The sequence below is a fragment of the Rhopalosiphum maidis genome, chromosome 3, assembly GCF_003676215.2.
Source record: "Rhopalosiphum maidis isolate BTI-1 chromosome 3, ASM367621v3, whole genome shotgun sequence".
Classification (NCBI taxonomy): domain Eukaryota; kingdom Metazoa; phylum Arthropoda; class Insecta; order Hemiptera; family Aphididae; genus Rhopalosiphum; species Rhopalosiphum maidis.
The window spans coordinates 74,078,687-74,188,527 of record NC_040879.1 but is presented as its reverse complement, the minus strand read 5'-3'; the positions used below and the strand labels follow the sequence as shown (position 1 = coordinate 74,188,527).

Below are 109,841 nucleotides of genomic sequence, written 5' to 3'. Positions count from 1 at the left end.
AGATTTTCAGAACTTTATCTTTTATGGTTAATTCACTACAGAGCTTCAAAAAAAAAAAATTAAAAAAAACATTTATTGGGCATTTTTATGTTTTTCAGATTTATAGCTTTGTAGTGAGTTAATGATTGAAGATAAAGTTCTGAAAATCTTCACAGCACTTCTCCTATAATAGCTAATGTGACTAACAAGACCCAAAATAACAAAATCCGTTCTGCAGTTTCGGTAATCTACCACGCTAAATAACGCTAAATAAAAATCTAACAAAAAATAAATATTTTTTTTAACTGAAAAATTAAATATTTTTTTTTGAAAACTTTGAATCATACATTTTGTATCTACTTTATAATCTTTTTAATGAGCTATCAACCAACTTTTTAGCTATTATAGTTTTGGAGAAAAGTTAAAAAATAGAAATTTTGCAACTGTTCACGCCGGCGTGTTTGTGGATTCAAATCGTTATACCGCTTGGGTGTGATATCGAATCTCTCACTTTAATATTTTATGTTAAAGCTAGCTTAATTATCTACCTACCCATTACAATTGAGTTACATTTTTATCATTTTCCTATTCAATAAAAATTCTTGAAGTTTTAAAAATTCAGACTTTTTTCATTTCAATTACCATACTTACTTGATTAAAAATCAAGAAAGTAATATGTATTTATGACGAAATATGTAGAAACATGTAAAATAAAATATATTTTATTTTATTGCAAATTACGTGAAATTAATTTATCATTTCCAATACTTAATTTATCATGTTTTAGTAAAAATATGTATTTGCATACAAATCCCAGCCCTAATGATGTACTTTTTTGTACAATTTTATATCGATTCTGCCGGCTACTATTTATCCCTCCCTAGTAAATTGTAAATGTATTTTAAAAAATACAGTCCTATACATGATATACTATATAATATATACCTATATTAATAAAATATATAAAATGATAATAATTGTATAATAATTCAAAACTAAAATGTGTAGTCTAATTAATACGTGTATGTTACCCATGTTTTAAATACAAAAATACAAACTGACACTTACATACATATAAATGGAATAAATTGTATTAATATTTAGTAAAAGTAGTGCTTTTAACAACAAAAAAAAACAAAATATTAATAATGTATCAAATGATTTGAATGATAATACAATTTCTAGGATCACTTATTTAAAAAATGTGTCTAAATATTACCAAAAGTAGTTACTTTTATATTATATTTATATTAATAATTAAATTTTAGATTTTAATTTTGTATTATACATTTATACAATTTAGATTATATACATTTTAAAATTGTATTATATATTCACATATACGTATTAATTAGAATACACATTTTAATTTTGAATTATACAATTATTATTATCATTTTATACAATTTAGACTATACATTTTAATATTTTATAATATATTCACATTACATGTATTAATTAGAATATACATTTTAATTTTGAATTATACGATTATTATTATTTTATTCTTATTAGTTATTATATATACTATATATTTTAAAAATACATATGCAAGGGAGAAAGGATAAACAGTAGCCAGCGGAATCGATACAAACCTTTTTCATAAACGGTAATCAGTCAAAAAGTCCGGATTCAGTTTTTAATGTTTTTATAGTCGGAAAAAAGTCCGAGCACATTTTTAGTGGCGGACAAAGAGTCCAAAAATACAAAATATTGTATATAATTAATAATTATTTTAAAAACTTAAAAATTTAAAAATGTCTATATATAGTCATTATATATTATACACATTATATTATTATATTATTTCTATTTTCTTATTTTCATTTATAATTATATAATTTATTACAACATATTAGAACAACAATATCAAAATTTATTTGTAACTAAATACATTTTAACAAACGATGAATTTTATTTTATTTATAAACACGTCAATCTAAACAAAATAAAGTGGGCAAGTGGGTATCGTTTTGTTGTATAGTAGAGATGGAGAGTAGGTCACTGGTCATTATAATGGATGTGTTAAATTTAAATGCAATGAGGGGTATCATTGTATACGAAAAACGATTCTGAACGGAGATTATTTGTCAGTCAATGATAATTAGTAGGATTATATTATTACCTATATTTAAATTGTAATATATCATTATTTTACATGATTTCGAAAAAAATTTTCATTTCATACGCTCATAACATTTTTTCTATATTGACGCTAGAATTTTTTTTTACAGTTACTTGAAGGAAAATTTATGGATAACCTTGTATTTGGTATTTTAACCTTAGGTATAAATCACAACAATTTTATGAATTTTCAACTTTAAAATTCCTTACAAATTTTCGCGATTTTGATATATTTCTTAAATTTTTGAACTTTAAATGCTTATAAACAAAAATTGTAACTAACGATTTTTGATTTTTTTTTACTACGATAAGTACAACTTATAATAAACCTTGTATTCAATTTTAAAGATTTATTGGATACCCAAATTTTTTTTATCGGCATTTTAAGAAAAAAAAACTTATTAAGTCGAAAATTTCAATTGTGTATAAGTAACTTAAAAAAGGTTAAAATATAATCGTAAATAGATAACCATAATATAAATATTTGGTGAAAATTTCAAGTATTTACAATGATTCGTTTTTGAGTTACAGCAAAATCAAAACATCGATTTTGTCAAAAAGTGGTTATGCGTAAAAATTCCCGTTTTTTCGTTATTTTTTCAGGGTTTTTCACGACGCTTTTGAAAACTACTGGACATTTTTTTACTTTAGACTTTCCCAAAGTACCAACTAGATAAATTTGCCTTTTCAAGAGGAGCTGAAGTCGAAAATCGAAGCATTATCACTACTCCAAAACGTGATGACAGACACAAAAATAAAAAAACACAAATCATTGTAAAATCAATACATTCATCATTCCGTTCAGAATCTAAAATAGTATGTAATAATTATAATAAAAATATATAAATATGTCATTATTATAGGTACCTAACTATATTGCTATAGTGGATTTCCGTTATATTTTTGTTAGTTATACGAAAATATAATATGTGTCCAGCATTTATAAATTTAAAAAAAAAAACATTAATTACGTATACAAAATATTTTGTATTTTCGGACTTATTGTCCGACACATAAATGTGCTCGGGCTTTTTATCCGACCATAAAAAATGAATCCGGACTTTTTGTCCCCGGACATTTCGTCCACGATTCTTTCTAAACAGATAGTTTCGGCGGAATCAATAATTCCACCCCCCCAACACAACAAAAACCTTTTTTCCTATACGCGTGTTGGAGAAACGTAAATAAGTACGACACGTAGCACGATAGTAAATTGTCAGTCATATCAATTACCTGCAATGGTTAAGACGGTGGAAAATTATATTATCCATGCATAAACTACGTTGGGCCTAGTGCTCCTATATATATCCACGACTAAATATTAATATATAAACAAATTTATTTTTACATTTTTCAAACAATTTGAAAACAACAATTATAGGATAGATTATAGTATTGTTATAATATATATATATATATAATATAATATATATAATCATAGTGATAGATTTGAAACTATGAAAAAGTTTTTTAGCGCGTGTACTGTTTTTAATTTTTTAATTTTCATTATTTTAATGTAACGCATTTATTTTAAATTCTGAGCGAAGCGATGATTGTATTGATCTTACAATCATGGGTTTTTTTTATATGTACTTTCGTGATAATTAGTTAATAAAATGCATAGATTTTTAACTTTGCGGATAATTTTAGAATTCATTTTAATATTTATTTCAAATTAAACATTCCCACTACTTTTTTTGTAATGAGGAAAAACAGACAAAAAAATAAAGAAAAATGGAAATTTTTGAAGCTAAGCCAGGTTTTTTTTAACTAAAAAATTGATTTTTTATAATGTTATACCTAATTAAGAACAACTAACCACAGAAATGTTCACCAAGTGTTTATATTACAATTTTCTATTTACAGTATGATCATCAAAATTCGACAAAAAATTAATGAAAGATAAAAAAGACTTGAAAATGTAATACAAGGTTCCTAATGATTTGTTAATTTCCTTAGTAAAAAATATTGAAAATTCATGATCACAAGTATTTAAAATTTGTTAAAATCACAAATATTACAAGCTACAAATATTTTTCTGTTAAAATTTATAAAATCCTTAATTTTTATAGCTAAGGTTTGAAAATATAATATATTATATTAATACTATTATATTGCTGCAGTATGTCAAGCCGGGAGCACTGGCATTTACGTACTTATATTTAATTTTTATAATTTTCCATCAAATAAAATAATAAATATATGTATTAAATGGTAAATAAATTTAACTTGTTAAAAATCGTTCAAATTCATTAAAAATATAAACGTCGTTCACGTTCACGTTCGAATTTGAAAAAAAACGAGTGACGTTCACTTATCATTCACTAATACTATGAAAGTGGACGTGCGTTCGTGACGATGTTATTTTCAAATACTGGTAGTCGTGTACAGTTTTAAAATAATAATAATGGTAGAGATGAGACAGCTTACAACTAAAAAAAATTGTAATAAAATTTCGCTTTTATATATTATCCAGTCTATCGTCACGTATTACTAAATATCTATAACTATAACCACTAACGACCATGGTCTATATGTAATTGTTAACGTAAAATTAATTATAATAATAATAATCATAATAATAATATACGTCTAGTACTCTAATATTCTATAACGTTATGACGTATTATAAACCTGTTGTAGAATACCGCCCGACGTTTCGACGAGAATCATTCTACATTGACGTCGAAGCATAAAATATGTCTTTTGATTACATATTATTATTATTGTTATTGTTTTATAGTATTTCTAATTGCTATCAATATAATACAGTACTATAATATTATCTTACCGAATTGGTTTGATGTAGGTATAACAATACTAATTATTTTCCGTTTTTCAGCTAAGGAGACGTAAATACGTAATTACTAATTAGGTGAAGGCACCTGTTGGCTGTTACGTATAAACGCAACCTACCAATTGACGTTCAATATATTATTATAAGATTATATTTAAAAGATCAAAGAACATTGATTTACACTAATTACTGTGATTAAAACAAATTTAATTAAATTAAACTATTTAATTTATTTTTATTTCAGACCTTACGGACTGTGGTAAGGCTAACCGTGAAATGGTAGAGTAATGTACTCTCTGTATTAAGAACACCGAATACTGAGCACTGCGGTATTGCAAGTGAGGACGGAAAAAAAGCCACAAAATACTTTGCAATAAGTGTGCGCAAACGTGTGTGTGGGTGGGAGTTTGAAAAGTTGCTGACAGTTCGTCTAGTAGTAGGTGGGGGGCATCAGTGGCGGCTCGTGATGTTAAAAATAGGCGGTGCACAAAATAATAATTAACAAGCATTGACTATAATGTAACAAGTTTTTGCTGTTTTAAATGAATGTATCTTATTAATATATAACGTAAATCATTTGATTATATTACTATATTATTATTGAATAATTATATTAATATTTTAATTATAATGTTTAAAAAAAAGGCTGAAAAAACTCAAAATTAACGTATATAACTTTTATTTTAAAAATCGGCTCACAGTATAGTAACTGCAAACCAAGTTGCATTGTATTTGGCGATCCCCCACTCACAGTGTTGCACACCGATTACAATATCACCAATCGATTAGTGTGTGCAATGTGCATATTCCGTAACTCTTTTTACTTTGTGAGCAATAATACAGTCACGACATGGAAATTCTTTACCAATAATATTTTTGAATAATTTTTTTTTTTTTAGCACCCCGATATTCTCAATGAACAGTTTATAAAGATTAAGTTCTAAAAAAAATAAAAATATTATTTTGATAAAATAGCATGTAGTGCGCTTGCACTTGCAGCGTACCTACGTACGAGCCATCACTGGGGGCCAGTAGAGCGCTGGGTCCCTAATTTACCGTGTTCAATTTAAAGTATAAATGGTAAAAGAAAAAAATTTATCATGATGGTCACTCAAACTTGACCTAAACAAAGTGAAGATTAAAAGATTTATACAAAGGCTTTCCATTATCTATCCTTTATTTATGAATTTATTATATTTTACATTGCTCATTACAATGATAATAATATGTGAGCATATCATTTTATACACATACTAAGTATAGTTTTTATGTAAATACAAATATACAAACATACAATTATATAAGTGAAACCTCCCTTAACGGATATCTCTAGATAACGGACACCTCTAAATAGCGGACATTTTTTGGGGAACGGGGTCATTTCACTACTTTTCTATAGGAAAACCTCTAAATACAATTTTATGGCATTTTAACTTTTGATTTTAGTCATATCTATTGTGAAATTGTGGAATTAGAAAATGCATTAACACACGTAATGACTTCGCGTCAAGATACGAAACCATCTAAAGTAACTGATTTTTTTAATTTGTTAGTTTTAATTTTTATTTATCAATTTTTTTTATATTTTTACCTTTACATTTTTAAAAATACATAAAAAGAATTAAAATAAAATAAATTAATTTTATTATAATATACCTATGTATATATGTATAAATATTAAATAACTTTAAATTAATAAATCAATTTTTTAATATTATAATTTCATTTTTTTATTTCTCTAAGATTGTATTTCTCTCTTTAAATACCGGATACCTCCAAATAGTGGACAACATTTCAGCGACCGAGGGTGTCCGATATTTAGAGTTTTCACTGTTTATGCATTAAAATATTAACTTATTTTGTGTATTTGTCTGTTCCATAATAAAACTGTTTCCAACAACTATACTTAGTGGTGTACTGTTGTTAAAAGTTCGATGTCCTTGCCTTTCAAAGTTCTTATACAATGTCGGAGTATAAATAACATATGGTCATATAGGTTCTATAAAGGAACATATTACGTTAAATAATAATCGTATCATCGTACTGTACCTCATTAAATGCCAAAAGATAATAGTATCGGCTAAATTAGTTTCGGGATAGGGTCATTTGCCTTTAGAACGTATATTATATAAGACGTTTCAAGTGTTAGCGCATATTTACTCGTGTGAAAACTATTAGAATTTACTATCTTTATTATATTTATTTTGGTGAAAATATATTAATACGCACGTAGCAAAGAGCTACAACAATTGTACCCATATCTATATCTTGATTATAGACTATTAAGATAATGTACTGGGAAATTATCTAAGACGACGGCGACGCACAAAAACATTTATTTCTAAATTAAAAACTAATGCATGTACAGAAATCTACTGTATTAAGGATTAAATACATTTAAACGTTAATATTTTAATTCTAGAATGTTACATCTACTTTATAAATAGTAATAAATCAATAAACGAACTCCCCAATTTTTCAAAGTTTAAATAAATTAGGTAACTGAAAAACAACATTTTCTTCCAGAGTTATACGGTATATGTAAGTAAAGATTGGAACCAATTTTCTGGTACTTGTCGTATATATTGTATATATAACCTAACCTATATATATATAGAGAGAGAGAGAGAATACAAATAATTAAATTATATAATGTATAATAATAATAATAATAATTATTATTATTATCTACAAAATATTTATATTATAGACTATAATACTATATAATGATATATAATAATATGACTTAACAATGTATAGCATGTAGCGTATATAACATTACATAACATTTGTCGTTTTATTCTTAGTACCTATACTGATAAATAAAGTTCGTAATTTAATGGACTTGAAATAGCCAAAATAAGCATACAAGTATACACGAACAATTATAAAATATACAAAAAAAAATGTTAGTTTTAATCATGCAAAAAAAATTATTCAAAATTCCGAAAAAAAACATCTAATGTCATTAATAATGACATAAATAATGCGCACAAAACAAATGAAAAATATGGAAAAATAAATAAATATTAATATTAATATAAACATGACGGAAAACTGGTTGAAATTAATTGGTCTTTTTAAATCAAAAAATACTATAAAATATCAATCGTGTACAATAGTTAAAAGAACTACTAAAACTATACTAGTTTAATTTAATTTTCTGATTCTCGGTTTTAGTAATAGGCAATCCAATAAATGTTATGTCCCATTCATATCGTACTAATTATGCTCAAAGTGCCCCCTTAGTCGTTACTAGATTCATCGCGTGAGCAAGTATAATGTAGATTTGTTATTTTGTAATCATATTATAGTCTCTATTAAGTTGTAATGTATATATTAACTATGTTAAAAATATTTTATAATTATTATTTGTATGCTATCTTTTTTGTATCTACATTACATAAACATATATTGTATTAAAGACTTTTTCTAATAATTTTAATCAACTATAGTTGTATACGCACTTTGTTTAATAATCCTTTCAAAATAGAACTATGATCTCGAAATATAATATCAAATATTATAGTTAAAAATGATAACAATTATTGGTTTTAGGTGGAATCCAACGCCACGGTGGTGGCGCGAAGCTGAGTACAAAAAAAATAGCGTAGTAGCCACTAACCAGGCACGTATACAAAAGAAAATTTTAGGAGGGCGGTTGAACTCCACCCCTGTATACGTGCCTGCCACTTACATATAGTAACAGGATGCCGAGTTGTAACATTGAAAAACCGCACGTACTAATTTGTGTTTATCTATGGGCCAGTTCCACAGGGAAAACAGGCAACAGCTAAACATAACATACGATATATAGTCGTAAAAAGTATCAATTGATCAAAAATATTGTGCAGATGGGAACAGAGGAACTCGCAAGCAAATTGGTTAGATAGCTTAAACGTTATAACCAAATATGTACAAGTACATTTAAGACGATTTTTCGTACGCGACGAAAATATCGTAAAATATAATATGTCCCTCGACCTCGGCTTATCCATTTCCCTGCTAAGGTCTCACAATATGCTACAGCGGCGGCTACGACGACGCTGGGTCGACGGCGTTTGTCGTATTGCCGTTATAATAATTATTATTACTATGTATACTTACATATTAAAAAGGGTGGGCAAGTGGGTATCGCTCTGATGCTATATAGTAGAGATGGAGAGTACGTCACTATAACGGATGTGTTAAATTTGAATGCAATGACAGGTATACGAAAAACGATTCTGAACGGAGATGATTTGTCAGTCTAGAATAATTAGTAGGATATATTATATTATTACCAGGGCTCAGGACTTACAGTACTTAAAATCTTTAAAATAAGCACTTAAAAACAGCATTCAAGTTTCTAGTGTTTTTACATACAAACTTTGACGATTTATTGATTTGTTAAAATGTCTTTTTAATTTTTTTTTTAGTCGTTCAACGTTAACATTGTGACCATCACAAGTAAGTAAAATAGACAAATAGTAATATTTTCAAACTCATTAGACAAATCTTTTTACTCCATATTTAGATCTACTAAATTTGAAATATTACCCAAAACAACAAATGTATTTCTAATATTAGCATTACAAATTACAATCAAGGTTAGCTACACGATCTTGTCTACGATATAACAATAAATTATAAAAAATAAATTACGCTAAAATTGATTTATTAAGTGCGCATCTTGCTTTTTTAAACACGCAAATTAAAGTGCGCTTTAGAGTAAGTAAGCATCGACTGCATTACTTATTAGTTATTAGTTTATTACATATACGAGTATACGACTAATACTTTGTAATTAACAAAGTACGAATAAATTAATAATACGATTATAGTATTTTGTATAAATTGGGCTTAGCCAGTAATTTTAAATAAATAGATTTATAATAATTTAAGTCGATAACTTTACTTCTAGACGATACGATAATATTTCGGCATATTAGCACGAAACAGATTAAATGCAGATCGCACCGTTGTCGTCAAATTAATATTAGACTGCGACGATGATACTAAATGCATATTACGTAAAATAATATTGAGTTTTATATTGAATATTATTTAAAATAGTTAAAGAAAAAAAATTATTTAAAAATTGTATAAGTATGTAATGCCATATTCTTATGAAGATATAACTATATAAGATGAAATAATAAATGTACTTTTTCCATAAAAATATAAAATTGACGAACTATGGAAAATATGCAGTTTAAATTTTGATTTTTAAAATAGGGTACTATCGTATGGTTCAGATTTCTAGCTTGGTCTGCTATAACCCATTATCTTTTTGTAGATTAAATATATATATACATATAAAAGTTCCTACAAACAATAATTTAATAAAACTATTCAATTTGGGTACTTATATTCATGTATTTTTATTTCATTATACTTTTTTTACGGTCTTTCTCATCGTCATTTTGTTCGGAAATTCTTGTGCAAGTACCATACAATGTTTGGCATATTATTATATTAGGCTCGGACCAGGTCTCGATAATGGTCACCCTGGACCGAGTAGGATTAGGGTGATGGCCGTCCCGAAGATGAAAATCAAGAGGGGTGAATAATATGAAAAATGCCGACTACAATTTTTATACTCAATGTATGTAGTATAATTAACTGTATGTAGTTGTGTTTTTACTTTTTAACATGTATACATGCGTACAAGTGGCAACCGTCGACGCGGAAGTGGTAGATACATCATACATACACATACACACCCACTAATAATCATTTACGATTAACACAGATCCCAGGGCCTACAACAAGATTAAAATCTAAATGTTACCCCTTGAATAATGAAATTCATAATATTGTTAAAGGTATCAAAAAAATACCTATTTGAAACGCTGAATTTAAAATGTTTTTTCCTTATTCAATTAAAATAAATAAAAATGCTTTTTAATAAGAACATGAAATAGTACCAACATATCATTATATCAATGTAAATAGGTAGTCACAACTCACCTTAACAATGTAAGAATCTTAATTGTAGTATATCATAATAATACTAAGGTAATCTTTTTAATTAATAATAACTAATATGTATAAACCAGTGCTCGGGACTTATAGCACTTAAAATCTTTAAAATAAGCGCTTAAAAACATCATTATAAAAACTCAAATAAGTATTTAAAAAACTTAAATTGAGCAAAAATATTTAATCAAAAAAAAATTTCTTTTTACATGATAAAGTAGGTAGTAGAATACTAGACAAAATTTGTAACTGTGCTAAAAATAGTATAATTAAAGACTACAAAAAATATTGAAACAAAATGATTAGGAAAAGTTTCTTACTAAAAAATCCAAACATAAACCTTTATATTATAAAAAATACTAGAAAAAAAGCATATTTTTAAAATTCGTTTAAAAAAGCACTCAAATTGAACGTGTTTTAACATGACATATACTTCCATAACACTCTGCTACATTTTAAATCAATCCATAAAAATAAGCAAATGCTGTAAATCCCGAGCCTTGGTAATAACCTATAGCACACACCTATATTTTTATAAAAAAGAACAATTGGGTATCTATAATTAAAAATTCAAATTCTATTATTTTTTTAATCATAATTATGTAGGGTAATTATAATTATCAATGTATAAATACATAAAACAATATAAATATTACAATAATTTTGATTTACCGACTGGCGACTATTAACATTCACGGAAAATGTAGTAATTTCAGTTTATTTTTAGATAATTATTTTATATAATTTTTATTGGTTGATTGTCAACAACCAACTATTCAATTATTAATATTTTCAGTGTGGCGTGTCAACTGCCAACGTGTCAATGTCGCACGTTCTTTAAATAGACAATTTAATTATATATATATATATATATATATGTATAACAATATTTTATATTGTATAATAAATAGTTACACAATAAACACTGTATTTACGAAATATGTAATATTTGTTTTCCGTAAGTAAAATTAGGTCCTTATAGGCTATAATGAAACAAGTCCGACTGCCGGCTGGTGTTTTCGTTGAGAAGTTGGAGACCCCCCCTAAGACTCCCCCTCGGGACAGCCCTGCGTCTCGGTCTAGTAATCAGCCAATCGATAAAACGATATAAAAATAAATCGTAATAAATGGAATAAATCTATACATGTATTATAATAATAATAAAAAATATTATATTTTTTGATATATGGAGCTTAATTCACGGAATTCAACTGAAATAAAAAAAATGAGCAGAAGGAACTAATTAATTTTTTTAATTTTAAATCGTGAAAGTTTAACTGTTTTTACATGAACTTATATATAATACGTGGCATTTTAATATTTGAGTTTATTAGTACCTATCAATATTATTTATGTTATTGTAAATGTTTTTAATTGTAATTATTTAAATAGACGATCAAATAATAGTATGTATTATAGTACCTACGTACTACCACAGTGTCCATATTTATCATCGGCGTCTTGATGTCTGATCAACCATTTTAATACCCTTTTTTTACATAGTTTAATATAATTTTAAGTATATTATTTTAAATATTTTATATTAAACAGGTACTAGTACCTGTTTAATATAAAGTATAATTATCTAACAAATATGTATAATAATTATGAATTACATAGCTAGAAATCATAAATGTATTTTATGTACTTAAAGAGACATTTGTTTATTACCCATATTATTGAATTCATATATCACTGGATTTAAATCTACCTTCTATACCATTTCTTGTTCTGTGAAAAGCAGTTATAATGACTCCAAACGTTCATGACCTATTGTACTGTATAATTTGTTTTTTCAAATAATAATTTCAGTTCAGTAAATAAATCTTCCTCTGAAACCTTGGAAAATGTTAATAACATTTTTGTAATATTTTTAATTATATTCATATTTATGCCATAGCATCAACCAAGACAGATTTATCCTGCTTAAATCTTAAATTACTTAATTATAATGAATAATTTTTTTTTAATTCGCTTTAAAAAAATTATTTAAAATTGAATGAATTTAATTATTTATGTAGATAAAGGCATAGTGCGCTTTGGCCCATTAAAAATCACAGGGCGTGTCTGGGCACGCTCGGCACGCCCTATGCGCACGCCTAGCGTATAATGATATTATATGAATTGTGAATACGATTTTTTTAAATATGTTACTTTTATTAACAAGTATTTCAAAGTTTATTTTAAATACCTTTTTTAAGAATCATGTTATTCATGACTTGCTTAACAGTGCTTTGAATTTAATGCACATTTGTATGTTTTTTTGCTAAAATTTGTTTTGTTTTATTTATAATTTAAATACGAAGTCTAATTTTGCATATTAATAAATTAGGACATATGAATGCATGTTTTCGTGATTTTTTCATAGTTATGCTATTTTTCTTAATATCTATATTTTTTCGGTCATCCGATAAAACTTTTATTTTTAGATGGGTATTAAACTTAAATTGTTACCCAATGATAAAATCATTATTGATCTGATATCTAAAAATCCGTAATCCGTATAAAAATTCGTAATCTTAGATAAAATAGGACTTTATAACCAATTGAAAGATAGTATATAAATAAAAGTCTAAAATACATTAAGTAAGAGGACTTCGCACCCGTATGTGTTGTCTCCGTCTTACACACGTACGACAAAGACAAAACGCGTTTACGCAGTCTGAGTAGAACTCACTCAATTTTGGTTCTAGAGTACATGTATACCTATTATAAAATTAAAATATGACAATATTTTGGAGGGCAAGACGCTGAGTTTTAAAAAAAAAAATGAAAGGATTAAAATGTTATTTAAACATTTTGAAATTTTCGCTAATCTAAACGATTATAATGAATGTTATATTGGAAAAAATGGAAAAAATCAGTCTTAGCCTCCGAAATATTGTCATATTTTAATTTTATAATAGATTTATTTATTCTAGAACCAAAATTGAGCGAGTTCTACTCAGACTGCGTAAACACGTTTTGTCTTTGTCGTACGTGGTACGTGTGTAAGACAAAGACAATACACGCGGGTACGACGCGCGACGTCCTCTTAATTTTAATTATTTTTATAAATCATTAATTTCAACTTTTTTAATACCAACAAATTTTGCATATTTTTGCATGTTTCGGAACTTTTCAGTGCATATTTTACCTTTTTTAGTGCATAAATGCTAAAATGCATACCTACATATTTAATACTATTTTAGCGAATTAAATTCACAGCCGTGCTTATTATATATTAATAAAGGACTTATGAATAATATTTAGTTAAATTTTACCTCGTTACTATCGCCCGGTACCTCTGGTATGTTAATCGTGAATGATTATTTGTATGAAATGTAAATGTTAGTAAACGCTATATGGTTGCGGGGATATCTAGCACAATATAATAACAGTATCGTTAGACCGAAAAATTATAAGCGCAATCTTATGCTTAAAGTTAAAATACACATTACAGTATAATCTGTATAGTGTATACGTCTTGTATAGATTGGTCTGATGTCAATAATTTTTATTTATTTTTGTTATAAAGAAGAAGAATTTTTACACGGCACATCATTGGACTCTGATTTTTGATTTTACATTGCTAAAAACAATAATATCAAACAATTATAAACTTGTAAAAAATGATGGTGGAATTCAAACTTTTATTGTAGTATTTAGAAAATAAATCTCCAATAAGTCCTAAAAGAAAGCGTGAGAATTTTTTCTGTACAATTGTATTGGTATGGTTTTGAGCAAAAAACAGGTCGAGGCTTAATTAATTTTATTTTTGTGTGATTGCACAGATTGTAATAAAATAGTTAACAAATAAAAATAAAAATTAATAAGTTAAACCCTTAAACGTGTAAACAAATAAGAACATTATATAGATAATAATTAAAATGAGCATAAAATAATATAAATATAATATTATATTTTCCATATTAAAAAATACGAATACATTTTTTTTTTACTGAACTTACTTTATTTGTAACGTAAGCGTCTATAAATTATATAAACATAAAAGGTAGGCAGGTAAGTACCCCTTCGTTTTACATTAGGTCACTTAAATTACTATGATACAGTGTGTGTATTACATTTTAATTCAATGCTATATAATTGTACACGAATAATGATTCTGACAGTATCTCGCCCTATATCACTAGCTAAGAATATTTCGTGATATTTTACAAGTGATACAAGGTGTAGTAATCTGATTGTATTACATTATTATTTTTATTATTTTAATTTATTACCTTGAGCTGATTACAATATTATTTTCGTGTCTTCGTATCTATTAGTTTTATGACCCATAGTATAGTATTCTTAGAATAATATTATATAAATTTTTATTATTAAATTACGTATATAGGTAGTTGGTGTTGGTAAACACGAAATAAAAACTTAGAGATGAATTTCCTGTTTACCATGACACGTGCCTATATTTCGAGGGACTACGCCTATATTTGTTTAGTATAAAAAAGGTTGTGGTAGTATTAAGAATTTAGACATAGTTGAGCCTCAATCACGCATAGGTCGGTGGTGTTGTTCTATACTTAACAACCTATCGGGCTAATTTTTTACATACATTGTCTCAGTGAATAGACGACTTTCAACTTAAACTTATAAACATGTTGTTTATTTACTACAAACTTCCTACGCTTACTGAAGAAGACCTACGACAAAGTGGACTTCGTCGTTAAATCGTACTGAGCCATCTTCACCGAGACCAGCTCACTACAAAGATGAGGCACGTACATCGTAATCATTACTATTTGATGAATCTACATTGAGGGGTTCTTAAAACATCCTTAATAATTTGTTATTTTTTTTTTTTTTTAGCGAAAAACGATCATGGTGAAAACGGATACACCCTGTCAATGGCTTGGATGGAAAAATGGCATCGTGGGATGGGTACCCCCCCCCCGCCCCGTCACGCATTGGACATGGCAACGACGGGATGTTTGTCGGTATGGTACGCGATAGGCCGGTCTCAGTTTGTGGAGTGTTGAGGTAATAAAATTGAATAGTAAAAATAAAAAAACCTTAAAAACTCAACACATTAATTACAAATGTGAATGTTATCACATGATTCGTTAACACAAGAACTGTCAAATAACACCAAAAGTTCGCATGCCATAAAATTAATAAAGATAGCATAATGCCGCTATATCGGCGTATAGAATAAAACCATATTTAAATTAAACTAAAATACAAAAAAATAATGTACAACTTATAAAATAAAAAAAATTGAATTATAATATAATAACAACCAAATTATAATAGATATAATTTTGTAAAAAGTTCATTTAATAATATTTTATTTTCATTTATTTTAACTTATTCGTTATAATTTTATTAGATTTAATTTACGCCTTATGGCTTATACTATTTTATTTTATAACATACATTTTATACCGACAACAATGATTTTTGTTGTATGCATTAATTGTTATTATTTTTATTATAGATAGTTCTATTCAATTTAAATAAAATATATTGTATTTTGTATTTAAAAAATAAAAATAAATTATGTGCGGAGTTTCAGTGTTTAAAACAAAACCTTGTATGCGGAGTTGGGGTAATATTTTACAAAATGACCACGATGCACGCGCAGTTACGGTGCACCGGCGGAACAGCCGTGGTAAAAAGAAACGGGTGTCAGCGTCGTGACGGTTACCGCAAGGGAGCGAGATCGACGGCGACTTGTCTCCCCGTCCCGCCTATGCCTTTTTCGGTATGCGTGTGGTGAGGTGGCAGGCGGGAGAGTCGACGATGTCGCGCAGTCGTTACCCGTCGTGGTGGTGGTTCGAGACAGCGTAGACCAGGGGTCGCCAACCAGTCGAACGCAATCGACTGGTCTATCTTTCTAGGAATACATGTCGATCGTTATAAAAATTAATTTTACCATTATCGGTCGATCGCGTAATAAATAATCGGATAATGCGAATTGCTATATTGTATTCTAAGAATTTACCATTGTCGGTAAATAAAATGGCTTGAAGATCTTGCATTTTTAGTAGATATTACTGAATAAATTAATTTCCTAAATTTAGAGTTACAAGAAAAAGAAAAAGAAATTATTAATATGATATCAGATGTTCCAGCGTTTTCTAGTAAATTAGCATATTGGGAAAATAAAATGAAAAATGATGATGTCCAGAATTTCCCTACGCTTCAAGAAACAATAATTAATTATTCTGAAAATATTTGTGATCCTACAAACCACATAAATATAATTAAACATTTACTTTCGGAATTTAAAATAAAATTCAATGACTAAAATACTTGAGTCAGTTGCGCAGTTTATATCAAATCCATTTTCTAGGATTTTGAGACACAGTTTTGGAAACACGCAAGTACTCAAAAATACCCAAATCTACAAAGCATTGCCCTTCGTAAAATTTCATTTTTTGGTTCAACTTGGTTATGCGAGTCAACATTTTCGAGTATGAAATACTTAAAGAACAAACATCGGTCAAAAATTACAAACAGTAATTTGGATTCAAGTAAACAAGCAGCTATTTCTAATTATATATCAGAATTTTCAAAACTTGCAGAAGAAAACCAATGTCAGTTATCACATTAATAAATTAAATTTTTTTGTTTACTTTTTCTCGTATATTATTATTATTTGAAGAAACACCTTTTTTTTTTTGCTCACTAGATCACTATAGTCTTAAAATTTCAAAAGTAGCTCACTTGTTTGAAAAGGTTGGCGACCCCTGGCGTAGACCGTTCGCTGGGGTGCAGGTACTTTGTATTGGCTGCTGTTGCGACATTGCGTACCGTGCACATTTAATCGAATCCAGATTCCAATTAAACCTATAATTTTGGGGTTCGTAACCCACAAAATGTGACCCAAACGCAAATGAACAAAATAATTACATTTCCAACAACCCATAAAGGCATAAACCCGATTAAATTTTTAGAATAATAAAATGTATTTATTAAAATTAATTATTAGTTAATATAGAGCTCACGCATACCATATACCACTCGCAATCAACAGCTTATATTATTCATGTATCCTCTGGTAAACAATTTAAAATATTTCACTCGATTTTTAAAAACGCTTCAATTAAAAATTAAAACGACTTATGATAAATTCATATCACAATCTGTATATTTTAAAAGTATAATTATCATAAATCCCATTTAATATAAGTTTATTAAACGGTAAAAAATAATTATCTTAAATGATAAACAACGTCGTAATCATTGAACTATAATATGATACCATATAATTCAATGGTCGTAAACTCATAATTTGTTACGATAAAATACGATACGATAATAATTATATTCAATTGAACTCGATCATTATTATTTTTTAAATATAAAAATACTATGTACTTGAAAACTAAATAATATAACAAGCGTCAAACTTTAAATTGAAACTTACAGTGCAACGGTTATCGTAATAATATCGTATCAGATAATAAAATTTATTTTCGGCGTTAATGAGCCACTAATAAAAATAGACAATTTGCACTTTTGGTATCATCGATAATGTTAATTTCAAAAAGTAATATCTTAAATCTTAGAATAATTATTACCTTATATCACCTACAATAATGAATATTTCTTATGAAATAAAATAAAAATACACAATATCGATATAAATATATAATAGATTGAATTTTTTATGTACAATACATAACAATATAATGTAAAATAAACCAATTAAAAAATGACGTAAAAAAAATTATAAATTATGTGCAAATACATATTATTAGTTAATAAAGTAATAAATATATACAAAAAAAATTTAAAATTATTATTGAAGAGCATTTTTATATAATGTGGGTATTAAATTTATTGACGACTACTTTTATTTATAAATAATATGATAGTAAGTGGTAAGTATATAATTTTAAGTATAATTATGTCACAAATTGCAATTTACTGTTACTTTTAATTAGTGATAATACTATTTAGTATTATTATATCTTTACTTTAAAAAAATATATTAAATTGTTGGTAAAATATAAACTGTGTTTTACAATATTACTTAACGAACCATTTATAAATATTAATTGTAGGCGCAAAAGTACAGTACCTAACGCGAATTACGTCGCTAACGCAATTTATTAAAAAATGTAAATTTAGCTGACTTGCTGACTTGATTCGCAATTTGTGTATGCCTAAATAATAAATATACACATAAATATAATGCAATATATATTATTTAGGTAAGGTTGTAAGAAACATCTGTACATACTTTTATCGTGGTGTTACATTTAAAAACCATCCCAAACGTTTTATGTGATCACGGCTTATTGTGAGCATAAAAATACTCCAAAATACATGTGGAAGGGTACCTACTGCGAGCATATCATTTTGTAGTAAACACAGAGATAAATCACCTTCTGGTTACAACACAATAGTAATATATAGTTACAGCGCGCTCTTTTCGGTTTTCAAACAGACGGCTGAAGCCGAGTTTGAGTTGCGCCAAGGACATCGCCATCGTACACTCGGATAATATACTGTCTTCGTGTCTTACTATAACGTACGTCGTACACCATAACAAATTAGAATTCAGCAGAATCGATTTTCTGCTGTTATCTTTGATATTAGAGTTAATTGGCCTATCATCAAACTTAAAGGTAAGAATATTATCAAGCTGGAATCAAGCAGGTTTTTATTGATATTTTAATTTTAAACTGAGTTATAGCTATGTAAAATATTTAGAATTTAAAATGTTCATATAACTTACTTTAAAATTAAAATAATAAAAGCCTATAATACATGATGCACTAGATAATATTCTTTCCTTTAAATGTGATAATAGGTCGATTGACTCTAATATCAAAGCTAACAGGATAAAATAGATTCTGCTGAACACAAATTTTCTATATTGGCATATTCTTTGTTAGTAAAACGGAGAAAACACATGCACGTATGATGTCCAATAAAAGTTGTATTATTATAGAATAATATTATTCTTCTCCGATCAAAATAACAATATACTTTTTTTCATTAATATTTATTTGGTTTTTATATTATTATTATTATTATTATTATTATATACCAGTTTAATGATTTTGTATATAATACATGATGGTAATACAATTTCGACACAATATATGATTTACGTATAGGTATACGGCACACCTCGGGGTGGGCTACAGAAATTTTGATCGGAAGAAGTTGGTACAGAGCTACATTACAATGTTTAAAAATGGCTCTACACTATATAACAAGGGTGGCCAGCAAGAAGCGGAGACTGTCAATAATATAGTTGGCCCATAAGGTGTGAAAATCTATTTAAACACAAATTGTTTTTTACTTGGCGAGTTTACGAAAATATTATCTCATATAATAAATTAATGATCTCTTATCGATTAATATAATTACAATTTACAATCATGCAGTAATTTAATTTACAACTGTTAATATTACGATAACTTGTACGTCAAGTGACTTAGCGTGAAGAGATACTGTAAAGTTTATAGTGCGTTGATCAATTTCTATTTAAAATTCAAAATGAAAATCATTTTTAGTAAAAAAAAAATAGTAACAACAAATTTTAGAAATTAAAAATTAAAATTATTCTTCCAACCGTCGAGTAATATTTGTTAAACATTTTTTTTTAAATAATTATCAAACAAGTCAGTGTGTGGCGTACAGAGTTTTGAGAGCATATGCTTAATTGAACAAACGTATATATTCACACTTCCACCCGTTAATTTTTTATTACAAAATATTTGTTTAAAAATATAACGTGTTCAGAACGTTCATATTATAATAAGTAATGCTCTCGAACGAGCAACTGTCGACGGACCGCCAACTGCGAATAATGGATGGGGTTGCGGATCGCAAAACAGTGCATTTTCTCGGCCATTGTTTCGCTTTGGGTGGGCGTTATTCTATCATTTTCAACGATAAGAACACTGTCACTTAAAACAAACAAAACGGCATCGAAACATTATTTTAGAGCAAAACTATTTTCATAAAATGTATAGAAAACAATATTAAAGAGGGAACCTCATTGAGTTTTTTTAAATTAAGTATTAAAAAATGTAAAAAAAAAAAAAAAATGTAAAATAAAATGTTTGTTCCTTTATTAATATTGAGTCGTGTATTTAGGTTGATAAAAAACCACGTTGAGGATTCCTCCGAAATATTGTTCTATATAACATGTATTAAACTCTAAAATCACGTTTTAATGGTTTTTTGTTTGTTTTGCGTAAACATGTTTATGACGTTACATTTAATTTTTCATTCTTATCATGTGCTGCCACCTGCACTACGACAAAATGTAAATTTCAACCACGACCGTCTAGCCCGATCGTGAGTCGTGCCGACAACAGATGTTTCCAGATATAAATATTATGACCATTATTATAGACTCTCATACTTTCATTCATCATATATTCATATTCTATCACTGGTTGACTAGATAATTCATTTGATTGTGTTAAATCATTTCTATAAAATAATTACCACGGATGAGTTTGCGCCCGGGTGTATATATATTATTTAAATTATTTTTTTATGCCGTAGTACTCCGCCACTACCACCAATCTACACACACACACACACAACATATTATTTGTTTATTTTTATTATTATCTTATTTTTGTTTCATTATTATTGTGATGTTAGCTTTAATATTAGAGTAAATTTACCCATTATCAAATTTAAAGGTAAGAATATTATCTAGACAATGAGATATGCTTTGATTGATATTATCATTTTAAAGTGAGTTATGAACATTTTAGAGTTGTAAAATTTTACATAGCTATAACTCACTTTTAAATGATAATATCAATCAAAGCATATCTCATTGTCTAGATAATATTCTTACCTTTAAATTATAATTGGAAAAAGATCTAGAAAATCAAGACTGTCAAATTTTAATAAATGTAAATTGTTTTATTACGAATATACAAATATAGAAAACCGTTTTTTCGTTTTATAATTTTTTAATTTCTTACTTACTATGGACTCGGGAAACGAATGTATTGATACTGAACTATTGATAAGTGAAATTGAGAATGAAAATGCAATGTGGAACATTCAAACTGCTGAATATAGCTTGAGAAATTCGAATTCAAAGGCCTGGGAAAATATAAGTAAAATATTTTACAAAAATGTTGGCGATAAACTAACAATTGCAGAAAAATAACATTGGTAAGTACACTGTACATAAACTATATATCTATTACTCATTTTTTTTATATATACCATCATTTTTACAGTTTTATTTATGTACTTGGGAACTGACGCTTATAATTTCAAAATCTAATTTAATTTCCATTGTAACCAGTTAGGTATGTCTCATGAATTATAATTATACCTATCAAAAAAATGTTTTAATAAACCATGTAAATCACTATCGTAAAAAGATTATAATTATAATTTGTATTTTTTATATATTATATATTATATTAATAAATAAGACTAAATTAATCAAAAGTTAATAGTGAAATCACTCTCACAAAAAAAATATAATATTATAAACTATAATATATATTATAGAGATATAGATAAATTTAATATATACAATTTACATGATAAAAATAATTACTAAACATCAATTTATAATAATATATAATATAGTTTACTACATTTTCGAATTTTGCCACGGTATAGCTCCGATATCATTTTCGAAATACGTAGAAAAATGATCACGAATAGTGTTTTCTACTACGCCACCTTACACATTTTCCTGCTGATGTAAACTATTTAATTCGCAGTCGGTCGTGTTTTAAGGAAATTAATATAGGCAATATAACATGATGACACTAAAGTGACTTGTAAGTGTGTGCAATGTAAACGAACATAAGTATGTGTGAGTCTAATCTTTAATTGTTTTCAGACAATATTTCTTAGAAACTATCCTTCATCAACGCCAAACATCGTAAACAATGAACAAATTATGCGGGCCATAAAATATTGTTGTAAATAGTAGATTATTTTACCATTTTACTATTTTTTATTATAGTATATGTATACCTATAAACATATAGACTATACACTTTTATATAATTACCCAATCATTCCATCGTTTACATTTGTTCAGACTACAACTAGTAGCATTCACTGTTTACTGTATTTTTTGTTGGTTTTTTTCATTTAAATACCACATTCAAACACGAATATCGGAAAACATATGTATAAAGAGCTAATATAAAGGTACATATAACCAATTAAATAATATATATATATGATTTGAACAATATAGTTAACGTTATTAAACTCACATAAATATACATAGTATTATGATTTGTAGGTGAGAAATGTTAGAAAAAAAATAATGCAATCTAAGTATAAAGACCAAATCAAAATATTTATACATTTGAATTACAAATTCTTATATGCAATTATTGCAATTACACAAACGTAATCTGGTTAGTCACGCAGACGTCGGTTTCGATCAATTCTTGAGTCTATTAACTCTGGTAACATCGATTCAAAATAAAATTTTTCTAATGATAATTTAATTTTAGTTTCAAAAAAACTATCATCTCTTAAAATTCTTTGGTATATTATACCTGTAAAGTGTAAAAATAAAAAATTACATTAATTATTACCAATATTAAATTGTATAATTTAAACATTATAAATTACCTTTAGATGACCATATTATAAAATAACAAAACAATTTTTGAGTTATTTGTAATTGACTCATAATTTGAAAATAATATTTGTCACTTGGTTTTAATTAAAAATTTCATTGACTGTCTAGAGTTGCAAACTTTAATTACCCAGTTTCTATAGCTTTTTTTGGAGTTAAATGTTTGACTGAAGAGGGACATTTTATTTCAACTATACCGTTAGTATCTATTAGTACATCAGGACTAGCTGCTAAGTATGGTAGTTGTTCATGAATGAAAAGACCAGAATCTTGAATTTTAAATCCTAATAATTTTTCAAACTCTGTCTTCATGTTCAAAGTTGTAGCCGTCTTGTTCTCGTACAAAATTATGAAATATACAATAAGCAGGTATTCATTTGTTGGTGAAATATCTTATAATTATAAAAAATATAATATTATATACTGTAATGATTTTATTATATTTTATATGTATTATAATATTTTACATATTGTCTGGTTGCGTTATCACCAAATACTTACTATTATCAAATTTTTTATCAATATTTTATTTATTGATTGATGCATCTTTATCGACGTATACACTTTTTTATTATATTCATTCTCTCACCCGCCAAGTTCGGTGCGTACGGTGTATTATTATATTATAAACATTTAAAAAATTAAATTTGAGCAAAAGTATTTAATCAAAAAAATGTTTACATGATAAAAGGTACTAGACAACATTTGTAACTGTGCTAAAAATAATATAATTAAATATTACAAAAACTATTGAAACAAAATGATTAGGAAAAGTTTCTAACTGAAAAATCAATAAAAATCAATAAATCTTTATATTATAAAAACATCAAACTTCACTTTCGAGACATTTTGCCTTATTGTTTATAAATTTTCTGAAAAAACTATAAAAAGTAGAAAAACTTATCAAAAAGCAAAAAAAAATTAGAACATCTGGAAATAAGCATTTTTTATTAAAAAATCGTTGAAAAAAGCAAAAAAACACTTTCAAATTTCATAATTGAACGTGTTGTAACGTGACATAACAACAGCCTGGCTGCCCAAATATTATTCACCAGTTCCGTCCATATTGTTAACGCAGAGTTATCACTTGCGAGCGCAAATTGCTGTTTTTTGTATATACTATCGTGTGTGCGCAAATCGTCACCTTATTATATCCCAATTTTGTGTGCGCGAATCGCCACTAATTATTATAATTATTTTGTGTGCTTGAATCGCCACTACTATAAATTATATTGCGAGTGCGTGCGATTCGCTACTTAAATATATATATTTTAATATATTGTTAACTCAAATCGCCATTTATTATACATATTATTGCGTGTACGTAAATCGTTACTTTAATATTATATCCTGTATTCGTGTACGCGCGGCAATCACTGTAATTATTTTATATTAGTATTATATTTATTGCAATGTGTCAGGTGTCTATGTAGTTATTATATTATATTTTTGGATAGGTAGCAGCTGGCCAGCCGAGCACCGTCTTTATTGTGAGTTATTTTAATATTGTTATTTTTTACCATCATTGGCATCATTGGTGGTGCCAAATCAGCAATTTATTATACTATTATTTTATCTGTTGGGCCAAAAGGATAGTTTTAAACAATGATATTGAATTGAGTCCATGCTACTTTTATGTATTTGAATTGAGTCCAGCTTATTATCTCAATATCTTAGAATTGAGTCCGTATAAATGAAATGCCATAACTACCTACACAGTAAAATTCGCTCAAAATCAAATGCTTCATTTCATTCGGGAAATCCAAATATTTTTATTCTTGTGGACACTATTTTGGAAATACACTCTGATAAAAATATAAAATTAACAAGCCAAGCAAAAATACCATAAAAAGAAACATTTATACGGGAGCGGACAAACAAATATATAAATAAGCAAATTTGGAGAATTGACTTTTTCAAGTCTGTATCATTTAATTTTTTAACAGCCACTGTTTAATTATTAACATTATTATAAAACACGTAATATATGCAGACAGTTAAATATGTATACAAATTGGAGGATAAACTGTAATTACTACACATCATACGGTGAACAAATATCTTTACCGGTCATCTAGTACGTGGGCGACACGGAACAATTCAGCAGTGGAAATAATGAGACAAAAACTAACAGACAAATTACATTCTTAATACAAAATACTTGAAAACAATTTACAGTTGAAAATTACATACAAATACGAACGTAAAACTGCAAAATGATATGAAATTTAAACATTTAATAGATGATAAGAGGTGATAAATTTGATAAGCCATAAAAGATAGTACAAATCTACCAGAATGTTTTGTTCAATTTGAATGTAATATAAATGAATCTAATGAATACACTTGCACAATAACTTATAACTGCTGTTTTTAACATAGTAAGACATAACCATTCTTCAAAAATAATTCTGATTTGAACACTGTTGTGTCAAATTATTATTGAATAAAAGTACCGTAAAACATCTATTAAGACTAGACTATTTAAATTACAACACTTTGGGTGATGGTTTTATTAAAACGTTGTAAAGAAACAAACGTAGCATATGTACAATGATCAATGCAGCTAAGGCCAATTTTAAGAATTAAAATTACACGCTTAAGGTGTTTACAAATCCTTTATTAAGATTTTATACAAATTTAAATTGTTGTACTACTATTAATTTACTATCAATTACATTACACGTACATTGCATAAAACCATTGTTATAATCGGAATCTTCTAGTCCATTTTCATTGTACGATGTTGAAGCTTTCCCAAATGGTATACATGGTCACACATCACCATGCCTTGAATGATCTGCCGTACTACTGCCCTCTAAAAATAAAGTAGTCAGTAAAAAATGTACGATAGTTAGAGAAATAACAATAAAGATACGCAATAAAAGATAATACTAATCTACCAGAATGTTGGGTTGAATTTAAATGTAAAACAAACGTAACTGATGTATATACTCGTAGAATAACTTAAAATTGCTGCTTTTCAATATGCAAAAAAAATTAATTTGTAATGTATATCTAAATTGTCGTGTAGAACCACGTGTTATAGTGTTTATGAAGTACCAGCTTAAATGAAATATATGAATAAAAAAAAAAATCGAAAGTAAGAATCACTTTCATTATCTAGTAGTCAAGGTCTCAAGATGTTAACATGAATATTGAGTGTGATTGTGAGCAGATAAAAATATGAATTTGAAATAATAGTCAAAGTCACCATTCAAAATCGTGTTTCATAGCGTTTATGAAGTATCAGTTTAGATGAGATATATGAATGTTAATAATGGAATATAATTATCATTTTCTTAATCTAATGGTCAGAGTCTCATGACACTGACTTTTTTTTACACTACTGTTAAATGCCTATCAATTGCATTCAATAAATATAACACGTACGTTACACAAAACCATTATTATTACCAGCACATTCTAGTCCATTTTCGCCGTAGGACGCCGATACCTTCTCAAGTGGTAGAAATGTTAATTCATGTCCCAGCACGCTTCCAGTGATCTTCTGTACAAGCATCTGCAAAAATGCAGTCAGTTAAATGTGTATAATAATTGGAAGATAAACTGTAATTACTACACATCATACGGTGAACAAATATCTTTACCGGTCATCTAGTACGTGGGCGACACGGAACAATTCAGCAGTGGAAATAATGAGACAAAAACTAACAGACAAATTACATTCTTAATACAAAATACTTGAAAACAATTTACAGTTAAAAATTACATACAAATACGAACGTAAAACTGCAAAATGATATGAAATTTAAACATTTAATAGATGATAAGAGGTGATAAATTTGATAAGCCATAAAAGATAGTACAAATCTACCAGAATGTTTTGTTCAATTTGAATGTAATATAAATGAATCTAATGAATACACTTGCACAATAACTTATAACTGCTGTTTTTAACATAGTAAGACATAACCATTCTTCAAAAATAATTCTGATTTGAACACTGTTGTGTCAAATTATTATTGAATAAAAGTACCGTAAAACATCTATTAAGACTAGACTATTTAAATTACAACACTTTGGGTGATGGTTTTATTAAAACGTTGTAAAGAAACAAACGTAGCATATGTACAATGATCAATGCAGCTAAGGCCAATTTTAAGAATTAAAATTACACGCTTAAGGTGTTTACAAATCCTTTATTAAGATTTTATACAAATTTAAATTGTTGTACTACTATTAATTTACTATCAATTACATTCAATAACCATTACACGTACATTGCATAATACCATTATTATAATCGGAATCTTCTAGTCTATTTTCATTGTACGATGTTGAAGTTTTCCCAAGTGGTATACATGGTCATACATCACCATGCCTTGAATGATCTGCTGTACTACTGCCCTCTAAAAATAAAGTAGTCAGTAAAATATGTATAATGGTTAGAGAAATAACTATAATGATATGCAATAAAAGATAATATTAATCTACCAGAATATTCTATGGAATAATTCTATAAAAATAGTTAACATAAATAATAATTAAACATATAAATAAATATGAAAGAAAAACTTAGCTTTTATTTTAATTCATATCAAAGAATTATAAATATATTTTATAGCTAATTATTATTTATAGTAATAATTATATGAAATAAATGCATTGTTGTTGGTGGAGTAAGTTTTAATTTGATGCACATCCTGTTCAGAAATAAATATATACATTTAGGAATTACCTATATTAATTTGAAAATAAAATGTTAAACAAGATGTTATTGCAAAGATTAAATATAATTTTTTTAATTTTTTTTTTTAATTTTAGTTTATTATCTAAAATATATTAGTATATAATATTATTTTATATTACATCTGAATAATATATAAAAAAAAAAAAAAATTGGTTGTAAATAATTTTTACAATAATTTTATTTTTCATATATTTTCCATTTATATCATAATTAGAATGATTTAATCTGTTTTTGTGCGTTGGCTGCTTGATATTTATTATACTTACATGTTTTTTGGTGGAATGACGATTACATTTTTTTTATTAAATTGTAAACAGTAAGCATCATTTAACATATCTGACCTTAACAGGTATATCCTAATATCAATCATTCACTATGCTGCTGGACTCATAAGAAGATATAATGGCAATTGGTAACTTCACAACGATCTACAGTTAAAAATACAAAAAATAAGAAACAAAGAATCTATAAAAAAATATTTAAAAAAATAGTATATAGTATATAAATATTTCATAAGATTGTAAAATATTTATTTATATAACTTATAATAAAAGGATAATTTTTTTTTTATGATTATATTTCTTTTTATAGCATTAGTTTAGTTTGATATGCCTTGGACAACATGTCTTTTCATCCCATGCCATACAAGTTCAAAGATAAATATTTATGATCAAAAATGACAGATTTTCATAAAATATCAGGTAGATTTTGGGTATTTATGTTATACCTAAAATTATACTGCTAGAAATAATCACAATAGTTATAATTTAAAAATAAAAAGCATTTCGGAGCAAATATCACAAAATTGAATAGGTATGTTGAGTTAACTATCCGAGAAGAAAGTTGATTTTTTTTGGAAATTTTTCATTTACAAATTGTTTGATATATGTTACGAAATACGTTTAATGATAGTTTAATATTTTTACACATGTTTGAAATGTAAATGTTATTAAATAACATTATCATATATATATGTTACCGGCAGTATGTGTAATTCAGTCATTGCATATAATGTCTAGGTATTTTATAAAATTAATAAAATTACCAGGCAAATTATATAATACACATAATCCCTAGTTTTTATATATAATGCCTAATTAAAGAAAGGTAATAATATTATGTTATCGCTTAAATTAGAAATACCAGTGTAGTAAGTTAGTAGTTTTAAGTTCACTTAAAAAGCGTTCACGCTCAGTCCTTAAAAAAAGAACTTGTTCACGTTCTTTAAAAAGATAAACGCATTTATGGGTCGTTCATTTAATTTTTTTAATTATTTTTATGAATCGTCAACCTGCAGTAAATATAGAAAACCATAAACATATACGACTCAACTCAAAAATAAAAATACATATCGTTCACTAAATATGAACGTGAAAGCTTGAACGTGCGTTCATGAATGACGTTTTTTTCCAAACACCGAGAAATACCCATAGATATTGACGAAGATAACCGATTTTATATTTCCCAATTATTATTGTAATATGTTTCATTTGTCGATGGCGTTATTCAATATTTAAACTTGTGTTCAAATTATTTTCAGTTCAGTTAATAACGTATATGTGTAAAGTGTTCAGTGTAAAACTTTAGTTAACAATTTTTATAATGGAACAGTTTTATACAGAATTAAATATATTAAAGGCAAATTTAGGTAAAAACAACACATTATTAACCGATAACCGATATGATGAGTTGGTAGAAAAAATTTTAATGCTAAAATGTATGAAAACGAAAAAAGAACCTCATGATTTTTGGTTGCTAAAAAGGTCAGTAAATAAGTGTTAATTCATTTTAGATTCTAAGTGGAACAATATGTATAAAATTTAATTAATATTTTTTGGTGTAATATTTGGTAAAACAAATAAGTGTAGATTACTATATTTTTATGGCTGAGGTTTGAGCATTTAATGCAAGACTCCTCATAATTAGGGAGCGGATGTTTATGCATTTATCATATTTTTTAATAATATCTAAATTAAAGATAGAAAGATAGAAATTTGTTTCATCACTTAAAGAATTCAAATTTAACAATTTAATTTTGCATATATTTTGTTCGATTTTTACTTGTTTGATTATATTTCTATATTCATAATATGGCATATTTTTATACTTTATAGTGCAGTATTGCATGCATATTTTTTAAAAAAATAATAATAATAATACATTTTATTTTATTTTTTAATTATTTATTAATAATTTATTATTTTTAATTTTTAATAAATAAAAAATGTTATTAATACATATTTTTATACTTTATAGTGCATTATTGCATACATATTTTTAAATATTTTAGAGCTCAACATCCGCTCCCTACAGCCATAAGTATTTATTACTAAAACTCAAAAATATTAAAAATATTATTTAATTTTTTTTTTACGTTAAATTTAGACCAAATAATATTCAAATGTTATATTAATATATAATATATTATTATATATGTAATATTTTATGAACCTATAAATTATTATTATTATTATAATTAATAATTAACTACAATAAATAAAATAAAATTTTAATTTTAATTTAGATATGACGTATTAATAGTACAAGATAATAGGAAACTAATTTTTCCTGTCAATGAAAATGAAAATATCCTGTGTTATATTCGTGAAAGTGAGTTGTATGATGTACTAAAAAATACTCATTCCTCAATTGGTCACGGTGGACGGGATCGTATGATTAAAGAACTTTCCAACAAGTATAAAAATATAGCTCGAAGTGTAATAGAATTATTTTTGATCTTATGCAAACCTTGTCAACAAAAGCAAAAGGGAATTAAAAAAGGTGTAGTTGTTAAGCTAATGTTTTTTAACAAATTTAATTCACGATGCCAAGTGGATCTTATTGATTTCCAATCGCACCCTGACGGTAAATATCGATTTAGAATGGTCTATCAGGACCACCTGACAAAATTTGTCATATTGAAACCTTTAGAATTCAAACGAACTGAATTAGTTGCTTATAATATTATAGATATTTTTACACTAATTGGGGCCCCTAGTGTTTTACAGTCCGATAATGGTAGGGAATTTGCTAATCAAATTGTTTCAAGCCTCAAAGATCTTTGGCCTGAATTTAAAATAGTACATGGCAAGCCCAGGCATAGCCAGAGCCGGGGTAGTGTGGAACGTGCTAACCAAGACATAGAAAATATGCTAACTACATGGATGCAAGAACAAAATACTTCACAATGGAGTTAAGGTCTCCGTTTCTTTAAGCTAATGAAGAATAGAGCTTATCATTCAGGTATCAAAACTACTCCCTATGAAGCATTATTTGGATGCACAATTAAAATCGGATTAAATACGTCAAATTTACCTAAAGAAGTCGTAGAAAATATTGAAACAGAAGAAGATTTAACAGCAATTACAGAAAGTGAAACAACTACAAATATTATTGAATTAGAGGATCCAAGTACAAAAATTAAATCAAATAACGAAAATGCTCTTAACTTACGAAAAAATGCAACAAAAAATTTAGAAATTCAGGCTGATAAAATGAAAAAACTGTCAGACAAAAACTTTTTCCAGTTGAGATTGGTTCAACAGTTCGGATACCAGTACCGGATGTTGATAAAGGCCGTTTAGATACTCGCAATATACTAGCAGTTGTAACCGAGGTACATATTAAAAATATTTTAAACTAGTTTTTTTTTTATTATTAATTGTGTATTTTTTAAAAGATTACAGATGATGGTTTCTATCGACTGGTACCAAGAATAGAACTTTAAGACAAGTATATGCTAGGTCACAGTTCACTGTTTGTCAAAAAAAACTATTACATTTAGATGAGGTACTAGCTGAAGAGATAGCATTGCGATCTGTTGCTAGTCAACAATCAACAGGCAGTGGGCAAGGATTTACAAAATGTACATGTAAAACAAGATGCCAAAGTAAAAAATGTTTGTGTGTTGAAAATAAAGTATTGTGTAACTCTCGTTGTCATTCTAGCCTAACATGTTGTAACTAATAGTATATATCATAATTTAAAATGTTATAATGTTAATATAGTATAGTATTATAAAATTAATCACAATTATTTTAATACTTTGCCTAAATATGTTTAGGTGTTCTATAAAATGTCTAGGAAATATGTATAACGCATAGACATTTTAAGCTAAGATTATTTTTTTAAATGATTTGCCTAAAATCAACCGGTGTTTTATATAATACCTAGACATTATGTGTAATGATTGTATTACACATAATGCCGGTGACATATATATATTGTATGAAATTGTGAGGAAATATAAACATTATTGTTATACAATCTAGTAGAATTAAAGTTCAATGAACTTATTTCATTCCCAAAATATTAGAAAGTGTATTTTAGACATCCTAAAATTGTAAATATATTTTACCTAATATATTAAATTATTTTAAAAAATAAACTAGTGAGCGTTAAGTATAACTGTGAAAATATAGTATTCATTGTTTTATTGTATCTATACACGATAGGCTATTCTGAGTATAGGATAGCTGTTAATAAATAATAATTAAGAATTCATTTAAAATTACTTAATATTGGGCAATGGTGAAAACTTTGAAAATTGGTAGGTATGAGGTTTTTGACTTGCCAATTCCAGGAGTGGACTTGTAAATTCTTGCTAATTATAACGAGTGTTTTAATACCAGTTTTGAAAGTTTCGGACAAAAAGTAAGGGCTGCATGAAGTTAGCCCTTATTTGGTTCCACTCCTAATAACTTCTTTGTTATAGACTTGCAAATTCTGGGACCGGATTTGCAAATTCTTGCTAATTACTTGCAAAATTTTGGCACTATGCAAAACTTGTTTTATATAAGTGTAAGGGCCAACTTCACGAACGTTAATAATTAGTGTTGTGTTTCAAACAAATATTGGTATTCTCATAAACTGTAATGTCTAATTTATTTTCTTAAATGAAAATGTAATTTTATGTCCTAATCTGTAGCCTATTGTGTGTGTGTGTGTGTGTGTCATTACACATGGATTCAAAATATCGATTAAGCTGCCGCTGTCGTTGAGAATATTTTTTCGACAAAGAATATCTATAGGTCAGTATATAAAATATCGTAGATTTAAAACGACGTTTTACATAATTTAGCAGCAGTTTATTTTTATTTTTTTATTAATACCAGGGAATTTTCAAGACATAAAAAAAACGAAAATGAATTAATTACATAAAATCATAATGATATACTTGAAATATAAGTTTAATATTATTTATTTTTATTATTATTTTTAATTTATCATATTCGATGTTTAGTGTCGAAGAGCAACCAGTTACAGTGGATTTAAACGAGACATTTAGGCTAATAGATGAAATAATTAGAGACACAATGTAAAGAACTTTAATATATTATACCTATAATTCTTTTTAATTCATAGTATTTGGTGTTTAGACGTGAAGAGCAAGTATCGTCACCATCACTGCAGTAATTTAGAATTAATTAATGCAGCGTTTCTTAAACTTTTTTATCCGTGGAACCCTTTTTGACGTCCACTTTTATCGTGGAACCCCTACTTTGTTTTTTAGCTTTTAAGCTTTTTGTTAGGATTATTTGCAAAAAAAATATAATTATTTCATATACTTATATTGTGTTAAAGTTACTTAATTAAAAAATATGTTAAAAAAAAATAATAAAAATTGTATATAATTTTACTTTAACAATAATTACTTAATGAGATGCGTGAAATTGCTTTTTATTTTGTAAAATATTCTTAATATTGGGCTTTATTGATGAAAGTTGTAATAACATATTAGGTTCGGCATCAAGTCTGTTGCGGTATTTTGTTTTTGTCGATACATAGGTAGAGAACCCTGTTTCACACATATACGTGGTTGCAAATGGTAAAAGTGCCAACACGGCCTTTTGTGACAATTGAGGATATTCATCTTTTGAACTGCACCAAAATTCTGCTAATGGCATTGATTTAAATTTTTCTTGCAGCGATGAATCAGATGTAAATTCAATAAAGGTTTCATATTCTTTTGCTGACATGGCTGGAGGTCGTGTATTGACAATAAATGGATTTTTAATCCACAGTTCATTTTTATATTTCACCTGTTGGTCATTTGGAAAATAATGGTTGAATCCTTCACTCAATCCAGTGAGGTGCTGAATAATTTCCTCAATGAAAACTTCATTAATTTCGACCTCTTCCTCTTTCGAAAAGCATTTAATTGTAGGAAAGCAATCAAACTCGTTGGAGCTCATACAAATTTTCCAAAAATCTAACTTTTTCTTAAAAGCATGAATTTTTTCGTGTGCAGTAAAAACATTTACGTGTCTGCTTTGAAGTGTGAAATTAAGCTCATTGATCTTTGTAAAAATATCACTTAAATAGGCGACTTTAAGTAGCCACATTTGATCAAGAAATCGATCTTTTAATTCGAAATTGTGTTCCAAAAAAAAAGCACGTACCTCGTCCCTTAATTCAAAAATACGAGTTAGTATCTTTCCTCGAGATAACCACCTGACCTCGGTATGTAAGAGAAGAGAAGTATGTACACTTCCCATGTCCTCACATAGGATTTTGAATAAACGATTTTGAAGAGGCCGAGATTTTATGAAGTTTATGATTTTTACTGGAGCCATAGAGCTATTTGGGAGAACTTTGCTGCAAATAACGCACTGAGGATTATCATTATTATTCATAAATCCTAATGATATGTAACTTTCATCATACTTTCTACATTTTTTAAAATATTTTGGGGTGATTTCATTTGTATCATTCTCATTATTACTATGGTTATCAATATGACTTGAGTTCACCGCAAAATATTCAGGTTCTTGAGAGGAACGTTTTAGAGTTCCTTTTTTAAGCCATCTCTCCATATTGCAAATAAAATAACAAAACCAACTTTGAGACAAACAATAAAATTATAACACACTGCACTCGAATATAACGCACAGGTCACAATACACGCGGTCAGGGTCGGCGCTAAGTATTTTGCCGCCCTGTGCAGTTAATAAAATGCCGCCCCTTTCAATACTTTTTGTCATATAATTAGTACATAGTATTATTTATTTTATACAAAATTAATTATAAACTGGACTAAATTGTAGGAGAATAGGAGTTTAAACGGTGAAATAAATAATCAATTTATTTATTTACATTTTACATTGTTACACTTAATATTTTTTTCACAAAAGTTTTTTATTTACATTTATAAAAATAAATGGTAGTTCATATTTACAATTAATAATTCATACAACAATAAATCATAATTTTATAAATGTTTTCTTGCTTTTAACTTAGCAAAATCGTCGACTAACTTTTTCTCTGTTAATTCTTGACCAACTTCGTGTTCAATTGAGATCATGGCTAGACCACAAAGTCGTTCGTTTTTCATTGTTGAGCGTAAGTATGTTTTGATAAGTTTCAATTTCGAAAAACTTCTTTCACCAGTTGCCACTGATACTGGTAATGTTATCAAAATTCGTAAGGCAATGGATAGGTTTGGTGCAAAGTCACCTGCATTTATCACAAATGTTAAGAGTTCATAAGGTGTTAAGTTATCATCAACCATAGCTGATACTGACTTTAATTCATGGGCCATTTCAATTCCATTGATATCTGTTGAATCACCATCGGTAAGAAGAATTTGTAAGTCTTTGCAATGTTTTAATAGTTCTTCATGTGTAAGATTTTTTATTTTTTTTATATTGTAAAGAAACGAAAAATTGTTATTATGTTCTTTTAGTTGTTCAAATCTATTATTCACGCTATTTATAGCTACATCAAGTGTAAAGTAATAAAAATGTATTTTGAATTGCTGTTTTGGGTCAATAACTGGTTCATCGTTGTGTTCATAATCAAAGTGTTTACGAGTACGTCGTGGTTTAACTCTACCCCGTGAGTTCTCAAAAACAGACTCTACTCCCATTTCCGTCGCAAGTGCTGTTGAATCTATAATCATTTTCTCAAAAGATTCTTCAGATCTCAGTTCATTTAAATGTTTCAATAAAGTTTCTAAAATGCCCAAAGCTAAAGATATGTCAAAATTTGGTTTTTGCATTAATTTATTAACTGGATTTATATGATTAAGTATGTCGTACCAAATGACAACAGAACAAATAAATTTAAATGTTTTAATAAGATTACATAAACATTCAGCTTCATGTTTTACCATCGGATTTAAATTTATATTTTCTGATATTTCAAACAAAGCATCATAAATTTCACCTATGTAATTTCGAAACGGTTTAAGTGCGTCTATTCGACTTTCCCACCGGGTTTGACTTAATGGTTTGAGTGTTAGTTCTTTAACATGTTTTAAAAGAATTTGCCAACGAATAGTTGAGGCAGAAAAAAAGTTGAATACTTTTTGAATTATATCAAAAAACGCTACAGCTTCTTTTGAAGATTTTGCGGCATCATTTACAACAAGATTTAAGGAATGCGCACTACAAGGAACAAAAAATGCACGTGGATTAATATTTCGAATGTGCCGTTGGACTCCGGAGTGCACACCTTTCATATTGGCTCCATTGTCATATCCTTGTCCTCGCATATTACTCAAAGGTATATTCAGCTCACGTAATATATTTAAAAGTACATCGCATAGATTTTCTCCAGTACTATTTTCAACTGAAATAAAACCAAGAAAATGTTCACGTATGGTAACTTTTGAATCTTCAATTGACACAAAACGAATAATAATAGTCATGAGCTCCGAGTGACTTATATCAGGAGTACAATCTAGTATAATACTATAATACTTCGCTTCGCTAACCATAGTAACTATGCGAGACTTAATAGACTGAGCTAATAAATTAATCATCTCATTTTGAATATCTTTTCCTAAATAATGGCTTATATTTTTTTTACTATTAATTATTCTTCTTACATGTTCAGCCATCACAGAATCATACTTAGCCATAAGTTCAATTAATTTTAAAAAATTTCCATTATTATGTTTGAATAACTGATCAGATGATCCACGAAAAGCTAAATTTTGATGACCGAGAAATTGTACTACCGACATGATACGTTGTAAAACTTCATTCCAATGCCTACACTCAGATTCTAAAATACGTTGGTTTACGTCATCAATTGTTTTTGTTTTTTTTAACCTCAATGACAATTCTAACCATGTACTATATGCGGTCAAATGATTTTTTGATGTTTCATGTCCTTTTAACATTTGTGTACAATGCCTCCAGTCATTATACCCTTCTAAAGCCAACTTAGAGTTTGAATTATCAAATAGTTTACAGCAAAAACAAAATATTACGTCATTGGAAATAGAGTATACAAGCCATGTTCTTGTGACATTTTCTCCATTACTCATACTTCGTTTGTAATGAAATTGTGTGAATTTTCGTCCTTGATCATCTGAAGGAAATACAAAATTTGCATTTAACGGAGCAGGAGGGCCTTTTTCAACCAACAATGTTTTAAAGTCGTTATTAATAATTAAAGGCCATTCCGCAGGGTCTGTACTGATAACATTTTCTGTTGAACTTTTGGCTACTGTAGTTTCAGAAGGTACAGTGGCATCTATAACTGAGAAAGAGTCAACAACTTCACTAGGTTGTACAACTACAGCATTTGAAATATTTAATGAAGAGGAAGAACCCGTTAAAAATTTTTTGATAGAATTAGACTGTTTTTTAATTACAGCTTCTTTTTCACGTTTTCTTTTCCTATATTCTGCACCTGAAAGTCGCTGTCTACCATCCGACATATTGGCGCTTTCTTAACTTTTTACTACATAAATAAAAAATATAATTTGTTAAAAATAAGCATGTCACTAAAACATGGATAAATGATCTTTGAGTCTGTATTTAATATTTTTGCCGAGAAACATGAAAATTGACACTTGTCATTTTCTAACAAAAATCATCTCAAATTTCTTTAAAAAAAAAATGTGATAGTTTTAAAAAAAGGGTAACTTACTAAAATTTTTTTAAATATATGTTGACGTATGTATACGGTTGAATTACATAAAATGAGAACACAATGTATGAAAATAATACAGTTTTTCAAAACCCCAAACAAACAATACAATTATTATTATTGACTATCCTAATTCCTAGAGTCAACCCAAATAATAAAATAATAATATAGCTAATAGGTTTTTAATTTTGAAAATTAAAAATTCACTTCCTAAATATATTAGGAATATATAAATACATTCAAAATTTAAAATCAGATATCGGGATGTATTCTTTTTTCTTAATTTTTCATTGTATTTACATAAATTACCTACTTAATATTAATAATATTACAATTATTTAAAATAAAAAAATTACTCACCAAATTATTAATATTAAAATATGACGTGTTGAATGTTGAATGTTGATCGACTAAATAATATGCACAATGCACAGCACTCTATAATCGTTGACACTACGACTCGTTAACAAATGACATTATACTAGGTACGTATAGTTCGATAGTTGTCAATCGTCATAAGTAAACTAGTTTGTATCGCTGACAATAAATTACGAGTATTGATTATTGTATATACGATTTTGGGGATCTTTATCATGATTTGATTCGGTTCATGTTTACTAATTGGAAACCATAAAGATATTAGATAATCGCGAAACACGCCGAGCGACAATGCTAGCGGCTTGCCCGCACATTATATTATACCTAATTATCTACTAATAGCTCTTACTTAGGTACTACATACAATGACACAGTTCCAGTCAAAATAATATAATGAGCATTATTTTTATTTTAGATTTACAGTGAGTAGTGGTGAAAAATACATATTTTTATTTATAAACAATGCCGCCCCTAAAATTCTAAAAAAATTGCCGCCCTGTGCGATCGCACAGGTCGCACGTGCCTTCCGCCGGCCCTGCACGCGGTAGACTGTCGCGTTGTATTGAAACGTTGAAACGTTATTTTATTCGTTTATCTGTTTTTCAGAAATTCAAGCTATCGCGGACGGCCGTGACCAATCAGTATTTTTATTAACGACACACAAATATTATTTATGAATAGTACTAGTACCTATGTTACTCATATGCTTATCGTTATCAACGGTCGTTTCTCTTAAGTTCACGCTATCGCGGACGATCATAACCAATTAGTATTTTTATCAACGACGTTCAAATATTATTTCTGTATACAAACTGTATAACTGTATAAGCAGTATAATAACACATTATATTATAGAAGTATAGAGGTTAGACTGTTAGAGTATAGAGATAGACTATTCCATATGACATATTATACATTATTATTTAATATACAAACATTCTTTAGTTAGACATTTTTAAGTAATTTTCTTGAAAATTTTGAAAAAAATTACTTAAGCTTCGCGGAACCCTGAAGTGATCTCCGCGGAACACAGTTTAAGAAACGCTGAATTAATGCAACCGGGTGGTATCCGAGATGAATAACCACATAATATACACGACTCTGTATCAACTGACGACGAATTTATAGTGTAAAATATTTTTATTTTTATTCTTATGACATTGAAAATATTTTTTACTAATGAAGACGACGGTGAATGTGACAAAGGAATGTCTAGAATATTTTCGCCGGATCTCGACTTTATTAATGTGTTTTTGTTATTGATAACGAGTCATAAATTTAAACTTTTTATTACTAAAATATATACTGTTTTAATTTTGTAATATATCATACTTTTTTATTTTATGTTTGAACCGACGGCACCGTGGGAACTGCTTTCGGATTAGTTTCACGAAAACAAAAAATATATATTACACTTACAATTAATCAGACTGCGTTTTTAATAAAAACTTTTCGTCTTGCTCATAATCTTCGCCCCTAAGTAACCAACCCAACACTTCAGCTTAGGACACATATTTTATCATTAGATTCTGTATCTTAACCGTTCCACATAGTTTCAAATGTCTGCAAAAATATATACAACTAAGCACGTGGATCTTGGAATGCTCTAATTATATGAAGATGCACATCACGGGATCGAATACTCATATCAAAATCATGGTTGGCGGGTGAACAAAGTCCTCCAAGGAAACATTCAACGATTTAATAAAAAATATATTAGGTGTTACTATTAAATACAAGAAGAATATATTATTACATAACAGGTTATAAAAAAAGATTTAGATTTTGATTTAATAATCAGGTTTAGTTTAGGGATTGGTTTAATAACCAATATCTATCACATTTTATTTGGTATCTAAAATAAATCCAAATATCTAGTTAAAATACAATAAGAACAATAAAGAATACCAGCCATAATAGTAAACTTAAGTAACAAAAAAATTTTAAATATTACAAAAATGATTTATTTATTTACTTATATTATTAAAATATTCATTGGTTGTAATAAAAATAAAAATAAAACAACTTATTAAATTTTCCATTTTTAGAGAATAAATTTTAAGAAAGAAATAGTTCTTTAAATGTATTTATATTTACATATTTCGGTAGAAACTATACTTAATAATTGTTGAATTAAAACAATTTATAATTTTACAAAATATTCAATACTTTAGTTAATTTAATTTTAAAAGATTATAGCAAAAAAAAGTTATTATCCCACATTTTTGTATTGGATAATTTATATACTTTACTTTGGACATAATATTGACTGCATTAACAATATTACTAGACTTTCTTAAAGAAATTATAGTTTCTAACGCACTATGAATATTTTCTGGTTGAGTTGTATTGGTTATCAGTCTTTGATTAGTTATATATAACTGTAGAAGCATTTCAATCTCATTAATAATTTTTTTATACATAAATGTCATTTCATCGAGTTAGATTGTCTAATTAAAAAAAACCAGAATATGTTAAAATTAAAAAATAAATTTAAAACTGTATACATATTTTAATAAAAAAAAAAGTTACGGTTTTATCATATTTTTCAGCTACAACCAGTAAGTTATCTATAATTATAGTAGTTGCAATTGAAGGCTGCAAATATAGTAAAAAGTTAATAAAATATTATAAAAAATCATTGTGTGAGACATTTATACCTAAACTTATTCTAGATGTTAAAAAATATTTGTGGTTAGATGATGTACATGTCATCACTTTTCTGGAAAAAAAAATTAACTTCTATCAAAAAACCAATATGGATTTACACCTGATATTGACACAGAGGACGCTCAGTTTATTTATAACTAATTAAATAATGGTAGTAAGTAATAGCTATATTCTTGGACCTGGCTAAAGCTTTTGATACTGTGAATCATAAAATTATACTACAAGTATTACCTAGTTTTGGAATAACAAATTCTAGTCTTAAATATTTTAATAGTTACCTAATAAATAAAAAAAACAAATAATGTTATAGCTTAAGAAGATATTATTAAATACGGTGTTTCGCAAGTAGTGAATTGGGATCTATTTTGGTTATATTATATAAGTATTAATTCGGTCTGTAATATTTATACTGATATTATGGTTGTTACATATACAGATGATACTTGGTTACTTTTCTCGGACAAATTCTGGACAGGAGTTCATTATAAAGCTATGGACAGAAACCTAACATTAAATAAAGATAAAAAAATGTTTATGGCCTTTTCTTTTAATAAAACTTCAATGAATTGTAATTTAATAATAATAATACTTAGGTGCACTAACAATAATAAAAAGAAATCGCAATATACCTGCATGTAAAATAATAAAAAGTTTCAAGAATTATATACTTAAGTATCTACATACACTTAATTTAGTAAATAAGTAACATATTAATTAAAAAAGTTTAAAAATATGATACTTAAACAATCAATTCTTATAATATATTTTTCTTTGTATTAAACGATTTATCAATATGGTTTATTAATGGGTGGACTAGGTGACGGTATCTTAATAGATACAATTAAATTAAAAGAAAATAGTAAGAATCAGTTTGAATAAGTATATTCCAGAAGTGTCGATCTTTTAAAATTATAAGGATTTGGGTATTTTATTAGTAACATCGCTTTAAAAATAAAAAATAAATATTATGTTTATATTTAAACAATCAATCAAAGGAAAGAAAAGTACACTTTTTGAAAATAAATCATGATTGTCCGTTTTTATAAAAGCTGACCTATATCATCTGCTATATCTCTAGCATTTGTTAGTGACTCTATAATAGATAATACAAACAACAATTAGTAAATAATTAATTAAAATACTAAAATTATAAAATTAAACAAGTCACCTTGATCTTCTTTAAGTACTCATACTTTAAAATACTTTTTTACATTTGTTTTCTTGGAATATACTTTATAATACATGATTTATTTTAAGACCAAGCACATAATTTACCTCCAGACTTTTTACCAGCTTTAATCCAGCTACTAAGAACTGCTTCAACCGAGTTCTCATTGAAAAAATGTACAACAGCGTAGGATAATGACATAAATGTATTTGACAATTCTTACCCTAAATAAAAACATGTTTCATATTATGTACTAATTTTATTATACCTATAGTTTAATCATAGCAATATCCATTGTACTAAACACGATGTTTAAAATTATAAGTATGTATAAAATAAAAAGGATTATTTTTACAGCATACAGTTATTTACTATTTAATTTATACATTTAAGGTTTTAAAAATTATATTAAATAAAATTAAAATTCACTATTGAAATGTAATATAGGGATAGCAATTTTTACATTATCAGTCATTTAAAATCACAAATTTATTTTTTGAATAATAATTGTTGTATAAATCCTAGATAAATTTTTAACTACAGCTATACCTAATGTTAAAACTATTAATTGGTCTAACAAAAAGTGGTTCAATTTTATCAAACATAAATGATACAATAAGTTAATTTTTACGACTTCTGTGAGAAATATTTTGTATTTTACAAATATTTAATTTTTCTCCACATTTAAATCCAATATACAGTTAGAACTAGAATTTATATTAATTTTAAAGTTATTTATTATCATAATCTTAAATATAAGACCATATCAATGCTCTATCAATGATTTATCATTTTGAGGTTTTTTAAACACTATTTCCATATTGTAAAATATAGAAATTTCAGCCTCAATAAAGTTAAAATTTCTTCATATCTTTTGACAACTTGCTCTGAAGGCTTGGCTTATCAAATTAACATGCTATTTTTTTTAAACATTTAAAATAATTTTCAAAAGGAAAAGATGAACAGTTATCCAGAGATCCATATTACGGTAATAGTCAATTACTTGGAACAACCCATGAGTATTATGAGTTATGACCCATAAACTATTTTCCATATAATTATTTCACCAAATGTATCTACAAAATATGTTTATAATCTTTCTGTAAAATTTATTAGGTTTATGTCAATAAAAAAGAATTCTAAAGCAAGTGTTTAAACACATATAAAATGTTAGTAATATATATTACCGAGAATACTTTTTAAACCAACAGACCTATATTCTGTATCCTTCTATCATAAAAACTGTGAAAGTTTTAGAAAAATCACAACACATATTAGATTTTTGGGATAAAAGATAACTTGAAATTGTTTGTATTTTAATATTTTTTTAACATACAAATATGAGGGAATACAAGCACGGCACTAGAATTTTTTTCCAGAGGGGCAGAATGGGGCAAATATTTTTTTCCATGGAAAATCCAGACTGACTCCTTTAGTGACATTAGATATCCGATCAAAAGATAAAAGAGATAAATCGTATAATATTGTCCGATAACCTTCAAATCTACTATTTATTGACGATAAAATTTGATCTAATATGACAAAATATACTTCAGTTCTAAACTTATCGTCCGGTTTTGTAACACATTGATCAGTTGTATTTTCACCTGGCATCCTTTTTTTTTTCGTCGAACTCGTTCTTGAGGAAAACTAATTTCAGTAAGGCCTTTACTTACAGCGAATTGTTTAGCTCCCATCAATAGATCATCTGCATGTATTGACTGCAAACATAGTTAACTTATATAGTTATATCTAATAAAAGTTATAATCACTAATATACAAGTAATAAATACTCTAATAACTAACGACATATATTTAATAAATAATGTTGAAAAGAAAAATATATAAGTTAATTATTAATAAATTTTAATCAATGATGCATTTTAAATAGTTAATAATTAAAAATAATCTAAATATGATGCGGTTCACTATTAAATACCTGACGAAATATTATTCATAAATACTTACTAAAAGAACAAAAATAATAATAAAAATAAGCAAACTATGTACAACACATGACGTAACTAGAGTTTAAATCTTGGGGGTACTATAATTATGAAACCACCAAACACAACAAACATTATAATATATTGCCAGTAAGTCAGTATTTATATTTTACTATTTTTTACACAGTATAATTTTTGAAAAAAATTTAACACATTTTATTTTTTTAATATTAAATTTTAAAGTGTTAAACATAATTTTCTATCAATATTTGTAAATGTGTTTAATATTTCTTCAGAAACAATATCATTTTATACCTAGATCTCTCTTAATATTTATGATACAATTTAATATTGCAGATCACGTTTAGTTCTGTTAGTTTAAAAATTAGAGTGAATTGAACTCTTATAAAATTTAAAGGTAAGATTATTGACGAAGAGCTCACAACACGAATTCAACGTCATTTTCATTAAAAGTTTTGATATTCTTATTTATTTCACTAAGCATTTCTATATTTGAATCTTGAAGTCTGGTGGTGTTATGTTGGTGCGTGAGGGTGCAGTGCTTAATTACACCCCACTTAAATTGCACTCAAGTTACGTTATGACCATTAGGTTTGTGATTTAAACCAAATGATAATACATTTTATCAACATAAATTATTTGCATAGACAGACCAAAATAGTTGGTGCTTTCGTGAAACCAGACCAAGTTAAACTTAAAAAAAAGTGCTCGTAACTTACGTCATTTTTATTAAGATCAAACCCGGAACTAAAATAAAGTAATCAACGTGTAGATCAAGAATATAAAACGACAGACTGAATATTTTGGTGTTTTATACTTACCAGAACGCATTAAAACATTATTTAAACATTAGGTAGGTATATAAATAACATATTTTAATACATATTAACTAAAAATTATATTTTGTATTCGAATATATAAAAGAAAGTGTTAAAAATTATTTTAATTTACATCATTAATCCTTGTGTTTTTAGAAGTGATTTTGTTGCCAATTATTAATCAGATTCGTCACCACTAGTATCACTTGCTTCATTTTCTGAAAAAAAAATTATGAATTTTGTAAAATTAATTATAGTTTTTTTTATTATGGGGATCTGAATGTATTGTACTCACCGTTATCACTAATGTTTTCTTCTTCGAAACTATTTCTTATAACGACATCTTCAACAAATGCTGGGTATTGCGGTCCCTTGAACCACAGTGGAATGTACGAATTGTCTTTTTCAATCCAACCATTATCCACAGGGATGAAGGTAGTTGGAGTTTTAGAAATAGCATTTCTCCATATACTGCATATATAATTAACTCGAAGAATTTGTTGTTGTAATTCTTGGTGGCATGGTGGAATGTTTGATGAATCACAATTTTTTAATTTAGCTTTAAATGTTTCTTTGTCTTTTTTAGGTTTATTTGCGTTACAAAATATTTCAATCCTTGCTTCATTAACAGTGACTACATTTTTTATTTCATATATTTGACATACAAATTTTTCTACTTCAGAAAATGTTTCTGAGGATATTTTTTCTGATTTTCCTAAATCACTTAATGACTTTTGAAAACTTGAATTTTTTTCTAATATTTTGAATGGTTTCTGCTTTCCTTTTCTATAAAATGCTGGAGTAAAATCACAGCCTGTCAATGCATGAAAAGCTAATAGTGATGCAGAAAGTTCAATACCAAGACTTAAGAACAATTTTGAAACATCTATGTAACGCAAATTATTTGTTGAAATGAGACCCACTTCAAGCCAAACATTGACAGAGTTGATAAATTTATACATGTTACCCAAGATAATTATTAAAACATCCGTATCATTACACCTTATTATTACTTGTTTTTCTGGTTCTTTTGATATATGATATAAATGATAAATAATTTTCGTGTCTGCTTCTTCGTGGTTACATGATAATAATTCATTTATGCTTCTTAAGACATTACCATTATGTACTATGAATGTGTAGTTACAGCTTTTATGGCTTAAATTTATTATTTTATTTCCAATGAAAACAGGTAATTGAATCCAATGTTCAATTAAAAAATCGACAAATGCTTCTTTAAAATGGCCATTTCTCAACTCTTTTATAAAATCAGCAGGTCTAGTTTGATCGGGTCCAGATATAACATATTTGGAATTTTTTTGAATAGATGGTGATCTTTTTTTGTGTTCACTATCTTTAATCGAAGGGGAAAAATATTGATCGAAAACAATATCTATTCTATTGGCTTTATATCGTGTAATATTTTTTAAAAACATCGTAGAAATACTACCAAAAGTTTTTGGAAACTCTCTCATTAGATGTAGTACAAAAAATCCGTCTATTATGACTACATCTGGGTATTCAGGTAGTACATTTGATTGACTAATTTTTTGTTCTAAAATTTTCATTAATGCTGACTTATCAGTTTTGTACATGGTTTCATCTAAATGACACATAGAGGTCGGAATAGGTGTCAATGGATATTTTAAAGTTTCTAATACGTCTATTTGTTTTTCTAGTGAAATTCCAAGCATTCTTCCAAACAAATTCCTTTGCATTCTTATTTCTTGTACTTTCCCAACAGTAGTGCTAATTTTTTTTTTAATGTTTTCTTGTGAAAAATTTAGTATTTTTTGTTTTTCTATTGGTTTTTCAAATCGACTTGAATCAATTGCACAATTTGAAATAAATTTTTCACGTAACTCATTACCTTTAATTTGAACATTGAGTAAAAAGTTAGTAGTTTCTGTGGAAGCTCCTTTTCCAGTTAAAATGTTAAACAAAACATTCGGGTCAATAGTTTGATCAAAAGGGTTAATATAGTTTTTAATGATCACAACAAATTTTTGAACAGCTGAAGATGCCTTTTCTATTTTATTTTTTTCTTATTCATTGGATATATCTTGTCTACTTTTTAAGCCAATATTTTCCAATACATGGGAAATAATTGTTGATCTTAAACTATGACTTTTAGCCCAACGCTGACGGGCCGATATCGAATTGGTAAAATGAATAACTCCCGTAAGTCTCTTAGATGCGTCTGCATTAATTGTTTGTTCTAATGTGAGATCTATTGGTTGTCGTGAAAAGCTTTTTGAAGTTCGTTTTATTCCAAAAGAACCACTTTCAAAATCAATTTTCAAATCGGGATGAGTTTCATCTAGCTTTAAAATATTATCATGATATTTGACCATCCATCGAGCATAATTGGGCTGGTTAAAGATAAAAAATAAATTTGTCATTTTCGGCAATATATAACAGAATAATTTAAAATCTCCTACTCGTATACTTTTAGACAGTAACAAATAGAAGTCAACCAGTTGTATGAAATTCATATAATATTGAGCAGTTTTACCGTGTAATCCAGACAGAGAATCCTCTTGGAATTTTGAGTATAAATTAATAAGTTTTTTTAAATTTTCATTTTCAGTAAGATCTAAATTATAATTCGTACTTTTTGTCAACAATGCCTCTAGTTCCAATAATATGTCTTCGGAAACGTCAATACATTCTTTTTCAAGAAATAATTCAAAATGCAATATTTGCAAACCAAGTGCAATAACTGGATAAAGTCGTTTACATCGATTAAAATGTTTTCCTGTTATAAAACCGTTGACTGACCCACTTGCTAATAGTTCACTTTCAACCATTATATATGTTATACCACACTCATCGATAAATTTTCCAATTGTTTTAAAATAGGCCATCATAATATGGAAAGCTCCTAAATTAATAAATAGGTTATCAAATTTAGGTTGCTCTGTCGTTTGAATTTGTAATGCGACTTTGGCTATAGCTAAGTCATATGTAACTGACATAAAATTTTGATTGCATTCATTGGCAATCTTTTGCGCTTGTACCATTGTTTTGTAAATTACTGTAGTATTTGTAGGAGACATATTAATTGGAGTTAAATAGAATATTTTTTGTTTACTACCATGGTTAGTCGTTGTTAAACTATTATATCCAGTCCACATAGGAGTATTTTTAATTTTTAATGCATGTGACAAAACCCACAACAAATCTCGTTCTTTACATATTTTAAGCGTATTTGGTACAATTTGTCGTAATTCATTATCATTATTCACCAATGTCCCAATCATTTTTGGTTTTTTCCTATAAGGTGTTACTTCTGGTGTTATAGCCTCAAACGTTCTTCTTTTTTTTGATTTTTTTTTCTATATTAATACTATTTATATCAGTTATTATATTGGATGTATTTTGAATAGATGGCAACGGTAATTGTTGAAAAATTGTTTCATAAGAATTTTCTTCGGGCTCATTTTGATAAAGAATCCCTACTGTGTCATGGAGTGTATCTTTCCCATTCGATGTTTCAACAAACCTATCAAAGTTATCAAATGCAACACCAGTGGATAATTTTGGGGAAAGTAATACACCTGGCGGGCATAGTCCTAACTGATTTATTGATGAGTATGTGAGTTCGGTTTCTAGTTCCTCAATAACATTATAACTGGTACATTGATTGTATCTATTAAGAATATCAATTACTTTTCTACTACTTGTTAAACTTTTTAAGGTTATTCCAAGTGTTATTTGCTTTGACGGTTTAACTCGTCCATTAGTCACAGCATATACTAAGTCACTTGCCAGTGATTCAACTTTACGGCGAGTTTCATCACTGTTTCTACGTCTTATATCAGGGCCTCCCACCAAATGTGTTATAAAATTAATTAATTTATCAGGTAACGAACATTCTCCTTTAATTAAATCTTCAGTGCTCACATTTTCTGGCAGATTTTCCTTTTTAATGTTTAAAATTTCCCGGCGTAATATTTGAGCGACATTCAATAATTCAGAATTATTTTTTAAATCACTTAATGACACGTTGGATAATGGAACGTCGATATGAAGTATAATTTTTTTATTATTTAATACTTCAAACTTAACTTTATTTTCAAATGTTCTTTTTAATTTATCTTCGAGGTGTTGTGAAGTATAAGATGAGTCTACAAACAAGCCATCACTGATTTCACATAATAAGTTTAAATATTCGTTATGTAAAACATTTAATAAAATAATTTTTTTAAATTTTATTATGGATTGTTCAATTACATCACAAATAGACAAATACGCAATATTATGAAAATTACGGTTTATATGCCAAGGGGATTTTTGGAAATTAAGATGGTCTTTATTTTTTATTTTAGAGTCATGAAATTGATTGTATTTATTTTGGTAAGCTACTCGACAAATATTATGATATTTAACTTCTTTGGCTACAAAATCTATGTTAGAAAGTTTTGTTTGCATACTGACATCGTTCATTTCATTCATATAATGTTTTATACTTAATTCAAAATTTTTAGTTTCACACACATGTAAGCTTTGAGCCTTTCATTATGTTTTTTACGGGTTTTTTCACAAAATATACATACAGATTTAAAAATAGACGCATTACCTTCAATTAATTTAGTTGATTGATTTGATCGAGTATTTATTTCACATACAGGGCTCGATGATGTTGAAGCATTAGGTAGTTGATTTTGTAATATTGAGGGAAATGCAGTAAATTTTCTGTAACATTTTATATGATAGCCATCATGCGAATTAAAAACTTCCGGTACCAAAATGTCACAATATTTAAAACTATTTTTTTGTCGGATTTTCAATGAAGAATTAAATTTTTCTTTTGAATTATCGTTAAACAAAACCACTTTCTCCACTTCATCACCATTTGAACAAATTAAACACGTTTTTTGTATTGACATTATAAATTTAGTTTAAACGCACAGCACACAGTGATAAATATTACACGCTGCACTGCTGCACAACAGTAGGTACTGCACAACTGAAATATTGTCGTCAATGAACAACTAATAATGCACCCATTTGTTTTGAGAAGCACGGAACGTTTGGTTATATAAATATTATCGAACTAATATGGTACTATTAATACCTTGAAATTACATGTTTACAAATATTTACAGAGATAAACTAATTGTCATTCCCGAATTTCAAATACATACTAATATAGTTATCGTTTATTCGTTTGACGAAGTTGAGAGTAATACCAACATTGTACCTATGATTATATTATATTTTAATGCGTTCTGGTAAGTATAAAACACCAAAATATTCAGTCTGTCGTTTTATATTCTTGATCTACACGTTGATTACTTTATTTTAGTTCCGGGTTTGATCTTAATAAAAATGACGTAAGTTACGAGCACTTTTTTTTAAGTTTAACTTGGTCTGGTTTCACGAAAGCACCAACTATTTTGGTCTGTCTATGCAAATAATTTATGTTGATAAAATGTATTATCATTTGGTTTAAATCACAAACCTAATGGTCATAACGTAACTTGAGTGCAATTTAAGTGGGGTGTAATTAAGCACTGCACCCTCACGCACCAACATAACACCACCAGACTTCAAGATTCAAATATAGAAATGCTTAGTGAAATAAATAAGAATATCAAAACTTTTAATGAAAATGACGTTGAATTCGTGTTGTGAGTTCTTAGTCTATTATTATCTAGGGCGTCTCATGCGGCTTTTGTTTTGCGACATATTAATTTTAAAGCGAGTATAATTATTTGAAAAATTACAAACAATTAACAATTTTAAAATACTCATAACTTACTTTAAACTTAAATATAACAAAATATAATAATCTTACCTTTAAGGCCCGTTCTTACAATGTCCGGTTAAGTGTCGGTTAGTGCTAACCGGGGGTTATACTAAAATTTAATGGACAGTTGGTTCTTATATATGTCGGTTATGCAAAAAGTCTCCGGTTACCAGATGTTTTACGGTTGGATTTTTAACCGGCCAAATTGGGCCAGTAATCTTCTGTTTATCTAAAATCTCTCGGTTTGAGTAATCAATAATACTCATTATCATTAATTGATTATTGATTTTTGTTTTAAATTTGACGTTGAAGTTTCGACGTAGTATAGTGTATACATTTTTGTTACAATTAACAATAAATTATGAATAGAGTTCTTCATAACTACGGTTTAATTGGCCAAGAAAGTGATTCTTCCTACTTTGAAAATGAAATGGCAGACTTTAACACGTTGACTGCCACAAGCCCGCCGGCGACCCTTTATTGTGAAGCTATTTGGGTCGCCGGCGACCTAAATCATATTATTAATGTGACGCCACTTGGGTCGCCGGCTGCCAAATTTAACATCAACATTAATTGTATCTAATTCTTTACGGCTTGGAGAGAATAATTTTTAGATAGTACCATGGCGTAGACAAGACGATTTTGATCATTTAAAAAAAAAAAACAATAAAATCCTTCAACTTTAATACATTTATATTTTATACAAAAAAATGTAATATTTGAATATATAAGTGTAATAAACAGTAGTATAAAACGTTAAAATTAAAATTAAAAAAACAAAGAGGTACCCTGTGTAAATTGATAAACAAAAAATTCACTTTATATTACTTAAAAATAAAATTGTATACAAAAACGTAACAAAATTTTATTCATACATTTTGTTTTTTTAAATGGTTTTGAAAACATTGTATGCAAACCGATGGTTTCGATGGGCAAAGACTGCAAAAGGTTGTTACTTTCTTAGCCTTGTTCAAAGCTTCCCTAGAAATAATATATTAAAAATTTATATTAATTTAAAAAAAAATTATTTTGAACTCACTTGTATCCTAGTTCATTCGAAAATTTTGTATAGCATTCAATACACCTTTTTCTTTTTTTTCTGTTTCTTGAACATTTTTCTTCTGTCTCTTCGAGTTTATGTTTTATTATTTGTCGTCTTTGAAATCTATTTTCAAGAGGTTGTTCAGAATTTGAAACACGTAAAGATGTAGGTTTTAATTCAAGGAGTTTATCTACAAGCACTTCACGAAATTTATGTATAGTGAGTTTATTTCGAAAATTTTGTTCATTATACATAATTTGAGCATTTACTACAAATGTATTTAAAATTATCTCAGTTGCTACCTTGTGATACCACCGAACACTCTTTCTCATAGGAGTGCAGTACGACGCTAACTGATCCGATAAATCTATTCCTGCTTTTCCAGCATTATAGAATAATATGATATCTGGTTTTAATATATCTTCTTGATTCCTATTTTTCTTCCCTGTGTTTGTCATATTTAATTGATGTCGCGTTGAAAGTAAGTGAATGTCACGTTTATCTTTAAATTTAGATACTACAATACCAGAATTATTTTCCAGACCGACAAATTCCCCTTTATTCAATTTTTTTTCAATCACTGTTTTTGGTAAAAAACGTCTATTTTTTCTAAGAGTTCCAACCAAATGAGTGTCTTGCCTTAAAAGTGTTTCCGCTAATGGAACAGACGTATAAAAATTATCAGTGACAATAGTACGTCCTTCGTTCAGATAATTTTCACACAAAGAAGTTACTATTGTTTCACTCAACGCTTCTCCGGGTTTTGATTGTTTTCCTTCGTATATAATAATTTTATACGTGTATCCATTAGTCCCACATACTTTGAAAAATTTTACGCCATATTTATGTGTTTTATTTGGGATATACTGCCGAAATTTAAGTCTGCCTCGAAAAGGTATCATAGATTCATCTACCGCGATTATTTCTCCAGGTTTATTTATATTTTTTACTAAATCATTTGTCATATTAAGTAATTTTCTTACTTTGTATAGGCGATCGGTTTTGTCAGCAGTCTCATTGTCCTCAAAATGCCAAAACCTAAGAATGAGTTCAAATTTATTCCGACTCATAATTTTTGGTGCAACACCATTTTTATAACGTTCAGCTTTGCTCCGCTTCAATAGTCAGCTATTGAAGTCATTTTTACGAGTCCCATCCACATCAAAAGTCCCATAAATTTTTCCATATCATTTTTGTTTATTGGTTGCCAAAATGAAAATCTACTACCACGTGTAATTGTTTGAGTATTTAAAAATTGTTGAGCGTTTCTATTTGTTTCAATGACCATTAACTCAATTATATTGTCAGTTAAAAACAATTTAAAATAATCCATAGGTCCAATATCTTCGTCTAAAATGACTAATGGCCCCGAATTTCCCGTAAAGTTAAAATTTTTTTGATTAGTACCTGTTACTGTATTCCAATTTGATTGGCTATTGTTAGATATTGGTAAAATTTGATTCTCTATTTGATCCTCATCATCTGACGACTCTTGAGAATCGCTATTATTTTCATTTTCAACACAATATATCGGATCACTATCATTATCGTCAAAACTGTCACTAGAAAAATTGTCAGAATCATCTAATGCATTATTAATCATGCGTTCATCCATTATGATATTATGTTAACAATTGTTACGTAAAATAAAGCAAAAATTATAATAAAATTCAGAACTTGATAATCACGAGAAGTTCACACTTCTTATTCCAGACGAATACTAAAAGATAATTGACATATAAACGTGTAAAATAAATATTATTATTATCTTAACCAATAAAAAACAAATTATTGTATCTAATTCTAGCACGAGACAGCGGGCGACCCAAGTGGCTTGTACGAAATATTACATTTTTGGCAGGCCGCTTGCCAGCCGGCGACCCAAGACTTTTTTTTTTTTCATAATATTATCTACGATTAACTGATTCTAAATATATCAATTTTATTAAAATCTAACAACTGGATCTATGTAAAAATAGTATAGCCAGACACGCGCTGATACGACTTGGGTCGCCGGCGGGCTTGTGGCAGTCAACGTGTTAACGTTGCGATTCGGGAAAAGAAAAAATTTGGAAAGCGCAAAAATTACTTCGAGTTATTAGATGAAGTAGAGTTTCAGAAATGATTTCGTTTAAAGAAACAAACAGTTGAGATGGTCCTCGAAGAATTATTTGATCAGATAAAATATCCCACTAACAGGTAATTTGACAAACTATTATATCTAATTAATAATGTAATATTTTGTAATAGTGTTAAAAACAAACGTTTCAGAAATAATACTATTTCTCCAATGACTCAATTGTTACTAACTTTGAAGTTTTTTGCAAAGGGTAATTTTCTAATTACAGCAGGTGACTTTAGTGGTGTTAGCATTGCAGCTGCTGGACAAATTGTAAAACGAGTCAGTTATGCATTAGCTATAAAAAGTGATAAATAAGTAACTGTATAATAAATTGGGAAAGAGAAAGAACCCAATAGGGTTTGCTGGATCTTTAATGATTTTTAAGAATTCTTATGATATGTATATTAGTTATAATTTGTTTTTGTAGATATATCAAAATGCCTAAAACAACAGCAGAGATAATGAAGGTGAAAGTGATGTTCTATGGTTTAGCCCGTTTTCCAAAAGTAATAGGTGCAATTGATTGTACACATATATAATTGCAATCTCCGTCGACAGAATACGGGAAATAATACAGAAACAGAAAAGGGTATTTTTCCCTAAATTTACAAAATTTGGTTATTGCAAATTTGAAGTTTTTGGATGTAGTCGGCACGTTGGTCCGGCTCAGCATATAACAACAATATTTTTGCAAATAGCAGGCTCAGGGCAAGAATGGAACTCCTTGAGGTTTAAAGATTGTGTAATTCTAGGAGACGCAAGGTATGCATTTTCCCATTACTTGCTAACACCTATAGCAAATCCAACAAGGGCTGAAAGATTGTACAATGAATCTCAGATTAGGACTCGTAATGTGGTGGAACGGACGTTTGAAGTCTGGAAACCAAGATTTCCTGTTTTATTTTTTTGACTACGTTTGAAATTGGAAACATCAATGGAATTTATTCAACCTTGTGCCATACTTCACAATACTGCTCGGTTGGCAAATGACCCACAACCACCAGATGAGGTTGAAAATATTAATCAGTTATTAACCAACGAATTAGTGGATCTAGAAGATGGTATCCAGCCAGAACATAATAATTCTGGTTTGAGAAATGCTCTTATAGCAGGACATTTTGGTCTTATGTGATGCATCACATAAGAGTAAAATGCCATGTAAATATTTATACAAATATTCATACAATTTATATTTATTGAAATTTAAAATTTACAATTTACAAATATTTTATATGGCTAAATAATAATAATATAAATGACACAAATTATTATCTTTTTTTGTTAAAAATAAAATAAAAGTTTTCTCTATATTTCCACTTATATATTTTCAATACTCTTTTGTTGTTTATTAATTCTTTTTATTCATCCTTACTATAAATAAGAATTATTTATCAACTGCTTATTAATCAAAGGTGGGCAAATTATTCACTTTCTCAAATAGTTAAAGTTAAGTTAATTAAATTAATAAAAATGAATAATATAGACAATATAGTTAATATAAAATTTAACTATCTGAGTTAGAATATAAGTTACTTTCTGAAATTAATCAACTTTTTAACTTAGTTACTTAGAAGTTAGTTTGGTTAAAATAGTAACTGAAGTTAGATGTTAGTTTTTTTTTAGTTTAAAATATAAATTAAAAAAACATTTTTTCAAATGTAATGTATTACATAAATAAATTATTAAATAGGTAGCTAACTTGAATTATTTAAAATTTAAGTTGAACAACTATCAACTGATAATTTGACCAAATGTCCCAAATAGATAGGTAATATCTTAATTTTCAAGTCTCGCATGGTATGCCGTTCGATGCACACGCATATATATTTCTCGTACACTTTATTATTTATTTCTACTCATAACAACAACCAAACGTGGCGTTTCCGATATCTACGGATGCGGAAAACAAAACTGAACACACTCAAACCTCCAAAAAGGAACTCAAAACAACACAAAATCGGATTTTTTCAAAAAACTGGTAAATATAATTGGCTTTAAAATACCACGAAAGTCCACGTATCCGCTGCTAGCGGCCGCGGCCGGCCTATCGCATTTTTTCCCTTATCGCGTTCCGATAACGTACTAATGTACAATGCACAACTCACAAAAACCAATTAAGAACGAGGTCAATTCAACAGTCAATACAACAGTCAATTTAACTACTAATTCAAAAATAAATAATGGTTCCAATTTAAACGCTTCACAAAGAAATCGTATACAGAGCGATTCAAATAATGTTTTTTACTCAAACTCATCAAATGTTGACACCGATTTTACAACAGTCCAGCACAAATCTAAACGAAATCTCTCTACTAACTCAAATGATAAAACGGAAACAATAAAAAAAAATAAACCTATTTTCGCATCTTCAAATAAATATGCCGTACTTGCCAATGAAAATGTTGAAACTGAAAATTCCGATGAAATTCTCATTGACATCGACTCGGACATCGACGCCGAACAAAAAGTCAAACCTCCTCCACCCATCTTTATAAGTGGACTTTTGGATTTTCCTGCACTTCGTTCACGATTAACAGAATTAATCGGTGCTGACAGTTTCTTTGTTAAATCAAATGTGAACAACTTAAAAATTCAAACCAACAATGCCGACTCATACAGAGCAACCATCCACTTTCTAAAAGAAAGTAAGGCCGAATATCACACATATCAAGCTCAAGATGAAAAACCTTTCCGAGTAGTGATTCGAAACATCCACCCATCAACTCCATTAGCGGAAATAGGCATAGCAATAAATGAAATTGGTCTTTTCACAGTCCGTAATGTATCCAACGTCTTAAATAAAACCACTAAAAATAAACTGCCAATTTTCTTTATTGACTTGGAACCTGCGGAAATAAACAAAGAAATTTTCAATATCACCTCTTTATTAAATACAAAAATAAAAATTGAAGAGCCATACAAAAGACGTATCATTATACAATGTACAAACTGCCAGGCTTACGGTCACTCCAAATCATACTGTGCCCATCATCCAAGATGCGTCAAATGTGCTGCCAACCATTCTACTTCCACCTGCACAAAACCCAAAGACGAACCACCAGCCTGCGCCCTCTGTGGAGGTAATCACACAGCCAACTACCGAGGCTGCCAAGTCCACAAAAACCTCCAAAATTTCCAATACGGTAAAAATACTCCAAATAAAAAATATAATTTAAGAAATGATGTTAAATATAATTCTATTGTAAAAAAGGGGGAGGACTCCGGTGTCAAAACCAACCTTAACCCTCCCAACATAAATGACACCTCATCTTTTCCAAAGCTGTCCTCACAGTCTCACCATCCTAACACACCTAAACATACTCTCCCAAATGATACGGAAAATCAATCCGAATCTAACTTAGCTACACAACTTTCATCTTTCATTTCTGAATTTAAATTAATAATAAATCCGCTCATATCGCTACTTACAACTGTAATAAATAAACTTATAATCAATGTCAACTAAAAAACCAAATTTAAATATTCTGAAATCACTGCTATGGAATGCAAATGGCTTAAAACAACATGAAACTGAATAACTGCATTTACTATTGGAAAAACAAATAGACATAGCTCTCATAACAGAAACCCACTGCAAACCAAACACCAAACTCTTCTTCCCGGGTTTTAAAATTTACAGAACCGATCACCCTGATAAAACAGCCCACGCTGGGACTGCTATTATAATATCTTCTAAAATTCAACATCAACTACTTCCAAGCGTTCAGCTTCCCACCATCCAATCGACAACTATTCAGATAACATTAAACCACGTTTCTACCAAAATCTCTTCAGTTTACCTTCCTCCTCACCCGGCGATATCCTCAAGACAACTAAATCAATTTTTAAAATCCCTTGGTTAACAATTCTTAGCGGGTGGCGATTTTAACGCTAAACACTCGCAATGGGGTTGCATTTCAGAAAACCAAAGAGGCAAAATGCTCCAAAAAATAACCAAAATACACCTTACATATTCATAAGCCCAAAGGGCCCTACTTACTGGCCCCAACACCATAACAGACACCCTGATATAATCGACTTCTTTTTATCGTCACTACCTAGATACATAAAACTTTCTATTAACAATCTAAATGACCTAAGCTCGGATCACACTCCAATCCTTTTAACTACGATTGCATCAATTGAACCAACTCCTCCACATCCATCATTATCTCAAGGCCCGATCAAATGGGACGAATTTTCCGAAATTATGCAAAACACAACCTACCTTAATATATCCCTTAAAAATAAGGATGATATAGAAAGCGCTGCTCAAAATCTTGTAACGTCAATTCAATCTGCTATATTTAAATCCTCACACCCAAAAACACAATCAAGTAAACAAAATACAAGCAATCAACCTCTTCCTACAAATATTACAAATCTGATTTCTGAAAAACGACGGGTGCGCTCTAGATGGCAAAAATATCACTACCCATCTGATAAAAAACTGTTTAACCACTTAGCGAACACTATAAAAAAATTAATATTAAAACATAAATCCGAATATTTTGAAAATAAATACCAATCACTAAACCAAACAGACGGTTCCCTTTGGAAAACAACTAAAAATTTACTTAGAATAAAGGAACAACTCCCTCCCATAACAGACTCAGACGGCTCCCTTGCCATCTCCGATATCGAAAAAGCCAATCTATTCGGTAAACACTTATCGAAAATTTTCACACCTCACGCCGATATAGTACCGAACTCTGACCATTCTGAAACCATCGAACAATTTATCAACAGCCCTCTTCCTAGGTCATTACCTGCTAAACATACCTCGCCTAGCGAAATAGTATTTTTAATTAAAAAATTAAAAGATGGGAAATCACCTGGCCACGACCTAATTACTAATAAAGTTCTGAAAAATCTTCCTCGCAAACCCATTCTACTAATTACTTTTATCTTTAACGCCATGCTAAGACTATCATATTTTCCGCTAATATGGAAGTTGTCAACTGTAATACTTATACCAAAACCAAATAAACCAAAAACTCTAGCCACCTCCTACAGGCCGATAAGCTTGCTTCCAACTCTAGCAAAACTATTCGAAAAAATAATACTCAAAAAAATCAGACCTATTATGCAAACTCATAAAATTATCCCAAACTCCCAAACTCGAAATGTTTAGAGCAAAACATTCCACTGTCCACCAAATTCATAGGTTGACAGACAAAATATCATCATCCTTCGAAATGAAGCAATTCTGTCCTGGTGTTTTCCTGGATGTTGCGCAGGCTTTCGACCGTGTCTGGCACGATGGCCTACTATACAAACTCAAATTTTTTCTACCTGCGCCATATTATCTAATTATTCGCTCATATCTCGAAAACCGCTCATACAAAATCCGATATGGTAGCTCATACTCTCCACACTTTTCCATTAAAGCCGGTGTCCCCCAAGGCAGCGACCTCTTTCCTGACCTATTCAATATTTATACAGCAGACATACCAGTTACAACAAACACCACCTTGGCCACTTACGCAGACGACACCGCAATACTTTGTGCTAATAATGACCCCGACGAAACATCCAACTGTTTACAAACACACCTTGATTCCATTGATAACTGGGCAACTAAGTGGAGAATAAAAATAAATCCTGACAAATCTATTTATGTACCATTTACTCTAAAAAGAACAGAACCCCCACCTGTTCACTTTCAAGGTACTCAAATACCATCATCTTCAAATGTCAAATATCTTGGAATTATCATTGATAAAATATTAACCTGGGGCCCACACCTTAAACAAAAAAGAAAAACACTCAACAGCCGCCTTCACCTACTTCGTCCGATCTTAAAGTCAAAACTACCAGTGCACACCAAACTTATAATGTACAAATCTCTCTTGCGTCCAATATGGGCATATGCAATCCAAATTTGGGGCTGTGCTAAGCCGTCCCAAATTCGCACAATACAAGCATTCCAGTCCATTACCCTCCGTATAATAACGTCTGCTCCTTGGGTTGTTTCCAACTCTTCTCTACACTCTGACCTAAAAATTGAGTCAGTTGACCAACTAGCCACCAAACATTACAGATCCTTCTACTTCAAACTACCTTCCCATACTAACCCATTAATATCACAAATCTCATCTACCCAACCCATAAACCCCACCCACAGACTCAAAAGAAAATATTGCAGAGATTTGTTAATCTAAAATAAACGCACGTTGGGTTCCAGCACTGGTTGGCCTCCCTCTTCAAATTATTCAAGTTAAATATTGTACATAAATTATCCAATTTACTTATTGTGATGTAAACACAGATTGTAAATATCTTTTTCTAAATAAAAAAAAAAAAAAATATCTTAATTTATTGGAAAATCAGTCATTAAAATACTATAGGATGTTTGACAAAATAATAAATTTAAAAATTCAATAAATGAATAAAAAAACTACAACAATAACTAGTTACTTACTAGTATTTAACCTAACTTAACGAGTTAGATTAATTTTACACATTAAATTCAACTAGTTAAGTTACAAAGTTAATTTGAAATTTAGTACAGATATAGGATATAGTTAACAATATAACATAATACATTATACACAGTGCTCGAATTGGGAAAAATTAAGTAGAGGAGCTCAATCCAACGATTTAAAAATTGCGTTCCAAGTGCACAATTACTTAACACAGACCTGTGGGAGGCTTTGCCCGCCACACTCCCCTGCCAACATTACTTATATTTTGAATACCATTTTTCAGCTACACAGATATTTTAATTCTATCTTCATACTAGTCTACAGAATAGATATGTACAATAAAATTTAGGCAAAGAACAGTATGGTATTATAATTAATTAATAAGCAAACTACAAAAAAAATATATAGGGACAAAATAATAAAATAATAATATTATTATATTATTATATCCACCCACCTGCGCACACCTCCAATTCGAGCACTGATTATATATTTAACTAAATATCTACACATGCACCTAACATTGTATTCACAAAATTATGAATAATTAGCCTTAACGTATCACACATTAATTTGTAATGTGCTCGTTCCACTCATGTTTTTCTTGAACTCTCAATTCATCAGCATTGTGTTTCTCCTGAGCCTTTTTCTCTTCATTTTCAAAATATTGTTTTTGTTTAATTATTAGGTGTAGCTTTTCCAATGAATATTTTTTCACGCTGTCCCCTAAAATGGTCTTATTTTTTTTTTTTGATAAAAGGGGGGGGGGGTCAGGGTCATTAACTCCGTACTTTTATTATTTTTTAAAACCTCTGGATTCCATTTGGCTCACATGTGTTGTTGTTGCACTGTATCAGCTGTGACAACTGCCACAGGATTATCTACTACAACAGTTTCAGGATCCACATGCTCTATTACCTATTAGAAATGTAAAAAATTTAAACCCATTAAAAAAAATGGCAATATTAATAAATAACTCACTGCATCATCATATGTATACATAAATTCATCATCCAAACTATTTACTCCAACAATTTATATTTCCTCTATGTTAACTAGCGGTTTTCCTAAAATAAACAACAATAATGCAATATGAAAATCTAGATAATTATAATGTATTTAGTAGTGCGACTAGAAAAGAAATGTATTATCAGGGGCGGATAGGCACATCGGGACATCAGTATTGGCCTGGTGGGTCGCTACTTTTATTAACAAAAATGGGAACATGCCTATCCGCCCCTGTGTATTATAATAATAATGGTTTCATTAATAATAAATACAAATATTCCAGTACCAAAACAAAGATAATTACATAGAAACCGGTAAACGTTACCTGTTTTGTCTCCATCAAAAATATTTTGTAGTTCTACTGCTGTCCCTATAATATCAAGCAACCTATTATGTGTTGGTGAGGGTGCTACAGTGGAACTTGCACTCCACCACCCGTTTTGAAAATTTTCTTTTTCCTATCCGCTTCCGTCTTTTTGGCTTTCCTTTTCAGGTTCTCATACTTATCTTTTAAATTTTGTACCTGGGAATATAAATCAATATTATTTACTACAAACTAAACTTAAATATTCCTATTAAAAATTAATCATCTGTGAACAATACACATTTTTATATTTAAATATCTACACCTTTAAACCAAAGTAAAACTTATTTAATTGATACTTACTTCTCTCAAACGTCCAGAATTCTCGAGAAACAATAATACAATTTTAGGCAAAAGTTATGGTGAAAACCAACAAAATTGTTTGTCATTAAATATACAGTGCCAAGATAAGACAGTACAACAGGGTGTTGTATTACATTCAAAAGGAGATGAGTTTAATAATGATCATCTCACTGTTTGAAGTCAAACAGATCAACAAAATTGTGTGCAGTTTGGATATAGGTGAGTAATTATTTGATAACCTCAGTGGCATCAGTGATCATTATTGTGTATTAATAAGACAAAATAGTACAAGTTCAAAAGTCATTGAGAATATAAATAAAACTGTTGTTAATAATTCACCTATGGCTTCGACTACCCAAATTCCATCAGACACTTATGGGCACGCAGATGTATGGGAATTGTCAACTGATAAGTCTCCAACAGGAAATTATAACTTTTACCGTACGAACAAATTGGCAAAAGATCCAACGTATTACATGAAGTCTTATCGTGGAGTTGACAAATATGTGGTATCGTAAATTTCTTTTGAAAACGAAGAGATAGAAATATTGTTTTTAGATTTTTTGAATTTAAACACTAAAGGCAATACTAGAATGCTTTGGTTACATAATAAAGAAATATGGTGTTTGTTTCAGATATTTTTGGAGAAATTCAAGGTCTTGGATCACTAAGAAGAGACAGCAATTAAGCTGTGTGGGTCTAGATTAATCATACATTATGTTCAATCTTGGCAGCAGATTGAAAATTCTACAGCTGATAGACCTGAATGGATTGATTCATCAAGGTTATTAAAACCTTTACGGGAAAAAGACCATTTAACTTAAATCTATGGAGATTTTATAAAAAAAACAGTAAGTTAATTAAATTCTATAGAAAGCGTGCATAACGATATCGAGAAGAGAAATTACTGTAAGGACAGAGTTCTGAATGTTTTATGCGGTGTGCCTAAACTATGGAAACCAAAGCAAAACGTAGGTGATATCAACAAATGAAAAGATACGTTTATCCAAATACCATAGCAAGATGATGGGTTTAACTGCGGTATATTTATGTTGTACTTTGCAAATCAATTAATGAGTAATAAAAGAATAATTAATGTTTTCGATCCTAACAGTTATCGATATAACTTACGGGACTTGATACTACCAAGTTCAAAGTGTATGAAGAACATTTGCTTAATGTGTGGAAAAGACGAAGGTAGTTTTAGATAAAATTATAATTGTGAAGTCGATAGTACAATGGTTCAGTGTAGGTCTTGTACTGGATAGCTACATATCTCATGTTTACTAGCAATTGAGCAAAAATAATTTGAAAACCAGATTGGGTTTATGGACTGTGCTCAAATCAATATCCAACTATTCAAAATAAATTCTTATAAACATAACTAATGTCTGAGTTATAACTTACATACGTCTTTTACATTCATTTGGTGTATTTTATTAAGTATTAAGTGTCACATTTAAAGCGATGACTCTTCGATTTTTTAATTCTACTCAATCAGTATTGAGGAAATATGAGCATCAATATTTATTCAAAAAATTATTATATAGTGACGACTCATGATTTTAAATTCCACTCAATAAGTTTTGAGGTAATAATAACGTCATCAATTGTTAAAACTATTTTTATTTTAAATATAAAATGACTAAAGTTGGATGAAACTTTAAATTTAAAAAAGAATTAGTAAAATCATCTATGTACTTAAATTTTTTATTATTTTTATTTTAATTAATTTATATTTAAAGTTCAAACTATTTTTGTGAGTTTGACTAATTAAATATTGATTTGTCCAACTTTAAAATCACTTTATAAAAAAGTTCATCAAAGCTTTTACAATTATTCCACTCATTTAATTTTGAGGAAATGTAGGGCATTCATATTCAATTTTATTCTATTTAATTTTCAGAAGAATTGGTCTATAATGTACTCTATGAGCAGTATAATAGCTAATAACAATTAGGTATTATGGTTTAATGATAAAATGAGTGAGTTATATCTTATATAGTACAGCTGTAAAAAAAAAAAATAATAAATGTGTGTTTTTAGGCCTACAGGGGATCTTTTTATCGCTTTAAAAATCTTAAAAGAAATGAATCTAAATGCAATATGTCAAGGGTGGATCTGGAAATTTGCATTAATATATTGTTAGTACAAATGAGTAATTGAGACTGTATATTATTTAAATAGTTTTTGTATCATAATAAATAAATAACAAAACTACAAAACAGTAATTATAGTAGTAAGGTATATTGATAACTCTTATAAAACAAATTAACACAATATCACAACTCGATATCACAATATCCCTCGGCAGTAACTACGCGTTTATCGGCACTCGTCGTTACACTCCTCAGCGCCGTCGCTTCGCTACGCAAATCGAAAATATCCCTCAACTTGGTATGCAAAACCACCTCATGTAAGTCACAGAGAAAAAACTAAAATATGTATTAATAATAAATAATATTAATATGAAAACATAGGAAAGCAAAGTATACAACGTTTCGCCTATGCATGCGTAAATGCGTAAAATCGTAAACTTTGGGAATAGATAATTTCCAAAATAATAATTTACGAAAATTTTTGAATTTATACTTTTCTATTCAGAACTTTAAAACGCACATTTTGGTTTTAAAAATTACAAAATTACAAACTTTCGGTATTTTAAATTTAAAAATTCCATTATTTTGGAAAATCGATTATTTTGAAGTTTTTTGAACATAATTATCATAGGAAATTTGAGCGACTTTTTTTTATAAGTACTACGAAATAAAGCATACAAAAACATACATTTCGAAAAAAAAAAATTCCAAAATATCGCTTGGGAGCTAAACTAGAATTATACCGAGATCATAGTGCTGCAGAATGTTTTTGTAAGACACCAAGTTTTATTTCAAAGCTAAGCTACGAATAGCAACAGATGTTATGGCATATACTTTCATTTGCCTTTGAATTCATTTTGCCAAAATTTGATTCGGTGAATACCGTACAAATAGTTTCTGTCGATAATCTAAAACATAGGTTCTCAAACTTATTTCATCCACCGCCCACCTTGAGAATCAAAAATTGTCTAGCGCCCACTATCTCCCCCCCAAAAAAATTAACTTAGCATCTGTTATATCTTTTAAAAATAGATATTACAATTTATAATATATAAATATGCTATATCTAATTTCTGAGTTCTAACATAAATTTTAAATTAGCTTTTTGGATGACAGCAATTAAAACGCATACTTTTTCATACTTAAAAGTATTTTTATTAAAACGAAACATTTATAATTAAAATTATTTTTATTAAAATCATGCTAAAAAAGTTATGAATTCAAAATATAAAATTTACTTAATGTGATGGAATCCATGTGCATTAACGAGTTTGTTAATATCTGGCTCAAATTTACTCAAAAACAGCCGTAAATCACCGCGTTCGGTAACAAGCAACCGATTTCTCTTTTTTGTTAGCAGTGTTGCTACAGCACTGAATCCACGCTCAGACAAATACGATGATGGGAATGCTATCAGAAATCGTTGAACAATCGACCATAAACTAGGGTACAGTTCCATGATTGGCTTTTGCAGCCAAAATTCTTGATAGCCATTCTTGAATTTGAATTTGATTTCCTCATTTGTGGTCAATTCTAAAAGTTGTTCTTCTAACTGGGATGATTCTGCTGTGTTGACATTTGAAAAAGGATCTAATACCCAGTCTGGTATGTCCATGTTTAAAATGTCCTGGAATCGTTCTTTGAAATCATTGTGGAGGTTCTCCAAGTGTTGACAGTAAACAACCAAGTCATCGTTGATAAAAGATGCTGCTGCTAAATTAGGAAAGTTATTAAATTCACGTCTACCAATATTTCTCTTGTATAATAGCAGTTTGGCAACGAATGTAGAAATGACAGTTTTTGTTTTAATCAAGTTCAAGTCGTCACCTTGAAGTTGGAGATTGACATCATTAAATAACTTGTAGAGGTCTGTCAAGTACGAAATATCATTCTTTGATGTGATGAGGTTATCGCGAAGTCCTGTGTCTCTGTTTTTCAGGAACTCTATCACAGAGTCAAACAGATTGTAAAATCGAGTCAGACAAGTACCTTTTGACAGCCAGCGCACTTCTGTGTGAAGCAGCAATCGATTGAAATCTTCATCATTAGCAACGCAAAGTTGACTAAATAATCTGTCATTTAGTGAGTTGCTTCTGATTTTATTAACTGCTCTAATAACATAATGCAGTGATTTATGCAGGCTTTCACTCAGATTTTTTGCAACTAAATGCTGGCGATGAATGACGCAATGTACAGCAAGCACGTCTGGAACTTTATTTTTTAAATACGCTATGAAGCCTTTGTGTCGCCCTGTCATAGCTGGGGCACCATCAGTAGCAATTGACATAATATTCATCAGAGGGATTTGCTTTTCATAACAAAACTTTTCCAGTGTATTAAATATGGTTTTTCCTTTTGTATTTGTCTCTAAATTTATCGCAAATAATAGTTCTTGACATATTTTCTCATTTTTTATAAACCTCACGTATGATAACAATAATGCTTCATTAGTTGGTAAAGTGGACTCATCCAACTGAATTGAAAATTGACAAGTCTTCAAATGATTGCACAATGATTCTTCAATATTTTCGGCCATCTCATCAATTCGTCTTTGTACAGAACTATTGCTCAAAGGAATTTTTCGGATAATATCTGCCGCTGGTTTATGGAACACAGTTGTTATTACTTCTTTTAATGCTGGTAAAATTAAGTCTTCCCCAATGGTATGCGGTTTGCCTGTTTTAGCAATTAATAGTGATATATTGTACGACGCACGAAGCCCATCATTATCTTGCTTAGAAGCCGCAGAAAAAAGCGTTGACAAAGTAGGTTGAGCTACGTACTTTTTTTCCATATTTTGAAAGTAAGTCACATCTTTGTCTTTCATATCTGAATGCATTTTATTAAAATGATCGAGTAATCGAGAAGGTTTCATTGCTTCATTTGAAAATGTTTTTTGACATATGAGGCACATTGGCGATGATGGATTTATCCGACTTTGAATAAATCCGTATTTTATGTATTCCGCACTGTATTGTCTTTTTTTCTTTTTTGCTTCCGACATAGTTTTCACTTCAGAAATATGTAGATATTTTATAAGTGCACAAAAAATAAAAACGTGGTCGGCACGGTTCGACACCAAATCGTATACTAAAGTCTGAGTTAAGGCTTGCATCGTAAATTGGACGCAATATAATATTATAAAATATAAATACTAAGTTATCGACTATTGTCGCAGTTACGATAACGCTAATGATCATTAAATACCGACGACGACATCGACGAAACTTCTAGGAACTTTTTATATCTACACGACAATACCTGGAAACCCGTGGGCCATCGCGTCGCACATTACGTATTGGTGGTATATTATTAGCTATAATATACTAGCTATATTATTAGTTAACCCTACAATGCATGATTTATTTTTTTTTTTTTTAAATTTTTTTTGGGTTGTTTTATTACTTCTTATCAAGGGAAAAATAATTAAAAAATTTTTTTGGTATTTTAAGTCCCTAAAAAACCAATTTTTTAGTTTGTTGCCTGTGAGCAACACTATGCGTTTATGGGTACAACATAATTAATTATTTAATAAATTTAAAAATGTATATCTTGAAAAGTTTTACTGTTTATTGATTAACTATAAATATAATAAAATAATTGACTAACTTGCCAATTACAAAACAAAGTATAATTTTTTAAAAATGTAACATTAAGTAGTAATCAATGTAGTATCAATATGTAACAAAAAAAAATATAGAAATAAAAATAATAAAAAATTAACAACCTTTTTGGTATAAACTTAGAACAAAAATGTAATTGACTGAACTGTCAATACATAACAAAATAAAACAAAATAACTAATATAAGTCACAAAAAACTAAAATAATAATTTAAAAATTATAATGAATTTTTATGTTGTATGCCATTTGGTGAAACAAGTTAGTCCTTTGCCACAACATAAACTTATTTGACATTTTCCACACATCATAAAAGTAAAACCTTTGCAACCTGGATTCTTACATCTAGTTTTTTTTTCACTTTCAATTGGCCAATGATCTAATTTATCAGTTCTCACCTCTTTTGGAGGTGCATGCTGTCCTATTTTAGTGCCCATTTTACCTTTTTTTATAATTCCTTCTTGTACATCATTGGTGGGACGTCCACGTTTTGGGGTATAGGTACCAATTTTGCAGAGAGATAAAGCAAGTTGTTCCCTAAACTTTACCAATGATAGCACACTATTATTTCCTTTCTGTTTCTGAATTCTTTTATGTAGAAGCCAAGAATTTACTACAGTTACATCCAATAAATGGTGGAAAACCCTCATGTACCATTTTCTACTCCTCATCTTTATCTTATGACGCCCAAGTAAGCCATCTAGTAAATCAACACCACCCATGTGTCTGTTATAGACTTGTATTATATTTGGATAGTCAACCTCAATTCTTTTTTTTTGTTTTCTGTCAAACCTACTTACTTTTACAACTGGGTCTATAGCAGTAAATGTCGACAGCAAACTTACAATTTTTGTATCTTTCCATATGACAGCAACTATGTCTGTATCTAACACTTTGGATATACAATGGGCAGTAGTGCCCCTAGGTTGTTTCATTAGAATAGAATCATCTGGCAACATTACATTTTTTAACCTGGCAGCCAGGAACATTTGCAATCCAACAGTGAAGGTTTCATTATATCAGAATACCTATTGTTTTGAAACATTTACGATGTATTTTATTTTTAATGACAGGTAACCTATGCATAATAATAAAATTGAAAAATAAATTCAATCACAATTTCTGTATTGTCATAATATAATAATAAAAACAGTGACATAAAATCAATAAATAAAATCCGCTTTCCTGTGGATATATTAATAAAATAATAATAATAATAATTAATAAAGGTCAATATTATATTATTTGTATAATGCCTTTAATTAAAATTAATAAATTTTTAATTCCGAAGGTCGATATCTCGGTCAATATTGGTTTTTCGACCCCCCTCCAAAGGGCCGAAAGTACTCCCCGGGTGCCGTTCCATAGGATTCGTCGAAAAAATTAGTGGGTTGTGGGGGGCTAAAATTTACACATCTCGCGAATTTACGTAATATTTACGACCCCGCGCCCGCCAAACTTCCCCGCCCGAAAACATCCACGGTATTCATTTCCGCAAAAATTTGAAACCGGAATCGTAATCAGCGGACCGTGCTCTACAGAATTATGATGTTAAATTGTTAAGTATCGAAAAACTTCGCACTGTAACATTCCCAAACAATTGACAAAAGTGCCGAGTAAGAAAAATATTGTTTTAGTATCGTACCCGACACTTTTGTCAATTGTTTGGGAATGTTACAGTACGTTATATTTCGATACTTAACAATGTAATACTGTAGTTCTGTAGAGCTCGTGACGCTGATTCCGATTCAGCTTTTGAATTTCCGCGGAAATGAATGTATTGGAAGTTTTCTGGCGGGGAAGTTATGTGTGCGGGGGGTCGTGATTATTACGTAAATTCGCGAGACGTCTACAATTTAACCTCCAATGACCCATCGATTTTGTCGACAAATTCTATGGAACGGCAACCGGGGAGTATTTTCGGTCCTTTGCATAAGGACCATTACTTAAGTGATCGCACTTAAACTTGCAAAGTCGATTTTGAGAACTTGGTTACTGCATCACTTTTAAAAACTACCGCCGTCAGCTCAGTGCACACAGGGTATTTGATATTTTTACACGAAAACAGCAGGGATGGTAGCAAGGATCATTTTCAATGAAACAGTCAAGGTTTCAAGTCGGTAGTCCTATTATTCGGTCTTTAATTAATTTTTGAAATCAAAATTTGCACAACCTACCGGGTGATTACAGGGCGATCGGCCATACTCCAGCCGTCAGCTCAATGCATAAAGGGTATTTGATATTTTTACACGAAACCAGCAGGGATGGTAGCCTGGAACATTTGCAATCTAACAGTGAAGGTTTCAATTCGGTAGTCCTATTATTCGGTATTTAATTAATTTTTTTCATAGAAATTTGCACAGTTCCCGGTGATTCCACGGTGCACGGCCACACTCCAGCCGTCAGCTCGGTGCCTACAGGGTTTTTCGTATTTTTACACGAAACTAGCAGGGATGGTAGCCTGGAACATTTGCAATCTAACAGTGAAGGTTTCAATTCGGTAGTCTTATTATTCGGTCTTTAATTAATTTTTATATAAAAAAGAAACCGTAAGTATCGGCAATACTGGATTGATGTACACTCCGTTGACATAGTCTTAGAATTCAATAAATAACAATTTGTGAACATAATTACGCCTTCATATCTCGCTAAATATTGATCTTACGGGTTTTGTACCTATGTACAATTGTGATTTATTTAACATGTTTAGTCCGATTTCCAAGTATCTAAGCGATCACACTTAAACTTGCAAAGTCGATTTTGAGAACTTGGTTACTGAATTCACTTTTAAAAACTCCAGCCGTCAGCTCGGTGCCTACAGGGTGTTCAGTATTTTTACACGAAACTAGCAGGGATGGTAGCCAGGTACATTTGAAATGAAACAGTGAAGGTTTCAAGTCGGTAGTCCTATTATTCGGTCTTAAATTAATTTTTTTCATAGAAATTTGCATAGTTCCCAGTGATTCCATGGTGCACGGCCACACTCCAGCCGTCAGCTCAGTGCATAAAGGGTATTTGATATTTTTACACGAAACCAGCAGGGATGGTAGCCAGGAACATTTGCAATGAAACAGTCAAGGTTTCAAGTCGGTAGTCTTATTATTCGTTCTTTAATTAATTTTTGAAATCAAAATTTGCACAACCTCCTGGGTGATTATAGGGCGATCGGCCTCACTCCAGCCGTCAGCTCAATGCATAAAGGGTATTTGATATTTTTACACGAAACCAGCAGGGATGGTAGCCAGGAACATTTGCAATCCAACAGTGAAGGTTTCAATTCGGTAGTCCTATTATTCGGTATTTAATTAATTATAGGAAAATAATCACTATTTGTATACCACTGATATAAAAGAAGAATATTCTTAATCAATTCGTATTGTTGTTTTACTTTCAATTGCTTACGGAAAACAGTAGCTGCGTTATTTCCAGTAACCACACTGGTCAATCAATAATGCCTATCACTACAACCATAGTAGACCATACACGGACAATTTTTATTTAAGGTTATAAATTATATATAAAACGTAAAGTTTTAAGTATTGTAATAAAATAGCCAATGCTCAGAGTGAGTAATGCATGTTTTGTACATGGAATAATTATATTAAATTAAGTTGTTCTTTTATTTGTCATAGAAGCACCAGATAGTATGTTGTATAACGACATGAAATATAACGGCAGTTTGCGATGGACTAGAGAACCCATACTGGGCCGGTCCGCCCCAAAAAAGGTGCTTAGGGCAAGGCAAATGAAGAGGCAAATAATTGCACGCCATAGCGATGTAAGTATAATAATGTATACTACTCATTTTACAAATAATAAAATATTATTAATTTTCCAAAGAAATCAATAATGGCCGTTGCAAAAATGATCGCCTACGTTAAGAGTATGGGGCATACAAAAGTAAATTCTTCAACTTTACAATTGGCTTCGTTTGCATCAGGATTATTCAACATCAAAATTGACAACGTATTAAAGTACCAATCTTTGGAGATCCAAAAAAAATTGTTTAATTTAGACACATTTAATGGCTGTTCGAATACCTCAAGACATCTTTCGATATTTAATAAAGTAAAATCCAAATTCAATATTAATACTGATGACCAATCAATAATAGATTTCCTTATTGCTGATAATAAACATATAAATAAACAGTCAAAAAAAAAAATTCAGTTTACAAAAATGAAATAAAATCAATTGTGTCCAGTTTAACTTTTAAGAGTCTTATCGATATTGATAATTTTAAGTAAGTACTGGTAAAAAAATTAAAGATCGAAAATTTTTTTTTAATTTGTAATTAATACTCTTTACAGTTCTGCGAAAAGTACAACAAATTTAACAACAACGTGTCATGAAGATTATAATACAAATAATATAATTGTGATGGGACAAGAATTAAATAAATTATTATTTCTGTTAGAAAACAACATCATTACCCAAAAATTGTGGGACATTGTTCAAAATATGTTTGATAATTTTATTTTTTTACCAAGTAAAATGAAGATGTTACATTCACAATTGTTTTCAATGTTCATGTTTCCGGATTTCACAGCATACAATTATGAGTAAATATACACATTCATAAAATACATTAATATGTATACATTATTGTATTTCATTGGTATTTCATATTTTCAGAAAACAAAATCCTAATATTGGATATATTTTAAAAAACATTATACATTCATCTGTAAAATGTACAATTATGAACATAATTAATATATGTTACATATGGCTGTTCTCGGAAGACTATATGACCCATATTGATAATTGCGACTTTATATATTATACAATTATTGAACAACGTTTTAATGAAATGTGTGTCAATTTACAAAATATCTCAAAACCTAACCTTACAGTGCCTAAAGATAATATATTTCTTTTTTTTAAATAAACTAACAGTGGCAAAGTAGTATAATAATTGTCAAAAAATAATTTAAAATTTTGGTTATTAGGTATAACTCTACTAAGGCGCATAACGACATTTGCACTAGCACCTAGGTCTGGCTCACTTGCTTTTCTACTTTCACTATTATTTTCTTGACCTGAACAAAACTCAAAATTATATGCGAAACCTGAGGCACCACTAAGAACAAAAAACTTGTAACCCCATTTATGCCGATAACGAAAAAAAAAATATTAAAAGGCTTAAAATAAATATAATTAGTTATTTCCTTACTATTATAATCACCATAAAATGAATATATACCATCTTAAGTACTTTTATAAGTATTTATAAACATTTTACGAAAAGTATTTTTGATATTAGAGGCTATTATACACATTGTTGCCCACAGGCAACACCACGCATTGTAGGGTTAATCCGCGATCATTGAATATGTGGTATTTTGTTTTAATAAATATAGATTTACTATATTAAATTTTGTATTAATATATGTATAAATATATAAATGAGACTTTTTTTAATATAATATAATTATAATATTTATATATATAATTTTTTGTATCGCCCCTAAACCTAACTCAACGCCCCCAAAATTCCTTCGGGCATCCTACCGCCCCCCTGAAGACCACCAACGCCCACTAGGGGGCGCTATCGCCCACTTTGAGAATGACTGCTCTAGTCTATGACAAGTTGATAACATCAGCCCCTACAACATCTTTAGAAAGATATTTTCGATTAAATGGGTTTTATTTTGAAGTAACACGCGAGCTAGAACACAATTTGTATAAAAGTTATCTGTATATAATGTTCGTCCTGCATTTAATAAATTATTAGTAGTTTCATCACAATCTTTTCGCCAACATTTCCTGTAGCTGTTACTGTGTTAACCTCTTGACCAGAATATATTTAAAAATCATATGTGTAAACATTCCTAGTACAAAGTTTACAAACTTTGATACCAAATTTATGTTTTTTTCTTAGAATGTATTGCCTAAATCCAAAAAGACCTCTGCAGGCAATCATACTTCCACCAACTGAATAAACTGACTGAATTTTATTTTTTAACAATGTAAGAAAGGGTTATTATTGAAATGTAACATCCTAATTCATAATTCATAGCTCATATCTATAGCGTGTTATTAGATGTGATATAAAATAATTTTAATCCGCCACGACATTCCACCTTTCGGTGCATTCCACATCACCCCGAACATCGTCTCCGCCGTGATGTCCTCGCCAATCAGTGTGTTCATAATTCTTCTTCTTCCGTACCACGCGTCGCATTCGAAAAGTGTATGGTGGGCGTCGTCTGTATGGTAGCCACAGAACATACACTCAGGTGACGGTAGCTTACCGAATCGGTGTAGGTATGCCGAAAAGCATCCATGCCCTGTGAGGGCTTGTGTTAGGTGGTACTCTACCATACCGCTCGTTCTTTTGTGCCATCTCTTAATGTTTGGTATCAGCCTATGAGTCCACCTTCCGTTGTCAGCCTGTTCCCATTTTGATTGCCATGCTTGTATCATTTTGTCTTCTGCTTCTACTTTTCCTTCTGTCGTCTTCATGCTACTCCTGTATTCCGCTACCAGATCTGGGGGTGACATTCCGGATAGGACTTCCACAGCCGATTTTGAAACGGTTCTGTATGCCGCTATGACTCTGATGCCGATTTTCCTATTGCTTTTTCCCATTTCAGTCCATCCTTTGCATCCCATGTGCTTGGCCCAAACTGGTGCGCCATAAAGCATAATGCTCTGCGTAACGCTTGCTAGAAGTCTTCTGTGCGATTTTGCTCCATCTGTGTTCGGCATGATTCGCGTGAGCATTGTGGTCACGTCATCAGCTCTCCTGGACAATAAGTGCATGTACAATAAAATTCAATTTTCCGTCAAAGTGCAGGCCAAGGTATTTGACGGTTTTTTTGGATTGGATTGTGTATCCCCTTATCATTATCGTTAATTCGTTATGTTTCCATCTCTTAGTGAATAGGATTACTTCTGACTTCTGAATCGCCAGTTCGATTTCGGTTTCTTCTAGCCATTGCAGGACCTTCTCACCTGCTTCTTCTAATAGTCTTTCTATTTTCACCTTGTCATTTCCTGTTGCAATGATAACGACGTCATCGGCGTACACTATCAGTTCAACTCCTTCGGGCATAGGCTCGGAGAGAAGGCTGTCGTATAGGACGTTCCACATTGTAGATCCCATCACCGATCCTTGTGGGATGCCTGCCGATAGTGCTTTCATTACTTCTTTGCCTGCTGTCTCGTACATTAATTTTCTGTCGTGGAAATAACTGTCCAGTAGCTTGCATAGGTACGTCGGTAGTCTTTTGCCGGTGGCTGCATCGATGATACCGGACCAAGGTGCCGAATTAAAGGCGTTTCGGTCGTCTCAGTAGTCCAGTCATTAGCCTTCCTGTGTGACTACCCACTATATCCCTCAGTCTGATAGCCGCGTCCACTGTGGAATGGCCTTTGCGGAATCCGTATTGGTTGTTAGCTATGCTATTATTTCGTTCTAGGTGGTCTCTAATTCTAGTGTCCAGGATGTTTTCGAATAATTTCATAATAGTGTTCAACATACATAGTGGACGGTATGAGGACGGGTCTTCAAGCGGCTTGTTTCCTTTTCTTACTAGTACCAGCCTTGCCGTTTTCCAATTAATAGGGAAACTAGCCTTTGTAACGCATCTGTTATATGTCTAGTATCAGTCCCGGTCTTAGATTGACAACTCTCTTCAGTATCTCGTTTGGTACTCCATCTATTCCCGGTGCTTTATTTGACTTGAGTGTCTTCGTTGCTCGCTTCAGCTCCACGTATGTTATCGGAATAGGGATTTCTCCTTCCGGCCATATCACTACGTCTATGGTGGGATGTGTTGGGAATAGCTTTTTGATAATGGATTCTACTCTCCCTGGTGTATCAATGCCTGGTATTGGGGTCTTTTTGCACAAATTTTCCCATAACGAGTTTATAAGGTTTGCCCCACGGGTCGGACTCCACCATGCAGCAGAGCTCGCGCCATGACTTTTCTTTTGACTTTTTGATGGCCTTCGTCAGTTCGAGTTGGGCTTTCTTCAGTTCCTCTTTCTCTGCTATGCGTTCACCATCTCCTGAACGTTTCCGTTTTCGCATGTAGATACGACGTAGACGATTACTTGTTTCTCTCAAGCGTTTGATCTCTGGCGTCCACCAGTGCACAGATTTTCTCTTGGAGGTTACTTTCGTTCTTGGCGCTACTTCATCCAAGATTCCGGTTAGTGCGTGGTTAAGTGCCTCTGCACTGTCGTTTGCTGTTGCGCCGATATCGATTTCGCAGCTTAGTACAATTCTCTCGAGTTTCTTTCCGTCTATATTCCTGGTATTTCGGCGTGTGATTTCTTTGTATGGTCTTGGTGCATTGTCCTCAATATTATACTCGATATAGCTATGGTCGCTATGAGAATATTCCTCCAGAACTCTCCAGTTGGTGACCCTTGCAGCCGAGTTAGCTGATGCCATTGTCACATCGATATGTGACTCTGAGTCACCTCGCTGCCAGGTGGGTTTATTGCCTTGATTACACACCATCAGCCCTAGAGCGTTCACAAATTCAAACAGGGATTCTCCTTTGTTATCGTTTGCTGGGGATCCCCCATGCTCGATGCTTGGCATTGAAGTCCCCAGCTACAATGACATCGCCGGATGCGGATCTGATGCTCAATTCGAGTCTAGTCAACCAGTCTTCGTACTCCCTTATACTGACGTTTGGGCTGATATAACATGCGTATATCCTTGTTTTCCGTACAGTGATCCAGGAGAATCCGTTTTGTGCATCACCTATCTCGTCGATTGGAATGTCGTTGCAGTTGATTATGGCAGCTCTGATGGTTTTGTCGCAGTACCAGCCATGGGCTTCGTTCGTGTTTTGTCCGTAATTGTAGTATTCGCTCACGATAAATAGATCGATCTTGTCTTCGCGTGCTTTTTGAAGTGCTAGGTCTTGAGCAGCACTCTTTCCTGCCAGGTTTATTTGCAGGACTCTTATCATTTTGTCCCTTGGGACTGTTCGGATTGGGGTGTGATTCCCGTCCCGTTGTTCTCACTATCTCGGTTGGTGATGTTCGATTGCTCGACGCACTCCTTGGCCACATCTCCCTTCTTTTTACATTTAAAGCAGCATTTTGTGCGGTCCTCTCTTCAACAGTTCGCCGCAAGGTGTCCGGCCTCTAGGCACCTGTAGCATAACCTTTTCCTCTCTTCCTCTCCTCTGGTATTCTCACTTTACAGTAATTCCATCCTATTTTGATATTCGGTCCGGCGGCTAGGCGGATTGCAACCGCTATAGGGGCTGCGATCATAGCCGTGCACCATTCGTTCGTTCCCGTCCGGATTGTAAAAGGTTTGATGTGGGCCAGCTCCCGGTCGATTTTCGTCAGTTCTGCACGTACTTCTTCGGCGTCTAGTGACTCGTCGACTCCCGAGATGAGCACTGGTGTCGTTCTGGCGGTTTGTCTCACTGACATTTCCTCTCCTAATTTCTCCGTCAGTTTTTTGGCGAAGAGATCGGCGTTTTCCTTGCTTTTGACTTCGATGAGAACGTTGCCGTTCTTCTGATTCCCACTACCTCTATCCCGAGTTCTTCGAGGTTTGGGACTGCGTCTTTTGCCTTTTTGATCGCTTCCGCGTAGGTGAGTTCGTCTGGTGGCACATTGAGAATGACCGCTTCGTTTTTAGGCAATTTTCTCCTCAGTCTCTGCACTTTTTTCTTCTCCGCGTTTTCGTTTCCTCTTTTTCCGTTTTGGCTTTTTTTTATTGGTGACTGTCGTCCATTGTCCGTCTTCTTCCTCCGTTTCGATCTGCTCTGAAGGCTGCAACTGCTGCTGTTGTCGTTCCTGGCTGTCTTTGCGGCTCTGTTGCTGTTGTGCTGGCCCGTTTTCTCGTTGGTTTTGCTGCTGTTGTGGTTGCTGGGATTTTTCTTGCCGTGGCTGCTGTCGTTCTGATTGTATTTTTCGCTGCTGCTTTGCCTGCTGCTGCGGTCGTTGCTCCTCCTCTCCTATCTGCCACTGTCGTTGTTGCTGCTGGCCCACTTGCCGCTGTAGCCGTTGCTGCTGCAGTTGTAGTTTTTATGCTTCCGCGATTTAGGAGATGGTCGCGTTTTGTATTTTGATCATCTCTTTGATTTCTGCCAGCGCTCTGGTAAGCTCGGATCCTTGGTGTCTGGGTTCGGCTTGTGCCAGCTCTTTTTCGTCCGTTTGGGTGGCATTGCATTCGTGTTGCACTGTGGTGCCTGCCTGACAGCTTCTGGATATTGTTTGCGTCTTGACTCTGCCAGTGACTCTGGCCCAATGGATCAGTCCCTTTGTAGCGGTCGCCAGTTTGGTTACCAGTGCTTTAATCTCTTTTTTGGTGTTGGTTGCAATGGTTACTTCGTTCTCCAGCTTTTTGGATGTGTCGTATACAGCTTCTAGGCACTTGTGGAACTGAGCGTTTCCTTCCGCCTTGTCTTTAGTTGTTGCTGCCTCTGCGAGCCTCGTTGCCAACTTTCCAGGGGGGGTTTTTGTTGTATCCGTATCCGAATCTCCTTGTAATGCCTGATTCCGTCGCGTGACCGTAGTCACGAATGTCTCAGCAGTAGTAGTGTTGCCGGACGAGAGGGCCATGCTGGGCATCCCCTCGTTCCGGTTTTGGCTTGCTGATGTCGACCTTTGAAGCGAGCCACCTCCAACTGCCGTCTCCTGGTGTCCGACCACCCCAGGTAGAGTGGCACCAGGACGGGACTCGTCATTGTTGCTTTGTACTTCCATGTTGATTTTGTTTTTGGCTTGGCTATCACCACCGATGCCAGCCTCGCGTCGGTTGTCTTGTGTCGTTCCGTTTCCTGATCTTGCTGGACACCGGGGGTCGATCACGCCCCCGGTGGTGAGCTTGTCCCCGACCGCTTATTCACCCAATCTCGAAGGGAGCAACTGACCTAACTTAGGCAAATTAATCCAGTATGAATTCCAGACATGGCACGTGTCCCATCAGTTGCCAAACCTAAACACTTTGACCAATCTACTTCGTTTTCTCTTACAAAGCTGTCAACAGATTTAACTCTTCGAGGCGGGAGATTTTAATAAATTAAAACACCCGTCTTGCACACAAACTTTGTTTTTTATTTTTTTCGAACTATTTTAACAACAAAACACTATTTGTCACTTATAATTAAATGCTCAAAAATTAAAAAAATTATTTTTTTATTAACAAAAAAGAAGCGGGTTAAAAAATGCCCCGTTGTGCAGGATCATCAAAATTTTTCTTTATTCTTTTTGCACTGTAATAAATTAAAAAAATATATTAAAATCAAAAATGATAATATTAAAATTAGCAAAAACTTAAAAAAAACTTACATATTAACATAAGTGGTAGTTGTTGAAGCAATTTCTGGACTTTGAAATGCAAAGTGGTACATCACTTATGGTGCATTTCCAATCTGTGCGAACTTCTTTTTCTTTAGTGCTACAATGAGCGAATCTTTTTCTTGTCGTCCAGTCTAGCTGATGTGCTGATTGGTCCTTGAAAACGGATGGTGATACATAAGGTCTTTTTATGGAAATAGGTGATGGTGATGCGGAACTTTTCTGTCGGCGTTTTTGAAATCTCACGACGAAAATTTTTTAATGTCATTTTTGTATATTTAATATGAGAATTTACAATAGCTGCGTAAAAAAAAAGAAAAATATGTGATACCACCACTTTCGACTTTTTCTATCTATGTGATACATCTTTTTATATTGATCAAATTTATCGACGCAGTTCATGTTCATATTATAGTCCTTAAGAACACTAGGACACAAGGTATTATTGATGTGGTTCCATCTTTTGATTTTCTTTTGACATCAACGACATCAGTAGGATTATGAAAGTTGGACAGCAAAGTGACTCCTCGTTTGTCTTTCCATTTGACAATTGAAATGTAATATCACATCGCTCATGTTCCAGTCAATGTCACCCATGATCATGTTTTTATCTAACTCTAACTTTGGCAAATATTTTCTAGTACTTTTAACAGTTCCACAGCAAAAAATACGTTTTGATTTCAGGTATGCCAAAAGTGGTACACTTTTAAAAAATTTATCAATGTACAAGTTATGGTTTTTATGATGTAATGGATTTGTTAAATTTTTGACTACTCGTCCCTCAAGATTTGTTTCGACAGTCACCTCTTTTACCCGTGTATAAATCGAAATTCCAAAGATAACCATGTTTATCAGCTAACTATTATACCTGTTACCTCTTTTAATTGGTTTATTCGTCATGTATTGCTTAAAAAGTTGATCGACCTTTGAACTTAATCATCGATTCATCGACTGCAATAATTTTGTGTGGGTGGTAATATTTTTGAATATTTTCTCGAAATTTTTTTAAAAAAGGTTGAACTTTGTACAATTTATCATAACCTGTTTCGCCCCTTTTTGCCATAACCGAGTTGTCATTTAAGTGAAAAGATGAGAGTAACCAACCAAAACGATTTACAGTCATAAGAGAACTTATATAATCATCATGTAAGTCCAAAGCTGTAGACCAATAATCTGTATAGTTTGGATCACGTTTTATACCCATTTAAATATTCATACCAAGAAAAGTCATTATTTCATTTGTATCTGTAGGAATATAATTTTTTCCAGTTTTCATCTTTATTTGGTATACATACAAATTTGTTTGGTACACTATTAACTCTATTATGTCATTTGAAAATAATAATTTAAAAATTGAATATGGAGTGTGTTCAGCTTCAATATCAATAATATTAGATGAACCATTGGCGCACATAAATTCAAGGAGATGATTTCGTAAAAAATTATTATTTTTCGACCACGTCGGAGCAGTAAATTCAAAACTATTATTTGATGGTTTATTTTCATTACTATGTATTAATGTATTTTCGGATGAATTATTTCCAAAAATATTGTTTTCTAATTAAATAGTTTCTGTAGATTGATATTTTGTTGGGTCCTGATTGATTGGTGGAAATAAGGGGCGACGAATGTGATTATTAGAATGGTCATTTTTTAAATATATTTGCCTTTGAGAATTGCACGTTTTTATCGGACTAGGTAATAATAAAAACGTTACCTTCATCTAGATTTAAAATCTCTACCAATTCGTCGTCATTTTGATCCATCAAATCATCGGATAAATTGTTGTCTTCCGTTACTTCAACATCTTTATTAGGTAAATAAGTTTCGTTCGCATCAGAATCATCGTAAGACGTAAAACTGTCACTATCGGAAGGTAAATCTTCGAACAAACACTCGACAATATTATTTTCATTCATCCGCGAGCTCATTGTAAAAAATTGACCGAACGGCACAACAGGTTAAAATTTAAACACTGAAATATTATTTCGTCACGGCTAAAATAATGACTTTTAACGGATTCTAATCAGCTTATATGAATTTTAATATGTTTGTTGATAATATATCACGAGCGAGAACTTAAATAGTGGCAGCATTATTATGAAGTACGTAACCGCATTTCTTCGCGATACGAATGACACTGAATTTCTAAATTGGTTATTTCTTAGACTTAAATAAACATGGTTTATTAAAAGAAATAATATATCAATGCTCATATTGGTGGGTTATTTTTTGTCTTGCTATGCCACAAATACGTTTATCTTACGGGTTAAAATTTGTCACGCTATGCTGCAAACAGTTAAAAATCTCTTCGCCAGTAGTTTTTGTCGACAAAGACTGGCAAAACAATATTTCTACTTTAATATTACCATTCAACTCAAAACGAACAAAAGCTAATAAATTAGCTTGGTCAGTAACTTCTGTACTTTCATCCAGTTGCAGCGAAAAATATTCACTTTGTTTAAAACAGTAATAATAGCTATTTTCACATTTTCCGACATTTCATCAATTCCTCTTTTCACAGTCGTATTTGATAACGAAATTTCATTAATTTGTTGGTACATTTTTCATCAAACAAAGCATTACTTATTATTTTTGCTGCGGGAATAATAAGTTCTTCCCCCACGGTGTGAGCTGACCCCTTTGCAATTTAATAATGAAAGCTCATAAGAAATTTGGGTATTTAATATGTTTTGTTTTAATGATTTTTCTATGACTGATTTAGTTATAGAAAAAATTTCTTTTTTGAAAGAAATCGAGAGATTTTCCTACACATTCAGGATGTTTAGTTGCCTTTCAAGTTTTGAAAATTTCATACATTCGTTGGATAGCGTTTCGAAACAAATCACACTGCGGCATAGGCTCTTCCTCGGTACCAAAAAATACAAAACCGATGTTTAAAAAGTCAGGGTTATACTTACGAAAATTTATTTTAGTTTTCTTTGTTATATTCAAACTTGACACATCAACAATCTCATTACTATTAGTCCTTCATCACTTGACAGCTTCGTTTTACGACAAGACCCAGTTCAAAACCAAGCATCCATATTTACGTGTAGCGTAGTTAATAGTATGTACTATTTAATACTATGTAGTAACTCACAACAGACACAACGACGCAAAACACACAACCAATGTCGCAAAATAACTATTTATCAATTTACGAAATCGAAAGGCCTATTAAGTTTATCACAACCCGCACGCCGTGCACGATAAATACGATAAAAATGACATTTAAACGTTCGATATCGTATCGTTAATTGTACACTTATTGTACACTATAGTTAAAATTGATTAAATATTATTATGATCAGAAATATAACAAAAAATATATAATAATATTATTTTAAATATATATAATATTTAATATTATACCTATGGCTCGTCGCCCACAAGTAGGCCGTGGCTCACGGGTTGTGAACATTTGCTATAGGCTATGGGTTCTGATATATTAGAGAGCATAGGCGTGCGCAGACTCCGGTTTCAGCGGCAGCAAGAGATTAATTCGGCCCATTCTTCAAATTCATTATTAAACCCAGCCCATAGTTTTACTATTCTTGCTATTGGGTATCAAAATTAAAGTTGCATTGTTTATTTGGATAAACAGTTGTACAGTAAGGTACTAAGCCACTTAAGGTGTAACTTTTCCACAAGCCTATAGTTAATAATATTATTTATAATATGATAAAATAAACAAACATTAATAATAATATAAAGTATATATTTAAAAAATAATAATTAAAGTAATAACATATGGTTGTAAAGAAAAAAATAAAACCTCTTATTAATTTATATATATTTATATAAATATACATTTTTTTCACAAACTTATAATACTAATCTACGCTCTATAGGTAATAAATTTTTAAATTCATCAATTACACTCTCAATATTTACAGAAGAAGTTAATTCTTGTTCAACAAATAGAAACAATAATGCATTTAGTCTATCTTGTGTCATGGTAGATCTAAGTTTGCTTTTAACAATGGTAAGTTTAGAAAAACTCCTCTCGCAACCACAACTCGTGACGGGGATAATAACAAACATGTTTAAACACAGAAAAAAATTATTAAAAATATTTGATCGATCACATTTGTTTAACCAATCAAGCCACTTATAAACAGAACCAGAGCAAGTACCTTTAGGAGTATCTTCTAATTGTTTCAAAAGGGTTATCTCAGAAATTAATGATTCTTTAGAAATATGGAAATATTTATTCAATAGGTCAAATTCTGTGTTATAATTTTCCATTTTAATATCCAAATTCACAAGATTACCTATTATATTTATTATGTCTAATGTTTCTTGCTTAAATCTTAAGTCCAGTCCATTTATTAATGTATCTAAAGTTGTATTGTAAACATTCACTCTCATTTCATCAAACTTAGTTTTAAAAATATGTTGTGTTTGGGTAGCATTATCTATTTTTTTAGATATTTTCCTATTTTTAATAGGAGGTATAATAATATTATGATTAATACAAACATTTTCTGTATTTTTAAAAATTAATTCAAATTCATCATATGAATCTCTGATTGAAATTAGTGAAGACTTAAGAGATTGAATATGTTTAACTGCAGATAAAAGATCTAACTTTGGAGTTTGTAATGAAGAACTCACTTTTAAAACTAGTTGTAAAATAGGTTGCATCATATTCATACAAAAAATAAAATTGAATGATTTGATTTGACTTTAGAAGTCCTAAGCCCTTCATTTTTACATCTGGCAGCAAACTCTTTTTTGTTATTTCGTCTAACGCTTTTAATAATGCTCTATAGTTATGTTTAATAGCATTTACTGCCTCTGAGCGACATGCCCACCTTGTTGTTGAGCATGACTTTAACGTTTGAAGATTAGACCCATGTTCTTTAGCTATATTTTCAAAAATAGCATGTCGAGTAGGGCTGCCTTCAATGAAAGAGTATAAAAATTGAACAGATCCTAAAAAGTTAAATACTACTTGATTTTTGTTACTTGTATTACTTGTGATTGAATCAATTAATGACAAATTTAAGCAGTGTGCATAGCAATGTACATACAAAATGTTTGCATTCATCTCTTTGAATTTTCTTTGTACCTCACCTATATTACCAGACATTGTAGAGGCCCCATCAAAACACACAGCAATTATTGATGACCAACCTATACCAAATTTGGAATGTATAATATTACTTATAGCTGTGAATATAGATTCAGCATTAACAGAAACTAACCGTACTAAATCGAGAAAAGTTTCAACAGGTCTATTCATTTGATCATCAAAATATCGTATAACGATTGAAAGTTGCTCATGATGACCAACATCACTAGTTTCATCGGCTAAGATTGAAACATATACATTTTGTAAATCTGCTTTTACTTTTTTAATAAGAACATTATGTATGGAACTAATTAGGTCGTTTTGGATTCTATTACTGGTATATTTTGCATTTTTTGGGCCATTTTCAAAGTGTTCTTTCAAAACTATTTCATATTTAGCAAAAGTATTAACTATTTCTTTGAATAAACTCTTTTGATTACTTTTTTCTCCTTCATCATGACCTCTAAAAGGCCTTCCTCCTTTAACAAGACACAAAGTTATATCTATCAAACGCTTCATAATTTTTCTATTGTGCAAACGATCACTTTCACATTTGGAAATATATTCTTTTCTACTTATATCTATTTGTTGATCAATAGAAGTAGTATTTAAGTAATCAGCCATTGCTTGGGTACTAAAAATATGGGATTTAGTAATTTGATGTTTATTAAAACGATTAATACCTCTATACCAACTACAGAAACCAGTTTTAGAAAATGCATCATCTAATTGACTGCTGTTTAAATTATTACCCTTAAAGATCCTACATGGAAAACAAAATGCTAGGTCTTTAGATGGACTATATTCTAACCATACATATTTTTCAAACCAGGATTTTTGAAACGATCTTTCTGATGCTCCTTGCATTGTTTTTGGATAAGATTCCATGATTGGGCGGTATGGACCAGCTCTTATTCGATTTCTGAGTTCAAGACGATTCACTGGAAGTTGGTTTATCGGATCATTATTATGTACGGGTACTAAAATACATAATCAGGTTATTATTGCATAATAGTTTATAATAATATAAATAATATAAAAAAAGGATAAATTATGTTATATGAAATAATTTAATGCCATTTTCGTTGATTTTATCAATTATATATAATAAAAATAATAAAATGCAGTAATTTCTAAATTTCTAATAAAAAAATAAAAATTGATTTTACTTTTTACTTTTAAAAGTTAAGTATAGGAGGTACATATTACATACTACCCAAGGGCGCCCATAGGTAAATTCTCAAGGGGGGGACAAAATCTTAATTTATCAATACATTTATAAATAGGAATAGGAATAGGAGATAGGAAGAGGTCTACTGCTAATTATTATGCTATTACATTATATTATGTAAATCAAACTGGAAGATTATGAAATGATAATTATTTAACCAATTAACCATAAAAGTAATTAATCGAATTTTTATTTAATTAAAAACATAAATTGGACACTGAAAACAATTAATTATATTTATTAAAATATTAATTTACAAATAAAAATTGTAAATTTCTTTTTTTAATACCAAATATGTTTATTACTTCTTCTATATATTCATTCCTTTTATCATTAATTTTTTCCCTGTGTACACTTATCATAAATAACCCGTCAAGTCTATCTTCACTCATTGTAGATCTCGTCCATGTTTTTACTCTTCGTAACGTACTAAATGATCGTTCTACAGTGCATGTTGTAGGTGGTAATGTAATATAGATCATTATACATTTCTTGACGGCAGGAAAAAATTCACACTCCACCAATAATTTTTTATAATCTTCCATTGTATCATTTATAAATGATTGTGATTTTAATTGCCAATAATCATACCAAATTAAACCATTAACTTTTATATTAGGTATTTTAAAATGATTTTCAATATCTTGAAGTATGTTCAAATATTCATTTTTTTTGTAGTTTAATCATTTCATTTGGAAGCAACCAACATAATTTAAATGGAGTCTCATTGTTTTCATTAAATCTATTATTTAACGAACTAATAATAGAGTCTAAATATGGTATATATATGGATACTCTGTAATAATCTTTGATAGAATCATTTGATGAACAATTATGATTTGATCGTTGACTCTGATTATTTGTTCTTCGAGGTATTTTAAGTACAAAATCTAAGCTATTTGCTGCTTCAGTGATTTCCTCAAAAATTGTATTAAAATACTCTATGCTGTTTTCTCTATGTTTATTCAATATGCCAAGAAGTTCTGTTTTAACAAATTTATGAACAGAATGAAGATTAACACTTGTACCTTGTAATTTGGTCACAACTGGTTCTAGAACAGAAGAGTAATAAGCAATTACTTTTAAACTAATCAAAAAAGTACTATTTGATGTGGCTGATGAAAGTTGGAACGCACGATTTCTTGTAACAGTATTTGCTTCTGAACTAATAGATAACTTTTCAAGAACATTTTTAATTTCAATAAAATTGTTATCAAATAACCGTATACATTTGTACTTTTCTGACCAACGTGTCTCACAAAATAATGGAATATTTGGAATAAGTTTTCTTCTCAAAATACTTTCTCTAAAAAACTTAATTATTTCCTTTACAGTACCAATAGTATTTCTGATTTCAGGAATTGAATTTTGATCGTTAACTACTAAATTGAGTTTATGTGAAGCACAATGAAAATAACAAGCAGTTGGATATATTTTTCGGATAATTGCCTGTACAGCATTTTCTTTGCCACTCATGGTTGAACAACCATCAAATCCTAAGCCAACAAGTTTCAACATATTTAAACCATATTTTTCTGTCGATTCTAATATACTTCTTGATACACCTTCTGCATTTAAAATATGTATTTCACTAAATCCAATAAATTCCTCATGCACTACATAATTAATATCAATATATCTTACACCAATAGATAATTGTTCTTTTCCTGCAATATCTGCTGTTTCATCAGCCAGTAGAGAAAATGCAACTGAATTATTGACTTGGGATACAATATCATTACGAATTACTTGACCACAAATTTGAATAATTTCATTTTGAATTCTATGTGATATATATTTGGATTTCCCAGAGGCCGTGTCAAAATGGTTCGATAAAATATTATCACCTGAATCAACTCGAAATTTTAATAAATCAACAAAATTACCTCTATCAGCAGTGTTTCCTCTAAGGGCAATGTCATGTTGTCCACAAAACAATATTGATTTTATAATTGGTCTTAATTTTTTTCTATTATTTTCAACTTCTTTGTGTACTGTAGCATTAATTTGCTCAATAACATTTATTTTTTTTGAATTCATACTGTCTAAAAACAATTTTGCTGTAACTTTTGAATCATTATGCCACTGTGTTTTTTCATGTTTTTTTGACTCTTCAATTATCTGATAAAATTTTGTGAATGGTGTAATAATAAAAGAACCTTGTTTACCTCTGTGTACATTAGCTTTGAACAAAACACAAAATTTACAAAAAACCCCTTTATGTTTAGGTGAATAAATCATCCAATCATACATTTCTAAGTACTTCAAATTAAATGCACGTTTAGAATTTGATGCCATGTCATTTTTAAAATTATAATTTATAGTTGGTTTGTATGGATTAGTTAGTAGACTGTACTTTTTATCTTCTGGTATTGGATGAATATTAATAAAATCTCCAACATCTGACGAATTATATATTATAATGTTAGTATCGTTACTTACACCTGAAAAGTAATTGAATTTACATAATTATATAGAAAAATTGAAAAAATAAAATATTTAATTATAATAAATATTTAATCCTACATATATGATATGTTCTAATAAAAATGTTTAAATGAATAAAATAAATCCTATACTTACAAGGTGTTGATACTACTTCAGATATGTCTGGATCAATCATGGTACTGACACATGTATTACTATTAGTAGATGTGACTTGTGCATTACCTATATAAATATATTAATTTATATAATAAATGTAGCTTTGTTATTTTTTTATTTATAATTATTTAAATCATTGTATTTATATGTTTATTTTCATGGATTAAAAAAAAAAATCTAATAGGTAAGTAATTAAATATTAAAACATTAAAACATTTGTATACTCACACGGAGTTAACACATCGACTACAGAAATGGTTGGGTTATTACAATTTTTCTCTACAATTTTGTTGTCCATTTTTGCAGTTTTTGTTTTAAAATAATCTAAAATTTTCGATTTTTTACAGTTTTTTTCATCATCTAAAAAAATAGAACAGTAATGAGATAAAATTAAACCAGATATCATATACCATTTGGTATTCAATTATAGTTTCCAATTATTTAGTATTGATTAATAAATAATAAATGATATTAAATCTATGCTACTAATTACTATTAAAATACGTAATCTGTCTAGATCCATCTAATATCTAATATATCTTACATATTATTATAATAACTAATAAGGATTACTTTTGAAAACTTACTTTCATACATGGGTGAAGAACTTGTTTCTGGCTCTGGGTTTTGACGTTTCGGAGTAAATACATACTTTTTTAATTTATTAATAGTACTCATTATTTTATTATTAAATATATTTAAGTAATATAACACTTGACACAACAAAAGTGTAACGACTGAAATACTGAATAGTTTTCACTTTTCTATTTTTTACTATAAAATGTAAGGGTCGGGCCACACTACAGTATTATAAGTAAATTCATGAAGCGGTACACGACGACGGCGACGAACAGTGAAACCAGTACGTATAGCGCGTCTAAATTTAAACATGAATGTTTATTTCGCGAGCAGTAAAACCGTCCGAACTCATGACAAAATATATATTATAATAATATCTAATGAACATTGTTTATTTATTGTTGTTATTTATAGCTGATAACTTGATTTGCCACAGTAAATAAACCTATTTTCCATAAACAATTAATTATAGATTTTCATATATTTTAATATTTAATTAATTTTTTTCTAAATAAATAGATTCTGACCACAGTAAACAATTTTCCAATATTTTCTACATTTTCCAGGGGGGGGACATGTCCCTCCCTTGCCCCCCCCCATATGGGCGCCCTTGATACTACCTAACAATGTAAGTGTTGTTGTCACATTTTAGAAATTAAATTTAACAATTATTTGATCAAGACTATTTTTTAATATTTACTTAATTAATAATTTGTTAATATTTATTATTTTAATAACTTACCAATACTATCATTGGATACACTTGAATCAATTTTATCTGCCATAATAAGATTTGTTACATTGGACATAGTTTTCAGTGATGTATCAACTAATTGGAAAATTATTTAAATACCGTAATGTAACTGTAAGGATATGGAACAAGTACTTAATTACAATTTTATTAAATTTAACAATAATTTGATTAGGTATGAATTTAACTATTTAAGACCATTTTATAAAGCTTACCTACTTAACTAATAATTTGTTAATATTATATTCATAACTTACCAAACATATCATTTGATAAACTTGAATAGATTTTTTCGACTGTAACAAGATCTTTTATTTCATTTAAAACTAAAACCATAAAATATAAATAAATAAAAATATTTAATTATACTATGATAGAGTTAAATACTTATAATAAAACTATTGACCTATAATTTTAATAAGTCAGTGGATAAAACTTACCGATTCTATCATTGGATTGCCCAACAGCATTGGTGTCAGATTTCAATGTACTTGGCGTATTTGAAAGTTTTGAATTTTTTGAAAACATGTCCTTTAACTTATAACATTTATCGCTCGCATTCAAAAGCAACAATCTTTTCTTTTCACGGGCTTTTTCAGCTCCGCCCTTTCGTTTACCGGACATGACACAACAGTAATGTTACAACTTACTAGTTACTACTATTATAGTCTTATAATAATGTAGGACAATTGTAGGTATTGAGCAATGAGCACGTCGCACGTCGAAAAATATTAAGATGTGCGAGTGCAACTCCAATAGTCCAATTACGTAATTGCTAATCGCTATTTAATATCGTCTATCATTAATGTTGTGGCGGGCCAGCATCGTCATGGCATATTAGTGTACGATATTACGATAACGTTAAAAACCCAGTTTATTTTTAGATTTGTTGACCATAAAATATGATAATAATATTTACGATTAAAAATCATGGCTATTTCTTTTTATAGTAGACAGGTCTATTAGTTTTATACTGATAAATTCTATATCATAAAATATTCATATCTATACTTGACCAAAAAAAAAAAAAATCATTTGTGGAAATATAATTTTACCGAGGCCCATTATTTAATATTTGCCGGCCCCAGTAGCCCCAAATAAAGTCCAGGGGCAGCATATGCTGCCTCTGCTGCCCCCGTGCGCACGCCTATGTTAGAGAGTATTGTAAAAGAAGCTATGACAGGAAAAAACATTCTTCTAAAGTAATTCGTGAATTTGTTGTTACGTTGCAGTATTAATCACCTCGTGCCTATTAATATGTACGCAAGTTCTTTCCTAATGTTTCTATCCTAGAACATTAAGGAAGTGATATACAGTGATAGATGGTAAGCCATGGTTTACGTTTGAAACAGAAAACGGCAAATGATAAATATGTTTACTGCAATCTTACTATAGATGAAATGTGTGTAAAAAGGCTCCTAGAAAGCGACACCCATTAAAATGTATATGGCTATGTAAACATGGGTACAAATATTGTTTATGACTGTGATGAAATTCCAATGGCCAAAAATGCGTTAGTATTTTTAATTGTTGGCATATACGGTTATTGGAAGATTCCGGTTAGATATTTTCTGATAGATGGATTGAATGGGGAAATTCACTCAATAAAGCTATAAATCTTAGTATGAGTGTTTCTTTGGGAGCTGATTTAAATACAAAAACACCTTTTATTATTAATTCTTGTACAAATGAGAAAATATTTACATTTCATGATCAAGTCCATATGATACAACTAATAAGAAATACTTTTGGGGATAAAAAATTTTAAAAAATGGTGAAGGAAAATGATCTACTCAGTCAATGATAATTAGTAGGATATATTATATTATTACCTATATTTAAATTGTAATATATAGTTATTTTATGTGATTTCGTAAAAAATTAAATTGCATACACTCATAAATTGTTTTTTATATTGACGTTGGAATTTTTTTTAGTTTTTTACACACATAATTGTCGTCATTGTAAAATCAATACATTCATCACTCCGTTCAGAATCTAAAATAAATAAACCTATATAAAATACTTCAATACAATTAGTAAATAATGATTTAAAAAAATAAATGTGAATTATACAACGAGATTTATCTATATATTAAAATTTAATAGATTTTATAGATTTCCATAATTTTATAGTTTCAACCAGGCCCAGATTATGGTTATGATATAAGAGAAGGCTATTACTTTGGTGAAGCCTTTTTACCCAAAACAAGTTCATTTTTTATTAATTAGATTTAGTTGTTTAAAATAAATATTAATATTAATTAAAATAAATATAGACAGTATAGTACCTATATTTATATATTGTAATATTATCACGCATAATTAATTTATTTGATGCCATAATATATATAAGAAAAACAATTTGACACATTGTGTCTCCTTTTGGTTTTCAACTTGTGGCCCAGAGCAACACCCCCAATAGACTCCCTTGATCTTGCCCTAGTCTTGACTTGGCAACTCACGTAGTCACGCGTGATGCGTGAATGCGGTATGCGCCGCCGCCGTGACTACTAGCGATTACAACGTTACTGACCATAACTAAATACGCGACCGCAGCGCAGCGTAACGACACCGTCCAAATAGCATGTCACTGAAAAACCGGTCAGTGGGAAATCTATAGTATTAAATCTAGTATTTATAATCAATGATTATATGCATACATTGAATTTTTTATTACAATCAAATCCGTTCTCTACTAATAAGATACTTTAACCTGATTATCACGTGAGATTGAAATTTGAAATATCTATCTACTTTGAAATATAGTAACAGATATATTATACATATATGATATTAAATATATGTATTATATTATATACTTTATGCTGAATTTGATGGTTGTGAGAAAAATAATTTTTTTTTTAAAATTGTTTGTCTGTTATGCTAACATTGTATTAATGGGTTAGATATGTAGTTTATTAATTTATACTCAATATTTTATAATAGTGATTATAATATAAAATCACAAACTTGCATTTAGCGGAATTAATTTTATGTTTTTAACTATTATTATTATATGCTATTAGTCAATTAACTTAATATCAAACGGTAAAAAGGGTAACAATAATTATTAGTTATTACTTTATACTTGATGATTTTTTTTTTACTACGATTAGTAAAACTTATAATAAGCCTTGTATTAAATTTTAAAGATTTTTTAGAAAGTTAAATTTTTTTTATCGGCATTTCAAGAAAACAATTTAGTAAAATCGAAAATATAATTGTAAATAGATAATGCTAATATAAACATTTGGTGAAAATTTCAAGTATTTAGGTACAATAATTCGTTTTTGAGTTGCAGTAAAATAAAAAAAATCAAATTTGTCGAAAACTGGTTATGTGTTAAAATACCTGTTACTTTTTTAAGGATTTCTTGACGCATTTGAAAACTACTAGCTACTAGACATTTTTATTTTTAAACACCCAAAGTACCAATTAGATTCATTTACATTTTCAAAGAGGGGCTGAAGTTAAAAATCAAAGCACTGTTACTACTAGGAGCACGTTATACTCATATGTGTAGTCACTTGTCTCCGTCTTACAAATGTAAAACATGACAAAAACAGTTTTGCATGGCAAAGAACCGAGAAGGCTACAATAAAGAAATTTTCACTACATAAAAATGAGAACTTTGGCTGTGAAATATAGTTTTCATTTTTTAGATATAGTAACTAAAAAATAATGTTATTTAAGTTCAAAAATAGTAGAATTTCAAACAATATGAAATTATATTGTAAAAGTGATATAAAATAAATAAAAACGATATTTCACAGATAATGTTTGTTTGAAACTGCTGCACGTGTTCAAATTCCCGCCGTCTGTGACCGGTTCCCGTACGCACATAAAATACAATCTCCGTGAACTTTTACGTCCCCCCACTCTATCCCAGTGCTTTGACGTCCGCGAACATCAACGTCGCCGTGAGAGCCGGTCGGTTGTCATTTACCGTCAGCCGGGCTTATCGAACACACTCCGATCGTGGTCTTGCGTTTCCGCCGCGAATGCTTTTCATTATATTGTCAAGTGTTGTCGCGTTCGGACTCTGGCGACTTGTAGGCATTGCTCTATTCGGAGTTCGAATCCAGGAATCAGTGCCCATCGTTAAATTGGTGTGAAATAAGTCACCACGTTATTGGTCCTCACAATTATGCGATTGAATCATAAATCGCCACGTGGTTGTACTGTCGGCTTTTACGAAGCCAGTCGCAAATCCGCAGTTATTTATTTGTGAATTATATTAATTATTATACGACACATGTGAATGCTGCACATACCTTCGACGCCCCATCTACGCGTCGTCGAACCTGCTGGTGCCCGAGATGCGTATACTTATGTATATATTATATAATATAACGTTCAGTTCGTAATCGCCGCCGTCGCTAGGCCGTTCACCTCGCATTCAGCTGTACGCGCTATATTAATACTATATATCGCCGTCGTTGTCGTTTCAGCGTTTTTAGGACGGCCTTGACAGTAAATAAATTTGGTAATTTGTTTAAAATGCATACAAAAATAATTTATATAGAATAATACTAATTAATGGAATGTACGTAACCAAAAATATACAATTTAAAATGTATTTACCTCCAAGCTGTCAGACAAAGACACAAAAGTAGCGGTCTGCTAAATATCTAAATTATACGACTCGTATACAAAGATTATGAATTATTTAATATACATAATAATGAGTAAAATTATTATTTGGGGTAATTTACTAAAAACATTATTATGTAATAAATCAATTTTATAAAACAAAGTTATATTTTTCACAATTATACAACAGTATATTATAATAGAGAAACAGTGAAAAAAATTACAAATTAGAGCAAAATACTATACTGCAAGTAATATCACATGGTTATCATTTGGCTTATTGATGTGATTTACTAATAATGCTAGTATTGATTTTCACCTTTCGGTATTAATTAAAAATAATACCGAAGTATCAAACATTAATTGGTAAAAAATTCACCTGACTTATGTTTGCATACTCATAAACAAATATAAAATTGATGATTATCTTAATAATCCACCACATGTCTGTAATATTGCTCTTTGAGTTAGCGTAATTGTTTTCTGTAATTTTTATAGGTAGCCATTAAAATTAAAGCTAGCCCATGCACTATACAGTAGCTGTACAACTACGGTTAGGTCAAATCAACGACTAAATTAATGCATACTCGCTAGTATATATTCTGTTTACAAAAATAATGTAAGCTTATTCCCTATGGTCAATATTTAATCCCTGCGATGTAACATAATCGTAACTTTGAGAAGTGAGATTGTTTAAATTTTAACCTATGTACATCTCTGAGATAAGTATGTGACGCTTAATGTCCAGAAACAGGAAGTCATCATATGCGATAACCTTATTAATACTTGTATAGTTGTATGTAATATCCATATAACTTATCATTATTTATTTATAGATCACATGGTATAGTATAAGATATAGCATAGATATAATACAAGTAGTTAAATTAGTATGCACATAGCAAAGTATATAGAAGTTAAAAAATATCTGTTATGGTATATCTCATAGGTAGATGAGGAAACAGAAATAAAGCACTATGCCAGTGCCCTCCTTTCATTCAAATAAAAAACCATCTAGAGAAGACTGATTAAAAATTAAGACTTTAAGAGAGCTATAATAATTGTTTAATAATAAGTAATATAAATAAAAAATAAAATATTTTAATTTGGTATCCATATTAGAACCACTTTTATTAAATTTACACCAAGTAAAGGATTATATAATATACTAAAATACTATTAAAACAAAAAAATTGTAACATCATAAATACCAAATAATTTACCTAGTTTTTTTTTTTTTTTTTCGCTTTTCTCTTTGCAATTTAAAATGAATTTTTCCATGTTCTATAAAATTTTTTGATAGAAAGTTTTTTTAGAACCGATGACCACGATACAACAGTTATTTTGGACATCGATATTGCATGTGTTATTGAGAATGAGATATGCCTGTCAATAATCGCTTTTTTCTTTGCGATTTATAATGAATTTTTCCATGTTCTATAAATTTTTTTGATAGAAAGTTTTTTTAGAATCGATGACCATGATACAACAGTTATTTTGGACAGCGATATTGTATGTGTTATTGAGAATGAGATATGCCTGTTAATAATCGCTTTTCTCTTTGCGATTTAAAATGAATTTTTCCATGTTCTATAAAATTTTTTGATAGAAAGTTTTTTAAGAATCGATGACCATGATACAACAGTTATTTTGGACATCGATATTGCATGTGTTATTGAGAAAAACGGTCGGAGTCAAGACCTTATATAGGCGGGGTAGATATGACTGAGATGGCCGTCGGAACAGCTGACCGAACGTGCGACGTTGTAGTAGGGAGTGCTCATTTTATAACTAAAGCGCGACCTATCATGAATTATTAAGATTACTATTTTTTTTTTTTTTTTTTATTAGCTTTTTGTAAATACAATTATAGCTCAACAATTAATAGGTGATACAGATACAATAAACGAGAAAGAATACAAAACAAAATATAATATTACAAAAATTAAATTCTAAAGCCAGCCTCCAGAATAAAGGTTATTATTAAATTAATGACAGTTTCAGAATTAGAATTGAGAATAGAATATAGATTAGGGGAGATATTAAGGGGTTTTAAGGAATTAAACAAAGTAGTGCGTTTTGGGTATAGAGAAGGACATTCGAAAAGGATGTGAGAAAGATCACAGGGCATTTCTGTTATGTGTAAGGTGCAGAATGGGGAATCATTTAGGTCAAGTTTGTAGGCATGAGCAGGCAGGGTTGTGTGACCTGAGCGTTGGCGGTTAAATTGGACGATAGTTGCTCTAGATAAATGGAGGTTGTTGAACCAGATTTTTTGTGGAATAATGGGAACTATATGTTTATATCTAGCGGCAAATTTTTCTGGGAAATTTGACCATTGGGAGGACCAAAGGTGCTTAATGTGATGACGTATAGTAGGCGTAAAGTCTGTATGAGGGAGTTGGGTAAGAGAAGGACAAATTAAAGAAGACGTAGATTTGGCTAGATTATCGGCTACTTCATTTCCATAAATTCCTATGTGACTAGGGATCCACAGGAATTGAATGGAATAATTAGACTGGTGAAGTGTGAGAGTAACATGTTTTATACGGAGAGCTAGAGGGGAAGGAAGGGAATTGAAGGGGTTGGATTTGAGAGCTAGTAGACAGGACAAGGAGTCGGAAGCTATTAGATAATTATTAGGAGCCAACTTTGATATAAGAATTAGAGCTTCTATGATGGCATAACATTCTGCGGTGAAGGAAGACGAAGAAGGGGGTAAATTGTTTGTAAAAGAGATATGTAGTTCAGGAATATAAAATGAAAAACTTGCTGAGAGGGGTGAGACAGATCCATCTGTATATACTATTATATGATTACTAAAGTTGGTATTGAGGAAATCTGTGAATATTTTGTTTATCATAGGTACAGGCATGGCTTGTAGATCGTTGGACGATAGGGAGGAGAAATTATTTTCAGTTTTAACAAGTGGAGAAAAAAGTAAAGATTCATATGATTGTTCATAAAGAGGGAGTTTGGTGGAGTTTAGAATGTATTGATGAAAATTTGAAAGAGAGTTAGCTGTTAATGAGAGAATTGGTAATGACTTCGGAACGTATCGCCAAGTGAGGAATAGTGAGTAATACATGTCAAAAATATGATTATTGGAGTGAGCAAGTTGCTTTAAAAGAAATTTACTGGCTAGCCATCGGCATCTGATGTTAAAGGGAGCACTGTCTGATTCTACTTCGATAACTGAGCAGGGGGTTGATCTTAGGTAACCCATGATATTTCTGTGACAGGAGATTTGGAGTTTATTTATTTTGTTTAAATTTGAGCAAGATGCTGAGACGTAAAGAAAACAACCATAATCTAGTTTGGACCGTATGAGGGTACGATAGATCATTAATAAACTAGAAGGGTGGGAACCCCACCAGGTATTAGTTACCGACCTGAGGAAGTTGGACCATCGGGAAACAGTAGCTGAGAGAGAAGTAATTTGTGGTTTCCAACGTAGTTTGGCGTCTAAGATGATACCTAGATAAGTGATATTGGGAACATAGGGGATAATATTATTATCGAAATATATATTTTGGGCATCTAGATATCTACGTCGCGTGAAAATGATGGATTTACATTTCTCTGGGGCGACTACGAATGATATCTTATCCAGAATAACTTTTAGGTCGTTAAGAATTTGATTTTGAAGAGTAATAGCAAGATCAATAGACTTATTGGAGGTAAAAATGACCATATCGTCGGCGTATATAAGACACTTATGACCCAGCCTAGTCAGGTGCTTAGCGATAATGCTCATATAAATGTTGAAAAGTATTGGACTTATACAACTACCCTGTGGTAGTCCAGTGAAAGTGGAACGAGAATTGTATGAACCAAAAGGCGAGGAGAAAACGAGGTTTCTTTTATTAAACAAAGCGATCAGTATATTATTGAATTGTTGAGGAACGTTTAATGATTTGAGATATGAAATTAGAGTACCAATGTTGACTGAATCAAAAGCACCACGTATGTCAATGGAGGTAGCTACAAAGAACTCTTTGTTATTAAGGGAGTGGTATATGTTTCCTGTGAAAGATGAGAGGCACTCGGTTGTACCCCTTCCTTTCCTGAAGGAAAAAAGATTATCAGGTAGGATTGAATTGTTTTCCAACCACCAGTCTAACCTAGATTTAAGCATATGTTCAAATATCTTGCATAATGCGGAAGAGAGTGCTATAGGACGAAAAGAGGTATTGGAATTTTGTTTAGCAATTGGTATGACTTTGTAGGAGCACCATGAGGGCGGAATTTGTTGGGTTGAAAGAATATTATTCATTAAGGCAAGGAGAGATTCTAATGCAATAGCAGGGAGGTGTTTTAACATAACCGGTGAGATGTTGTCGAGACCGGATGCGGTGGATTTACGTGATGAAATAGCGTAATTTAATTCGGACATACTGAAATTATTAGTAAGGATATGAGTAGGAGAAACATCGTGATCGTAACGAGGAAGGATTCGGATTTGGTTGGAACGTAACAGGGAGCAATTTTGGAACAAAAAACTTCGAACCAGTCTTCATTGTCGGGGCGAGTTAGGGGAGTTATACAATTTTTAAATCTCCTAGCAACGGACCAGAGGTGTTGTATGGAATTAGACGGTACTAAGTTTGAAGAAAAATGCTTCCAATTATTTCTCTTAGCGTTTTTAAGGGTTCGAGTAGAATGGGCGCAAGCGTTTTGATATGACAGGAAATCAGTAATAGAGCCGGTACGTCTGAAGGTTCTGAAAAGTAGGGACCTATTGTTGACCAATTTCGTGCAGGTGGGGTCCACCATGGAGGGGAGGGTGGAAATATTTTTTTTTGTTGGTATTTTGATGGGTATTGTTGCATTAGCGGAATTAGTTATAATATTAGTGAAAGATGAATAGGACATTGTTGAGGATATATTATCTGATAGGGCGGAAAATGAATTTTGTATTAGGAGAGAGTAGGCTGCCCAATCAGCTTTATTGAAATTATAGTATATTGGTTTATATTGGCTAGGGTCAGAATGGGTAGTGGAGAGAAAAATGTTAGTGGTAGAGCTTGAGTTTAACTTTATTATGATCGGAATGTGATCACTGCCATAAGGGTCACTTAATGTGTGCCAAGATAGATTCCAAATAAGATCGGAAGAGCAAATGAAGAGGTCCAAGGCTGAGTCGGTAGAATTTAAGCGCCCAATGTGGGTAGGACTGCCGTCATTTAAGATACAGAGGCCGAGTGAGTCAAAATTTACCTAGTTAAATACTAACTCATATCAATAAAAGTATAAAACAAATTTAAAACCTTCAATCGCTATGTAACAATGCAATTGATATATATTTATTTTTTTCAATTAGCACTGTAAAAATCACCATTTTCAAGCAAAAAATATGGATCTATCGTTTTTGAACTTACAATAAATTGTTTTAAAATAATTTTTTCATATAATGTTTTATTTATTGAATTATCAGGTATAGGGCAATTCATTTTGAAGAATAGGAAAATTGGATGGAATAATATGAGTTTGAGCATTTACATGTTCGATTAAAAATATCTAAGTGAGTTCTTAGAGTTTTTAGAACTTTTTTTTAATAAATTGCAAATAATTTTCAAATTTAAAAGCGCTAAATAAATCTAAAGCACTGTGTCAAAACAAAATCACTAACATGAATCAACCCATGCACATTATAACCAATATATTCTTCACCATAATAAGATAAATATTCACTTACAAATATTTTCAACAAATCTTTGGCTAAGTAATTATAAGTTGACAAGTTTCAGGAAAAATGAGGCGAATAGCAGAACTTAATAGCATAAAATGTTTATATAGTGACTTTTTTAATCGGCCTTATAATACTATTGGGCCAATATATAATAAAAAAGTTCTAAATTCTGTGGCTTTCCAATATTCTACTTCTAATGTTCTAGGCAAACGATTAAATTCTGATGGTAAAAAAGATTTGGTATTAACTAAGTCTTGTGATATTTCATAAGGATTTAATAGTCGAACAGGCTTTTACCTTTGGTCTAAAAAACAATTAACTTTTTAACAACACCGAGACATATGTTGTGCATGTATTCAAGTACAACTGCTGATGTTATATTTATGGGCAATTCTTCCAATGGACTTGCACCTTTATGATAGTATTCATCAAGTTTATTTCTAATTATCTTAATGGATCTTAAAGGAGCATTTTGTTCTAAAAAGCCATTTGATTTTTTATGAAAGTACCTTCTACTGCAGTGGTCTTCAACCTTTTTGGACTCGCGACCCAAAACTTTTGTAAAAAAGCTAAAACTGCTTGCTTAATGCTTTGCAGTAGTACTATTAAAATTGAACTAATAAAAATTATATTTTAGTAGGTAGAATATTTAATTATTGTTAACAAATGTATAGAATTCATGTGAAAATATAAAATAAAATAAAAATATTATAAAAAAATTTAATGTGAACTTTTAGACGTTTTCAAATTTGCTATAGTAGAAAACACATTTTCGCATAAATAAGTCGTTGGAAATATTAATAAAATTGAGATTGCTTTAATTGCTAATTCTGAGTTATTACCCGTCCATAAACGTCCCTAAAATATTTCTAATGAAGTTTCATAAAATATTTGTTATCACACGATAGCTCAATTAATTGATTTTCAATGTCGGTAGACATATTTACTGTCATTATATCTACTGCGAATGGTTGTTCAATCCGCTTATAATTTACTCGAATATCCTCAGGAAAATATTGGTTAAATAATTTTTCTAAGTTTGTCAAATGTTCGTTGACTAATCCAGAAATATCTTCAAACTTGATTGTAGAATCTTCTTCTAAAAACTCACTAACGTTGGTGGTTAAATTATCAATATTAGTAATAATATTGATTATTACCAAAGTAATAATCCATTTTGAATCTTCAAATAAATCTTTGTAGATTGAATTTTTACTATTTAAGAATAAAATTATTTCGTGTCGCAATTCGTAAACTCTTTGAAGACACTTACCTCTTGATAACCAACGTACTTCGTTGTGTAACAATAGAGATTCATGGAATGAACCAATTTCTGAACAGAGTATTTTAAATAAACGTGAATTAAAGCATTTGATTTTATATAATTTATAATTTTAACAATTTGTGCTAAGACGTCAGTCAATGTTTTGGGCATTTTTTTTGGTGCAAGTGCTTCTCGATGTTTAATGCAGTGTGTCCACTTTAAACTTGGAACAATGTCTTTTAATAATTTTATTAGTCAGACGTGTTTTTCAGTTACAGCAGCTGCCCCATCAGTTGTTATAGAAATACAATTTTTTAAATCTACGTTATTGTTAGAAAAAAAGTTTACTAACGCGTCAAAAATGTTTTTTCCAGTAAGTTTCTAGTTTTGAGGAGAACAGTATATCCTCGTGGATTTTGTTGTTATAAAAATACCTAACAAATGTAAGTAAAATCGCTTCATTTGCAATATCGGTGCTTTTCCTCCGTGTTTGAAGTTGAAGGTACCTGTGATAACATTGGCATGATGTCTTCATGTGTATTAATTTGACTACTTTTCCGAATAAAGAATTTATCCATTTTATTAAATAACGAAAAAATATTAATGCAAAGTTGGCTAAATAAACGAAAAAAAACTTTTTAACGGATATGTAAATACGACTAGATTCTAGTCACTAGAATGAATAAAAGTAAATTAAGGCTGAGTGCATGGTACAAAAAAAGCTCTTGGATTCTCCGAAATAATTCGGGATTGTACTCCCTGTTTTCAGCTGACCATATTTGCCCCATTATCGTATGCTTGGCCACGGACATTTTTCAAGTTCATTAATTGTAATTGTTCTTTTATTTCCTCAGTTAAACTTAAGCCAGATTTATTTGAAGTGTGAATAAAGCATATAAAATATTCATTTATTTCATATTTCAAATTTTTTCGAAATTTCTACAATACGTAAAAGAAATGTAAGTTGCTCCTTATGACTTTTATCAGGTGTTTCATCTAATAAAATCGTAAAGTATTTACTCTGTTTAACGCTATTAATTATTTCATCACGTATTTATGTGGCAATTATACTAATAAGTTCGTTTTGAATCCTAGGTTCTAAATAATGATCATGTATTTCATCATTACATACGCGTCTCAAATGATTGGCCATAATAATATCAAATTTTGCAATCATTTGTATTAGTCCTATAAAAATTTGGCATTATTCGCTGTATTTAATTTAGAACTTGTTCCACGAAAAGCATCATTATGTTCTGCTAAAAATTCTATAGATGCAATAATTCGTTTAAGAATACTACGCCAATGTTCTTTTTCAATATTTAAATTATCTTGTATATTATTATCTACAGTTTTATGAGGATCAAGTCCCATTCGTAATTGTATCCATTTTTCTTGAGCTGTATTATGTGGAATAGATAATTCATGTTCTTTTAAACGTTCACTAATGTGTTTCCAATTTGAAAATCCTATTGATGCCAAAGATGATGTAGACTTAGACGGGAACAAACGACAATAGAGACAAAATATTCGATTAAAAGATTAACAATACAAAAGCCAATTTCTAATCACTTTTTCACCGTTGGCCATTATTCTATTATATATAATTGCCCAACGGTAACGTTTTAAATCTATTATTATCTATATATAATAATTAATAAGTAATAACAATTCGACGCAAAGGATGGCCCGTAGCTGCTGCCTGTTACCCGCATCACCAAGGCTGATGTGTTGCGATTACGAAAATATTGTATTATGGATATTCCAGTATATGTACATTGAACCAACTTCGTTATTTTTATATATTTACTAATTAGGTATATAAAACATTCAATTTAAATATAACGAAAAAAAAAACGCGAGGCCCAGGCCCTGCTTGCCCCCCCCCCTAAGAACGGCTCTGAAACAGCAACTTAAACCAATGTTTGATTTCTTCATAATTGTTCATTTCAAACACTAACCCAACACATCTGGCAATGTAAAACGCTAATTTTTCATCATCTGTATATACCATTTTACATGGTTCAGAATATTTTTTAACATAATGGCTTATACAAGAAGTAATAAGTCAATGTTTCTCTTCCAGTTTATATTCTATGACAAATATCCAGGTATTCAAATATTGTTTCTGTACCATTCCATTCTTTAGAAATACCATGCATAAAACCCTAAATTAAATCGGTTACAACATTTTTTAAAGGCAGCCAGATACATAGATTTTTTGCAATTATTAGATCTTTGAAAAATGTCAACCATTCTCTTACAGTTTCTCTATCATGCGTTGCACTGACCATATCAGTTATTGGGCATACTGTTTAAATTTTACCTATACATATTACGCAAGCATAATAATAAATAATTAGTTATGTTGAGTTCTGAGGGGGGCAAACAACTGATCTTGTTGAATCCACACGACTCCACAGTTGTTAACACACTTTATTTAAATAAATTTTGAACTATTGCCAACTAGCTTGCCCATGTTACATTGAATTCTTGACTCTTCTATACTTCCTTGAACTTATATTCAACCAGGGATGTTCTTTGTCCATTAAAACTATCACTTTCATTTCGGATGAAATCCCCTCTTAACTATTGTTCACTATTTAGTTTCCTTAACATCGAAGGAGATTTAATTGTTTGCAAATTTCTACATTCCACTAATTTAATAGGTGAAACTGATAATACATATTCCTGTCTATACTTAAAAGCATTTTTTCTGCAATAAATTTACGATCAGCTCCCCTAATTTGAGTAGTGTATCTGGTTTATGATTAAAGTTTTTACTTGTACTATAAACTTCAACAACTGCTTCTTCACCAGTAGACAAAATGTAAAATTTGAAATTTTTACAGCCACCATGTTTACAATACATCCTCGCCAAAAACAATCTCTTTGCTTGTGATCACTTTTCTTACAAACAAAACAATCTGTAATAAATTATAATTAAAGTATTTTAATCTTGGTAGATGGTACATTATATTAACTAAAGTTGAATAAATAATTTAACTTACTAATTGTTTTTTGGGCTGCGGTTTCGGCATGTAAGGCTTATGCGGCAGGACTGCGACTACTATAACATTCTATATCAATAAAATATAGTATAATAATATTAACTTACTGAGTTGGCTTGATGTAGACACAACAATACTAATTGTTTTTCGTTTGTCAGTTAAGGAGAGACGTAACTCCTAATTAGGCAAAAGTACATAATTAAACTCTGTGGTAAGGATAACTGGAATGGTAGTGTGGTGGGTGGTCTCCCTGTACTCCGAACACTGTGCACTGTGGTGCTGTGAGTGAGGACTAAAAAAAAACCAAAATACTTTGTAGCAAGTGTGCACGGACGTGTGTATAGAGATGGGAGTTTGTAGGGTAACCTAACCTTTTTTTTTTTCAATCGGCAATACTCACCGACTACCCCCGGGACTTTCCACTGGAATTAGTTCAGGGGTAGGAGGTGCCGCCATCGTTTATTCGATAAATACAAGTTGCAAATTACATAATTTAAAAACATTACAATACATTAAATATCTTATGACAAAAAAAAAGGGGCTTCTAACCACCCTTGTTTGGCCTTCGACCTACATCGTATTCGCTTAACTAATTATTATTCGTTTTCGTTACGCTGGCTGACCATGTCTTGCTCTTTCCTCCTTTTCTATCGTGGACATGATTAGGGAGACGAGCTTGGAAATCTTTGTCTAATTTGTATCCGACCGTAGTATCATGTTGACCAAATTCTCCGGGCACAACTCTTCGACACAAGCTTCTTTCCTCCAATTCTCCCATGCATCACATTTAAAGAAAGCGTGTTTGGCGTTATCGGGAGAGGTTCCGCACTGTGCGCAGGTATCAGATTCAAGCAGGCGGAAACGGTGCAGGTAGAAATCGAAGCAACCGTGCCCAGTCAACACCTGCGTAAGGTGGAAAGTTACTTCGCCAAAGGCCCGCACATACCGGGATCTGATGTCACCTATGGGCGTAACTTAACCTAACCTTCGCTGTGTTCAATATAATAAATATACAATAAAAGAAAAAAATATGTCAGCTATAGAATTCACGGGGCAATCTCCACCCATGACAAGGCATGGTCGATTGGGGTGGCGAACTGCGTTTCGTTCGATACAGTGTTTCTCAAAATGATATTTATTATGTACAATCATGGTCAGTTAGCACTTCAAAATTCGTCATTTTTATGGTTTACATTCATTTTCTATCGATTCGGTCGATTTCTGTATGTGTTGGTGTGTTATTACTATACTATACTACCTATACCTATCATACTATTATTATACGCATTCATATTTTATTATAAAAATTATTAATTATCATTCAACTAGTATAAAAACTATACTTGTATTAAAGCTTATAGGGGGTTTTATTATACCTATAGTAACTGTACGATATGCCTTTCTTATTATACACAACTATGTCTGCACTGACTGAAATTTTCTCTCCACAGTAGCTAGTCTATTATCATCTCCGTGAGTCGTGGGCCATGTATCACAAGCATGCATTATTAATGGTCTAGTACCATGTAAAGTCGTTCTTTTAATATTTTGGACAGCAGCTTCGACCCTAATATCCCCGTCCAGAAACGGCGTAAAAATATTGATTTTCTGATGTCCTTCCTTTTTTTTAATTTTTTCGTGGCTCTCGTTAGTGCTACTTAAGTTAGTGCCTAAATATTTAAAATCATCTATCTTCTCAAACATATTTCCTCCGACATGTAGTCCGGCTACATTTTCCCTCTGATATTTGTTCGTACCGATTCGCATGTATAATGTTGAGTCCCCGTTTTTTTGCACACAGTATCAGTAATTCCGTTGCTCTTTTGACGTCTTGCTCACTTTTGCCTTATATTACCAAGAAATTTATCGTAACCTCGATTTTCAGATAATAAGTAACAATACAATAATAATAATAATAAGGATAAATATCTCTTATAAACCGATAAAAATAAAGATATAATACTCACGAAAACCAGTAGCAGTTATTACATGAGCAGACTGGACAGTTGACACAGTAGCATACATAAACGATGTCACGTGATGCGGTATGTGTATAATGCTGTAGTGTGGACGCTTAAAATGCCAAGAAAATAGTGTTTACATAACGTGCTTTATGATGACCGACGTGCCTTCTTGCTTACCTGCAGTTCTGCTGTGTGGCCATTTTTGTTACTACAAAGGATGGCATTGATCCATGGCTGGGGTGAAAATGGTCGCAATGAATTTATACAACGTTTTCGAGTCTAATTGGAACATGACTACTTAGCCATGTTTAAAGTAATAAGTTATTAACGACGTCTAACGTTAGCTATGTATGCTAGTTTGCTATGTCTGTTCAGATATACACATAAACATAAGAAATATACAGGGTTAACAGATAGAACTGACTTAGAATAACTTTTCTTCTTCTCTTTCAAGCTTAAACGCCATTGAAGCCCATTGCTGCAAAACAAATACCCTTCCATCTGTCTCATTGCTTCCTCAATGATATTGTCTATCCAAGTTGATTTAGTTCTTTATTAATTTTGTCCAAAAAACCATTAATACACACCTGCACTTCCAACACAGATTTATCAAAATCAAAATGAAAATTCGTTGTATCTGGATATCATTGCCGTTCAGAAAATTTTTCTACAATTTTAGTCAACATTTTTTCATACGTTTTTAGATTTTAACTCTTACCACATACCAACTTGAACTACTCGATAGATGCTGAAGATCTTCATCTGTAGCAAAAATTACCATACGGCCTTCCACATTCACATCATCGTCAAACAATAAAAATCTTTTATTATGGGGCTCACCCATTGTACACCATTGTAGCAGTTATAACACTTACTAATTTCCTTCCATCTGGTCTCTATTCAATGCTGCTTAAATATAATTGTATATCCCAAGTTGGTTTAGTTCTTTTGTATTTATGTCCGTCCATCTCTGTTTCGGTCTTCAAATCGTCCTTCCCTGAGGAGTCAATCTTAATACAGAATTTGGTATTGATTTAGCTCTTAGAGAATGTCTAAGCCATCTTAGTCTTTTGTGGCGTATTGCCGCTATTATGTCTGATTTTCCAAATAACTCCTGCAATTCTCTGTTAGATCTTATTTCATGTGTCTTGTCTTCGTTTATTTTTGGTCCGTAAATCTCCCTAAGGAATTTTCTATCCACGGTAGCTAGTCTATTATCATCTCCGTGAGTCGTGGGCCATGTATCACAAGCATGCATTATTAATGGTCTAGTACCATGTAAAGTCGTTCTTTTAATATTTTGGACAGCACCATCGACCCTAATATTCCCGACCCGAAAAGGCGTAAAAATATTTATTTCTGATGTCATTCGTTTTTTTTATTTTTTCGTGGCTCTCGTTAGTGCTACTTAAGTTAGTGCCTAAATATTTAAAATCATCTATCTTCTCAAACATTTTTCCTCCGACCTGTAGTCCGGATACATTTTCCCTCTGATATTTGTTCGTACCGATTCGCATGTATAATGTTGAGTCCCCGTTTTTTTGCACACAGTATCAGTAATTCCGTTGCTCTTGTAACGCCTTGCTCACTTTTGCCTTATATTACCAATAAATTTATCGTAACCTTGATTTTCAGATAATAAGTAACAATACAATAATAATAATAATAATAAGGATAAATATCTCTTATAAACCGATAAAAATAAAGATATTATACTAACGAAAACCAGTAGCAGTTATAACACTTACAACCTTCCTTCCATCTGGTCTCTATTTAATGCTGCTTAAATATAATTATCTATCCCAAGTTGGTTTAGTTCTTTTGTATTTGTGTCCGTCCATCTCTGTTTCGGTCTTCCAATCGTCCTTCCCTGAGGAGTCAATCTTAATACAGAATTTGGTATTGATTTAGCTCTTAGAGAATGTCTAAGCCATCTTAGTCTTTTGTGGCGTATTGCCGCTATTATGTCTGATTTTCCAAATAACTCCTGCAATTCTCTGTTAGATCTTATTTCGTGTGTCTTGTCTTCGTTTATTTTTGGTCCGTAAATCTCCCTAAGGAATTTTCTATCCACGGTAGCTAGTCTATTATCATCTCCGTGAGTCGTGGGCCATGTATCACAAGCATGCATTATTAATGGTCTAGTACCATGTAAAGTCGTTCTTTTAATATTTTGGACAGCACCATCGACCCTAATATTCCCGACCCGAAACGGCGTAAAAATATTTATTTTCTGATGTCATTCGTTTTTTTTATTTTTTCGTGGCTCTCGTTAGTGCTACTTAAGTTAGTGCCTAAATATTTAAAATCATCTATCTTCTCAAACATTTTTCCACCGACCTGTAGTCCGGCTACATTTTTCCTCTGATATTTGTTCGTACCGATTCGCATGTATAATGTTGAGTCCCCGTTTTTTTGCACACAGTATCAGTAATTCCGTTCCTCTTGTAACGCCTTGCTCACTTTTGCCTTATATTACCAATAAATTTATCGTAACCTCGATTTTCAGATAATAAGTTACAATACAATAATAATAATAATAAGGATAAATATCTCTTATAAACCGATAGAAATAAAGATATAATACTAACGAAAACCAGTAGCAGTTATAACACTTACAACCTTCCTTCCATCTTGTCTCTATTTAATGCTGCTTAAATATAATTATCTATCCCAAGTTGGTTTAGTTCTTTTGTATTTGTGTCCGTCCATCTCTGTTTCGGTCTTCCAATCGTCCTTCCCTGAGGAGTCAATCTTAATACAGAATTTGGTATTGATTTAGCTCTTAGAGAATGTCCAAGCCATCTTAGTCTTTTGTGGCGTATTGCCGCTATTATGTCTGATTTTCCAAATAACTCCTGCAATTCTCTGTTAGATCTTATTTCGTGTGTTTTGTTTTCGTTTATTTTTGGTCCGTAAATCTCCCTAAGGAATTTTCTATCCACGGTAGCTAGTCTATTATCTTCTCCGTGAGTCGTGGGCCATGTATCACAAGCATGCATTATTAATGGTCTAGTACCATGTAAAGTCGTTCTTTTAATATTTTGGACAGCACCATCGACCCTAATATCCCCGACCCGAAACGGCGTAAAAATATTTATTTCTGATGTCATTCGTTTTTTTTATTTTTTCGTGGCTCTCGTTAGTGCTACTTAAGTTAGTGCCTAAATATTTAAAATCATCTATCTTCTCAAACATTTTTCCTCCGACCTGTTGTCCGGCTACATTTTCCCTGTGATATTTGTTCGTACTGATTCGCATGTATAATGTTGAGTCCCCGTTTTTTTGCACACTAGTATCAGTAATTCCGTTCCTCTTGTAACGCCTTGCTCACTTTTGCCTTATATTACAATAAATTTATCGTAACCTCGATTTTCAGATAATAAGTTACAATACAATAATAATAATAATAAGGATAAATATCTCTTATAAACCGATAGAAAATAAAGATATATACTAACGAAAACCAGTAGCAGTTATAACACTTACAACCTTCCTTCCATCTGGTCTCTATTAATGCTGCTTAAATATAATTGATCTATCCCAAGTTGGTTTAGTTCTTTGTATTTGTGTCCGTCCATCTCTGTTTCGGTCTTCCAATCGTCCTTCCCTGAGGAGCAATCTTAATACAGAATTTGGTATTGATTTAGCTCTTAGAGAATGTCCAAGCCATCTTAGTCTTTTGTGGCGTATTGCCGCTATTATGTCTGATTTTCCAAATAACTCCTGCAATTCTCTGTTAGATCTTATTTCGTGTGTTTTTGTTTTCGTTTATTTTTGGTCCGTAAATCTCCCTAAGGAATTTTCTATCCACGGTAGCTAGTCTATTATCTTCTCCGTGAGTCGTGGGCCATGTATCACAAGCATGCATTATTAATGGTCTAGTACCATGTAAAGTCGTTCTTTTAATATTTTGGACCGCACCATCGACCTAATATCCCCGACCCGAAACGGCGTAAAAATATTTATTTCTGATGTCATTCGTTTTTTTTATTTTTTCGTGGCTCTCGTTAGTGCTACTAAGTTAG

At 30.3% G+C, this 109,841-nt stretch overlaps 11 protein-coding genes and 4 pseudogenes across 11 annotated transcripts; 4 read left to right on the top strand and 11 right to left on the bottom strand.

Annotated features, from left to right (window-relative positions):
* The first annotated feature begins 29,733 nt into the window (after positions 1–29,733).
* On the top strand, positions 29,734–31,201 carry LOC113558385 (KRAB-A domain-containing protein 2-like). Its single transcript, XM_026963838.1, has 3 exons — positions 29,734–29,894; positions 30,656–31,082; positions 31,181–31,201. The coding sequence occupies exons 1-3, from the start codon at positions 29,734–29,736 to the stop codon at positions 31,199–31,201; spliced, it is 609 nt and encodes a 202-aa protein (XP_026819639.1).
* A 94-nt stretch (positions 31,202–31,295) lies between these two features.
* Positions 31,296–32,097, top strand: LOC113559177 (annotated as a pseudogene).
* Positions 32,098–33,785: 1,688 nt separating this feature from the next.
* LOC113558384 (zinc finger BED domain-containing protein 5-like) lies at positions 33,786–34,946 on the bottom strand. Its single transcript, XM_026963836.1, has one exon. It carries the CDS (start codon positions 34,944–34,946, stop codon positions 33,786–33,788), a length of 1,161 nt encoding a protein of 386 aa, XP_026819637.1.
* Positions 34,947–35,246: 300 nt separating this feature from the next.
* On the bottom strand, positions 35,247–35,688 carry LOC113558904. Its single transcript, XM_026964484.1, has one exon. The coding sequence runs from the start codon at positions 35,669–35,671 to the stop codon at positions 35,342–35,344; it is 330 nt and encodes a 109-aa protein (XP_026820285.1). The 5' UTR covers positions 35,672–35,688; the 3' UTR covers positions 35,247–35,341.
* Positions 35,689–35,841: 153 nt separating this feature from the next.
* On the bottom strand, positions 35,842–37,801 carry LOC113558383 (zinc finger MYM-type protein 1-like). The gene is made up of 2 exons (XM_026963835.1): positions 35,906–37,801; positions 35,842–35,847 (listed from the first exon to the last, which is right to left on the bottom strand). The coding sequence occupies exons 1-2, from the start codon at positions 37,799–37,801 to the stop codon at positions 35,842–35,844; spliced, it is 1,902 nt and encodes a 633-aa protein (XP_026819636.1).
* A 15,127-nt stretch (positions 37,802–52,928) lies between these two features.
* LOC113558382 (piggyBac transposable element-derived protein 4-like) lies at positions 52,929–53,426 on the bottom strand. Its single transcript, XM_026963834.1, has one exon. It carries the CDS (start codon positions 53,424–53,426, stop codon positions 52,929–52,931), a length of 498 nt encoding a protein of 165 aa, XP_026819635.1.
* A 537-nt stretch (positions 53,427–53,963) lies between these two features.
* LOC113558380 lies at positions 53,964–54,843 on the top strand (annotated as a pseudogene).
* Positions 54,844–60,858: 6,015 nt separating this feature from the next.
* On the bottom strand, positions 60,859–62,296 carry LOC113558379 (annotated as a pseudogene).
* Positions 62,297–62,377: 81 nt separating this feature from the next.
* Positions 62,378–63,237, top strand: LOC113558378 (annotated as a pseudogene).
* A 2,132-nt stretch (positions 63,238–65,369) lies between these two features.
* On the bottom strand, positions 65,370–67,139 carry LOC113558377 (SCAN domain-containing protein 3-like). Its single transcript, XM_026963833.1, has one exon. The coding sequence runs from the start codon at positions 67,137–67,139 to the stop codon at positions 65,370–65,372; it is 1,770 nt and encodes a 589-aa protein (XP_026819634.1).
* An 849-nt stretch (positions 67,140–67,988) lies between these two features.
* On the bottom strand, positions 67,989–68,744 carry LOC113558376 (piggyBac transposable element-derived protein 3-like). The gene has a single exon (XM_026963832.1). It carries the CDS (start codon positions 68,742–68,744, stop codon positions 67,989–67,991), a length of 756 nt encoding a protein of 251 aa, XP_026819633.1.
* Positions 68,745–77,373: 8,629 nt separating this feature from the next.
* Positions 77,374–78,447, bottom strand: LOC113558375 (probable serine/threonine-protein kinase irlF). The gene is made up of 2 exons (XM_026963830.1): positions 77,830–78,447; positions 77,374–77,751 (listed from the first exon to the last, which is right to left on the bottom strand). The coding sequence occupies exons 1-2, from the start codon at positions 78,445–78,447 to the stop codon at positions 77,374–77,376; spliced, it is 996 nt and encodes a 331-aa protein (XP_026819631.1).
* Positions 78,448–79,539: 1,092 nt separating this feature from the next.
* On the bottom strand, positions 79,540–79,887 carry LOC113558374. The gene has a single exon (XM_026963829.1). It carries the CDS (start codon positions 79,885–79,887, stop codon positions 79,540–79,542), a length of 348 nt encoding a protein of 115 aa, XP_026819630.1.
* Positions 79,888–83,611: 3,724 nt separating this feature from the next.
* LOC113558373 (zinc finger MYM-type protein 1-like) lies at positions 83,612–90,109 on the bottom strand. The gene is made up of 4 exons (XM_026963828.1): positions 89,727–90,109; positions 89,544–89,612; positions 89,278–89,364; positions 83,612–85,101 (listed from the first exon to the last, which is right to left on the bottom strand). Exons 1-4 carry the CDS (start codon positions 89,908–89,910, stop codon positions 83,612–83,614), a joined length of 1,830 nt encoding a protein of 609 aa, XP_026819629.1. The 5' UTR covers positions 89,911–90,109.
* A 5,718-nt stretch (positions 90,110–95,827) lies between these two features.
* On the bottom strand, positions 95,828–98,278 carry LOC113558371. The gene has a single exon (XM_026963827.1). The coding sequence runs from the start codon at positions 98,276–98,278 to the stop codon at positions 95,828–95,830; it is 2,451 nt and encodes an 816-aa protein (XP_026819628.1).
* Positions 98,279–109,841: the final 11,563 nt, after the last annotated feature.

Bases quoted from the DNA above. Each gene is read 5' to 3' on its own strand.
- LOC113558904 (XM_026964484.1), bottom strand. From the start codon at position 35,671: ATGGCCCATGAATTAAAGTCAGTATCAGCTATGGTTGATGATAACTTA.
- LOC113558377 (XM_026963833.1), bottom strand. From the start codon at position 67,139: ATGTCGGAAGCAAAAAAGAAAAAAAGACAATACAGTGCGGAATACATA.
- LOC113558382 (XM_026963834.1), bottom strand. From the start codon at position 53,426: ATGGATGAACGCATGATTAATAATGCATTAGATGATTCTGACAATTTT.
- LOC113558375 (XM_026963830.1), bottom strand. From the start codon at position 78,447: ATGGAAGTACAAAGCAACAATGACGAGTCCCGTCCTGGTGCCACTCTA. The intron at 77,752-77,829 runs GCAGAAATCAAA...CTACAACTGCAG, and splicing joins CCGAGCTTACCAGAGCGCTG to CAGCAACGGCTACAGCGGCA.
- LOC113558374 (XM_026963829.1), bottom strand. From the start codon at position 79,887: ATGGTTATCTTTGGAATTTCGATTTATACACGGGTAAAAGAGGTGACT.
- LOC113558384 (XM_026963836.1), bottom strand. From the start codon at position 34,946: ATGGAGAGATGGCTTAAAAAAGGAACTCTAAAACGTTCCTCTCAAGAA.
- LOC113558376 (XM_026963832.1), bottom strand. From the start codon at position 68,744: ATGTTCCTGGCTGCCAGGTTAAAAAATGTAATGTTGCCAGATGATTCT.
- LOC113558371 (XM_026963827.1), bottom strand. From the start codon at position 98,278: ATGTCCGAATTAAATTACGCTATTTCATCACGTAAATCCACCGCATCC.
- LOC113558385 (XM_026963838.1), top strand. From the start codon at position 29,734: ATGGAACAGTTTTATACAGAATTAAATATATTAAAGGCAAATTTAGGT. The intron at 29,895-30,655 runs GTCAGTAAATAA...ATTTTAATTTAG, and splicing joins GATTTTTGGTTGCTAAAAAG to ATATGACGTATTAATAGTAC. The intron at 31,083-31,180 runs GTTGCTTATAAT...AATTGTTTCAAG, and splicing joins AATTCAAACGAACTGAATTA to CCTCAAAGATCTTTGGCCTG.
- LOC113558383 (XM_026963835.1), bottom strand. From the start codon at position 37,801: ATGTCGGATGGTAGACAGCGACTTTCAGGTGCAGAATATAGGAAAAGA.
- LOC113558373 (XM_026963828.1), bottom strand. From the start codon at position 89,910: ATGTCCGGTAAACGAAAGGGCGGAGCTGAAAAAGCCCGTGAAAAGAAA. The intron at 89,613-89,726 runs GTAAGTTTTATC...TTATGGTTTTAG, and splicing joins GCAATCCAATGATAGAATCG to TTTTAAATGAAATAAAAGAT. The intron at 89,365-89,543 runs GTAAGTTATGAA...TTTTCCAATTAG, and splicing joins TTTATCAAATGATATGTTTG to TTGATACATCACTGAAAACT.